The 144179-nt window shown below is 38.1% G+C and overlaps 3 protein-coding genes and 1 long non-coding RNA gene across 4 annotated transcripts; 2 read left to right on the top strand and 2 right to left on the bottom strand.

Annotated features, from left to right (window-relative positions):
* The first annotated feature begins 41701 nt into the window (after nucleotides 1-41701).
* On the top strand, nucleotides 41702-46877 carry LOC145776258 (uncharacterized). The gene is made up of 5 exons (XM_082587659.1): nucleotides 41702-41758; nucleotides 42207-42368; nucleotides 43211-43372; nucleotides 46073-46234; nucleotides 46866-46877. The coding sequence occupies exons 1-5, from the start codon at nucleotides 41702-41704 to the stop codon at nucleotides 46875-46877; spliced, it is 555 nt and encodes a 184-aa protein (XP_082443785.1).
* Nucleotides 46878-48625: 1748 nt separating this feature from the next.
* Nucleotides 48626-53763, top strand: LOC145775678 (uncharacterized). The gene is made up of 2 exons (XR_014290169.1): nucleotides 48626-48805; nucleotides 50534-53763. It is a non-coding gene; the product is annotated as an uncharacterized LOC145775678 (long non-coding RNA).
* A 12355-nt stretch (nucleotides 53764-66118) lies between these two features.
* On the bottom strand, nucleotides 66119-96882 carry LOC145775954 (NACHT, LRR and PYD domains-containing protein 4-like). Its single transcript, XM_082587364.1, has 7 exons — nucleotides 96303-96882; nucleotides 92272-92436; nucleotides 89105-89266; nucleotides 88847-89008; nucleotides 84158-84319; nucleotides 77907-78064; nucleotides 66119-66256 (listed from the first exon to the last, which is right to left on the bottom strand). Exons 1-7 carry the CDS (start codon nucleotides 96783-96785, stop codon nucleotides 66196-66198), a joined length of 1353 nt encoding a protein of 450 aa, XP_082443490.1. The 5' UTR covers nucleotides 96786-96882; the 3' UTR covers nucleotides 66119-66195.
* Nucleotides 96786-143071, bottom strand: LOC145775953 (uncharacterized). The gene is made up of 4 exons (XM_082587363.1): nucleotides 142963-143071; nucleotides 141482-141629; nucleotides 136185-136226; nucleotides 96786-98049 (listed from the first exon to the last, which is right to left on the bottom strand). The coding sequence occupies exons 1-4, from the start codon at nucleotides 143041-143043 to the stop codon at nucleotides 96917-96919; spliced, it is 1404 nt and encodes a 467-aa protein (XP_082443489.1). The 5' UTR covers nucleotides 143044-143071; the 3' UTR covers nucleotides 96786-96916.
* Between the last annotated feature and the right edge of the window lie 1108 nt (nucleotides 143072-144179).

Below are 144179 nucleotides of genomic sequence, written 5' to 3'. Positions count from 1 at the left end.
CTTCGTGGGAAAATTGTAACGTAAGATTCCCAAATCCGTTCGTCTGCATGCAATGACCCAAAAATAAACACACTTTCGAAACGTCTATTCAAACAGTGTATTCCAGTAAAATTAGCCCGAGGCTATCGAAATGACTGGTGCAACGCCGTACACCTAAAAACTGTCACTACAATACAAATTACTTGGATAAAAGACGGAACTTTTGTCCAGCTAGCAAGCACTAAGCCAACAGTTAAATGTGCGGCCAACTTTCAAACAATCATTTTACGAATGACCAGAATAGATATCAATATCTCAAATTCACGTAGAAAGTAACTGTGACGCAATAAATGAAAGACAATTATGAAGTCATTCCAACAGGTGTTTAAGCTGATGTAATATTTCCTGTTTAAACAGGCCCAAACAGGTCCAAACTGGTCTTAACAAGTTTGACACAAGTCTATGAACGATGGTGCAATTTTGGCACATTTTCTAGCAACTTCCATGACGTAATATTCAGTAGACTTGAACGGTTTTATATGACGTTTGATTTGTACAGAGATTGGCCGTAACAGTATTACATACACAAATATAACATAATTAAAATAAACTCAAACGTTTTCGACACGTACGTGTGTCCTCATCAGGAATTACATATCTGCAATATAAATAAAATGAAAATTGTAAGGTAAATTTGACTTTGCACTATAACTGTAATTGTATACTAACGACACTCCAGACTGAAAAGTACAAACTGAACAAGTGATACAGGAATGATTACAAAGTAAATTATACGGTGGAAACAGATCACATGAGATGTAGACTACAGGCATTTGACAAACAATGAGAACACAGGCGAATAACTGCCATTTGATTCTTAAGGCTTCCATGATCTTAGTCTGAAATTCAGATCTGCCTCGAGAGATGATTTTAAATTGGTCGATCGAGACATTGTCAGTGCACGTTTCACAAAAGGCGATGTGCTCTTTAATTGCACTTTTGGTTGTTAAGTTTGGGTTTAAGTGCTCTCCGGCCCTTGTCAACAAATGTCTGGTTGACATACCAATGTATGTCTTGTTTGCATCACGCAAACAACTAAATTTATACACAACATTCGAAGAAAGAGCAAAGGGGGTAGGCGACTTCAGTTGAAAATATTGGTGTACTTTAAACGTTTTATATACAGGATGAATGTCACATGAAAATTTATTTTTCATAAGTTTAGCTAGGTTTTTGGCAAATCTTGTTGAATCTTTTCCTAAAACGGGTATATATACTAATAAAATAACTAAAATCTACTTCTTCAGGCGTGTCTTTTGGTTCCACAACCATGAAGGTGTTTAAAACTTTATTGAAAAAGTGGGAAGGATATCTAATCCATTTAAATAAAACATGTTTTTCAATTTCTTGATTTCTTTCTGAAACAACTGATTATCAGAACACACCAAACGAGCACGAGACAACAGACACAAAATTAAACCAGATTTCCATTTGCAAGGGCATAGAGCGTTATAATTTAAAAGCAAGCCAGTGTTGGTAGGTTTTCGCCAAATCAGGTGTCAAAAGAATTGTGTTTAATTTCGATTTCAACATCAAGAAAAGCGATAGTATCCTTAGATTTTTCAAGTGTAAATTCGATGTTTTTATGCTGAGAGTTTAAGAGGTATAGAAATTACACCAGTACGGTATGTGAAGCAAAACTGAAATAAACTAACGAAGTGGCTATTTTTACCCACTTGTTGCTATGGTTGCAATCAAAAAGTATTGTTTTGTGACAGGTGTTGCCATAGTTAGAATTAAAGTTAGGAAGGGTTAAGGTAAGGGTTAGAGTTAGGGATAAGGTTAGAGTTTTGTTCTCTGCCCAGAACTTCAAACTTTTCCAAAATACAAGTTTCTTTCGTCAACATTTCCTTATCTGGCAACGTTATTGCTGGAAATATAGCCACTGCCATAAACTTGATTGATTATACAGTAGTTTATCACAGTTAGCGCTTTTGTTTTTAAAGCAGTCTACATGCTATCTACTCTACATGCCATGTTATTGTTTCTCAAACTCTTTGCAAACAGTCCTGCTGGTTCAATGTGATCAAAATGTAAATATTTCTGTTGACAAATAATTAATCAAACAGAAACTTTTATTCGATCTGTTTTACAACTTTGTATGACTTGATATGGTGTTACAAAGTTCAAGATAGAATTAAGAGGACATGATGGAAGACTGTCTTTCATCCAAATCTACATCCATTTTCATCCTTGACATTTTCCTTTTTCCATGCCATTTTGCAAATTCTTTCTGGTTGTATGGGACAATCCATACGTTATAAAAATTTTCATTGTAAAAATGTACAGTTACTAAAATTGTTTAATGTAGTTCCACATGTAAAACAAAAGATAATTAGCCTACTCAAGTTGTTGGCTCAAGTTGTCAACCTCCACATGGTGAGCCCTGGATTCGACTGATGACAACAAACCGACAAGTAGCAAAGAGAAAGCAAAGCTTATCTGAAGTAAACAACATGCAAATGGAGTTGCAGTCTCCGATTAATTCCGACCCCGATCAAGCGCCCTTATTAGGGCGGACATCAACGAATGTCGTAAGGGAAGGAATAACCTTGCTGCAGCTCAATGTGGAAGGCTTTTCAAGAGCCAAGTCTACAGTTATAGAACACCTGACTGAACCCTTGCAACCGATTGCCATCCTGCTTCAAGAAACCCACTGTGTGGATGTTTCGCGACTGAAGATAACGGGCTTTTAACGTCTACAAGTCACCTCAGACAAGATTTCTGAATAACTCGATCCCGAACTTCAGTTCCCCATGCATGTACGCTGGCGACGTCAACTGCCACAGCATCCAATGGGGTTATAACATCACTAACTCTGATGGGACAGCTTTGGAAGATTGGGCATCCCTCGTAGAGGCTCAGCTTCTGCACGACCCAAAACAACCTGATAGTTTCCGCTCTGCCAGATGGGGTACCACATCTAACCCTGATTTGGCCTTTGTGAAGCTTGGCGGAATCCTTCCGCATCGCGCTGTACTGGAGAAATTCCCTCGGTCCCAACATCGACCCTCACTGATTGTCCCTTCTAACCCAATTCGGCCAGTACCAACCAAAAACATCCCAAGATGGAACTTCCGGAAAGCGAACTGGGAAAAGCACAGCAACCTTGTAGAGCAGCAATGTAACCAGATCCCTGAAGCAAACACCGTAGGAGTGGACGCAGCATACAAAAAATTCTGCCAACACCTCATCAAGGCAGCCAAATTATCCATCCTAAGGAGCTGCAGGAGAAATTTTATCCCAACCTGGGATAACGAATGTCAGCAAAAATATGATATTTTTATGTCATCCGAACATGGCTTGACAGCTGCGGCAGCCGCTACTGACTTAACAGACCGCATCAACAGGAAAAAAAGAGATAAATGGGAGGAATCCGTCGCTGGAATAGACTTCACCCACTCAAGTCGTAAAGCCTGGTCAACACTCAACCGCCTCACAGGCAGGACCACGAAACCAAAGCCATGCCCTATAACGGCCAACTCCATAGCGAAACAACTTCTCGCAAATGGCCAATATCAAGGAGCTGATAAAGCGCATGCCAGAGCAGTGAAAAATGAAATCAACCAACTACGGAAGGTACCCAGTTCAAGCTGTTTCCTATCTACCTCTTTTAACATCTCTGAGTTGGACGCAACCATCAAACACCTAAAAACTGGCAAATCACAAGGCCCAGACAAAATCCCACCAGAGGTAATTAAACATATTGGACCACTCGCAAGAGAGTGGCTGCGACAGTTCATGTCATTCTGCCTAAAGAAGTTGCTCCTCCCAAAGATCTGGAGGAAAGCTAACATCATAGCCATTAGAAAGCCCAACAAGCCAGCTGATAACCCTAAAAGTTACAGGCCCATTTCCTTGCTCTGTGTACCATACAAGTTACTTGAGCATCTCTTACTGAGCAGACTCGAACCAATCGTTGATCCAAAACTGCCAAAAGAACAAGCTGGATTCCGACGCGGCCGATGTACAACTGACCAGGTTGTCAAGCTTACTGATGACATCGAAAGTGGTTTTGAAGCTCGTGAGAAGGTGGGTGTTGTCCTAGTGAATCTTACAGCAGCCTATGACACTGTGTGGCAATGTGGTCTTACTATGAAACTATTACAACTCATTCCTGACCGACACATGGTTATGTTTCTGGTAGAGACCATCTCGAACCGCACCTTCATACTGCATACCAACGAGGGAAAACCCAGCAGACCATGCCGCCTGAAAAATGGCGTCCCCCAAGGGTCAACACTATCGCCACTCCTGTTTAATATCTATATAAGTGGAGTCTGCTACTATTCGGTGAGTTCGATTCGGTTAGTCCGATTCGGTGAGTTCCTAACCTCTAACCCTTAACTCCTAACCCTAACACAGCAATGATAAGTAGGCTACGGCACCCAACAATTTAAAAAAAAATTCAAAAAATCACCGAATAGGGAATCGGACTCACCGAATTGGACTCACCGAATCGGACTCATCGAAACGGGCCATTCCGATATAAGTGACCTACCATGCACTACATCGCAACAGTATGGCTATGCGGATAATCTAGCTCTTCTATACGCCCACAGGAACTGGCATGAGGTGGAAAGAAAACTTGAAACTGACCTGAAACTGGTGGCTGACTATCTGGTAGGGCAGTGGTTTTCAAACTTTTTTTTGTTGCGACGCCTCTGGAAAAGTTTTCTGGACTTGCGACGCACCATCAAATAAAAGTGAATGAAGAAACTTAGGATTAAAGTTTTGTTTATTGATACAACAACAAAAAGCAATGCATATTATTTAATGTGACGTGTGGGCTTGTTTGTTTTCACAAAGTTCATTGAATCTTGAGAGAATTTTTGAAATTGCCACCAGCATTTCTCTTTCACTGTTTATTCGTGATCGATATTTGATTTTTTCACCGCCAAGGCAGAAAATTTTGCTTTACATAAATACGACGTAGCGAATTGGATAATAATTCGCAGTGCTTTCTTTCACCAAACCTGGATAGTGGATAATCGTCATTCATTGAATTCAAAAATTTACCGGATTTCCTACTATGAAAGGATCACGAATCCATTCGTAGTTTGAAAAATTTTCCGGGAAGTATATATTTGGCAAATTTCGACTCGAGCTTGGACAAATGTAAATAAATATGCTTTGCAAATTTAAAGAGAAAAAAACGCACTTGCAACCTCAACTCTTCACTATTTTCAAGCTGAAATAACACCAAGGAAAATGATTCAGAGTTTCCAATTTTTTTTTTGAAGGATAGACGTCCAATACTACGTTAGGGTATCAGCAGTGGCAAATTTTTTATTTAATTGCGGTGTAGGCTAATCGGCTAAGTGCATTGGACACATGTGTCCCAGCGGTCCTCAAAGGGTTAACCTCATTTTTATAATCATAAACTGAGTTCAGCCATGGCCACCTGGAGATGCGGCCTGATTTGTCACATTTTGCAGATTTTGATTACAGCTAGTGCTTGACTGACATTTTTTGAGATGCTTTTACTTTTTGCGGTTTCCTAATGACGTAAAACTTTTTTGTTGCCCTGGGGAAGCAGTAGCAAATGAGAAACAGTAAGTTGAAAAACGCTAAATCAGACTGTTATTGAAAAATTAACAGTCTGACTAAAATCTTTGAAATCAAATTTTCTTTGTTTTTCAACATGTGAGGATGTTAAAACCTATTGTGTCATCTGGGGAAAAGAACAAAGAAAGCGTAAAAATCTAATTTTTAGAAAATTTTATTTAAACGTTTGCCCAAAGTTAGAAAAACCTGGAAATTTCTGCAAAATGTGACAAATCAGGCCGTATCTTTAGGTGGCCATGGTTCAGCCAAGAAACGGAACTATTTTGCGACGCCCTTGGAAAAGTGAAACGACGCACCAGGGCGTCGCGACGCACAATTTGAGAAATACTGTGTATCTGGACAAGTGGAGGCTCAAACTGAATGCGTCGAAAACAACAATCTCGGCTTTCCATCTAAATAATCGGGAATCCCAGCGTCAAATGTCTGTCTCGCTAAAAGGAAATCCTTTACCATATACTGCAAACCCAACTTACCTTGGAGTAAAACTTGACCGGCAGTTGACCTACAGACCCCACATTGAGTCACTCCGTGCCAAGGTTACCTCGAGAAATAACCTCTTGAGAAGCCTTGCAGGAACAGGATGGGGAGCCTGAGCATCAACCTTGCGTACAAGTGCACTAGCCTTGGTCTACAGCTCAGCCGAATATGCCACAGCTGTGTGGAACCGTAGCAGACACACAAAAAAGATGGATGTATGCATTAACGACACCTTGCGCATCATCACTGGCTGTCTCCGCCCCACACCTACTGCTTATCTACCAACTTTGGCTGGCATTGCTCCTGCTCATGTCCGTAGGGAAGAAGCCTCTCACAAACTGGCTTTGCATGCAAGACTCGATCTTCAACACCTTCTCCACAGTCACTCCCAAAGATATGGACCAGTCAAACCTCAACGCCTGTCATCAAGGCGCCCATTCCATCGATATGCTACACAGCTTGTGGATAAGAACTTCAGCTGCATGGAGACATGGGCCCAGGAATGGAACGAGCTGCCACATATCCCTCCCCAGTTTTCAGTTATACCAGCACTCTCTATCCCTCCTGGAGCAGACCTCTCAAGAAAGGCATGGGTCACATTGAACAGGATAAGATGTGACGTTGGCTGCACTGGAGCTAATCTGTTTAGGTGGGGGTTGCACAATACGCCGATATGTGTCTGCGGAGCGGTAGAACAAACAATGCAACACATACTCCACGAATGTCACATCTTACGGCCCCCAAGTGGAATCATCGGTATTCGACAACTGGAACCAACTACCGTATCATGGCTGCACGATGAGGCATTGCCAATCTAAGCTACTACAAGTCAAACGAGAGAAGAAGCCTACTATACTACTGTTCCCGACAATTTTGCATACAGACGAACGGATTCGGGAATCTTATGTTACAATTTTCCCACGAAGAGATTATGGTTTACCGCTGTGACCAACTACACTGCAGGACTGAGTGGTGGAAAAGTCTTTGTGATGCTCAAACTTTTGACAACCTCAAACGGTTTGACACTCCACCAGAGCACACGGCTGTGTCTTAGCAAGACAATTAGTGGGATGACAAAGTAGTAGGAGCAGGTGGCTAGATGCATAATTGTTCCATGGTGTGTCCAGGTTTTGTTGTGTTGCACATGTAATTGCAGTGTAGGCCTACTGTTACGGTATCTTAATATGCGCAAAATAAACGGTCCTCGACTATTCGGAGAATCCAATCTGGAGAATCCTATTCAGAGAAGCCAATTTGGAGAAACACAATTCGAAGACTCCTTCTTTCAAAATCGAAAAGATTTCTGAAATGCCGCAGTAGCATTTGTTTATTCAAAGGAATTAGCTTATCAGGGGCGCAACTAGGGGGGTCGTCTAGTCGGCATGACAGCCCCCTTTAAGATTTGCAACTTCAAGAAGACGGACAACTAACTAGACTGAGACTTACCTACTACTTAACGTGTGTCAGTTCAAGCTACGTTCTATGCATACCAAACTTGTTTCACGCTCAAGTCGCATAAACCGCAATGCAAAATATTAACAGACCGTCATTTATTCACGCAGTATGATGTCATAAAAACAATTTCCAGGGTAGTAAAACTTGCAATGCGGGAAACCGGCTCAGCTTTACGCCATCATTTTAACAAGTTCTCAAGTTCAATCGTTTTCTTCTTCTGTCTTTGTTCTCTCAAAACAACACACACGCGCGCACACACGTAAGGGACCTCTGTTAATCACATGCAGAAACGGATTGGCATGCACGACGCACGTAACTTGCAGGCGTTTTGCGGACGGCGGAGCATTTTTTCAAAACATTTTTTTTTCTTTTTTATAATTTTTTTCCTTTCTCAGTATTATTTCCGAATTTAATTACCCGATAAAAAAGCGGTGTTTAGATTCGATTCTGGATGGATTCGGATCTTAAGGATTCGAAATTCTACTTTGGGCATCCCTACTTTGGATGCAACCTTATTAACCCACAAAACGAAACTGCAGCTGGCTTTAGGCTAGTCTGATTTGTAATCTTTGTATGGTCGCAACTTCACACATTCTTAAACCAATTTTATAATTTTGGTATCAAAAAGAGGGCAATTAAATTTTCTTTACAATCTTGTCAAACTTGACGTGTATCCAGGCCCTAAGCTTGTGTGAACTACTTTTTAAACTGTGGGCCTGGAGAGCAAACAATTTGCTGCCTACTTTTAAAAGCGCGGGAAATGGTAGCAAGCGCAGACAGTTAACAGTTCTGCTGCTGGAAACGAGTTAGCTCGTGCAATTGTGATGTAATTTAACGTCACATGACGTCACAATGCCGCAAAAATCATAATGTGTTGCCAGTCTGGGGGCCTGACAGGTTGCTTCAATTTTCAACCAAAAAAAACGATTTTTAACCCATTTCCCCGCCAAATTCTTAAAATTAAATAAAAGTCAAAACACCAATCAGTGTGAACAAAGCTTGGAATTCAGCAATAACTTCGAGGTCTAGAGATTCTTAGACTGGAATCATGTTGCTAGGCAACTAGTATATTGATCAATGCACATAGGCCATGTAAAAGAGCTTAGTTTTTATGCAGCAAGGTAATTGAAATATTCTATTATTTTTTAAGGTTTAGACTAATATACCTATTCATTTAGAGTCACTAGACTAGACTGCTTACTGGTACTAGCTAGAAGTCCTGTACGGTAGGCTACCTAACCCTAGTCGCTAAAAAAATCCAAGCAAGCATTTTCTTATGAATATAGGCCATGACTAATTGACTATGCTATGATGTCAACAAAACTTATGAATGTAATCTAAAGGCAAACCAAGCGTGGTAGCCTATAGGTTTCATCGAAAGGAAATATGTTTGCAATCGCCTAGTTGGTTAAGTTAAACTTCGGTACCGTACAGTAGCCTAGCTATCGGCCAGCAAAAATTGTCATTTGTACATCGTTTCAACGTCGCCAGACGTTGAAATCGTGTAAAAAAGGAACTTTTGCTGACCAGGTATAGGTTGCAACTGAGAAATATTTACAAAAGCCATTCGATTTGTTCAAAGAACCGAATTAGCCTAACAGTTCGTATTTACATTGATTCAATGTTTGAATACGTTGAATCACTCGGCCTATTATTTTTCTTTACATTGATTTCACGTCTGAACAGGTTGATTCAATGCAAAAAAACTGTTTTGCTGACTGGCGCGCTTGTAAATGCAATGGTCATTTCGACGATCAATTGCAACACCGATTTGCTCCAAAATTTCAAAGTGCGTTTCAACAGTTTGGCAACCCATTTTTTCATTACCATGGCAACAAGAGAAAAAGGAGAACTCCTCTCACTTTTTCAAAACGCTGGCAGCTAAAGTGTTAAAAAGGTCGCTTCGCACGTCACAGAATTGGATCATTGCGCTGTCAATTTACACTAGGCTAATATTCTAACAATCTAGCTGTGATATATCCACTTCTACAAATAATTGTTAGTTTTCTCTCTCGTTGCCAACCCCCTGTGATTTTTTCTAGTTGCGCCGCTGTAGCTTATAATAGAGGTTAATCCAATAAAGTCTCAAATAAAGTCTTAGCAAAAAAGCAGTTGTCAAACATTGTTTCATAGTTAACAGTAGAGGTTAGTCAACTAAAATCTCAGCAAAAAAAAAAAAAACAGTTGTAGTCAAACTAAGTTAAAATACATAATATTTTACTTAAAATGTAATAAATTAGCTTTATTAACCTGTAGGCCAACTACTTTTCTTGGTCAGATGAATCAAATTGCCCCTTCCCCCGACATTACTAGCATAATCCACCTTTGTGACATCAACAATTGTAGGTTAGGTTAGTTAATTACCTAACCTACAAAATAATCGTTGCTAGATATCACTATAGTCTCTATACCTGCAAGATATTAGCTAGTTTACATACATCACTGAAACAATAACTCTCTAGTTTTCATGGGTATGGAAAGTTAAACACAAAAACGCCTACCTAAATGATCCATACAAATTCTCTAAATTAACAGAAAGATTTTGCTGGATTTTCAAGAAATCACCAAGGTTTTCTCCGAAAAAGTTTGTCTCTGAATTGGGATCTCCAAATCACCATTTCCCAATTGGATTCTCTGAAACGGGCCATTCCGCAAAATAAAACATTATCATTGTTACTTAGCATGTTGATAATGTGACATATGAATTTGTTAGTGCCCAGTACCAGTAATGTCTAACTATTGATGCATAGGTTTGGTGGCTTTGCAAATTAACAAAATGACTTCTAAAGGTTATTTTGTCATTAGGTTACCTAATGCACATTTAGACTTGATTACCACTTTTTTCTTTTGTTAATGCTAAGATTGTGTGTTGAATTGAATTATGTTGATTACCAGCCATACTTTGACTACGCATTTGGTTCGTCGTCGTCGTCGTGTGAGCCTCTGGGGTCGGGGGTCTATCCTTTTATCACCCCAGATTCATGATGTTCCCGGACTACACTGGAAGGCTACTGGAGAGCAGCCAGTCTTTGGTTTCATCATCCATAACACGCAGACCTTCCACTCCGTTAGGTGGCTTGAAGATGGAACAGTCATTGATGATGTGGTCTGCGGTCTGTTCCTCGGCACCACATTCACAAGAGGAGGAAGAGACCATTCCCCATTGGTGATGGTTGAGCGGAAAAGCCCGACGCCCGTACGGAGACGGTTGAGGCGCACCCATGTTTGTCTTGGTAGTGTCAGGTCGATGGGGTGCTTGTCGGCGTCGGGGATGAACGAATAGAGTCTGGTGGTGCTTGACTTCCATTCAGAACTCCATTTATGGTCTGCCCAAGTAGCCGCAGAGATGTCTTGTACATCAGCTTTGGTGAAGCTACATCAGCTACAGCTACATCAGCTAAAGCTACATCAGCTTGTACAATGAGAAGTTGGGCGCATTTGGTTAGATTCACATCATTCATACCTTGTTTTAGGTATGCGTTTTTTGTTTTAGATGGGCTGAACTTGTATAGTAGTTTAGTTAGGATGTATAAAGTTTGAAACTTATATGAAGTGAGAACATGGAACAAACGAGTGAACTAAGTGAAAGAGAACCAGCATATGAAGCTGGATCATCATCTGTTGTTGCCAGGCATCCTCTTGTAAGTTTCATGTTTATGTGACGGTACATTAGCAAGGTACTTCGCCACTTGGTGACTGCTTGGCTGTTTCTTCGATTAATCATAAAATTTAATGAATTAAAATCCATTGTGAAAGTAATTTTTAATTGACATTCTTTTGAGCATCTGTGTTTCATTGAACCAAATTAAGTGAACTTCCTTGTTATGTGAATGAAACCTAAATAGTGGGGTTCCCTGCCAATGCATTTTTTCAGTTTCATTTGATTGATTGATTGATTGAATGTTTATCCTCGGACTGGGAAAGCTTCTTGCAGAGCTTAATCCTGGCAGTTTTGCATACTTGTAGAGGCTTTGATCTACTGACGCAGGCCCGGTCACCGAGATTGACAGAGTGAAGTTTCCGATTGTTGAAGTCTTGTTGCCGGGGAACTATTCCATCCATTAGATGCCGCTGAATGGAGAGCAGTCCTTAACGTGCGTTGCTCAAGCGCACACCCCGAGAGTCAAACCAGCGCCGCTTGATCTTGAAGTTTCTTCGTTCCAGAAGTGACGCGCTAACCAATTGAGCTATCGGGGCGGTCAGTAACTTGATGCAAAAGTTTTGTTCTTAGTACCAAATTGAAGGTAAGGGCCTATGGAACAATTCTGGTTCGAGTGTCAAGCTGTCAGATGAAGAAAAACAAAATGGCCGCCAAAATCCAAGATGGCTGCCAATTTCCAGATTTTTTCACATTATGCCTCGTAACTTTTATACTGTTGAACCTAGAATGGTGATTTTGGTCTCGAAACCTAGGTTTGCATGTATGAGTAATCCAATTAAAATAAAATAAACACGATTGGAGCAATATGTTTTCTTGTATTGAGTTAACTTCCAAATAAATGTGTAACAATCTTGTTAGTTCTGCGTTACAAGTACGAATGACTGCGAAATAGGGAAGCAATGCAGACCAGACAGTTAGTCGAAGGCACGCAAGAATGCAAAATTTGTACATAAATACAGATTCAGCTCGTATAGTTTAGATTAGAGCAGTTAAGGCACCAAAAAGATGTTTAGCACGCGAATCAGTCATTAACATTAGCACATAGCCACATAATTCGAAAACTGGCAGGCTGCGTTCAAAAGGTTGCCAATCCCTGGTTTAGGGTCATAAAGCAAACTAATCACAACACAAGGCTTGCAAAATTGCTCGAAAAACTCTTCGAAGCAATACATTCAATAAGAAAATGGCTAACAAATTAACGAAGGCTCATATATTGAAATAATTGTACATTTTATATACATGTCAATATTGAAAATTGTTGTGTAGTCCAGCTATTTCTTGCATGTGCACTTGCACTGGCGCGTGCATTTTAACTTAGTCTTTACGCATTTGCACCGAGGGCAGGTAACTGTGCAAGTGCACTTCACATCTAGATGGAACACATCCTTGGCGAGGGGCAGCATGGTCCAAATGGGAAGCAGCTTGCCGTCCTCTTCCTTCCACCCATGGTCAATTGGGTTGATGACAGGCATCATGGACATGTAGGCTGTTGCCCAGATGCTTGCTTGGAAGACACTTCTTTTAAAATGTTGATCCAAAGCATCACTAGTTGGGGGAATTCTCTCCACGTTCCTAGTTGTCTGTGAGAACAACTTCATTCGGACAAGGTCAACATCATTGTCCTCATTTGAGTACAGTCTACAGACAAAGCTTTTTGCCACTTCCTTCAACCTTGGGGATGTTTGGAATGGAGTGTCGGCAATAGTTGCAAATTGCTCCATAAGGGATGGAACTTCGTGCATCAACGTGCAGCAGGATCAGAATGGCCCGTTTCGGCGAGTCCGATTCGGCTAATCCGATTCGGCTAGTCCGATTCGGCGAGTTCCCTATTCGGCGAGAGCCTTTTTCGGCGAGTGCCCTATTCGGCGAGTTTTTGAAATTTTATTTTTGAAAGGGAATTATCGGGTACCGTCGCCTAACTGTTTTCACATCGTTTTAATGTCGCTGAACGTGCAGAAAGGAATTAAAATAAAATGTTTGAACTATTAAATTAAAGTTCGTCATGTCAGTTCAGTTGTTTTTATTTCTGACCATCATATCAAAAACAATACACGTCAACATAGCAAAGGTAGAAGCGACAAAACGCGAACGCTAAAACGTGCTTGAATTCGTCATGTCAGTTCAGTTGTTTTTAAGGTAGAAGCGACAAAATGCAAACGTTAAAACGTGCTTGTGACCGAAGTAAGTTATTGAGTTGAAAGAAATTTGGCACGGTCGCAACACCTTCAGAAAAATTTAAGATGTGAAGGAAAAATAAAAAAAATAAAATGTTACAAAAAAAATCATGTTTATATCTATAAGTTAGTACTTTTGAATAGTTAAAATGATTAGTTTGGATCAACAAATGTGTGGCCTACAGCTTGGATTGAAAGGAAATTATCGGGTACCGTAGCCTAGTTATCCCTACCAGCAAAAATTTGTTCCAAGAACCCAGTTAGCCTAACAGTTCATTTTTACATTGTAGTAACAGAATGAAAAGGCTAACCAAATGTGTGGCCTATCGTTTTAACGTCGCTAAACGTTGAAATCGTGTAGAAAAGAGAACTTTGATGACTAGGATACGTTGCAAGCCTTAAAGCAGCCGGTGGCCATGGTCGCTAAGTAGTGCTTGAATGACCGCTTGTGCTACCTCCAACGTCGGCCAAGTTTGGCCGCTTCTTCTTTTTGCTTCTTCTTCGCAAGTTTCTTCTAGCCAATTATTTAATTTCGCAATAGAATGATCGTGGATTGAATGTCGAAAATATGTAGTATCAAAGAGTGACGCAGAATTAGGTCAGCGCATCATAGTCACTACTGTTGTATTGAATATATCCAGCTGCGATCACCAGCGCTGTAAGTCTTGTTTGCAATTCCCGATGTTAATTTTGATGAAGTGTTAATCCGAAGTGCTAATTTACATCGGCTAGCAATATTGTCATTTTTATATCGATTCAATGCTGTCGGATATTGAATCGTTGTTAAAAAGGAGAACTAGGTTAGTTGACATCTGTGGGTAAAACACGTGTCTTCATAGTTGAGAACGCTGTGGGTTAGTGACTTCACACCCTCAATGGTGACATCATAATGGAATAAATGGTCAGGTTTTATGAAAGGCGGTATGCAGTTGAAACAATTTACTGAGCTGCGAGCAGTTAAAACAATTTAGGGTCGTTAGATGGTCCCGCAATACCGGATTACAATCTCGATAAAGCATTTATTGCATGGTACAACGATTCTATTGCAGGACGTCTCCCAGACTTCAACAACGCTAAGTGATCATTTTAACATTGTTGCAAATTTAATGCTATTTACTTGTGCTATCGTTATTGTATTTTGGCCTCCAAGCACGCAGATTTGGCCGCCGAGAAGGAGCTCTCGGTAGGCCACGATGGCTGCCGGAAAAAAACACGAGTTTTAGGGCCTGCGTTGAAACTGAGAAACATTCACAGAAGCCCTTCGATACGTTGCATTTTTAAGATAATGTATTCAGACGTTGAATCAATTTACAAATGAACTGTTAGGCTAAATGGGTTCTCGGAACAAATCGAAGAGCTTCTGTGAATGTTTCCCAGTTTCAACGTATCCTAGTCAGCAAAGTTCTCTTTTCTACACGATTTCAACCTTTAGCGACGTTAAATCGATGTAAAAACGGCAATTTCTGCTGGTTGGGATAACTAGGCTACGGTACCCGATAATGTCCTTTCAATCCAAGCTGTAGGCTACACATTTGTTGATCCAAACAACTAATCATTTTAACTATTCAAAAGTACTAACTTATAGACATTAAACATGATTTTTTTTTGTAACATTTCCTTTTTTTTATTTTCGGTTCATTTCTTAAATTTTTCTGAAGGTGTTGCAACCGTGCCAAATATCTTTCAACTCAATAACTTACTTCGGTCACAAGCACGTTTTAACGTTCGCGTTTTGTCGCTTTTACCGTAGCTATGTTGACGTGTATTGTTTTTCATATGATGGTCAGGAATAAAAACAACTCAACTGAACTGACATAGCGAATTTTAATTTAATAGTTCAAACATTTTATTTTAATTCCTTTCTGCACGATTTCAACGTTTAACGATGTAAAAACGGCAATTATAATTAGGCTACGGTACCCGATAATTCCCTTTCAAAAATAAAATTTCAAAAACTCGCCGAATAGGGCACTCGCCGAAAAAGGCTCTCGCCGAATAGGGAACTCGCCGAATAGTAGCAGACCCGAGCAGGATCGCTTACCCTTGAACTTGAAGGAAGAAGTGCTGTCTGATCCAGTGAATGCATGGAAAAGGGCCATGGCTTTGCATATTGTCGTGCATAGGTTTATGGCAATAGTATTAAGGGAGATCATTTTGGTTCTCTTTCGCGCTTTAAATGAGATCCAAATTTCTGCTGCCGGGTTCAGAGTAGGGTGGCTCATTTTCCTTGATGTTCTTTAAAATTTTTGTCAGTTTGGAATAATGTTCCATTTTGCTCACTGATATTTGTAAACCAAAATTTTTTGTTGGGTTTTGACCTTTGACCCTGGTTCACCCAAGGAGAAATTCTGAATTTTTCTGAAAAATTAGTAAATTTCGAAGTGTTTAGAAGTATCTCAAGAGAGGATTTCTCAAAATTTGACCACGTGATTTTGACGTCACTTCCTCTGTTAACTTCCACGTGGAACATCTTCACCCTACTCCAAGTCTGAGAGTCACTAATAGTGCATGCTTTTAGTGTCATTTTAGTTGATTTTACAGCCTTTTTGCAGTCAGTGAATCTATAACGTCGTAGACCAACAAAAAAATTTGGCATAAAAGATGAGAGTCATTTTAGAGTATTTCAAGGCCCCTGATTCCGAAAATGCACTTAGTTTTTTCGAATTGCCTCTAGTTTTCGAGATATTCGACAATGAAAATATTTTTGAAATCGTTTCTCAAAAGCATTCAATTAGCAAATTACTTATTTTCAGCCCTGTTTACCATTATGATGTCATAATTGCACTTGTCTAGTTCAATTGGTTCATATTGCACGAAAGTTCAAAATGCAAGCAAAGGTTGAAATGAACTGTGTTTAACGTAAGGGAGACATAAATACTCAATGAAAACAGTTGTGAATCAGTAGGCCTACATCACAAGAAAAATATCCCGAAAGTCATGTGTTTATGAATGCAGCTTTATATTGAAAAGGTAGGCCTACTGAAATGGATACTTGTACAAATGAAGTTTTATTCCAAGCCTTTGCTAAGGCCAAGTCTATGCTGCAAGAAGTTTTTTTCTGGTCTATAGGCTAAATAAATGGCATGTAGGCTAATAAAATATGCCTTTGACAAGTAGGATGCTGTACAAACAACCCAGATATATTTTGCTGCATGAAGCAACGCAGAGGACCAACACATTTTGCGATAGATACAGCGCTATATAAAAACAAGCATTATTATTATTACTTTGACATGAAGCTGGGTGATCAAGATAAGTCCTGGGTTCCTCCTAAAGTCTGCAAACATTGCACTCAAACCCGTTTCTGGGCTCAAGGCTGAGAAGTTCAGAGTGCCATGGCATAAAGAGAGCCGTGGAATCACCATGAAAATTGATACTTCTGCACGGTGAGGATGTTCGAAGGAAGTTGGAACATCATGTTTACATGGAGTGTGCAAGGCAGTCATTGCATGGACGTTGCTATTTCTGTTTTTTGTTTGCCCTCTCTATAGTTTCAAGTGGTGATTTGGTTGAAACAATAGGAAAACGGGCATGACTGAGAGTAACCTCAATACCTTCAGTAATGTTTTGGAGCAAGGTCAAGTTTTTTTCTCAAAACCATTTCTACCACCTACTGTAGTAGTTAAAGATTTAGTTATCAAAAGTGGTAGCTGCAATCTTGGCTCCTCATCTCGATCAACATGGCATTCTTGACTCCAAGGCCAAGATTACGTTCTTCCGCAGCAAGAATAAATGCAGCTACTTTACTGAAGAACATAACTTTGTATTCTGTAATTATATAAATGGCCTTCGTACCTTGATGGGTGTTGCTCAGTAGGCCAATCATAATAAAGAGTTGCGTTTGTTCATCGATAGCTTTGTTTTGTTTATTTGTCTAGTTTGTTAAGCAAAACAATGTATGCATTTTGTTTGTACTTAGTAGCTTACTTAGTAAGTCTGAGACTGTTGAAATCAACAAATATATTAAAGCAAAACGCAAGTTATATATTGTACATCTTGTATCCTCAGGCTTACTTCGCATCATATTTTGATTGTTACTAGGCCAGTAAACGTTAAATAGCTGTTTGTTTGGGTTGTAATCAACGTGATTGGTTCCAAATAGCGTTTATACAACTCAGAAATGTGCCTGGGATTACTTCCAGTTTTGTCTATGTAGTAAACGACACGACGTTAAATCTATAGGGGCTCAAAATTGCGAAAAAAATGTTTTTGCTGTAACTCAAAAACTAAAGCCAATTCGAGAAAACTTAATGCATTTTTAGAATCAGGGGCCTTGAAACACCTTAAAATGACTCTCACATGTCTTTATATAAAAAAAAGTTTTGTTGGCCTGTGAAAATCGATAAACATCGTCAAATGATTCAAGAAACTGAAAGCAGTAGATATTTACTACGTGAAGAGTGCACAAAGAAAATCATGTCTGAAATGTGGTAGAATTCGACATTTTGAGAGTAATACATGTGTCAGTGTTCATGGAAATGCTAAGTAATTAAACTACTTTGCTTGCTACAAGTTTGTGTTACTGCCTCTTATTGTGTCCATTAAGATGCTAGAGTGCATTAGAAGATAGCGAGTGAGCAGTTTCAGGGATAAGCGAAAATTCGATATTTTGAAAAAATTCAAACCAGGTGAACCAGGGTCAAACGTTAATATTTTTTTGTAAAATTTTGTGTAGGAGATACATTTACCAAAAGGAACAATATTCCAAACTGACGAAAAATTTAAAAGAAAACAAGTTTTTTTTGGAGATTTTGCGCCAGCCTAGTTCAGAGCCTTTATGTGATGAAAGTTGCTCAGAAGGGTTACGACAACATCTGTGCCTCCAGTTTACACCATCCCAATTGACGAAGATTGGGGGCGTGGAGGAGATGTACTAAGACACGCGTGTCAGCTTCCTCATGGTTGCATTGATTCATTGGTGGACCGTTCCCAACATGGTGGACTTGATCACCTGCAGTGATGTAGACATTCTTGTCATTTGGAAACTCTTCTTCTGTTATCTTTGACAGGAATGTGAACAGTTCCTTCTTGTTATCAACATTCGCTAGAAACTTCTGCCAATTTCCTGGGATTTTGGCAGTACCAGATACGCGCTGTCGGATGCCTGTTCCTCGTTTTTCCCTTGTGCCTCTTTTGATCGTCAGTGCACGATACTGGTCCCAGACCATCAGTTCAGGTCATGGTGAACTCTTGGGCAAAATACCTTGTCGAAGTATGAATCTAATGTCTTGCCTTGGACAGTTGTATCAGGAAGTGACTGTATTAGTACTCCACCGTCAATAATAATGAAGTCGTAAACATCTGGCGCAAGTAACTCCTCGTCGACAGAATTTGCGCTACTTGCACTGGCTTCCGTGATATATACCAGCAAATCTGACTTGGTACAAGAGTTGAGTGACCCTTCAGAAGACAACGCAGGTAGGTATAGGGAAGATTCGTGCTGAAAAAACTTCTCCAAGTTCTCCCCGCGGCTGTCTAATACAAGAAAAGCTTGCCCAAAAAGCTCTGCGTGACGTTTAAAGTGCTGCATTTTCAGCTTAATTGCTGACTTTTTTTGTGTGTTCTTCTCATGGTAGAACACTAAGTTGTTGTGCTTGATCGGCGCTGTAAAACGTGTGTCATTGGAGTCAAGCACATTCTGTCTGAAGTTATTGTACTGCTCTTGTCCTAAAGACTCGACTTTATGGACAGATACAGCAGCAACCGCCGACTCACACATCTTTTCATCTAATATAACCATGTCTCCACTGAACTCCTCAAAAGGATTCCCACTGCTCAGCAACACCTCCATCAGGTCTTTAACATGGCGTAGAAATCGGTGCTGAGATGCACATCCTTCTTCATGATAAGGGAGTTCTTCTTCATCATCGTCGTGAGCATTTACACCACTGAACTCCTCAATGACACGGCTGATTTCTGGGCCAGTCAATATCCAGCGTTCCAACGTGTCACGATTCTCAGTGAGACCAATAATGCCACCAACTCCTTTCACCCTTTTGTTGGCTTGCTCGTGTGCTTGATCGATAGGTAAGTGATGAGAAACGGTGATTGCTTTGAGTTATTGTCCAGTGTCCTATATTAAATTCTTCCTGAATGCTAAGTAGAAGACCTTCCAGGTCTCGGATAATGATTGGAATCCACCTTGCGTAATTGTGGTGGTCTAGAGCAAAGAACAGAGGCGCAAGTTTCTACAAGGTATTAACCTTGAGTTCTAACTTCCTCTCCCGATGTGCCCGGATGAACACGAATATGATCTGTCGGTACTTGTGTATGAGTAGCCAGAATTTGAACGTTGGACTCTGTTGGGAAGCTACAATGACCCAATCCTCAAGAGCCATCTCGGTTCCACTGTCTTCGTATGCTCGTTTTAGAAGGCTGTTAAGTACCACAACAGTAACTTGATGGCCATATCTTGTTCTCATTTCATTGGATGTTTTCAGAAAAGCTGTGGCTGCTGCTTCTGTCTTCACTACCCCAGATTTTCTCAGGGTTTCAGGCCATCCAGATCCACGCAGAAGATCTCCCATGGTGCTCCACAAAGCCATCTCAATGTGGAGCCCACCTAGCATAATCACAATCTTTTCTTCCCCAAAAATGTCAAAGAAGGTCCACTGCATTTTTTTGGCGATGTCATAGAGTGGTTGATCCACTACCAACACAGGGACTTGGTGTGGGTTGAGGTGCTCAGTTGTCTTTTTCACCAGTTCCATTCCATGTCGAATAATTTCTGGAGTGGTGGCTTTTTCGTGGAAAAGTGGCAAGAGGGCTTTAATGCATTTTTCCGGTTGTCCAACAGAATCTGATCGAGCAGCGTGGTAAGAAGACCACATCGCTGGAGTGTGCATTTCTGCATCGCAATCCATCAATAGGATGTTATTTACTGCAGCCATCCATGCCTGTTCGTGATGTTTCTCCTCATCGAATGAACTCGTTATCACTAGTTGCGAATCTTTTCTCGGAGGTTAGTTGACAAGATTTCGGCCCACCGGTGGTACAAACGTATACGAACAAGGCAGAATGGGTTCACTGTTACGGGTTCCTGTTTTCTGTGAATTGATTTGTAGATATTCTTGGTTCAACCCAGGCGTCTGTGACAAAGGAAATTGAAATATTGAAATATCAGTTCCATGAAATGATGAGCTTGCAGTGCGTGATGTGGGATTGTGATCCAAGTTATCCAGAGCTGCCACCGTGAAAATGCCCTGACGTAAGTTTGTAGGACAAACTATATCAGCGTTGTTCCTTGCATGATGTGCAATCGCCTAGGTGCAAATTTAGATTCAATGCTGAGGACTTTCTTATATGACACGCTCAGAGCCAAACTGTGTAGCAGTTGTACCAGCTTCTGCTTCTTGTTTGGGAATGCAATTTCAGGGCTAGAAACACTGCAAGTGGAGGCTCACAATTCAAGTTCGCAGAAGGAGAAGTCATATTTAACATGGCCAACTGACTCACAGAGAGAATCTTCCTGGAAGTCTCTTGTACTGGTAATGATTTGGGTTCTTCGAGGAGTTGTCGGAAAAAATACTTCATACGTTGTGGAACAGATGATTCTTCGCAACCATTGGGAAATGAGCCATCAAACCTGAATGCAGTGTCGTGATCCAAAGCAGCTTTACGGAGAATCGATGCTCAAAAGGTACAAGCTGTCTTTGCCAGCGCAAACTCTAACTACGTTGGTTCAACGTCAAGAAACACAGAGTCGAGAAAATGTAAGATTTTGCTGACGCACAAATAAACGACCAAACGAAGTGGCGCTCACAAATAACAACACAATATGGGCATTACGTAGCTCGTCGTTGAGGTCAGTTGCCTAAAAAACTCTGTTTATGGCACAAATTATCCACAGGGGTTATCAATCAGTGGGGACATTCTCTTTAAATGCTAGAAACAAAGGAAATAATTTGTTTTCCATGCTATGAGTCGGAGTTACTTAGACCTCGACTTCCGATTTCGAAACTAAAAAACAATGATATAATAAGGGTGCGAACAGTGAACGTAACATTGACATGGACTCCTAAATCACCACTCTGTCTTCCAATCATGTTTATTTTATTTTTAACAAATTACTCATACATACAAATCTACGTTTAGAGACCACAACCACCATTCTAGGTTCAATAGTACAAAAGTTACCAAGCATAATGTGAAAAAATCTGCAAATTAGCCGCCATCTTGAATTTTGGCGGCCATTTTGTTTTTTTTTATCTGACAGCTTGACACTCGAACCAAAATTGTTTTATAGGTCCTTACTTTCAAACTGGTACTGAAAACAAAACTTTTGCATCAAGTTGAAATGACTGAGTGCCTGGAAACCCCACTAAAAGTTATTATGAATCAGCTATGTCAAGGATGTCCAAACATTTTTTCCTAAACGAGCCAAATTTGATAATACTGAAATGCCATAGGGTCAACAATGTCTGATAATCTTATTGTATCGTGGTCCAAATTTGGCCTGCGAGCCGGACTTTGGACACTCCTGACCAATGGTATTCATATTGCATTGTAATGTCAAGCAACGTTTTATAAGTTTTCTCTGCCTATAAAACGTTCAATGGTACCAGGTAGTTTTATCAACTATTTCTGGAAACTTCCTTGGTTTCGTATTATCTGAATTTTCTCAACTAGCTACTCTCCAAGGCGTATATGATCAATCAGAGTTGACTCTGTCAAGGTAACAATCATGGATGGTCTTGTAACCGGTGGTGAAATCTTCTAAAATGACTGAGACTTTTGATAAATTCTTATTTCTTTTCGAATTAACGTGTACTTTAAAATATCGTCGCTAATTTGGATATGCTACTATATTACATTGTATTATAATCACTGAAATCATATTGAATTGATATTAATAACAATACCGTCTATTAATTTTTATTGCTTGACTAAGTACTGTAAATCAGTATACTTCGGTAGATGTTCATTGTGATGGCTGTTTTGCTTTGAACATTGAGTCTGTTTTAACAAAAAAATCCTAAGCGAGTAATGTCGGTCTGGAATTGCATGCGGAAGTGATTTTCTGATGTCTCTGGATTTATTAATATTCAATTGAACACTGAGAAGTGAGAATATGTCCATTGTCCTTATAATCTTTGTAATGTATTGTATTGAGTTTAAATTTATTATTATTGTAACTGTCTCCGCCGCCAGTGTAGCCAAATCGTTTGGCATCCGCTGGCTTCGATCAGTCTTTCAACAAGGTTGATAGGATCTCCATTCTGTTTTGTCCTTTGCGATGTTTTGCAATCGATGGAGATGTGGTGTGCTGAGCAGGGATCCCAGGCCAGCTTTACAAACGCAAAAAAATCCTTCAAATTTTAGACCAAGCTGGCTGTGATGAAGATGAACTGCGACTAACCCGCACCCTGCTAGCTGGCACGAAACTGTATGTGCGCATTAACAACGAAATGTCCGCAAACTTTGAGACTACCATCGGTTCCCCTCAAGGAGACAGCCTCTCCCCAATACTCTTCACCTGCTACCTATCTGCAGCATTGAGCTCAGTGCGAGAGCAGTCCTCCAGACCAAACCCCCCTATATCTGACACATGCATGCCTTTGGAAATGGAGTATGCAGACGATGTTGAGTTTCTGGATGAGGAAAGACAGCCACTTGATATGCTACAATCTATTGCTACAAAGAACCTGAAAAACTACAATCTTTTCATGAATGAGACTAAAACTGAATTCACCCACATATTTCTTGCAGACACAAATGAAACTGATACTGATAGCCTACCGATTCGAGGAAACGAAAAATGGCGTATACACAAACTTTTGGGATCATTATTGTGCAGCACTGCCGATGTCAAATCCCGCTGCAATTTAGGCAATGTCGCTTTCAGATCACACTGGAAACTATGGAGTAAGAGATCGAGAATCCCATTACAGTTGCGACTAAGACTGTACAACGCGTACTGCATCCCAATTATGATCTACAACTGTAATAGCTGGTCTGTTACCAAAGGAAGTCTTGAAAGATTGGATGCCTGCCATCGAAGACATTTACGTGTCATAACTGGTCATACTTGGCCAAACAGTCTTATCTCGAACAAAAATCTCCACAAAATATGCAACAGTGAACCATTGTCTTGCAAGATCTCCACCATGAGTTTAAATTTAACCGTTGTTATTGCGCTCATAAACGTAGTTGCACTGATGAGAATTTAATATTCGAAAACGTGTTCTGCAACATTGTTTTTTGCACTCTGCAATGCCTGATGCAGATTTTTCTGTAGATTTCCATCACGCATTGTAGCGGTGATCTGATCATGAAATTTTCAACGGTTTGAGAAAAAGTTTTCTCTGCCTATAAAACGTTGAATGGTAGTTTTATCAAATATTTCTGGAAACTTCCTTGGTTTCGTATTATCTAAAGAGGTTTTGTCTGAGGATAAAAGTCCTCCCCATTCAATTCACATGAAACGTAGTGAAAAAGAGCTAAAGAAACTTAAACTTAGTGGATCGCGCATACTCTTCTCTTACATAACATTGCTTTAGATAGAAGCTATGTTTGCATTCTTTGTAATAAATAACTATAGCTATTACTTCTCTGAAACATTTAATTTTTGGCTTAGTTAAACAGTACTGTGATTGATGTAGATCAGTCATGATGTAGGTCTAAAACTTTTAATTTGAAGTGGTCATGTAGCACAGCTTGTAGAGGTTACTGCGACATCTATGATTTTTTTGTTTTAGGAAGATGAACCTTGTGCAAACGTACCTAGATTTTCAATTGGAAATATGGAAAACAGCATCGGTTTTGTTGAAACCTTGAATCAAACTATAAATAATAATTATGGACCTCAAGTTAGTGATGAGTCACAACATGAAAGCCATTCTTTCGGTGAGTGTCATTTGGGTTGAAAAGTTGACCGTAATTGTTTAATCAAACATTGTTGTTATTTTAAAAATAAAAATGTCAAGTAAAGTAACATGCGTTCTTCTGGTGACTATAGGCTACTAGATTACCTCATGATGTTAAAGGTGATACCTAGCTTTTATTACCGACATTGACAAAAACATAAACATACTGACAAAATGAATAAAGTAGCAAGAATCAGATTTAAAAAGCGCTACAAGATTACCGCTCAGTTTAATTGATAGCGCGTTAATGCGAAATTACATATTCTGGTTAGTTGATTAATGGTAGGATTGTTGCTGTAATCAAACATGGTTTCAACAAATCCGTTGGTGTGTTTGTTGTTTAGATCAAGAAGGTTATAGTTAAGAACACCTAAAATATAACAATCGTTTTTAGTTGACTTTAGAACTTGTGATAAATGTTGAATAAAAGAGTAGTGAGATTTGCAGTCATTTTTAGGTGAATGGTATGTGGCAGTCCCAACAGTATACTTTTTACTACCAACAGGGACTTCAGTGAATAAATTTTCAAAAATTTTCTCCTCCATAATTGTAAGTTTATTGTTCACAGTAAACACAATGTCATTTTTTATATACTGTACAATGCAGCACCTCCACCTCTGTATTGCTTTCCACTATTTGTAAGAAATATGTAGCCATCAAGTGACTTAAAATCCTCAGTTTGATTTTCCTTCAGCCAGGTTTTATTTATTGAAATTATATGGGGCTTGTAGATTGTAGAACATAGATGCTATGAGATCTTGCAATTTAGAAAAGTTATTTGGATTCAATAGGGAGCGAATGTTGATATCCATAGTGAAGAGACGATTGTTGTATTCAACAGCACTTATCAATGAGGGTATATCTTAACAAATATGCCTGTTTTAAAATGGCTGGGTAATTTTCGAGACCTTAATCCTATAGAAAACACATGAAACTTCATAAAAGGTAAGTTCATCCAAGAAGCTCAAGAAGTTCATCCAAACAAATACCAATAAACTTGAATAAGTATAATATATATTATATATATATACTGAAAAAGTTGTGGGTTACCATGGATAATAAATATTTTAAAGAGTTGGTCTATTTGATGCCTCAAGGAATGAAAAATGTCATAATATTTGGGGGAAATGTAATAAACCTGAATAACATCATTAAAATTTTTAATGTCTTTTAATAGAAGACGTTTTTGGTTTCAGAAGTTTACATTGAAACAGCGAAACGAGACATAAGTAGATGTCATCGTGAATCAAATTTGGTTAAATTTGCATTAAATATGATTTTGTTGAATATTTTTATGGAGGGTTGCGAGGCTACGTTGATTGCTTTGAGGGGTCGCATTGCAAAGAAGGTTGAAAACCCCTGATCTATACCAATAAAACCTATTTATATTCAATTAATTGAAAATTAAAATTTTTTAACTCAGCAAAGTAAACAAAGAATTGTACTTTGGTTTCAATATTGACCTTGCGAGGAATAACCAATAAGCTTAAAGAGCAAATTTCTTTGGGTTAAGAGTTCTGGGGGGACATGCCCTGAAGGAGATTATAACAACCATATTTTGTTCTAAACAAGTAGCGTTTTTGGTCTTATTCTTAATGGATCACTGGAAATCGATCATCTCAAAATCTTTCGATTCCACAGTCCTGGTTGGCACAACCAATGTAAAATAGATGTACAGTGCCCGCAAATGAAACGTTTAAAAAGTGAAATTTTGACAAAATTGTGGTTTTATTTGAAAAGAAAAATATTTACGCAATGCAATTAAGACAAAAATTAGTTTCAAGCATTGCAAGTTTTGAAAGCTAATATTTGATCATATCGCCTTTAAAATTCATTAAAAATAAAGCTTTGGTAGAGAGTTTGCTTTGTTGAACCATAAAGAATGCTCGTTTGGTGTGTTCTGATAATCAGTTGTTTCAGAAAGACATCAAGAAATTGAAAAACATGTTTTATTTAAATGGATATCCTTCTCACTTTTTCAGTAAAGTCTTAAACACCTTCATGGCTGATGAACCAAAAGACACGCCTGAAGAAGTAGATTTTAGTTATTTTATTAGTATATTATACTGTATATATATATACCCTTTTTAGGAAAAGATTCAACAAGCTTTGCAAAAGACCTACGGTAGCTAAACTTATAAACAAGAAATTTTCATGTGACATTCATCCTGTATATATATAAAACATTTAAAGTGCACCAATATTTTCAACTGAAGTCGCCTACCCCCTTTGCTCTTTCTTCGAATGTTGTGTATAAATTTAGTTGTTTGCATGACGCAAACAAGACATACATTGGTATGTCAACCAGAAATTTGTTGATAAGGGCCAGGGAGCACTTAAACCCAAACTTAACAACCAAAAGTGCAATTAAAGAGCACATCGCCTTTTGTGAAACGTGCACTGACAATGTCTCGATCGACCAATTTAAAATCATCTCTCGAGGCAGATCTAAATTTCAGACTAAGATCATGGAAGCCTTAAGAATCAAACGTAATAATCCGTCTCTCAACCGGCAGTTATTCGCCTGTGGCTCATCGTTCCTTTTGTGTGTGATCTAATTGTTTGTCAAATGCCTGTAGTTTACACCTCACGTGATCTGCTTTCCACCGTATAACTTACTTCTAATCATTCCTGTGTCACTTGTTCAGTTTGTGCTTTTCAGTCTGGAGTGTCGTTAGTATACAGTTACAGTTATAATGCAAAGTCAAATTTACCTTACAATTTTCATTTTATGTATATTGCAGCTTTATGTAATACATCATGTTAAACCCGCTGAAGTTACTTTGTTTTATTTCTCATTAAAAATAATAATAGTAAGTTGAATCTAAAGTATTTCAACTAGAATATCTATGGGGTCATGTCGCTTTGCTTCAAACTAAAATCAAATTGTTTTCAGGTCAACATAATGATCCTGAAGCCACAACATCCTTAATTGAAGGTAAAGTTTATTTTATTTGGTTGTAAAATGTAACGTCTTTCAATCAGCGTAGTATGACGTTACAACTTAAAGTGAAGACTATATCCCACGATACTGTTGTTTAAACCAAAGAAATACATCCATGTAAAATGTCCAATTATTGTACATTTCTTGTACTTACTACTGCTCAGTGTGACATCCGATATGTATGGTGGTTATGAAACACCTCAATGATCAAAAGCGTAATAGCATAAAGATAAGTAACATCGAAGTTCAAACATCTTAAACTACTAACAAATTTTCATAGTCTAACAATTTATGTAATTTTGATCAGGGATATTGTAGATACTTTGCATACCGGTAACAAATACCCTTCATACCTTTCACACTTTTTTCTGCCAAACAACTTGACTTTAAGAACTAAAGGGATCTGGGAATTTGTAAAGTCATTAAGAGCTCGATCGAACGAAAATGGAATACGCCATACTCGAGTTTCATGCTTGTTTGAGATCATCGATGGTGCATATCCATGTGTCTTGAGCGGGAATCAAACTTCTCACTTTGATGGGAACTGTGGACGTCTCGGACTTGAGAGGGAATCGAACTTCCGTCGAGATTGTACTAGCCTACTGTGTCCAGTATGCCGTTCTTAACCACTCGGCCACGTCTCAGGACAATGAAGCTGTTGTTAACTGCAGTTTTACTCAGTTTAATGTGAGAGATGGTGCCTGGTTTATCCGAGTACGCAGAGACGCATGAATCCACAATTTTATCTTGCAAATCATAAGCATCGTATTTAATATTACGATACTAAGAAATATTAGTAAGTGCGATGCTTATGACTTGCAAGGTAAAATATTGGTAGTGAGGGGGATGTGTCTAGGAATGGGATGGAAAGAGAGGTGCAGGTATTTGTGATTGATGGAGATAAGTGATGTGGAGTGAAATGACCAGTTTATGTGCTAGAGGAGAAACCAGCATAAAGAGGTAAAGGTGGTCTCATACTTGATTCAAGTGTCGGGTATGAGAAGATAAGGTTCTCATTGTACTAAGCCTTCGGCACTAAGGAGAGTAGGGTGGCCAGTTCTTTTCTCTCGGCCGCCTTTCCTTTAGCAACTATGTCCACCCTATTTATTGCACCCTAGGTAGAGGTGAGCGGTGTTTTCAACAATCAGCTTGTGGGGAGTCAGCAGTCACTGAGCTCAGGGAAATATGAAGATAATATTCTCATCACACTAGGCCTTCGGAGTTTTCAGTTTCAACAAGAGTTTTCTTTAGAAACTACGCCCACCCAATTTATTATACCCCAGGTAAATGTAAGAGATGAGGTGAGCAGTGTTTTCAACAACTAGCTTAAGCCGGGAGTCGAACGCATAAAGATAGAAGACATTTTTCATAATGTAAAAGTATTGACAACCCTAACAATGCTTTTCTCAAACTTGCTTGTAAAACTCGTTTTACGCTTGGCCGATTCGCAGCTGTAAAACTGACATAGGCCTATTTCGCCTTCGTTTATACCGCAAAATCGTCTAACAAATAAAGATCAACTTTTAATCTAAATCTTGTGCCCTTATAATTATTTTGTCATAAGCGGCGTTGTTGACCAGTGTAATTTGTTCAGTAGGCCTATTGTAGTCTATATGTTATAGCCTATCATAAAATAAATTATTTCTTTTACTTTTGTATATATATCAACCAAACTTAGAACTGTCTTATTAGCTGTGAATGTGAAAAACGTAGATGGAAATTTCGAAAACCTTATACCAGAGGTCATGAATTTACTGTTGTATCCTAATCCCAGTGGTTAAAATTGGATTTAAAAAAGAAGATAAATACCCCTCCCCTTCAGGCTTCATATATCTGATGTTCTGTCAAGGGTTCCCATCACTGAATTTCTTTTTTTGCTATGTAAATATACCAGAAAATGTTTTTAACTATGTTTTGCTAACAAATTCAGTCTTTCTATTGTAAGATAAAAAGATGATTTTTCATCAAATATGTTTATTGTCAGGCTTCAGAATTGGTTTAAAATGGTTTGGTACTTTATTGCTCATGTTGTTTATGCTATTAAATCTTCTCTATGCTTCATTTAAGTATATTTAACATCGTGAGATTTAATAGCATAAACATATATGATACATATTAAGTCATATACATATTAAATCTTTAAATCTTTATTAAATAACACTTTAACAAGGGGAAACTTCTCTGTTAATTTCGGTGACCTACCCTGTGTCAGTGATTCTAAGCTTCTGCAACTAGGCATGTAAACCTTCAATAAAGCTTTCTCAATTTAAGAATAACGATTTCCGGAAACAAAAAATTGCGCACAGTTTGAGATCTTAATTTTGCAACGAAACACTAAGAACGTCATTGATGTCTTACAACTCATAATACTTGTCATGTAGTACAAATGTGTTGCATGAAACAAAGTTATGTATGAGCAATGAGCATGCTACCATTCAATGTGACGTGTCGTACATAAGTGATACCTAATAAAAAAAAAAAAACACACACAAAGAATATTATTTCAAAATTAAAAGCGAAACTATCCGATTTGAAATTTTTAAATTAAAGAAGAAGAGTATTGTCCCAGGCCGTTGAAAAAGTGAAAGTTTAAAAGACGATTGTTAAGGGCATCAATTTTTGTAAAATTGGCCATCTCGATAATCAAGTTGATTGAATCTTTATCCTCGCATACTTGTGGAGGCTTTGAACCACTGACGCAGGCCCGGTCACCGAGTTTCCGATGGTTGAAGTGTTGTTGACAGGGAATAATTCCATCAGAACACCATCCATTGCTTTACAGCAGGAAAAGTTCTGGATGCTATGGCTTTGTGCTAAATAATGCAATGAGTACTAACACTAAATTCTTTTTCACTTAAAACAATGACAGATTATAATTATAGACCAAGCACAGACGAAACTCCATCTGAAGCTCTGTCAGCAATTCCTTTCCTAAAAAAATCATTTTCTTCCAAAAAATTTTGTTGCATCATTAAGTATGAAAACAAATGAGCTTATTAGGCTTAAATATCGCTTTAGAGTTCGTGCCCCCCACCTTGAGAAACACTTGACGCCCTTCAGGATAAGAACCACTGGTCTACAGCCTACTGTTGTCGCAATACTGATTTGAGATTGGCTGGACAATCAGAAAATTTATCTCTCGGGCTTCAAAATGAACTTTTGTTTAAGGGCTAAAAGTATCAGATGATTGCCATGGATATTGGATACACAGTTACACAAACTACTCTTACCATCCAGCCTAACAATTCATAAATACGGCTGTGAAGTCATATTGTTTCTCAAGTACAAAAGCAATCAGAAATAATCCAATACTAAATATAATAAAAATTATGTTGATTGTTGTTTTGACAGAATTGAAGCAAATTGTGAAAACACGAGCAGAAGAAATTTCTGGAGAAATCACGCTTCCCATGCAACTGGAGCTTTCCATCAAGCCTGAACCAATGGAGCTCAAAGCAGGAGTTGAGAGGTCTCTTCCTGACCTTGATGATGAAGGTCATTATAACAAAAGGAAAGATTTTGAGGAATTGTTTATGAGACCTTGCCAAGGAGACGTTTCACTTGAAAATATATTTCACCGAAGTTTACAGTTTGCTACCGAAGAAACTGAATACAAAACAAGCAATCAAAAAGCCCGTGCCAATTACGTACGTCGCCATGGTAACATAGTGGCCTTGATTGGACAAGCAGGAATTGGTAAAACGACGCTTGCTAAGAGCTTGATTTATCTCATTTTAAAGCAAAAAGTTCTTCCGAACACTGAATACATCTTTGTCATTCCATTCCGTCAAGTTGATTTCTCAAAAAAGTCTACACTGTTTCGCTTTCTTGTCACTGTATGTGAATTGGAGGTCGGTTCTAAGTTTGATAAAATATCGAGTTCATGGGTCAATGCACTTCAAATCAATCCAAATGTGGTATTTATATTTGACGGTTTGGACGAAGCAAACACTAATGGATTGTCAGAAAGAAACGACCGAGACACTCTTGAAGCATCTTGTAAACCCGATGTGTTTGTCAGGAAAATCTTTTCTGGTGAGACTTTTCCTTTGGCCAAGAAACTTGTGACTTCACGACCAAGACAGTTCTTTGAATTACATCAAAGTTGTCGACCACACTTTGCGATTGATATTCTTGGCTTGAACAAAACCTGTCAAGAGAAACTTGGAAAACAAATTTGTCGAGACAACTTTAAAAGGGTAGAAGAGTTTTTGCTTGATCATCCAGACGTTTCATCTTCTTTGTATGTTCCTGCGAAATGCATTATTATATTTGGCGTTCTTTCCCTGGCAGAAAGTGAAAACAGCCAAACAACTGTGCGATCATTGACTGACATATTTGTGCAGGCGCTTGATCATTTTCTTAGAACTGATCATGTTCGTGAAAAAGCAAACGAAGTCTGGAAACTTGCTGACCTCGCATGGGATGGTTTTTTACACCGGAAGATAATTTTTGATGAATTTGATATTTTCAACGTTAGAATTAGTAAGAGTGTATTCCAAGCATTTCTTAACACTGCTGTAGAAAGAAATATTAACTTTTCTATTTTGGATGGAGACAAACGAAGCAGTTTCAGCCATTTAATTTGGCAGGAATTGTTTGCTGCTATAAATGCTATGTTTGTATTGCCAGTGGATAACTTTGATGCCTATCTTGTTGAGCTCACCAAGCCATTGTGGGAGGTTGTGAGTAAGTTTATGTTTGGACTTTGCCATCCTACCACAAGGAAGAAAGTGACAACAATTTTATCTTGTGGAGCAGTGAATGATTTAAATGTTAAAAAGAAGAAACTCAATGGCTTGGTTGTGAAGTTAATGAAGGTGGTACCTCACAAAAATGTATTATGTCAGAAACGTTCTTACAGAACGTTTCCTCAACTAATACAACTTTGCTCGTGGATTCAGGAAGCAGGTGATTCACAGTTGGATGCAGCTGTAGCTGAACATTTTCCTTCTTTCATAGAACTCCAGGGATCAATACTTCCAACCGATGTGTCCAGTTTGATTTATTTGATGAAAAATGTAAAGAAGTCCCTATCAGTGGTAGCTGATAGGCCCAGTTTTGTTCAAGACAGCTTCCAGAGGTTGCTGAAAGGATTGGCCAATCTGCCAAATATGGTAAGGAATTTTCACAAGTCACAAGTGAAGATACAAATGACCTGTTTTTGCCTGATACTGCGTGTTTGCTGTGGTACTAGCGGTTTGCACTAGCTTTCGGAACACATTTCCTTAGTAATGTGCAATGACGACTTTGTATTTACACTTGGGAAATAAACTACGATGGTGCTGCTAAAAGCGAAACTCAATCTATTGTATGGTAAGGAACGTTTGACCACCATATCCATTGTCCAATAGTAATTGAAAACGCGTAGTTAAAATGGGAGCAAGTCTTTTAGGCGCTGACAGTTTAAGGCGCTGGTTTAATAGGCGCGCACACTGTGGCGTCTGGATATTTAGGTGCGGAGCACTGTGGCGCCCGGTCATTTAGGTGCTATTCCTAGTAAAGTCTGTAGATTGTATCAGCCTGGCAGCTTTCCAGAAAATTATATCATGGCTTCAGTGAGTGAAGCTGCTTAAACCGGCAATGCTTTTCACACAAAATGTTACATTGAACAGAAAAATATATTGTTGTTTTTTGATTTATTATTGTTTTATTTGTTGTTAGTCCAGGTTTGCTTTGGTGAAAGCTTTATCAATAAATTATTGAAGCTTCCGAACATTATTGAGTTCACTTTTTAGTTAACTCTTTCGCGACCACGGACGTATACACACGTCTTGGGATTTTTGCCATGATGACCAAGGAAGTATCCCTACGTCCAAGGTTAAAAGGTAGCCTATTTTAAGCAAAAAAAAATAATGTAAATGATGGCAGATCCATAGTCTTTGCCTGTCCTTTTTTGGCTAATTAAAAAAAAATATTTTGGCGGTGCAGTTATCAGATGAAGACTTATTGGGGACACATGGATTTTTTTTTTCACTCATTGGAATTGGCAGTCAAAACTGGCTAGGCAACCCCTTACTTTGGAATTTCTCGATCAAAAAGACTGTAGGCTAAATTACGTAAACTTTTTGCTTAAAATTTTCCAAATTTCTCCATAATCATTCTGCTGTACCTCCTAAAGCATTGCGCGCAGAAACGAAGTAAATTTTTTCTCATGTGCAGAATTATTTTGGCATTCGATTAAACTACATATACTTTCATATTATTGTATCATGCTTGGGTAGTAAAACTTATAATGAAGTACACTTTTCTGCCAATTTTTAATTTTTTTAGAAATTAGAAAAAATACCTTTTGGAAAGTTGCTAGTTGTACATAGAATGTTTTAAATTTTATTGCAAAGCTTTGCATCTTCGGATAGCTGAAGATGTATGCTTTCATTTGATGTCAAGATTGTGCGTCTACGTCGATCACATGACATGTTTTTACCGCGTAAATACAACAGATTTGTGTGAAAAATGTCTGGTAATTTAGATTAAATATAAATTACTTCTGTTCGGGATGGATTGGCCATGTGACGAGAACGCGTAAGACGCTCTACTCCTGTTCACATGAATACATTTCTACAGGGCATATAGGCTACACCTTGGCTACAAGTTGCAAGCATAATGGTGAGACTTCGCTCGTTATTAAACCTAGTCCGGGTTTTGACGGAAAACTAAGTTACTCTTCACTCAAGCCTACCGCCCGCTTGAGTACAGCCTACGGTACATTTTTTACTGATGTTTAGTTATTATTTGACCTAACTAAAAGTGAACTCAATCTCATACATTTTCGGAAACTTGAATAATTTATTGATAAAGCTTTCGCCGGCGCAAACCTGGACTAACAACAAATAAATGCTGAACACTCGCATTAAAAAAATAAACATATTTTTCTGTTCAATATAACATTTTATGTGAAAATCATTGCCGGTTTAAGCAGCTTCACTCACGGAAGCCATAACATATTTTTCTGTTCAATTTAACATTTTGTGTGAAAAGCATTTCCAGTTCAAGCAGCTTTACCCATATATTTTTCTGTGTAATATAACATTTTGTGTGAAAAAGCATTGCCAGTTTAAGCAACTTCACTCACTGAAGCCATGATCAACAACACACACGCATTAACAAAACAATATATTTTCCTGTTCAATATAATATTTTGTGTGAAAAGCATTGCCCTACGCCCCTACCTGCCAACCTGATACAATCTACAGACTTTACTAGGAATAGCACGTAAATGAACGGGCGCCACAGTGCTATGCACCTAAATATCCAGACGCCACAGTGTGCGCGCCTATTAGACCAGCGCCTAAAAGACGTGGACCCGTTAAAATACAGTTGAGCTCGTATTAATTAATAAGTTGAAAGGCTGCTTAAAAAAATGAATTTCTAGATGTTTTTATGGTGCAAACTAAGCTGTATTAACTAAATGCCTGGTCAACAGCCTCATTCAATCTTTAAAGGCATACCAAATGAAATTTTCAAACGAGAATTAAGCATAAAAATGCGTAAACTAAACATTCAAAAATACATTTCAAAAAAAATTATCGAAAAAAATTTGTTTTCAATGGCACTGGCAAGGCCCAAAGTCCAATGTTTCATTTATTTTTAATTTTTTTAAACTGACCAAAAAGTGCAAACACTGCTCGAGAATCCGTCACTATCGACAGCAATCACAAATGCCACATTACCACATCTGATGTTTTAACATCAGACCTGATGCTTTGAGCAAACTGTCTGATGTTTTGATGTTGAAATCTGATGTTTTGATGTACATACATACATAGCCTACAGTTAAATCGCCCGCAGTAACAACTATTGCTCGATCAGCTGATTGCTAGTCTATAGTGACGTAGACTGTACAGTGTACAGTCGCACGCTTCGCTCCTCACGCCCATTCCAGTTTTGAAAGCTCTGACAAAAGCACGCGCGGAATACTGATCTTACCGCAATGGGGCAAAATTTTATCGAAAATCGTTTTATGGTAGCATGTTAAACACAAAGAACGTGTACACTCGCTAAGTCAGGTTTTTCCTTTAGTATTCCTTTAAAATTCAACTAGGTTACGTCTTTAATGCTAATATTTATTGCTACTGCTACAACTACACAAAAGTCTTGTTTCAATCAGGAAAAGATTGAAGGGGAATTTTCCCTGTTGGCTTACCATTTGTTGCTGTTTCGGTGTTGTTGGGCCATAACATAATTTTCATATTAAACTCCATGCCTTCTTGCTGTTTTTAACATATTTGTTGAATCTATGGCGTTTCGCAATTTCCGCTGCTGTACCGTACATTAGAAGAACATGCTCATTTCTGATTTAATTGCATTGTTAAAATGTTATTTTGTTAATTTGTCTTCCAACCTTTGACGACATCAGCGAGATCTGAGAGGTGTTTTGTGTTGTCCCGTTGGGTACTTAGTCGATTGCCTCTGGCTGAGATTTGCCAGGCAACGCATTGTATTAATATTATTGCAAAGTAATTTATTTTACTAGTTGTTTTTACCAACAGCTTAGTATTTGAATTAAATGCAAAATCATATTGATTGATTAATTAAGTAATTTTTTGCTTCTCATTTTTACGTCAAGTTTATTTCCAGATTGAGAAGCTTGATCTCAGTCAAAATAAAATTAATGAGGAGATGGCCGCATCACTGACTGATGCTATCACCAATATAAAGAAGTTGCATCTATTAGGATCTCAGCTCAGTAGCTGCGCATTGACTACGATTTCAAAAAAGATTTTATGCCTTCAGAAACCTGTGAGTTTGTAACTTCATACCATAACGCATCAACAATGTATTGTTTTGAAATGTACTGTAGTAACTGACATGACGAATATAGTAAGCGGAGTAACAAACAAACTCATTCAAGCAAAATGAAGTCTTTTGATGCTGCAAATAACATTGTGATACACTTAAATATTAGTTGGCTTAACGTGTATTCAGATCAATACTTGTAAACTCTGGTCTGAAACTTTTCAACTACTGTACTGTTAGTCCAGGAGTTATACGAGTTTAATTACATTTTCATTAGGAAAATTAAGGAAGAACTTTTTAGATGTATTTTTGGGCGTAGAATCCAAAAATCGAGTGCTTACATGCCGAAAACTGGACATTTTTGAGATATTAGCAATTTTTAATGTTTGTGGGCTACTTCCGTTTTTTATTTACTAATTTTTTCCTTTAGCAACTTGTCACTAAATTAAGACAGCTTCTTAGTTGAAAAAGTGAAATTGGTCAAATTCTGCCAAGACCAAAGGTTATCTGTCAAGGCTTTTGAGTAACTGTAACAGTTTTTGTGTTTTTCAAATATGAAACTGTAAAAAAAATACAATCTGAAATACAAGATTTAGTTAGATAATGTTAAAATTATCATTCTGACTTTCACTGTCATCTGAATCGTCAGATAAATTCGAATCCTCATAGTCACTGTCATTGTTATATTGGTCAACTTTAAGAGAATCTGGCAGCTGAGGGCCTTCAAACCAATTTGGCACTATCTTGCCGCTATTATCCTCTTTCCACCCATGGTCTAAGGGTGACTCTGTCACAGGCTTGAATTCATTTGCAAGTTTCCACATCCTTGCAATAAAATTTGCTCGCTTAATGTGCTGGATAAACGCTGCCCTGCAAGAAGGTATTGCTGTAGGTTTCAAACCTTATACTTTTTGCAGAGGCCGCTCACTATGTATTGGCGTAAACTTCGTTTCAAATATAACTCTGCGGGCTTCATTGACGTCACGAAGTTGCCTTTTCCCGTATGTTGCACATACAAGCTCTTCGAGAGCAGCTTCCGTGGCAGAGCTAACACTGATGAAACTGCCTAACTCTGCCAGTGCTTGAAGGAGTTGAGGGTACTTTAATGCAATTAAGAGTGGTCTAGTTTTCCCTTTGCCAAAGAAACAGGAATCGTAATCACACCTTGTGATGGCATGGTATCCTGGCAAAGCTGTACAGAATAAGCCATTAATTTCACTGAGCTCCCCCATCATGCTTCTGATGTTAACAATACGCCGAGTATTGTTGTAAGAATGACCCATTTCTAATAAAACTTATGTTTGCAGATCCACATCGCTGCAATAATGCAAGAGAATGATCATTACATCTCTGTCATTACAACGCACATTCACTCGCAGAGGATTGTTACTACTTTTGTAAAGCTGAAAGATGTGATGCACCATCCTTGTGTCCGTTTCAATGTGTTCGCAGTCATATAAACAGCAGTTCTGTCTTATTATAAGATTGTTACTTTGCACACTAAATTCATAGCACTTTTTTCCCTTTGCCAAAACTACCTTCTTGTTCCCGATTACTTCAGCATAGGCATTTGACTGCCACTCATAAAACAAGAAAGCAAGGAAAGAATCTTTGAACTGTGATGAGGATAGGCACTTTGAAAAGTCTTTAGGTCTTTTTTGGCTAGGACCAGTCATGCTGACGACAGTGTCGGTGTCCCCCCGAATTTCATGAGCCGAATCTTTGATTGTGTTCTGAGTAGTCTATAATCGTCACAGATAAAGTGCACTTCTTCGCTAGTAGGCTTTACAAACCATAGTTAAGAGAGCTTTGGAAATTCCACCATAAGTAGAAGGAAGGTTCGTAATCATTCTGATCAAGAACATGCCATAAAAAATACTCACATCGCTTCCCGTATTCAATGGTTCATTAGCTGCCGTCGCAAGTGATTCAAGATGATTAGCCAACTTGGACTTGTTGGTTGTGGTCATACTTCCATCTACATTGCATAGACTGAGGGGAACTACTGACTGGATGAGACAGGACTTTTCTTAAGTCAAGCTTTTTTTGGCAGGACAAGTAAAGAAGTCTGCCAAACATGTCTCTGGAACATTTCAGCTCTACCACTTGCATATCTTTTGTGGTGACGAAAACCTTTTCTGCATTGCTAGCAAAATTTCTAACTTTCCTTCTCTTGATGGGCTTTTCAATTCGAGCTGGATCTTCTTTTATTTCATCAAGGAACTCCTGTTGCCATTCAGAACCTTTGCTAATTGTGTTCAAGAGATCATTTCTGATCTCATCTTGAGCTGGTCTTCCAGACGATAGCTTGATCAAGTGATTGCTTTGTTCAACATGTTGAATGGATTCATGGTCGAATCGATAGTTTCACCAATCTTCATGAAATCAGCATGGTTTCTTTTTATTCCGTAAGGTTTTGATTCCTGGTAAACAGTTTCATAATCTTTCATACCAGCCTTCCCCATCGCATAATTTATCACTTGACTTCTTACATACCTCGTGACACTCCATCTTCGTTGGGAAGGAAAACTCTGGGTGAATGCACTTATGCCAGTCATCCTGGATGCAGCATCCACATTCACAGCCATCGCCACTGCTTGATCAACAGGTAATCTAGAGAAAAATGTCCAGACAACCTCACAGAGAAGGCTCCTTTCTCCAGCTGATCACGTATGCCAGGGTGTGTGTACTGTGTAGTCCATGTTCAACAGTTTCAGGAAGTACAATAGCATGTGTCTGGAATAGTTAGGTTTGTTGCATGCAAAAAACACAGGGATTATTGTTTTCAGAGCATAAGTGAAGAGCTCAATATCATTCTTCTTTACAGCTCTGTTCATAAGTAAAAATTGCTGTACAAGATTGATGTAAAGAATCCAGAACTGGGCTGTACCGCCATGGTTGCCGTTCGGTGTGTCGTCACAGAACTTCTCATAATCATTCATAAGACCTTTCATCATCATTGTCAGCCATTGTTGTTCCACTGCAGGATGAAGGCCTTCCCCATATCTTGTCCGGTGTTTGTCGAATTGGTAGAGTTCGTCTCGCCATCTTGTTTTCTGTTTCCCTCCTTTGCGTTTATTGTCAAGCGGTATCCAGTTAGTAGCTCTTCTTGTCCACCTGTTGTCAGTTGTTTGCATGATATGTCCTGCCCAATTCCACTTTAAACTTTTTATTGTTTGAATGATATCTTTGATTTGTGACATTGTGACTTTGATTTGTGACAAGACCTTTAAAGGCATCTGATTTCTCTACATCTTCAATATGTATACTGTTTCGAAGCATTGCTGTGATGATAGCATGTCTATTCCCATTGTCCTTCATCTGCTCTAACGACTCTACATGTTTTTTTTTTCCTGAACGCAGTGGCAAGTAAAACATGCAATCGTTTACACCCGTTATAATGCTTTCCTGATAAGAAGCCGCTAATTGACCTATAAGGAGCTAGTACTTCCGATTAAGTAAGGATGTATGGACCTCCAGATGGCTCCATCAGGTAACCCAAGCAACCAAAGTATCTGAATATGATGTGGAACGGTTCATAGTGGATGAATAACCTATCAAGTCTGGGAGCCAGAATATTCTGAATTTGGGCAGCAGGCTTTGCAATACCCAGGCCATACGTAACATTCATGTAATGTTCCTTGCATTCATCCGCTACTTTCAAGCTTGTTTTCATAGTATCAAGAACTACATCCTTGTAGGTGGTGTCCCTATATTTGGCATGTATGCAACTTTCTGGCGTGGCAGGGGATATTTTTTAAGCTGAGCATTTAATCCTGACCACATAGGCGTGTCTTTACAGCCAGCAAAGGTGATTGACCAAATCACATCCCTTTTTGTCACATTTTGTAGATTTTCAGGAGAAGTTTTGAAAGGCATATCGAAAGTTTTGAAATTGGTAGAAACTTTCTTTGGCTTTTTTCTTACAGGCTCCAGCTCAATATGAGGGATTGCAAGACTGCTTTTTCTAATCCAAGACAAACCAGAATTGCTACTATCACTCTGTGATGGGCCTTGTTCTTTTGATCCATCTAACTCTGTTGTCATATTGTGGAAGCATATTCCTTGTGTATCATGGAGGGTGCCACTGCCTGAAAGCGTATCTTTATTCTGATCACAATTGTCCCAAGCAATTGCAATTGCTAAACCTTTTTTCTCCAATTATTCCTTCTGGAGAAGCTTTTTCCTTCTCCAAAGCCTGTAGAGCAATTTCTGTTTCATACTCCTCACACAAAGTGTAGCCTAAGCAGTGTCCAAAATGGTTAAGAAGTTCAATGACTTTTTTGGAGCCCGTCAACGACTTCAGAGTCATCCCTAACAGCAGATGCTTTGCAGGTTTGATTCTCCCATATGTAGCTTTGTAAACATCGTCTTCAGCGGATGACCTTGCATATCTTTCACAGCGCTCAGTCATGGTATCTTGGCCACCATACATATATTTGTAGAACTGCACAAGGTCTTCAGGTGGTTGTATTTTACCATCATTCAACAGATCCGCTGTTATAGGTGGCTTTAACTGCTTTACCTAAGACATTTTAATCTTATTTCTGAGAATCATGGCAGCAGCTTTGATGATGTCCTGCTTTGAGTAGTATTTGTGGGCAGTAATAATTATTCCTTTTTTTCTGCTTTGTTTATCTGTTTTAATATTGGACCCAAAATACCTTTTCAGTACCCAAAACACCCAAAATTGGACCCAAAATACCTTTCAAAATACACACAGAAATTGTGCTTTGAAACTTAGATTTGCGATTCATTCTTCAGAGAGAAATTCAAGATACTTTTTTGATATGTTCGTGAGCGTCTCACTCTTGTCCTTCTTTAGAACTTCTATCTTAATGTAAATTTCCAGCCCAAATTTCTAGGAAAACTAGCCTAAAAGTAGCCCAATTGTTAAACGTAATGAAACAAGCACAAACGTAACCCAACTTTAGAAAAATTGTGCAAAGTGAAGTCATCAAAACTGAAAATTGTGAAGTAACAATAATATTTATTCTATGAAAGTTGGTTCGAATTGAAAAGAAACAACCAGATCACAAACCATCACAACTAAAATTTTGCCGCGACCAGGAAACAAAACTACCCGAACTCCGTGGGAAAACAGAGGAACTAGCTACTTTGGTTTTGAGCCATGTATTCAAATGCAGCCGCTATCCAACGATCGCGAATCTCTCCTGAGCTACCAAGCAATGACGTCATTCTCTTGCTAGCCCAAAAATGCAAATATCTCAAAAACGTCCAGTTTTCGGCTTGTAAGCACTCGATTTTTAGATTCTACGTCCAAAAATACATCTAAAAAAGTCATCGTTAAAATTCCTAATGAAAATGTAATTAAAGCCATGTAACTCCTGCTCTATGTAGCCTACGTGCCGTAAATCGCCCATTTTGTAGTAGTCTAAGCACTAAGCAGGGTTGAGAAAAAACCCGGTTTTATTGGGTTTTATTCAAAAAAGATGCAAAAAGGTAGATTCGTGCTTATTTCACCTCAAATACTACTTTTTACCAATGAAGCGCCTCTCACTCACAGTACATGCTGGCGTAAAATAATGCACTAGGGCTGTTTAACTATGAGGCCTTCTTGCATAATTGAGCTTTAGTGTAGTACAAAGTGGCATTCCCTACTTGATTATTTGTGTACAGAAATATCCACTGTGTTTTCAGTTTAACCTTGGAAATTTCCTTCACAATTACAGCCTAAAGTCTTAATTTGAAGTTTGTTTTAAGTGTCTTGTATTGCTATTGTTCATTTTTTTGATTTTCTAATGAAAACTGGACAAATATGATGCTCGACAACCCTGAGTCTAAGTTTGATTATGGACTATCAACCCAACGGACCGTGAGGTGTGGAGAACTTCGCCCTGTCTGTCGAAGACTTCGCCCTTGACAGACAGACAGGCCACACCCTCAACAGGAGGATCAATCTATGGCATGTCTAATCAAAATTGGTTTTTGATGATGATGAAATTACATTTAAAGGTGTTAAAAAAATAGTTTTCGGGCAACAGTTATAACGTTAGCCTTGCCAGTAAACTTAACTGTAAAAGCGTTGAAAAAATAACACTACTCGCAGCACTACCCAACTGACGTTGTTGTGTGGGACACCGCTGTGATTCTTGATATCAAAGAAATTCCGGTAATCTTAATAATATTGTATATTAGGCTAGTCATTTTGTTTAAAGCTTTAATACTTAATAGTTGAATTACATGCCTAGTCTTGAATTATGTTGATTAATCAATCAATAGACTCTTTGTATTTTATTATTTTATTTCATGTTTATTTACAGATACAGGAGCTTGATCTTGGTTGCAACGCAATAAATGATGAAGTGGCGGAACCTCTAGCAAATGCCATCGCCAACATCGAGGTGTTGCATCTTTATAGATGTCAACTTAGTAGCCACGCCTTAACCACGATTTTAAAGGAAATCTCGAGCCTGCACAAACCTGTGAGTGATGAACTTTATGACACATCAGCAATGCGTTGTTTTGAAATGTAACTGATTTCTATGAAGAAATGCGAACATTAAGTACAACAAAGTGTTTAAATAAATCAGATTTACAAATTAGTATATATTATACTAATTTGTGTAACTAATTACCATAATTATTTAAAATTAAAGTCAAGAAACAGTATAATGTCATTGACCCGCATTGTTGGTAGCTCGTGGTAGATGATACGGAACCCATCTCCTTCGAAATTTTGAATCATACCCACAGGCAGGCATAAAAAGCAGCTCGTGTAGTTTCAAAGGTGTTTTTTATTCACGGTGCTCGGTAACTACTTAGACACCAAGTATGTCAAAGTAGTTAGGCTTCTCGTCGTCAAATCAAAGATATGCTTGACCCTCATGGTCTTGACGAAAACAATGACAGAGAAATAAAAAGTTTGTGAAATGGTTAAGAGGAGGAAGAGGCAATAAGTATGTGACCACTAAAACCTGGTTGGAAAATCGTGTTAAAAATGGACTTGGCGAAGATGTTCTAACAAACCAAAATCTTTTTATAAAAGTGTGAAAATGCAAAATTTAAAGAAGAAAATAATTCAGTTAAAGATGTGGGGGCTTGCCCCCAGAATAGTTTGACAAATTTAATTTCGGTTTGGTTACTTCTGCGTATTCTGTGGCTCAATAATCATTTTTGTTTACGACGCGTACACTTTGCGTTTGACCATAATCATCCAAGCTAAATTTCTGCTTTAAAAGTTGGTATTAAAAGTTTTGATTTGGTGTTTGAAATTGTTTGAATCATTTATTGCTTTTGTGCTTTTTTATGCAATATTTCTTTGCAGATAAAGAAGCTTAATCTTGGTCACATTGCAATCAATAATGAAGTAGCGGAATCTATAGCAAGTGCCATCGGCAACATCGAAGAGTTGCATTTGGATGGATGCCAACTCGGTAGCGACACGTTGATCACTATTTCAAAGAAAATCTCGAGCCTTCAGAAACCTGTGAGTGATGAACTTTATATCGCATCAGCAATGCGTTGTTTTGAAATATAATTGATTTACGGCCTACTAGAACACGGCCAAATATGTTGCTATTTGAGAAAATTTCTAAGAGTCTTAATTGTTACAATCATAGCCATGACAAACCTGTCATTTTCACACTTACAGAAGTATGTAAAATAAGCAATATTTCCATCTAGACACATTTTTGGCTTGTTTTGCCGGAGATTAGATATGTATGTTAAGCACAACTTATGCAATAAAAATGTAAAATATGTAAGACTTTCCAACTGCATCCTGGAGGTAGTCTCATCATACAGTCGTTAGGATTTTTATATAACAGGATCTTTCGCCAAAAGACATATTTTACTTGCAAAATTAAACTTGGCGAAAAACAAAACAAACTAAAATTTAAGTTGGCACATCAATGAACAGCTTAACAACATATAATCCACAAAAAATTCTTGATATTTAAATGGAACATGCAATTGCACCAAACGATACTACCTCCAGGGTGCAGTTGAAAAGTCTTACATATTACATTATTATTGTGTAAACTGTGCTCAACGTACATACCTAATCTCCGGTTAAACAAGCCAAACATATGTCTAGGTGCAAATATTGCTTATTTTACTTACTTCTGGAAATGGGAAGATGACAGGTTTGTCATAGCTATGATTGTAACAATTGTGACTCTTAGAAATTTCCTCAAATAGCAACATATTTGGCCGTGTTCTAGTAGGTCATGATTGATTTCTATGAGGAAATGCGAACATTAAGTACAACAAAGTGTTTAAATAACTCTAATACTTTGATTCTTTAAAATTAAAGTCATGCAACATGGGGCCCACATTTTCAACAGACATTTCAAAATTATCTTTCAGAGTTCATTGTTAACAACATTAGATGGTTAGTTAGTTTATTTGGAATGAACGAATAAGGTAATTTTTCTACCGAAGAAGACCAGCTTTTTGGTGTATGAAGCGACCCGTTGTCTCAAGCATTGCTTTCCCTAAACAGCCTAGACGAGCTTTGGCAATCTGCTTACTAATCATATTCAATGATCGGTACCAATTATCTTGCTGTTTGCATCTTCATGGCCCAGTGAGCACGGATATGTTACCCTGATAGAAATTAAAAGCAAGAAAAATAGAAAGACTTTCAAGTTTACAAAGAAACGTGGGTGTGCTTGAAACCTTGTTTCAAAAACAGATACATCCATCGCTATTAAAGTTACAAAATAACACCATTTAAGCAACTTTGTTTTGTGATAAGGCGTTGGCTTTCGAATAATGCGAACCTGGTTTGACTCCCGGCTTAAGCTGGTTATTGAAAACACCGCTCACCTCGACCTAGGATGCAATAAATTGAGGTGGGCATTATTGCTGAAGGAAAGGCGGCCTAGAGAAAGGAATTGGCCGCCCTACTCTCCTAAGTGCCGAAGTCTTAGTACAATGAGAACCTACCTGGTACCCAACACTTGAAGCGAGTATGGGACCACGTTAGTGCTCCGCAAACTAAAAAAAATGAGAACGACTAATGTACACACAAGTAGAGATCCCTAAAGTGAACTTGACACTCTTATCATTACCGGAGTTAGGCTTTATTAAAATAATAATCACACTTTATCTGTAACAAAAGTAGAATACACCATTAGCTTCCTTGCACTACGCTATAGCAGCAGAACAGAACCAGCACAGAACGAGGGCGCATAGCGCAACAAGATAATAATTAAATCAGTAGAAATGCTCGAGGAACAGAGCGCCGTGCTCAACACACGACAATCCCATCTAGGTTGAATTATCCCAAGGTACCTTAACCCGTTAAGTACCTTCTTAATATTTCGCAATTCGCGTTGCCGTGCGTATTTAATTTTGTGATTCCTAGTCTTTTTCGTCGCATTGTTACTTCATAGAGTGTTGGAGTTTCCAGCCTTTAGCGCAATAAGCCTTTGCTTTTGTCTTTTTGACTATTCCGGAGAAGTCAATATTGGACTATTGCTGTCTGGTGTAATCGCATTGTTTCTGTCAGACTGTAATTGTCATTGGAAACAATGATTGTCGGTTTCTTCACACGCTGTAATAGCGCCGTCCAGACAAAGGAGCGATCTTTCTGGGGTCAGCACTACCTGACCACTCACTAGAAGATCGCTCCTTCTCAGTTGTGCATATCCTTGTCAACAGTTACTTTAGTTGTTTTCTTTCCACAAAGATAAGGATTCAATTGACTGACAAAAGCAGCTGTTGAGAACTATGTGGCATGAATTAGTGGTGCGATACTGAATTAGAGGCCAACCTCATGGGCAAAACACTATCGCTGTCAATTCTTGCTACACTCGACTGCCGAGAAACAATTGTCCGGTTGCGCACTCAACGGGTTAAGTGATGATTTCCAACGTTTCGTCAATCAGACATGGCTGACTTTTTCCAAGGGATGAATGGATTTCCAACAAAAATCTAAAAGTTTAACACATTCATCTACATTCTACACCGTACCAGCTTTTTATTTCTTTAATTCATACAAAAAGAATTTCTAAAAAATTGGCGCATCCTATTTCAAACCTGTCTTGACCATAACAACTTCTTGTTTCTTGGAAAGAAGTCGAAATTTCAAGTTTAGTACTGTACAAATTTTTTTTTGTGATGATCGTAATTTCATTTTTATTGGTCAAACAAAATAACTTTGCGCCATATTTATTTACAGATTAAGATGCTTAATCTCAATGGCAATACAATCGATGATGAAGCGGCTGCATCTCTAGCCGATGGCATCGCTAACATCGAGAAGTTGCATCTTGGTGGATGTCAACTTAGTAGCCATGCGTTGACCATGATTTCAAGGGAAATCTCGAGCCTTCAGAGACCTGTGAGTGATCAACTTTATGACGCATCAATAATGCATTGTTTTAAAATGTAAACGATTTCGATGAAGAAATGCAAACACAAATGTTAGATAAATCAAGTTCACATATGTAGAAAGCTAATTTACTTAAATAACTATGATAATTATTCGAGATTAGGTTCAGGAAACAATATAAGGGCTTGGACTCACATTGTTGGCGGCCAATGGAGATTGATGTACGAACTAATCACACCAGTTAAACTAATATGTCGGCTAGTTAATAAAATTGAATTAAACTATTCCAAGACCAGGTGTAATAGAGGTAGAAGGTGAAATGTGACTTGCATACTATTTGGAAAGGTGGTACACGAATACATACAATCTTCGAAAGTGACTGAAAAGTCGTGCAACACCATCCAAACCTTTTGCCTTCTGCGGTCATGAAACATTTGAATTTGAATTTCAACCTTAAACAATTATTACACTAACTTCTTACAGGAGTTTTGTTGTTTTTTACGGTGTCCGACGTTTTTTCGTAAACAGTTGTTCGTAAAACAATTGTTTGTAAGATTAATTCTTCGTAACACAATTCTTCGTAAAGCATTTCTTCGTGCATGCAATTGACCGACCGTAATACTAATTGTTCGTAAAACAGGGTGTGGAGTAGACGTACAGACAGAGTGTAGAGTCCCTGATTCAGAATGGCATTACAGTTTGTGCGCAGCGAAAAAGTAAAGCCAAAACGTTTGTATGGTGGCCAGCTTTATTACAAAGATTATAGTGCACTTAACGCACAAGGGTAAGAAACTACTTATTGGGTTAGGGTTAGGATTAGGTTCGCATTGAAGGGTTAGGGTTAGTTTCAACACAAACCTTGCTGTTGCGAAAAACTGTTTACGAACAATTGACCTATCACCTGTTTACGAACACTTCACCTATACGAAGAATTGATGTATACGAAGAATTAATTTTACGAACAACTGTTTACGAACGGTTTACCTATAACCGCATTTTACAGATAAACAAAAAAAATTACTAGTGAGGTAGTGACAAACGGCCTGTCGTAATCTAAAATATAGCAAAACTTGCCGTATTACAGTATATCAATTACATATACATCTAGTAATTATCCATTTAGATACATTATGCTGTTAATAATACTTAATACATTGTAATTGTGCATATAGAATTAGCAAACAGTGGAACGCATTGAACTCTTTTACTTAGTCAATAATAATGTTATGTTTTTTTATTTGTTGTCTCTCTACAATTGGTCTTCTAGCGGCATGGCTCACTTTTAATTTTATAATGTCAGGTTTACGATGCAGCACTTTAGCCTATTACCCGACTTATCTTCGTTGCGTTGTGCAAGAAAGAACACAATCGGTACTGTTTTTAAAGTCTTCGGTTTGACTCTACCTGGAATCGATCTCAGATCTACCTGCACCAGAACCGAATGCGGTAACCAATCGGCCACGGAGTTGGTTTTACTCGACTTAAACTACCGAAGCAACCCAGTATGTTGTGTATACAAAGGAACGCCGAGAATATATTCAAGGAACGTGATACAAAACGCTGATTGATAGAAACGCTCAAGCACGAATTTATCCAATTCCAACGTCTGTATCACAAACGCAGTAGATCTCGTTGTTATTGCAGTGACCTGGCAACGTACTACATAGAATTAACGTGAAAGTAATATCAACTGCAACAAATTTAACTTTAATCAAAAAAAAATTGTCCAATTATGTATACAAAGTATGCGTCGCAAAATAGAAAATATTACTAAGCTACAATATACGCAAATGGAGATCAAACTAAGTAACAGTTGTCAAATTTTTCTATAACCAAGCCGTCCAACACTCCTTATCAGACTGTGAGAAGAAAGGGGCGTTCTTCCCGGCTATCAGCACAAGGCTGAGCACTCGCTAGTACAGCGAGCAGCTGCGATTCGCTAACCATTACGGTGTAGCTTCCACGCTAGCCATTCAGACTATCCAATCAAACAATGTGTTTCTTGGCAGCCGATTTTTAGCAAGAATTGACAGCGATAGACACATTGACTGCCAAGCTCATTTTCCAAAAATAGCGCCACAGGCCAGAAAAAAATAATGCATTGCGTTTTGCATATAGCGTCACCCATATATGGGTGACGCGGCAGTCAATGTGTTAAATTTTACATTGTTTACTTTAGTTCTTTTTTTTTCTTTAAACAAATACTCAATGCACCTAACATGGAGTAGCCTACTGGTGTTAGTTAACTTTGTTTGAATTATTTGGTTTAGTATTTCACTTTGAAACACAACAGAGTTTCCTGTCGAAACACACAACGAACAATGAAATTGTAAATTAACAAATCTTCTGTTTAAATAAAATGATTCGGTGAACAATGCCTGGTGAACAGCCTCATTTAATTTTTATACCTTTTGTTTTATAGATGAAGGAGCTCAATCTTTCTTTGAATGAGATTGATGACGTCACTGCTGCGTCACTTACAGATGCTGTCGCGAAAATAAAGAAATTGGACATAGAAAGATGTAAGCTCAGCAGTCACGCCAGGAACATGATTTTAGAGAAATGTTCATTATATAACTGGTGAGTATTCATTTGTTCGTTCACTGAAATTGCAAAGTTATCTGCTGGACCACAACTTTCCATTATACATTTTTTCATGTTCCAAAACGACTCTGAACATTTTTCCTTTACTTATTCTAATGATTTGTTCTACCAAAGCTTTGAATTGTTTTACGTATCTTGCACGCTCATTACACTGGTGTACAAAAAATCTGCGGTTTGGATTTTAAGAACTGACAACTGAGTTAAGGTAATTTTGGAGTGTTGAATCCGAATATGAACTCAGATTTCCTCTACCACATCACATTTTGTAGATATAACAAAAATACTTTATTTTTGTCAAAACTGGAAGATTTCGCATTGCGTACACCACCAATATATCCAGTGCGATAGCGAAGGTTAGTGTTAGACAAGCCAAAATAGCTGAAATAAGGTTACTGGACATGGATTGCAATAGGCTCGCTTCAATCATTGTGATTTGATGCAAAACATTGACAGAGAGTGTTGAATCCGAATACTTTGAAGAAATACTCAATGCACTATAGTTGAATCCGAATATTTGTATCCGAATATTTGTAATAAGAGTTAAGTATATTTGTAGCTTTCCTTTTAGCTTGTCATTACTTGTTTGTTAATAATTTTGCGTGAAAAATAAATTGGTATTGAAGTTGTAGTTTGTGGGTGTACTTCAGCTAATTATGCACCCCATTGCTCGGATTACTGAATATAGCACAGATGTATGATAAACGCAACGTCAAAGCTTCCACTTTTGACAAAAGTAACAATTTGTCATCATAATATCTCACAACCAGACGTGATAGAATAAATCTAAAGTGATAAAGTCAGATTCGGATTCAGCATGCTAAAATTAATCCATATCAGTTTTTAAAGTTTGTAGAGCAAAAATCGTGTTGACCAATGTAATTTGTAACGTTTTTATAACTAAGAAAGGCAATTATTGATACTCATGTTGGAAGCCTCTTTAAGCAATCAATGAACAACGTAACTGTCACAGCGTCCATTGTTATTGAACGTTCTTACATTGACGATGATGTTAGCTGCAATGACCGGCGTTAGTGATTGAAATATTAAATAATTTCACAACAAAGTATAAATCCATATAGGCTACAATAAGCATTTTTGAAAACTTCTCCTAAATTATAACGTAATGTGATGTTGACCTCACAGGAGGTAGAGGGATATGGATTGCACTTGTCCATGTAAAATGTGGGATCAAACAAAAACTAATCACAGATTTATCGACAAAACACTTTAGTTTTACTGAAACTGTTTTGCTAAGTGTGCAAAACGGTTACTGGGTTTTTAATTTTATAATAATCTCGACTTGTAGTTCTGGGTATTAATGGGTTTTTTTGTACGCAATGTTTCTTGTTCATTACATGCGTGACGAAAGTTCTCATATTAGGCCATAACCTTCCATGACAAATAAAACTTCTCTGTTTTTGTGAACCAACCCAGCAAACTGTCCACTTGAAGCGTTTGACTGTCTCGTATCATCAGTAAAGGCCTTGTTACTCAATGCAACAAACAGTTTACCAGCCTCATTTTTAATCATAACTCGATTTCGCCATCACAGCATACTCAGTATGATCATGTCCTCAGAATGATTATTCTAAGGATGCTGTGATAGCCAAATCGATTTGTGATTAAAAAAAGAGGCTTGTAAACTGTTTATTGCGTTGAGTAACAGAGCCTATACTTCCATGACAAAGTGTTATTCATGTTTAGTGAACTGATAACCGGCTGGAACGAATGACGTCACAGACGTTCCTGAGGAGACACAAACTTTAAGTGGAAGACTATCCTTTGATCGTTGCTTCACGTCGTTTCAACGTCAGATTATTGTTATTTTGTCGGTATTGTCCGACTCCGAGAAACACAAATTTTTTATTATTTCCAACACCGATTTAAAGACAGACATGGAAGTGTCAGGTACACGGAGGAGACGATCTGCTGATTTATGTGCTTAAGAGTCCGCTGCGGAGTCGAGAGAAATAAAATCAACATTTTTCTGTTGAAGATGACTCCCGATCCAATGTGTGATTGTGGTTTAGACAACGAAGACGATGAAGCACATCCTCACCAACTTAGCCCTTCCTGCGACGACAATGATCTGAAAAACATTACAAACCATGCTCTTATCTGGTTCCGACACTGACGTGACAAGTTATGAATGAATGAATGCATTCAAGTGACTTCAGTGCTTTGATTGCGAAGGTCCTTGACATCGATGGATGATCTATCTATCTCTATCTTTAGACGATAATTATTCAAGATAGTGGGTGGCAGGTCCTACATCCTACAGGTAGGCTGGCAGTCCTACATCAGTGTTAATAGGATAACTTGAATCCAACGTGGATGACGATTCATCAACATAACTTGCCCACCAAGTTCTGGTCTCAGTGTCCCAGGTGTCATCTTGATTGATGTCAGTGCAACAGAACGTTTCGAGTGGAACCTTCAATGAGCTTCAGTCCATCACTCGAGAAGCTACTCACCAAGTGAGACGAGAAGATCGAGTTGATCTCCTTCCAAACGACAACCTTCCTCATTATTCAACTCAAAGTGTAAATTTAGGAGAATCCCTTCTTAGAAAGTGGATGCTGTTGCTGTGGTTTCACAATAATCGGTTAGTGGCTGTGCCTTCCTAACTTCCCACTATACTGATAGGAATGCTGGGCAAAGGCAGTCTTACTTCACAATGTAGATTTTAACGACCTGCTTTAGCCTGATGCTTCACAATGTAGATTTCACTGTGGTAATAGCGACTTGCACTAGCTTTCGGAACACAGTTCCTTAGTCATAAAGTTTATTTTCATCATTTTGCCGATGAGTGAAGCTAATAATAATTTTTATATATTTATTTGTTTTTGTATTGTAAGTTATTTAGACTACCTTGTTAATTTATTTGTACCTTTATTTGTATCACGTATTTATTATAATTATATTTGATTTTAATATTTTAGATTGAAATAGTTTGTTTTCAAATTGACAAATTTCTGAGTTACTTCGTATGCAATGTTGCTACTTTTGTTGTAACAAACATAGATTTGATATGGATGATGATTATGTGCCTGATCTGATACAGACGTTGGCAATCGTGGTCTTTCAAACTTCTCTGGCATTTGCCATTCGTATGAAATCGTTCGTTTTGACTGAACTGTGTTTGTGGCCCATTGATTCAATTTGTTTAAATAAGTTAATCTTTGCCGACCTCTCTTCTTTTTCCCTGTATTATCCCCAATAGTGCTAAATTTTCCAAATTTCCATGTCTATGAATATGACCTACAAATTGCATCTGGCGCCTTCTAACTGTTGTTATTAATCTTCTTTCTGCATTTGCCAGTTTCATAACTTCGTCATTACTCTTCTTTTCAGTCCAAGATATCCTCAACATCCTTCTGAGAAACCACATCTCAGCAGCCTCTAGTCTTTTCTTCATATCTTTACTTATTGTCCAGCATTCACATCCGTAGGGTAGAATTGATTCTACATATGCTTTTAAAACTTTAATTTTGGTCTTTATTGTCATGTTGCGATTCCTGAAGACTGTGCTCGTTTTACTGAAAGTATCCTTTGCTATGGCGATTCTCTTTTTAATTTCAGTGTCACTTTTGCCATCGGAAGTTACTGTATAATGCACCCAAGATATTTAAATTTATCAACTTGTTTCACTGTAACACCATTGAGTGTTAGGCTGCAATTAGGATAAGTTTTCTTTCTTTTTTTGATACAGTGCATTCTGTTTTTCTTGAGTTTAACTCTAAACCTATTAATGTTTTTTATTTAATAATTTCCATTTGATGGCTCTTCTGTATTTCTTGTGCTTACTTTTCACATTGCGTCATGTCGTCATTTAGATATATATCGTAACGTCATTATTAACGTAACGTTAATTAGCGAAATTAACGTTAATAATGACGTTACAATATATGCCAAAATGACGTTAATTAATTAACATGACGTTACGTAATTAACGTTAATATTAACGTAACGTCATGTTATATCGTAACGTCAACAATCCGTGAACACGCATTCGTAATCTATGAAATAACTTTTCCAGACGCATCTTTGTTGCTTGATGATATAATTTCCTGTTTATGTCACCACCGTCTTGCAACGTTATGTCACCGTCATAAGCGCATTGTCATCATTTCATGACAGGTTGCGAACAAAATTAGTTGAATATTGGTAGCCTATTCGTAACATTGCTTTATTTTTTCATTCATTTTAAAGCACCCCAAACTTCCTTTTCCAAACGCCAACCTCTAGTTGTCTATTTTTGTTTCATTTATAAAACGTTATTTTTATGCAATTCTCTAATGTTGAAAATAATTGAATATGACTGTGTCCAACATCTTCTGAAGCTTCCAAATGTTGCTTGTGGAGACCAAATCACTTCTTAACTTATAATAAGAAACATTTCAACTTTTGTTATTGCGTCGTGACATCTATTTAAGATGTTCATTGAGTAGCTTGAAAACGAAGACAAATACTACCCAGACAACAAAATCCGTCATTTTTACATTGATTCAACGTCTGCAGACGTTGAATCAATGTAAAAATGATGGATTTTGCTGTCTGGGTATTGTTTGATAAAACTACCATTCAACGTTTTATAGGCAGAGAAAACTTTTTCTCGAACCGTAGAAAATTTCATGATCAGATCACCGCTTCAATGCTGTAGATTTCCATCACGCATTGAAGCGGTGATCTGATTTTATCAAATATTTCTGGAAACTTCCTTGGTTTCGTATTATCTGAAATATTATTATTGTTCTTATTACTTGGGCGTTTATTAATTTACACCACTGCACTTTCGTTTTATTAGACCTACTACTGAGTATCTTGAAAATGCAGATAAATTATTGTTTCTATTATTTGGGCGTTTGAACGCCACTGCACTTTAGTTTAATTATTATTTCTAAGTTGATTCAAATAAACGTACGACACCGTAACTTTTTGCAGAAAGAACCCAAAGACGATTTATCAGTTACCATTAGAAAATAATCTAAATGCGATTAGTTTTCGGAGATAGGTTTTGGTCAATTTACGGGGCTTAAATATAACCAGTCCACCCCGATAGCTCAGTTGGTAAGCGCGTGACTTCTAGAACGAAAAAGTTTCAAGATCAAGCGGCGCTGGTTCGACTCTCGGGATGTGCGCTTGAGCAACATTCTAATGTCCAACGATAGTCAGGCAGTTCAGTTTTACTTGTATTTTCGACTATCACAACAGCACCAATAGGCTACAACATGCACAACCTAAGCCCATTAAAAGTAAAGGGAAGGGTTAGAAAGACCAAACGTTTCTAGGTCTAAGAGGGCGAAAATTGGCTGCTGACTTTGAAAACCGCGCGAAAAAAATGAATTGGTAAAAAACAGTTACCGCGCGCGGCAACCAGCAACCACACTTACAGAAATATGCAAATGAGACAGAAAGTTTATGGGAAAAAATATCGCGACCGTGCCGCATCTTCCCAAAAGGTACCATAAAAAATTCCCCTATGTTACGATTCCTCGCGATTCAGCTGATTATAGTCATGTGACTCAGCACGTGATATTGTGAGCGCTTTTAAAAGTTACTTAATACCAAATAAACTAAGTAAACGAATCTTCGTCACGAGCGTAGCCTGGTGGTTTAGAGTTTGGGCAAAAGACATAGTCATTTCGATTGCTTGGGTTCGATTCCCACCTCCTGTATTTAGTCTTTTTTCCTCTGTAACTGAACTGAGTGCAAAAAGTTAGTAATTACCGATTTATTTGGAGTTGGAAAGAGCTGAAATTAGATATCACGCTCTACTGATCAGAGCGAGTGTGATTGGTCAAACTTCAAAGTAGGGGACAGGGCCGTTGACAGGATTTCTCGGGCCCGTTATCAATTTATTTTCGGGCCCCCTTTATCGACAATGTTATGAATATAAAGGTTGTGTGCAAACTTTTATTGATGTGCTGTTAAGATGAGGATGACACATGCTGTTCATTCGTTCAAAGTAGAAAATTAAGAGGAATATTATTATATTCTCAAAGATTTGTTGTATCCACGAATTTCCGTACCAGCACAATTACGCATTAGAGATTTCTCCGTAAACGGCGAAATCCTTGCTCTCAATCACGATCTTCGTCGGTATGTTTAAAGTTGTTGGAGTTTTCGGCTGAAATTAATTCTTTGTAAAGTAGACGCAAGTAGCTAGAAGCAATTACCACCAAAAAGTATATATAGGCTATATTCAGAATTAAAGAGTGGGTGAAGAAAAATATTTTGTGTTTTTGAAAAAAAATCGTGGTTAGGAAAATCACTATACGCGGAAGGGGGCCGGTAGTTCACCATCTGACGGCTGAAGTTGTTTTAACCTCTGGTGGCAATTCCTGTAGATCTGATTATATTAAGATATTGATAATGTTGGAAGTCGTGGGGAATCTTTTAAATCCGGCCCCTTAAATATTCCGGGCCCGGGTCCAAAAGTACCACCTAGACCCCCCTGTCAACGCCCCTGGTAGGGGAATATTTATGGTACCATTTGGAAAGTTGCGACCGGGCCTGCGTCAGTCGCGGTTCTATATAATTGCAAAAAGTTTTGTAGTGCAACTGATACAATCAGCTACAAAAGATAGTTAGCAAGTGTTATACACCGCAGATTTAAAGAATACTTGTTCGGAAAGACAGTTCAAGGGGCCAGTAAGGCGTTTTATCTTGGTGAAACCTTTCACCTTGTTCATCACTCACTGCACCAAAGTTCTCAGGGAAAAAGTCCAGGTGGGAATGAAGAAAATGAATCTTGAGAGACATACGTCAGCCCATGTCATTGTAATTTGAGAGCAACCTTTCAACACCTTTTCTGAAGGAAGCAGCCTTGAAATTTCCCAAAAAGTTAAAGCATAACCATTTAAAGGATTGCCATGCTCGACATTCTGATGAAGTGAGTGATTTTTCAAAGTCAGTATCTTTTAAAACTTCTCGAATCTGTGGACCAACAAATATTCCTTCTTTAAGCTTTGCATGACTTAGCTTTGGAAATTTCTTACAGCTGCGAGGTACAGAAAACCGTTTGAATTTGATTTGCCCATTGCTTTCACAAAATTCTTCATCAAGCCGAGTTTGATATGTAACGGCGGCAAAAGAATTTTGTCAGGATTAACTAGCGGGACATTTTGGACACTTTTTCTTCCATGATTGTAGGAGCTTCTTGTTGACCAATCCTTTTTCTGGTAGTGCTCAGTAGTAGCGCGACTATCCCACAGACACAAGAAACAACAGTACTTTGTAAATCCCCTTTGCATCCCCATTAAGATTCCAATCATTTTCAGATCTCCACAAATACTCCACTCATAATCCCTGTAATTAATAGCATTGAGAAGAATTTCGATGTTTTCATAAGATTCCTTTAGGTGCACCGAGTGTGCTATGGGAATGGATGGCTTTTCATTTCCGTTATGTAAAAGAACAGCTTTCAGGCTTCTTTTTGAGGAATCGATGAAAACTCGCCACTCATGAGGATTGTGAACTTCTCCCAATTTGTGAAAAAGTTCTTCAATATCATGACAAAAGCACAGGGGGCCATCAACTTTAAACAAAGCAGCGAGGTCTTTGTTTCGTTTTCTGTAATGGCTCACTGCAACACCTTCCTCAACCAGATTTCGCTCTTTTAATCTTGACGCAAGGATTTCTGACTTTTGCTTTGAAAGGCCAAGGTCTCTAATCAAATCATTGAGGTGCTCCTGGGAAAATAACTGTGGCCTGCCTTCTTCTTCTTCTTGATACTCAGCACTTTGTTTTTTGTTTTTTTTTTGTTTTATTATCTTTATCCTGCATTGCGGGAAAGCGGACTTGAGCGCTATGCATCGGTGTACGCCTTCCGACGTACACCTGACCCACGCTGCAGCTGACTGCAATGTCTGTTTCCGGTTGTCTACTCTACTTATCACTTAAATTTGGGACTACCCATTACTCGAAATCGATCACTGGGTAGAGGCAATTATCGTAAAGTTTCTTGCCCAGAGAAACAACAGCAAGTGCGGGTGGCTGGAGTCGAACATGCAGGCTCTCGACTGCGAGCCCAACGCGCTAACCACTCGGCCACTGCAGCCGACTTGTTGATGAGAGTTCGCTTAATGAAGCGACGTCATCACCATCATTTTCAATGGAATCTAGGCCTCCCTGTGGAGGTAAAGGTGGCGACATGGCTTCATCATGAGGAACCGGCCGGCGAGCAGATTCCAAGTTTGGATAAGTTATTTTGTCCCTTTGCTTGATTATGACGTATCATTGTTTTATTGTTTATATCATTGTTTTATTATGACGTCACACTTAATTTGCGCATAAAAAATCTGCTTTACTTGCCTGTAAATGTGGCATGTCTTCAAAATTTTAAAATTGGAATATTTATTACGTGAATACAGCTTGGAAATCATACCGTATGGAAATTTCACAGTAGATGGTAGAGTAACTTACGCTGCTGGAATAGTCACGTAACTATTCACTGCAATATTAAGTAAACCAGCCAAATTAGACGAGCTATTTTCAACGAGGTCGCCCCGCTGTGAGATCAATTATGATTCAACAGAACACATTGTTTTGTTCGCAATTGTGAGAATTAAATCGAAAACCGATAAAAGAAAAGGCGTTTAATGGCCTTGGTCGCAGATATTGCCTGCATTAACGACATCTCTTACCGCTATTATCACCTAGCCAACCTGACATCATTGTTTTATGCGGCCGCTAACGTTTGACATCGACTTCAACGATCATGGAATGTTACGTAATAAGAACGATTATATCATACACGCAAAAATTAAAAAAAAATTATCTCTTAAAACAGCTTTCTTTGCTGTTTTGTCTCGTGAGCTTTGCATATTGCTCAACAAGTGCATAAAGTTTAGAATTGACAAGAAATCATTAAATTTGAAAATTAAGTTTGAATCACTGCAAATGACCGTATTAAAAACTTTTACTTCGGCCGACGCCATTTCATCTTCCGTAATCTACGTCGGCAATGATTTTGCCGCAGCAAAAATGCGTTAACTTTGAAAACTGCCGAGCTGGGGACAACAGCTTGTCCCGTGTATAAGTTGAACCTGTCTTTTTGAGGTGAAAATCACTTGCGAACATCTCGAGTATATACGGCATGCGATAAAAGACTATAAAGACTTTCGATAAAAAACATAAGAGAAAACACTTCGCCGTTGTTAACGCTTTGAAGGTAAGTTATTAGCAAAACGAGCGGAACGAGGTTAATAAAACTGATAGCGGATTTCCACTCTGCTTGAGATCATGATTTTTTGCGTTTTATTTCGATAACTTCACTGCCTTGAATTGATCGTTGTTATTCACTCGCACGAAAAGGTAATGAATAGGCTTGTTTTCCAACTGTTCCAATTATGAGCTAATAATATCAAAATTTTTACGACTAGGCGTACTGCATGCGTAAAACTAATCGTTTCAAGCAGCGGTTCTAATAAATTCGGTTTGCGACCTAGGTGTCAATATAAACAAGACAGCAAGCTTAATCAAAGACTATTTTAATTGAGTAAAATAGCGTTATGGTTATGACGTCATCACCTTTCTCGCCCCCCAAGGTTTTTTGAAAAGTCGGTGCCTATGAATCTATCAAAGCACTTTTCTTAACCTAGAAACAAAACTGTCCTCGCCTATTAATTGTAAAATAACCCAGCCTGGCAGTTCTTTCGTCGTGGAGAAAAGTTAGAAAAACCACGAAATACAATGAGCTTAATTAATCAACTTTCAACACTTTTGAATGACTTGGTTGCGTACAAGGAACTAAACCTGAGCCACACAGGAAAAGTTTCGGTAACAAACGGAAATCGTTTTATAAAAAGCTGAAGTAGCTTTCCTGTTTTTATTTCGCTGACTCAACCAATCGACCGATAACGTATGCGGGATCTCGAGACCACAATATGTTGTTTCAAAGAGTTACAGTGAATACATTTCTGTGTTGTTGACTTTTCAAAACTGTTTTTTAATGAAAAATTCCGGGTTCGAATCCCGATGAATATAAAACTTAAGGTAGACACAAATTGCGATTATTTCTTGCATTGATCAATTTTGTCTTTCGCCATTATTAACGTTTAGCCTACATCCGCACTAAACAATACCTTTTCCTCCTACAACTTTTTCTGATTAACATTGCGAAATGGTCTTTTGTATTATTAACATTGTATTTACTTTTCATTATTTGTATTTATTAAACAAAGTTATTGCTTTTAGAAAAACAATATTTTATTTCTATCTGTTTCAGCCGAGTGGATTTTCGGAACGGGTTAGCTGAGACCGTACACTCCAGTTTGCAGCTTAGAGAGCATGTGTTATGATAGAGATGCCTTTTCAACCTTGTTTGTTCCTTACTAACCTTTCAAAGATAAATTAATCCCAGACAGATGCATTTTATCTCGGTTGTTAAATAAAAAGTAGCGCCAGAAAACATGTTTATCCCAAACGCAGAACCCTGCTCAAAAACCGCTTGCAAACTTCTATTGGAATAACAAACGTTTGTACAAGTTATAAACATTAAGGTTTGCTATTTTTTTCTATTCACTAATTATTATTACATATTATATGTAGGCTAATATTATTTAAGTTCGTTATCATTATTTAAGTTATCATTATTATCATATTTAAGTTATCATCGTTATCATTATTTAAGTTAACTGAATGCATCGCCACAACCAACGTTGCCTAATGGTTAGGGTAGAGGAGTAGTAATTTCGATTGCATGGGTTCGATTCCCACTCTCTGCTAATACTATTTTTTCTTCAACTGAACTGAGTGCAAGAAGAATCGTAGTGACTGCAAACAATGGAGTTAATGAGAAAAGTTGTGACTAAAACACCAGTAATGTCATATACGATACGCATGGTTGCGGTTACCTCTTCGGGCAGTGTAATACGTAAAAGTGCCTACCATACAAAACACTTAAACTATTCAAAAGTAATAACAAATTTGTGCCATTCAAAATTCGTTTATGTGTCTCTGTAGCGCAATGGATTAGCGCGCTGGACTTCTAATCCAGAGGTTCCGGGTCCCGGCAGGGATGATTGAGGGCATTTAAACATTTTAAATTCATTGAATATAAAAATTGTCTTAGTTGACAAGCCATTGAAATATGTGTAACAACAAAAAGAAATCTTGTAATACCTTTCTGGCTTTATTTAATTTTTTTCATTACTGTATTGGAAACAAACTTACTGTAAGTAGCCTATCAGATAGATAAACTGAACCTATGAAATGTCAGTGTTTGCTCACAATACTTCAGCAGTGTACTAAGGCAAAATTACTCTCCACTCTAATGCACTTCCATACGAGCACTCACTTTGACTGAAAACGAGACGCTCCTTCGTGCTGACCGCTGAAATTTCAATCACGTGAAAGTGACAAACAAAACTTCACCGAAGCTAGTTGGGCGGACCATGAACGCAAAGTAGAAAGGAAACTATGTTTCGTTTCTTCATCTTTGACCCCACCCCAGTCTGACGAAAAATGTGTGAATGTGATCTATCATCTTCACACGGGTGTCGCGATTTACTACTTGGCCGTGCATTTATGAAAAACTCACATCTATTTTATGGTAAAGTTTCAGTGACGTTTGCGTACGCACAGCTACGGAACAAAAAGCAAACTGCACAGGAAAAGGAAAACTTATTGTTACGAAAGAAAATAATTTTATAAAAAGCTGAAGTGGTTTTCCTGTTTTTGTTGCATTGACTCAAGAGATATCGTGAGCACAATGTTGAAACCACATTATTCTTGTCAAAAACTGGTCATGAATAGCGCCGGAGATGTAGACTAGGCCTACTATTAGGCCTACCATATTTTCATCGCCTAAAAAGAGGACACGTTTCGCTAGCGAGTAAAATACAAGTAGAATATTGCGTATGAACAATTTTTTACATCCTTTTGGATAATTATAGACCTATGCAGCAAAAGTTACAGCAATAAAACAGACAAGTTTGTTTGTTTCTCGAAAGCCGATTTGTTGGATTTGTGTGACAAAATGTGATAATGTCATAAAAATGTGACAAATCAGGCAGTACTGTATCTGCAGGTAGCCATGCCTTAACTTTTTTCAGAAAAAAGGATCTGCTTTAACGAAATTATAAAATTACTTGCACGAAGTATAATTGAAGTTGTAGGCCTATACAGCTGTTAATGAGATGCTAAGAACAGACACAACTAAAAGGCTGTTTCTTAGACACAACTACAGCTGTTAATGAGATGCTAAGGACAGACACAACTAAAAGGCTGTTTCTTTCCTTGTATAGGCTACCATTGTGGATGCATCATAGATTAAAGTCATTCTATTTGCACTCACACAAATTGTAATAGTATCATAGATATCTATGATAGTATCCATGCCACGATTTATTTGGAAGTAGGCTGTATGTCATGCATGGTGCACTTTGAATTATTTTTTCGATTTGCTTCACTTGATAAATTAGCCAAACTATTAAGTTGGTAATCAGCAACGTTTACAAGCGCTGAATCAATACAAAATAGATCTGGGTAAAATAATAATTTATTATAAAGTGGGAGAACCTTAAAATGTAAATATGTCAAACTCTTTTGCAAGTTTTTGCGTTTTTGATGTTTCATTTCTTTGTGATTTACTCCATTTTTTAATTTTCTTGTTTTTTTTAATTTGTCCAATTTTTCATTTTTATAAATTGGTTGATCAGATCTCCTCAAATGAGGAAATTTCCTCACAAGTGGATTTGCAGTTCCACTCGCACTCATCGCTGACCATTATTTGGCTTTTAAGACAATCGCAAAGCACTGTAGTATGTTTCAATGAACGTCTAAGATTGTTTAGAACAGCAAATCAAATAGTACGTCAATGTTTTTTTTGAAAATCTATAAATCAGAATGTTGTAGGCTATTGGTACAGAAATGGTTGAAAATTGCGAAAAAATCACACAACAATGAAATTCTGCTGAAAATATGAGCAAGAAAACTGAAAATGTAAAAAAAGAGGACATTTGAGCATTTTTGGGTGTCCTCGGAGGACAATTTATTTTTCTTCAAAAAAGAGGACAAATCCTCTTAAAAGAGGACATATGGTAGCCCTACCTACTATGATATCACACTTGTCTACGTCCCATGTCGCTCAAATTTATGATCAGGGTTGCCAGACTATGAAAAGGTCTTAAAGCCAAAATAATAAGACCAACAGACTCTATAAAAATTCCTCGAATTTGGCCTTAAAAAGGCCAATCTGGCAATCTTATGAATGATGGTTTAAGAGTTTCCGTAAGTAAATATCACAGCTAACAAAAATCAGTTCCTTTTGCACTGTCAATGAAGGAAAGACATATTTTGATAAGGAAGATGTGTCGGCAGGTGTGCGAACCGTGGGTATTCGGCTTAAAGAATAGATTAGGAAAACCGTTTGTTGCTACTGTCACAGTAAAACAAAAAGCAGCGTGCAACACCAGCGGATTTTTTAAGCGGCGGATTAAGCTAATCGCCTGGTTAGATAATCAAGAATTAGTTTCCGCAAAGTTTATCTGAAACTTGTATCTTATCAACATCGCCCAAAGAGGTATTGAAAATATTTAGTCACCCATCTATAGAGCAGCGGAAGAACATGACGTGTGGAAGCAGTAAACAGCCAACCTTTGTCCCGGAGACGTTACATGATCATGAACTCAACCACTCCTAATCTTTTATGACGCACTTCTCAGCTGATTCTGGAACTTTCATCCCTCCTTTATTGCCTAAAAGGCAGAATTAATGAAGTGTCGTTTTTTGGACTGCATCGTAAGTAATTTCAAACGGAGTTTTTAACGTTTTTTTTTTTTCTTTCAAATTTTGTTTAAGTGGAGTAAAAAAAACTTGATCTTACAACTGTTACTAGGATGAAAGCTAATACATATGTTTACTTTAAAAAAAGATTTTGTTGCCCGCCACGATTGGAATAAATAACTGTTTATTGAAAGTATTTTAACAAATACCGGTGCCTTAAAATGTTGTTTAGATTTAGTAGGCTAATTTTAATCAACCAACACTGTTTTAGGACAACTTCTTTTTATCTGACTTAAACACATTCAGAAAAACTTAGTCACTATTTCTTGATAAGTAGCCTACATACACCAAACTCTACTAATTTTAAGAACCAAACCGTTTTTATTTGTACTTAAAAGTACAATTGAAACTGTCTGGAACTTCAAACATATGCAAGAAAACATATTCGGTCGTCAACAGCAAGCATGGATGAAGACCCGAAGTGAAAGTTAATTTAAAATCTTGAAACAGAAGAAACAATCAAAATGAAAGTAGAAACACTTTAGTTGATAAGTTATTTTGCGGGTGGAATGAGATAAGGATTCCAAACAAACGTTTTATAAATAAAACAAAAGTTGACATGCTGAAGCCGACGTTTTAAAGTTTGAAATGACGTAGCTAGAGAGCGGTGACGTAACAGGGAATTCATATTATGAAGCAACAAAGATGAGTCTAGAAAAGTTATTTTTGGAAACAAACACAATAGGCTACATTGTACAGATTATTATCCAAGTCAGGGTAAAACGTTACGTAATAAAGACGACTAGAAGCATTATTACGGAGTATAAAGAGTTTAACAGAACCATCACATGGAAAACATTGCATCATAATCAATGATTGTTACAACAAAAATGGCAACACTGCACAAAAAATCGGAATGTTTCAGGAATTTGTCAATTTCACAACAAACCATTCCGATGATAAATAGTAAAAGCAATTGATTATATTAAAAATATGGCACAATTAAAATAGCAGGGTCATTTAAATAAAAAAACAACACAAAATTATGATAGTTATTATCAACTCGCCTGGTTGGTTGGTTTGGTTTTGAATCTTTATCCTCGGATCGCCTGATTGGTAATATAGCGAAAATATAACTTATAAAATTGCACTTCAATCTCATAATTTTTAATATGTCAATTGATCGTATAATTACATATTACGTGAGTACAGACATTTTGCTCAGTAATTACATTCTTCCAGGCACCTGAAGATGGTTTACAGGAGTTTTGTAAATGCGAGAAAATTTTCTTTCATGAGAAAAAAAGTATTCAAACCAATTAATTAGAATAATAAAATGGCACAACTGAAATAGCAAGGTCATTTGAATAGTGAAAAAAAAATATATATAAAAATCATGATATACAAACGAATTTATGTTCACACGAGTCAGTTCGATCATAAACAGCTAAAAATTTATTCTATTTTAATAATTTGATAATCTAATAAATTGATTCTATTTGAATAAGCTTACCTGAAAATGATCTAGCTGCTAGCTGATTGAAATCGAGTTTTAGCTGTTTACGATTGAACTGACTCATGTGAACATAAATTCGTTTGTATTACAAGACATGTAACCGAGTCATTCATATTAAGCATTGTTGTGGGTTTGACATCTGTCAGAAGATATTTCATTTTCTTGAAAAATCATCATAGGTATCATATATCAGCTTAATTGACTGGCAATAGCCTATGATGAAAATATACAAAATCTATTTTAATGTAACAAAATCTAACCTAAATAAAACGTTAATCGATGTTGTTCTTACATCACTTCAAACACCTAAAGATGTTCTTAAAAAGTTCATTAGATGCGCGAAGGACGTTGAGGAATTCGTCACGGAATGTCGCTGATAAGTAAAGATGCTAACCCACGCGGAGGACAAGAAATCTTCAACACACAGGGTTAGCCGATTCTTCATCACAGAGTCTGTAGATGTCGATTTCTGTCTTGTCTGTGAGGCAAAATCAACAACATATTGCTGGATGGTGATCACTGCGCAAGTCTGTTAACTCTCTTATGAAGAAGTTCGCTTCTTCTGAGTTGTGTTTGGGGAGGAGGACCCCGAGTCCTGGATGGGTTGCTTCGGGAAGTTTGTCGCATCCACGAACAATGAACTACCATCACCTTGCATCTTCATAGATCTGTCATGATATTGCATCTTCATAGATCTATCATGACATTGCATTTTCATGGGTCTCTCATGACGTTGCATCTTCATGGATCTCTCATGATGTTGCATTTTCATGGATCTATTATGACGTTGCATCTTCATGGATCTATTATGACGTTGCATTTTCATGGATCTATCATCACATTGCATCTTCATAGATCTATCATGACGTTGCGTTTTCATGGATCCATCATGGCGTTGCATCTTCATGAATCTATCATAACGTTGCATCTTTATGGATACATTATGACATTCATCTTTATAAATCAGTCATGACGTTGCATCTTCATGGATCTCTCATGGCGTTGCATCTTCATGGGTCCATCATGACGTTGCATCTTCTTGGATCCATCATGATGTTGCATCTTCATGGATCTATCATGACGTTGCACCTTCATAGATCTATCATGACGTTGCGTTTTCATGGATCTCTCTTGGCGTTGCATCTTCATGGATTCATCATGACGTTGCATCTTCATGGATGCATCATGACGTTGCATCTTCATGGATCCATCATGAAGTTGCATCTTCATGGATCCATCATGGTCATGGCGTTGCATCTTCATGGATCTATCATGACGTTGCCTCTTCATGGATCCATCATGACGTTGCATCTTCATAGATCTGTCATGACGTTGCATCTTCATGGATCTCTCATGGCGTTGCATCTTCATAGATCTATCATGACGTTGCATCTTCATGGATCTATCATGACGTTGCATTTTCATGGATGTATCATGACGTTGCATCTTCATGGATCTTTGACTGATTGACATTTATTTTGTTGCGAGTATAAATACACATATTCAGCAAAATCAGATAAAACAAACGATAACGTAGAATGTATGGATACTGCAATGGGTGGCTGCGAAGTGACCTGGAAGGTCTTCTAGTCGTAGTTCATGACGTTGCATCTTCATGGATCTATGATGACGTTGCATCTTCATAGATCTATCATAATGTTGCATTTTCATGGATTTATCAAGACATTGCATCTTCATGGATCTATCATGGCGCTGCATCTTCATGGATCTTTCATAACGTTGCATCTTCATGGATCTATCATGGCGTTGCATTTTCATGGATCTTTCATGACGTTGCCATTGCATCTTCATGGGTCTATCATGACGTTGCATATTCATGGATCTATCATGACATTGCATCTTCGTGGATCTATCATGGCGTTGCATCTTCATGGATCTATCATGACGTTGCATTTTCATGGATCTATTACGACGTTGCATCTTCATGGATCTATCATGGCGTTGAATCTTCATGGATCTATCATGGCGTTACATCTTCATGGATCTATCATGACGTTGAATCTTCATGGATATATCATGACGTTGAATCTTCATGGATCTATCATGGCCTCGCATCTTCATGGATCTATCATGGCGTTGTGTCGTCTCAACAACGCATTTACAGCACCAATTTTCGAAAGGCTGATCTGAATACGTCTTTACTTGCTTGAATGAGCTCACTAAACATAACAAAAGCTTTGTTAAGGAAAGTATGGTGCATTGGATCTTAACTATTTTGTCAACTTGAATACTTTCTATAGTATAGACTTAGAGTATAGACAATATGATAAAAGTGTTCTATTTTACGAAAAATTAATTTTGTCAACATTTTATGAGTTTCAAATGAAATCTACCGGGTCCACACCACATCGACACCGAAGAACAGAAAATATCAAGAAATTTAAAAAAGTTTCATTGAACTATCAGTAGATATTACAAAGTGCTAACATTTTTACACAACTGATATAATTTACAAAAGTGATCAAACCGTAGGATAATATTATTTTATCACTAATAAAGGCTACTTGGAATTTATTTTCAAAATGAATTCAGCAAGCGTGACAACATAAACTCATAAAGTCGCACTGCCCTTACTCAAATAGAACGAATATGATTTTATTTGAAAAAGCTCAACTGAAGATGATCTAGCAGATTGAAATGGATTTTTCACCTGTACAAGACTGAACTGCATGAAAATAAATCTCTGTGTTACAAGGTATACAACCAAGTCATGCGTATCAACCATTGGTTACAAGAGTAGGTGCTCACTGCCTACCTACAATCCCTCTTCGTTCTGCCTGAACCATACTTGCAATTGTTTCTTGTTGTTTTTTGATTTTATTGAGCTAGCGAGTTGGGATAAAAACCTGATTTTGTATCAACTTACATTGGCTTTAACACGACAACTTAAATCCGTGGTACACATTCATTTCTCTAGCTTGCTTTTTTCGATAATGAAATGAAACTCAACACAAAGGCAGGCAAATACTCTCCAGAAACCACGGCTCCCGGCACGCGGCAAATGCGACAATCAGAAATTAAACGTCTTGGTCAGAAGGCGGGCCACGTAACGTATAACAGTGAAAGAACGCAAATTCAACGTTGCTTAATTCAACCAACCAAGTTACAAAATTCATCACAATTTCAATTCTAATCAAGAGGGCAATCGACCCGCCGGAACATTGCGGCCCCTAATTATGGCACATAATTAAATAAAGGTTGAAGTAGAAGGGTCGATTCCCGACATGCAATACACAGAAAGTATGTACATTAAAACTACACAAAAACGGTGATTATCTTTTGATAGCAGTGCAAGGCACTTGGACACCCTGGCCACAATGGCCTGGCGAATACTTACACGATTAACGATTAATATCTACGTTAGCTTCATGAGACACACATAGTAGCAAACAACTCAGACGCACTACACAGTACCTAACTAGCTACTTATAATGACGCAAATTACTGAGATCGCTTGCGAATACTTACACGGTTAGCATTTACATCATTTGCATGAAACACACAATAGCAAACAAATCAAATGCATTACACAGTAGGCCTAACTAACTAGCTACTTATAACGAGGCCGATGACTGAGATTGCTGTAGAGCATACGTTACTAAGACATGTTGTTGAGTTACGCATATTGGAGCCCTGCGGATGACACATAGAAATACGCAGGTTAATAACAGATTTGCGCGGTACATATCTACAATACACTACAAATTTAAATGAAAGGCAAGGGTGGTACAGATGCCTCGACGACACCAGCTAACAACAGACCAGGGCGTGGCCGGGTCCTGAACGCAGTCAAGCATTCCCCACAGGAGCAACGCACGATATATCCCTTAGGACCAGGTCCACTTTGACCTCACCCGATGCCTCATCCACCACTGAGACTGCCACCCTGACGCGCCTGACAATCGGTTTTCCTTTTCTAATTTGGGGGATGATCTCATGGACTCTCCCCAGACGGTACCTTCCTCTCTTAGTTATATCTTCTGGAGAACCAACCACCACTAATTGGCCAGGCTGTAGGTTTTCCACCAAACTGGCCCACTTTTTTCTACCCTGCAGGGAAGGTAAATAGAAAGAGATCCATTTCTCCCAGAAACTGTGAGATAGAGCCAGGTTGTACCTATAGTCTCTCCGTAACTCATCTCGGTCATGAGGATTTCCTACTGATGAAAATGGGCTCAAGAATGGGTTAAGGAGGGCGGCTGGGGTGATAACAGTAGAATCCTTAGGGTCATCACAGACAGGGACTAAAGGTCTTTCGTTGACTATTCTTGTGGCACTACCAGTAAATGTAAGAAGTTCAACAAAGTTGGGTTTCCGTGATGAGTTCCCAATAACGTGGGAAAAGGCAATTTTGAATTGCTTGACCATTGCTTCCCAGGCCCCTCCCTGGGCCGGGGCATACGGAGGAATGAACTCCCAGTTAATTCCCTTTTTTCGCAAAGAAGTTTGAATTTCAGAAGACTCCAAAATTTCTGGTAGTCTTTTAGCTGCCGCTTGAAATGTGGTCCCGTTATCTGAGTACATGTTACGTATAGATCCACGCAAGTCTACAAATCTGGTAAATGCTAAAACAAATTCACTGTAAGATAGTGACGTCACAAGTTCCACATGGATTGCTCTACTCGCAAGACAGGTAAATAACAATCCCCATGCTTTCTTTTGGCTTCTTCCTTCCACAAACGTCATTGGACCAAAATAATCTACGCCACTGTTGAAGAAGGGTTTGTTATAGGCCGTGGTTCGTGGTAATGGTAGATCCGACATAAGCTGCCTGATAGGCTTTGCTTTCTCTAAGGCACATGGAGCGCAGTCATGCAAATAGTGTTTCACCGAGGAATTACCGTTTGCAATCCAAAAACGTTGACGAGTAGATAACAGTGTCTGTTGCACACCACAGTGATAGCTATCACAATGAGCGTCAAGGACAACTAGCCGTGTCAATGCGTGCCTCGAAGGCAAAATAAGAGGATGCTTCGCATCGACAGTTATTTCGGGAGACTTACTCAATCGACCTTCAATACGAAGTCTCCCCCGTGTGTCCACACAAGGACGATACTTTTTTAGAGAGCGCAACTCCTTCAGGCACTGTTTATCAGCACCAGCTTCGCTTGAAGCAAGACGTTTTGTTACCACATCGATCGACTCCGGCAGGCCGTCACAACTTAACAAATCTCTATACACTACTTTTTGTACGTAAGAAACAACCCTATTTAAAGCGTCCTCAAGATAGGATGCATTTAACTTTGGTTTTACATACCCATGTTTCTTGCATTTGGATACAATGAACTCCGTGAAAGCTACAAGATAGGCGGCTCTTTTTTTCAACACGTACAAAGTAGGTGCGGTTTCGATCATCTTGCTAATGGAGCCAGCAGTTGCATTTTCACTTACCGTTATCGCCGGCGACAGTTCCATTTTACGAATAGCAGCATCTGCTCCATTCACCGTTGGGACCTCGCCCTCCTGCATGAGAAAAGATGGACCGCTCAACCACATCTCTCTGGAACCTGTTTTGGTGATGGCATTCGGTCTGGTTCCAACGTCTGCCGAGTTGAGATGTGTCGGACAAAAATGCCATTCTCTCACCTCTGACAAGAGTAAAATACGATTTAACCTACGAGTAACAAACTTGCATAATCGTAAATCAGGATTTCTGATCCACTGAAGGACAGTATTCGAGTCACACCAGAAATGTTTTCTAAGATCAGGCAGGTGTAGTGCATTAGCTGCCTGGTTTAACAGTTCCGTAGTATTAAGCGCGGCTACAAGCTCCTTTCTGGCAATCGGCCATGCACTTTGATGCTTGAGGACAACCCTACTTTTGCCAAAAACGAAGGATACGCAAGGGACTCCGTTACACAGCCTACGTATATACACAACGGAGGCAAAGGAGTGATTGGAGGCATCACTGAATCCATGTAACTGATATACGATATCATCGTCTGCACAACACGGCTCTGTGTTTACAAAATACCATCTAGGTATGGAAAATTCTTTTAGTAAATCTAATGAATGAATCCACGACTTCCACTCTTTCATGTAGCTTTGTGGCACTTCGGTGTCCCAATCGAGGCCTTCAATAGCCAAACGCTGCAGAATTAACTTAGCTTTAAGGAAGAATGGAGCGCCGAACCCTAGTGGATCGAAATTTTGGCCAAGTTGGCTTAACATTGAGCGACGTGTGTACTTCTCTAAAGGTTGGAGAGAGCACTTAATGAAGAATGAATCTGACTCGGTTTGCCACACACAACCTAGAGTTTTTGCTACTGGTAAGTCTGTGTCGTCTTTTTCGAGGTCGACATCGCGAAAGGAGGAAGCCAGCATCTCTTTTTTAAAGTCCGACAAAACATCCAACGCCCCTTTGTTGGCACTCCATTTCACCAAACTAAAGCCTCGGCTATCGAACAAGTCAATGGCTTGTTTAGCAATCTCACTGACCTCATCAAGGCTATTTCCAGAGAATATCAGATCGTCCATATACATATTTTTTCGAATGGCACGCAGGGTCAGGTCACTGGCTCCAGTGGGGTTTTGTTCAATCATCTTTTGAATGGCTAAGCAGGCGACGTATGGACTGCTTTTAATTCCCCAAGGGTGTACACAAAATCTAAACGGAATTACTTTGCCCTTTTCGATATCATTATTCTCAAACCACAGCAAACGGAACAAGTCGCGTTGTTCCATTGGTAATTGAATCTGGAAGAAGCACTTGGTTAGGTCTGCCATTAGGCCAAACTTTCCCAATCTAAAGCGAGCCAGAACTTGTGTTAAAGGGTTTAATATGTCTGGGCCCGACAAAATCACATCATTAACACACCTACCCTTAAACTCAGATTTGCCGTCATATACCACTCGCTTTTTTGCTTGGGATGTCACAAAGTATGGTAAGTACCACACACATGCTGATGAGTCATCGTCTTTTACCGGCTCAATGTACTCACTGGACTGCATTTCAGTCATCGTTTCTACTAAGAATATTCGAACATCAGATTGCTTTAAAGCCTTTCGTCGTAAGCTCAGAACACGGTCAAAAGCCAAAGAGTGGTTATCCGGTAATTCAAAGTCGGTTTTTAAAGGTACGGGCATTTCAAATCTCCCATCTTCAACTTTCATTTGCGTCTCAACAAATTTTTGTGCTATGACATCATTGCGGGACAGTTCTATCGTTTCATCTGTTAGGGTTAAATCCTTTATTACATGTTTTAAACGACTGATTTCAATCTCCTGCGCATCAAAACTGTCAAGACTAAGTGACTCCTCAGCGACGTTACCATTAATGGCAACACGACGTACTTTAGAATCACCAAAGATCATAGAACCTCGACCTCCACTAGCCAGCCAGCCCAGTGGGGTTAAAATAGCATGGGGCTCTTCCCGAGTCATGCCAACACGTTCTTCTAATACTCGCATCAAGTAAGCATGGTCATTCCCGATTAGAATATCGACCGACATTTTGTTAGGTAACGAAATCAATTCAACATTATCGAAATGTGAAAACCTATTTAAGTCTTGATGCTGCGGCAATGTTTCGATATGGTCACTCCAAGGTGCATTTACCACTGCTTCCACATCACCATACAGTTCGTCAGTAACTAAGGATTGGATATTAAATTTAACCAGATCAGAGTGTATTTCTTGTTTGCCTGCTAGAGTGTCCATGCGGAAGGATACATTATCCGTGGCTTTTAGATACAATTCTTTAGCCAATCGGCTTGAAACAAATGTGAGCTGAGAGCCTGGGTCGTGTTGACAGTAAACCAGAGTGGTCTCTCCATTAGATGGGTTTATGACCCGCGCAGCCGTGACACGATTAAACACTGCCCTCTTATGAGCGATGCTTACGCTACGATTAGTGACGGCAGGTGCCGTTCTAAGATCATTGCCATTGCCCGATGTTCCTTGAGGATTCACATAGGCGTCGTGCAGTAGATAATAGTGCTTAAATCGGAAATGTTCGCCGCAGCGCCTACAATTACATGATTGGGTGCAGTTTTTTGCTTCGTGTCCTAGACGTAGGCAGTTTAGACAACGACCAGTCGTGGCGATGACATCTCGGCGTCGCGACGGCGTCAAGTTTAGGAACTCAGGACAATTGGGTAGTCTGTGACGCTCTTGCTTATTCCTACTCTCACAATAGATACAAAGTATGTCCTTCCTCGTACCCTCAAAAGAGCGGCTACCAAACGTTTCTTCTCGGCTCCCAGAACTAAAGCCAGACCCGCGACTGCTACCTTGGGTGACATTTCTGACAGGCTGTGCTGAGGTTTGACGAATACGCATAATGTGATTATCACTTGCCGACCGTTTTGTATCTTTTCTAGCAACGACTTCCTCCATTAAGCGTATGGCGAAGTCCGTAGAGCGACACGTCTCTTCGCAATTTACGAAATCCATTAGGCTTTGGAAGCTTGGTTCCTCGGTGCTACCATATTGCTCTTTCAGATAGTACAAAAAGTCTTTCTTCGCATATCCAGGTAATCGACCTGCTAAGTCTAGTACAAAACGTCCTTCTAGCTGATGACGCTGGTTATACGCTCTAGCGAAGAGGGTACACTGAGCCAGCTCGTCTTTGAATTCCTTTATTGAGGATGATGACATCCCAGATAATTTATTGCCATGCCGTATCCGCCGAATCTCCGGCTCCGCGAGAAATCCGCCTCTAACACCAAAGCGCTGGGATAAGCGATCCAGCGACATATCGATCCTTTCCTTTTCGCTCCAACCAGAAGTATCCGATGCTAAGTTTGAGATGGTTTGCGCGGCGCTACGTACGCAGGCTGCCTGTAGCAAAGTCAGCCGATTTCCCTCAAATGGGCAACTCTCCATTAGTGATTCGATACGGTTTTTAAAAAATATAAATGGCATGTTGTTGCCGTCATAGTTGATCAATGCGGCCCTGTCATAGAAAGTGCGACAATTATGATATTTATAGAACCAGTTTTGTTGATCCTCAGCACCTCTGTTTGCATTAAGCCCTGGCGGGGATGTCATAACATGTCTAGTTTCACGGCCATCATCTTTAACTAGTGGTGAATTACATCTCTCACCTTTAAGATCTTTCCTTACAGTTAAGGGGCATGTTTGTGACGGTTTCACAACCTTCTCTCTATAAAAATCACGTTGATAATCATAATGAGGTTCTCTTTCAGCGGCCCCATGGGTCCCCCCGGGCGGTTTTGCCAAAAAATTATCTTTAGTCCACGTTCTATACTTGTTTGTGAGGGCGTTTCCTGGAAAGAGCTTTCTTAGGGGAGTTTCTCTATGTGGCGGTTCCATTAAATTCTCCTGCTTAGCCTGGCTCTGTTTAGGTTGGGCATCTATGCTAGCGGCCCCATGAATGTCATGGGATCTCCCAGGCGGATTGATAATGTCAGCGTCCCACCTCTGGACCTTTTCTATCGCTGTAGGGATGTAGTCGGTGACTCCGAGACTACTGGCCGTAGGCCGTCGTTGCCCGCGCTCCGACGCTTGATCCGATCCACATTGTGAAAACAAGTCAAGCTTACTTTGCCTTGCTCTCAGTTCGGCTGCCTTGATCTGCATTTCAATTTCGGCTCTGGCTTCGGCTTCCTCTGCTTCGGCTTTGGCTTTGGCTTCCTCTGCTTTGGCTTTGGCTCTGGCTTCCTCTGCTTTGGCTTTGTTCACCCGCATCTGTTTTTCCCACCGCAACTTCTCCATTTCGAGCCGGATTTCAATCTCTTCTTCTTTTGAACGGCGCGAGCGACTACTCGAGGCACTGGTGGTTGATTTTCCTTTTATTGTACCTAATTTTGTATCTACCTTGGAGGTTTGCTTCTGTTTTATAGTACGTCTCAATTCCTCAATCTCTAACCTGACCTGTTCTGTAGCTTCAGATATCATAGTGCTATCCTTTAGTTTATTCGCAAGTTCTAACAGTTCTCCAAAGTTGCCCTCTAACTCCGCCATATCAACCAAGGCCCGCTCTAGCAACGCTTCATCATGTACCATGGGGAGACCTCTCCTTAATTCTCCAACCCCCTGCAGCACCTCTCTTTTTTTGTGTCTGACGTCCCTGAGCACAGCTTCTGCACTGGAATCAGCATGGGTAAGGCTGCCATGAACCCCCTGAGGATACACCTGCCCAACGCCCGGGTGTTCCGCCGCACCGCCCCCAGACGCAGCGCCCCCTGTCCCACTGCCAACGGGAAGCGTACGAGACACCGGATGGCCACCGTCACCTTCCATTTATCAATTTAAGAAATTACACTACTGTATACTACAGCCTACACACAGTAATATCGACACACGTAACGTAATGGACAGCGTAACCAACATTAATTAGTAACTTACCGCTCTCTGAGTTACGGTGGAGCAAGCCTTTTGACAAACAATACAGTATTTTACACAAGTTATTATACACAATTAGGCTCCGGTACAATAGAGTTCCAGTTTACAACACAATTAAAGTACGGTTATATTAAAGTCCTTTCGTTGCAGGGATGTGCTGACCACCCCTTCAGAAGTCTTCCTTGGTTGAAATTTAAATTTGTTAGTCTTTAAGTTAGTCCTTTAGTTCTTGTTCTTTCAATTCTGTCAATTTTGTTAGTTCTTTTAATTCTTTTATTTCGTTATATAGATACTTTATAGTTCTTTACTTCAGTTGTCCAATTATCAGGTTTTTATTTTTGGTTACAAGAGTAGGTGCTCACTGCCTACCTACAATCCCTCTTCGTTCTGCCTGAACCATACTTGCAATTGTTTCTTGTTGTTTTTTGATTTTATTGAGCTAGCGAGTTGGGATAAAAACCTGATTTTGTATCAACTTACATTGGCTTTAACACGACAACTTAAATCCGTGGTACACATTCATTTCTCTAGCTTGCTTTTTTCGATAATGAAATGAAACTCAACACAAAGGCAGGCAAATACTCTCCAGAAACCACGGCTCCCGGCACGCGGCAAATGCGACAATCAGAAATTAAACGTCTTGGTCAGAAGGCGGGCCACGTAACGTATAACAGTGAAAGAACGCAAATTCAACGTTGCTTAATTCAACCAACCAAGTTACAAAATTCATCACAATTTCAATTCTAATCAAGAGGGCAATCGACCCGCCGGAACAACCATTATTGTGATTTGGACACTGAACTGAACTTGAACACATGCTTTATTTCTAAAATTATATTCAATATAACAAATAACCAAACACTGAAAATTGAATGAGGCCTTCAATCTCAAAACATTAAAAATTGAATGAGGCTGTTCATCAGGCCTTCAATTAAATAATATAAGATGTTCTACTGGTGCAAATTAAGCTAAACTATTACAAGATGTATAAAGTGACAATATGCTTTTATTCCGACGTTTCGTCAATCAGACACGACTGACTTCTTCAGGGAGATAGACCAGGTAGTGATTACCTGTCTAGCATGGCAAAACACAGGACCATGTTGCTGAAATCAACTAAACATGCAAAATGAAAATTCGACTTCTAGACAAATAAAAAATTTGTCTCTACTTATATTTACTTCTACGTGCAAAACAAAAAACGGTAAAAATGGTCTGATTCTATATCATCACTGGAACTGCACAATTGCACATACGAAAACTTTCCCTTTCCCATATGGAGAGTGTTTCTAAAAGAGGGACCATCAACAAAATATATTCAGTTTCCCATGTAATAGCCATGTTTACCAGTGTTGCCAGATTGCTGTCTTGAAAACACATAGGTTACGTTTATTACGAATTAGAAGTCATTGCTTGTTCGTCACTTTTGATTGTCCACAATTTGGTTTTATTGGGCGCAACACTGGTCAGTCAAGCATATAATTTTTCTAATATACAAAAACTTTTTATTGTGAACATAGAAGATGCGATTTGCTTTCTACCCCTTGCACTGCTTTGGAAGATGGTGGAATTGTTCAGAGGATAAAAAAGTTACAAAAGTCACCAGATTTTGTCTAATTTTAAGTTACTTTTGTTGGCACTACATTGTTTCAAATTTCACTACATTTTCAAAACCTGGTGGCCATTAACAGTTTGTCATTGGTGTGTCATTTTGGCTGCCATTAATTTAGGTATTTTGGTGTTTGCTATTAAAAGTGCCATTGGTTTTTTACACCATCTAGCTTTTACACCTTTGAATTATGCACAACTCTACCACGATTCATATATTTCATGGGTCAGGCGGCCCCAATACACTTTATCTAAATTTATAATATTTCACGCAGTAAGTTTTTACTAAAGGTGTAACAATTCTAACATATACTGCAATGACAATTATTTTTGGTTGGGGGATTTGATGCAGCCCAAATTGAAAGGTAAGGTCATGGTTCTGTACCGACTACGACTTGGCATTCTCACATAAGTGTATTTTTGTATCAAACTCTACATCTCAGTCCTATCATGCACCGGTACTCAATCATGTAATTCCAAATCGATTTTAACTGTTCTTTGCTCTATTGCTCTATTACTTCTTTGCTCTATTACTCTATGACATGACGTCACAGTCTTGTTTTGTATAAAAGCGTTTACAGGCCTCGAGTCGCTCTGTTTTGAAATTGGCATCTCAGCAAAACGTCGCTATCGCTTGGATATCTGAGTCGACCGCCATGTGCGTTGAGTATTCAATAAATAAATTCTTCTGAAATTCATTGTAATCAGTCAACTAGGATGATTCCCGACCTTTATCATTCCCAGTCGTTGGACAGCAAAAGACAGTATCAAGTTCGATTACTTTCTGCTGCCAATCGTTAACAATAGCCAGCAACTTCGAATACCACGATGCCATCTTATCACCATGGTACACTGCTGCCTCCATCGTTACAACGAATCCTGCTATACATGAGAACTATTGTCTTGCAAGCGATGAACAAAATACATATCGTGCAAGAAGAAAGATAGCTTTGGCTTTACATAGTACGTACATACTTTAAATACGTTTTTGCATACGTGACGAAAAAAAATGAATAAAATTATAATATTTTAGTAATAAAACTTCTTTGACAGTTTTGAGACGCTTTATTTCATTGAGATTTCCAGCAGCTGCCATGCAGCCTATATCAGATATTAAAATAAATATCTCTCAATAGTGGGCTATGTATTAAACGACAAGACATTTTCTGATGGATTTCTTGAACAGTTTTAGGTGAGAGTCCGCAGACTTGAAACTTTATTAAAAGGGGTCCGTGAGTAAAATGATTTGGGAACCACTGGTTTAAAGCGTTCGTGAAGTATTTCAATCATTCAGCAGCTGACTGAACATAAAATACCATTTTGTTATTTAATATTTTGCCCAGAAACTAAAACTAGGTTTACTTTGGTCTATCATTTCACATGGACAAGTGAAGTCCACCTCCCTCCACCTCATTCAGTGAGGTCAGCGTTACGACACGTCATAATTTAGGAATGCTTTTCAAACCTGTTTATAGATTTACACTTTGTTGTGAAATCAAAGCTTTTTTTTGATAAAAAGCCTGGCCAATCCGAGCACCTACCCAGCAAAACCCTGGTTGTGATACCACTTAAGATTTCAATCACAAACCCGGTCACGGCAATAACATTGCCATCAATGTAAGAACGTTTAGTAACTATGGACGCTAAGACAGTTACATTGTTCATTGATTACTAAACGATGCATTGAAGACAAGTTTTATATCCAATTGTCTTTCTTATCTATAAAAACTTTAGCAATGATGAGTGCGCATGACGGAAGTAAAACAATTAATTAAGATACTGATAAGTCGAGAAACACTTTCATAGTAGTTTCGAAAAAATAAAAAAGTGCAGAAAAAAAGTGTTTGGCCCATTAAGTAATTTTACATTTTCAGTAAACAAACGAACACTCACTGCGTATGAAATGAACATTTCTTTGAAATCAAATCCCTAGCGTAACTGCTGAGGTTACATCTGGTTACTTCCAATATCTTTATTTTCACGATTGCATCTGCGAGTGCCGTAGCAGCGACGTCATCGATTACATTCTCGGAAAGATCGAGCTTCTTCAGCTATGAACAGAAGATTTGTTAATTTATAATTTCAGTTTATAGTAGGTTTAAAAAGGACACTCTGTTTCAACATTATTTTGTGTTCAAAGTAAAATATTACATCAAATAATTCAGACAAAGTTAACCAACACCAATGCTAACTGTTGGTGCATTAAATGAGAATACTTGTTTAACACGAGAACGGCTAGACTAATGGTAAGCGTTCAACGGCTAACAGCGGTCATTTTGACCACTTTACCGGATAGGAAAATTTACTGGTAATTAAATGGTGTATGTGTAGTTTTGAGCTGTTACAGGAATACTCAAGGTACATAACTCGGTCAGTCTGTCCACAAACAACAGTTTTATTTGATGAAAAGAGCAAAACTTGGACGTTTATTCGAAAATAAGTTCATGGTTGGCTTATGTTGTTGTGCATCTACACCTACGTTGTGTCACATTGGAGGTATGTTCCCAAAAAAAATTATGGAAAGAGCACAAGTGTGGACACTAATGGGGACTTTTTTTCCCATTGATGTTGTCTGACATTCAACATTTGGGATTTATGTCGTCTACCTCCACGTGGTGGATCCTGGTAACTGGAAACTTCCCAGGATAATGACGACAACCAGAAGCAGAAACTGCAAGAACTGCAGGTCACAGACAAAGAAGTCTGATATGCGTGACACCTCCCTGAGCATGTGCCCTCGTTAGGGCAGGTATATTCTAACACCGTAAGGGAAGGCATTACGCTGCTGCAGCTAAATGTAGAAGGCCTAACAACAGCCAAAATTTTGGTCATTGAACATTTGATCAACATAACTGCCAAAGCCACTGTCATCCTACTACAAGAAACACACGCAGATATTACGTCTTGAACCTATCATTGAATCTCAACTACCGAAGGAACAAGCTGGTTTCCGTCATGGACGATCTACTGTACTGTACGTAACTGACGGCCAGCTTCCTTGTTGTTTGAGGTGGAAAGGTGTGATAGTGGTTTTAGCTGTGCTGAGTTTTAGTCTCCAGTTGTATTAGGTATTGTGAGATCAGCTTCATATCCTCGGTGAGGACATCCTCTACCTTAGTCCAATTTTTGTTTGTATATAGTAGGGCCAAGTCGTCTGCATAGCTGTACAGTGTTGACTTTCTGAAGTTGTACTCTCTTCTCTTCAGCTTCCATTTGTGCTCTTTTTTCTTCAACTTCTGCTTCACGTTGAGCTCTCTTCTCTTCAGCTTTAAGTTGTGCCCGTTTCTCTTCGGCTTCAAGTTCTGCTTTCCTTATTTCACGAACAGCTCTTTTTTCTTCTCTTTGGTCAGCTTGTCGTTGAGCTTTTCGGTCCATTATCATACGATAATCTTCTATCACAAAGTGGGACTTCTCATCGCCACTCAGGCCCATTAGTTCAGCCATGCCATGTAAGTTTTCAATCATCTCGGTTTTGACAATATCTGTTATTTTGACTACTTGTTACGATTTGTCATTAGATTATCCTTTGATTTGTCGGATATCCTTTGATTTTTTCCGAACGAGCCCCAGAATGTCACAATCTGTTTCTACCTCTTACACCAAAGAGACTTTGAAAAGATTGATGACATAGTTTATAGGGATATCAGACGTTAAACAGTCAGATAAATGATCGAATAGTTGTACTTGTGAGATGAAATCCTTGAAATATAACGAACGGTTCACCACTTCCAGCACGTAAAGAAATCAAATTCTGAATATTAAATGTCTTGCAACAGCTACTTTACAATTGGCAATAACTTCCACCTTTACAATCTGTTCAATACCATTTACCAGGGCTTCCCAAACTGGGGGTCGCGTAACGAACTTCAGGGGTCGCAGAGAGTGTACCAATTTTACTCAAAGTACTGAATATTAACATTTCTGTGCAAGTCATTAAGTGTATTGAGAGTCGCGCACTCAGTAGCCTACGCGTATATGTTCGCAAATTGATTTGGTAAAACGGAATCGGAATTTAAAACCCTTTTATTGCAATGTGAAGTAAGATGGCTTTTAAAATTGGAAGCTAAAAAGAATATATTAGTGTTGAAAATTGAATTCGTAATTTTTCTAACGAAAAAAAATGCAGACTTTGCCCACCATTTTGGCAATGACATCTGGTTCTTGAAATTATGCTATTTATCAGAAATGCATAAAAAACTGAACGAACTTAAGTTGTCCCTCCATAGAGAAAACATCTATGTTTTTACTTTGAAATCTAAAATTAAAGCGTTCATCAACACATTAAACATCTTGAAACAAAAAGTTGAAAATGATTCATTTAAAATGTTCTCATTTACTGAAAAGTTTTTGGTTAACAATGATGTGAAATCAAACGTTATTAAGCCTTTGGTTATTAAACGTTTGTCAAATCTGTTGAAACAGTTTCAGAAGTATTTTCTTCCAAAATTGGACAATACCAAATTATATTAAATTCAAAGCCTATTTGCAACTCAAAAACAAAGCAGCTACAGCCTACCGAGCAATTCTCTCAAAAAGATCTTACTGATCTATCTTTTGACTTAAAGTTTAAATTTTGTGGAAATTTATAAATTTTATGCAAAACACCTTCACACTTTTTGGCTTAACGTTAAAGCGGAATATCTACCATGACCTGATTCAGCAGTAGGCCTAACCGCACTCCTGTCGTTTGTTTTGACGTATTTGTCTTGAAAATAAATTTCCAGCAGAGGAAACTGAGGCAAATGTTGGGCTCTCGTTGAGAGGATCGCCTCACCAATGACGCAATTACAAAGATCAGTTAAAGTCTCCCTCAACCCAGCAAACATTGATCTAGAATCGTGGGAACAACTTGCCAGTGATAGGTCAATCTGAAGGAAGAGAACGAGGGAAGGCACGGAATTTTTTCGAAAATAAAACAGGATGCAAAAGGTTCAGAAAAAATAAAATATTAGAAAAAAAGCTAAGACAACCACGTTCCCAACTCTCCATACAATTCCACTGTAGACTAGGCCTCCAAAGCCACGTATGACTTGAAAACAAAACCAATGCTTAGACACGAGCTGGAGCCTACGATGACAATTTGTGCGAGTCAGCGTTTTTAACATTGATGAACAGACACCATCAAAAATAAGCAACGTTGAAACCGGCTTGGGACCAGCATTAGCCAATTGAGCCACGGCTGGACTTGCTTTGTAGTAAAAAGCGTCACATTCATATCCATCTGAGTAAATGTGTTTGGTTCTTTGTTTTGTTTCTAGTAGGCTGCGTGTAAACTGTAAAGTAACAGTCATTGAGCACCGTTAGCTTGTTTCAAGTTTTCATTTGAAAACCTTTCCATCAATATCACAAATGTAGGCTATATTTCGCACTATTTATCATTTTAACTGTGAAGGGTCGCGAAAAATTTTAGGAGATTAAAAGGGGTCGCAAGCAAAAAGTTTGGGAAGCCCTGTCGTATACAACTCTACAATACAATCATCTACAACACAACTCTAATAATATCAACTGTCAATTTCTAATCCCTAGAATACACAACTCTAATCACAACTATAATAATTAAAATCATACAAAAATCACACAGGTATTTATAACAGGTTTGCTTGGACCAGAAGCTTCCACAGACTAGGGTAATATTACATCACAAGAAGTCATTCTTCTGGTCAACAAGTAAAGTGACGTTTCGAGAATCGTACGTAAACAACAACTTCTAGAAGCTACAGTTTCGCAATAACAGATTGCGTAATTAAGGGTTACTATAGGTCAGTAATCGATGAAACACCACAACCAAACTACACAATTAAAATAGTCTAAAACAGTAATGTGGCCTGCCGTCCAAACTACGCTTAATGATTGTGGCAGACATATTGTACAAAACGACAACTCATAAAAAAGAAAACGTAGTGGATTAATATCCTCAACACCATTAAACTATTCGGATTAAATAGGAAGGATTGATTTAATTTATAGTTAGTATATTTTTGGTTCACTGAGTTTGTTTCACTTTTTGACGAAGTAACAGTGTTATTTATATTTATGTGATTCCTCAGCTAAGAAGTGACGGAGAGTGTTGTCTGTGTCACATAGATGAAGAAAATCTGGTTATTGTGTGGCCTTCGCCTCGCCGTGTTTCTTCAACAAATCTTTTTAACTTACAAATATATTTCTGCATTTCCTCAACTTTTGTTAAATTATCACTTTTGCATATTGATTTCAGCTTTTGCTATGTCAACTATTTTGTAATTTTGATGTTGTTTTCTAATGTAGTGAAGCCGCTACAGTCGAATGAGCTCGTTATCAAAGCAAACGTTTGATATAATTGAAAGTTTTAAGTCAGCATTAAGTTTAAACCAGTAACGTGTTTAAATTTAATTTACTTTCGATTTTGTTGTAGTTTACTTAACTTGTTAGTTGTTAGTTTACTTAACGTTAAACTATTAATCCTATGTAAACCGTTGAGGTTAAACGTTATCCAGCTTCACTGTGACAAGACCACCTGCGTTTCTGGTACAGACGTTGGAATTGATTGCATTCGTAATCACGCGTTGCAATCAATCAGCGGTGTTTCTTTGTTGGAATATATTGAGCTGCTCTCATAGTTTAAGATGAGTAAGTATGATAGGTTAGTACGTTCTACTTTGTTTGCTAATATTACTGTGTTTTACAGTACGACAGTACGTCTGTCACTCTCGCTCAAACTTATTCCATTTCTTTTATATGTTTTAAAATACCACAGACATAATTGGCGTCGTCGGCAGGATTCGAACATGCGTGGTAAAGCAAATTCACGCTGTTCATCTTTATTCTGACTTGACTGATCATAAGTTTCATTGCAAAATAAATCCACACAGTGGTTTGCAGTTGTGTTCTTTGTTAGCAGTGTCTTTATAAGACGAAGGTACAAGTCGTTATGCTGTGCTTAGTATATAAAGTATCCACTGCCGAGTACCGAAAAAAAAGTTGTTCTGAAACGATGTTGGCTGCTTTTCACCTCCAGTCGTGACACGCTTCCCATAGTTTCTGTGACCCTGATCAGAGACAAAGAGTTGCTCATATATACACAGAGTAAGACCCAGGGTGTGAGTTACATTGCACCATCCTCCATTGGCTACCAACAACGTGGGTCTAATGTCGTCATACTGCACTATCCCATGCCACTAGTTTCAAATGTTTATGGTAATTATTTAGATAAATTAAAGTAAAATGGATTCTATTCGAATAAGGACCTTCTGATGATCCGTTTAGGTCAGTGGTCTTCAACCTTTTTTACAAAATCGCCCCTTTGTTGAAAGTGCGGGTCCAAATCGCCCCCTCAAACGAGGCCTCGAAATTAACGGCGGCCGTGGCCGCCGAAGGGTTTAGAAATAGGGTGGAATAGGGTGATTTACTGATTAGTTGGACTGTATTGTGCACCGTCTTCATGGCGTTCAATTTAAAAATGGTTTTCGATTTCGTCATTTACTCGACAAACCTCCTAAGAACCTTGAGTTGCTAAGCGATTTGTTTCCGACGGCCCTCCCTAATATATAATAAGCCATCCGCTAACGCTATAAGCAGCAAACTTGACATATTCTTCGTTTCAGGTCATGGCTTCAATCTGCTCTGCACAAATCAGTTAGTTTTTGAAGTGCAGTACCCTACGACAAATAAACGTCCGACTTGCAAGCTACCGATTGTCGAACGAAATTACCACGTGCTTGATCAGAGCACACTCAAAATCGCGCAGGCACACACGCATTTGCATTGCAACAAACGACTCAAACCTGAGTCGAACAAACCAAAAAGTAGTTTAAGGATCCAGAACGATCTTGATCGATAATTGCGCTCGGCCTTACCAATCGCCCCCATACACAGTAATATCGCCCCCCAATTTCAAAAATTGTACAAATCGCCCCCGCAATGGCCAAAATCGCCCCCTGGGGGGCGATATCGCCCCCGTTGAAGAACACTGGTTTAGGTGAAACAGGCTGTTAAGGATTCAGATAGTAATAACTATAATTGATTTAATGTTAACTAATATATGAAATTATGAATCTGATTTATTGAAAAACTTCGACGCACTTAGTGTTTGCATTTCTTCAGAGACATCATTTACCGTACATTTCAAAACAACGCATTACTGATGCGTCATAAAGTTCATCACTCACAGGTTTCTTAAGGCTCGAGATTTTCTTCGACATCGTAGATAACGTATAGCTACTGAGATGACAACGACACAGATACAACTCCTTGATGTTGGCGGCGGCATCGGCTAAATATTCCGCCACTTCATCATCGATTGCATTGTCACTGAGATCAAGCTTCTCAACCTGCGATTGCATATGACGTACAGATTATAAAACGCAAAATATCAATCATTTAATTAATCAACATTGTTTAACACCTGGCATATAATTCCAATACTAAACAATAAATACTATTAATACTACAAAACGTGCTCTATGCCAAGCAAAAAAGCCAAGCAGAGAAAATTACATCAAATAGAGGTTTTAGAAAGTAATAACTATATTTGATGTAATTTAAACATTAGATGTCGACAAAACCTGTTAATCTAACCGCATGATTTAATTTTCAACTGGATAAATAAGAAGATGTGTGACTAAAACTTATGCCATCCCTCCATCACTACCGAAATAAGGAAAATGGTGTACGGAGAAAATAACGCACGAAAACAACAAAGTGATAGTAATTCTTTCTTTTTTTCAAAAGATAATGTCTATGTCACAATCAATGTGCAAGGCCTCGCATCGGGCTGCTTTGCGTCTTGACAGAATGTGCTGTTTTCATTATGGAATTTTGAGCGATGTGTTATTATCGGATATTGACCTGAAGTAACCTTTGAATGAGAAATCTGTATTATGTAACGTATTTCCAGAATCGTCTGTAAGCATGCAAATCTGGAATGTTCTGTTGTTTTTCATAATTTCTGAGCGTCGTTTGTCATGACGTCATAAGGATGTTTACCAGTAGATGTACGATTGCAAAATATTTATTATGTAAGAATCTTCTACCCTACATGACATTCTTCAAACTTCTTTGAGCTTCTGCTTGTTTACATTTAATGCAACTTGACAGAACAATGAGTGATGTAACATTGCGTAACCTTCTCGAAGTTACTATACCGAGAAACCTTCTATAAATAGTGGTGTAATCTGCGTAATGATGATTATGATGATTATTATGATGAGTTGATTATTATGAGTTGGTGATGAGAGGTCATGGTTGTAGTAGTAACAGTTGTTAATAGACGCAAAGATTATTGTTGATCGAGAGTTGAAGTATTGAATACGAGTAAAGCAAAGTTGATGCTAATATAATTTCTGATTGAAATTAGAATCGTATGAGAAGCTGTGAGTGGATCACGTTAAACTCGATCAAAAGCCGCAAGCGTTGGAATCTATTGCTGTTTACTGTTACTTTGATTAATTGCTGGAAGTGGTGAACCATTCGTTGGAGTCCTTCAAGCGTTTTCATATATATCATTTCATTAGAACTATTCGACATTTAATTGACTGCTTTTCGGTTTAACCCATTAAACTACGTCATTGAACCTTTCCAAGTCTCTTTTCTGGTAAGAGATAGAAAGAAATCGTGACAGTCTAAAAAGACATTTTAACTACGACAGTGGCCAATGTTTTGATCTTAAGGTACGGATCACAGCCTGGTGATAGCCATCACTTTATTTCATCAAAGAAATCGCCTGAAAGTTTTCTAGCGACATCCGTGGTCCAACAAACTTATCCTAAGTCAGAAATGTTTATGCTGCATTTTTACAGACAAATAAAAGAAAATTTCCATATGAAATGATGTACAAATAATGACAAAAAAAAATCGTCCAACAAATTGTCATCCAGCAGATAACAGTATACGGATGACCATAAAATGCGGTAAACTTGCAAAGTATCCAGTAAACGTACCACATGTATAAAACTACAATTTATGATCATTCAGGTCATTCCTGCACAACACTATTCAGATTCCCTTCTCGTTGCAGAGTACGCACAATTCCAAGATTCTATGCGTGTCGGTTTTTCTTTACTGATGGTCGCATTATGACGATTGGGTGCCACCTGTCACACATGTCAATTCCTTACGAGCAAAGTGTTTATATGGTAAACTTTATTCATGATGTTCAATTCATCTGAATTCTAATTTGACTGACAATAATTTTTGTGCAAAATAAATACATGTACTATAATTTGCTATAAATTGTGCTCTGCATAAGTAGTGTCGTCAAATAAGGAAAGTCCTAACCATTCTGACATATTTCCAACTGAATATCCTGTTTCGGTATCAATCATATTATAACGTTCGCGCTTTTGTCGCTTCAACCTTTTTCTAGACCTCTGCTATCTTCTTCTTGTTTAGAATGAAAAGTTGTTGTTTTTTGACTACGTTACATGGGGTTGAGATGTCTGGGCATTCCTCAAGCAGCCACTTGATGATGCAGTTGTCCAGCGTTGACAGAACAAGTGCCCTTAATGGTGTAAAATTCGAGCAATGATAAAGTGTGTGGTCTGCAGTTTGCTTTTCTGAACCACAGTAGCATACAACAGATGCTGATAGGCCCCATTTGTACATCATGGATCCGAAGCGCCCAATGCCTGTGCGGAGACGATTCAGCCGTACCCCAGGGATATCTAGAGAAGGGGATATGAAGGCTCGCAGCGATTGCCTTATTTTCATGACACTACCAGGGCGGTTGTTTGTAGTGCTTTAAACATGTGGTTCTTTTTTAAATTAGAGAAATTTTTGTAGTGCAGCTGGTACAATGAGCTACAAAAGACAGTTAGCAAATGTTACGTAGAGCATATTTAAAGAATACTTGTTTACAAAGACAGTTGAAAAGTTACCAGTAAGCTGTTTTTTTTAACAAAGCCTTTGCAGTAGGCTAGATGTAAAGCAAGTATATGGGTAGTTGAATTAACAAGCAACCATGAGCATTCTGTGAATATCCAGGCCTGATTCTAATAACGCAATGCAAGTTATCATAACAAGATTTATTAAACTACTATCGGTGCCAATTGTCATTTTACGATAAACACAGATTATTTATGATAAACAAAAGCCCTTCTATTGTCAGACGTAATAAAAGCCTTCGTATCTCCTTCTTTAGATATCCCTGGCCGTACCCAAGCAGATTGGCTAAGCCGCTTCCCTGATGGCTATATTTGGGATATACCGTATTTTACGGACCAAAAGGCGCACTTTAAATTCTTTTTTTTCCTCATAAATTGATCGTGCGCCTTATGGTTCGATGCGCCTTATGTATGGATCAAGTGCGGTAGTGCTTTATTGCCTACACTCAAAACCAGTACCGATATACTATTATATACGGTGCGGTGCGCCTTATGGTCCGGTGCGCCTTATAGTTCGGTGCGCCTTATGTATGAACAAAAAACTAATCAAAGCAATTTATTGACAGTGCGCCTTATAGTCCGGTGCGCCTTATGGTCCGTAAAATACGGTAATGTTTTTCGTTGTGATGGTCAGAAAAAAAAGAACTTAAATGATATTCGGTGTTCACTGCCTAGCACCGTGAGAGAAAAAAGTCTAAAACTTCATCAGCTGCCTCTGCCTTTCATGCATGCTTAGGGTACGACCACGCACTGCGGAGGAGATGAGTGCTATACATCTACACATATTCAGAATATTATCTTATCAAAATTAGCGGAATTCCACATCCATATCTAAATCAATTGTTGAAATAGCTCAAATCCAAATCCGGTCGTTGACACCAAATCTGGGTGAATTTAAATCCAAATCCATGTACATTGTACATCCTTGATGCATGCTTAGAGTGTGGCCCCAGACCAAGACAGCGGAGATGAGTGCCTTACAGCATCTTCTATGGGCTACCAACAATGTGGCTCCAATACCGTTGTGCTGTTTCATGACCATAATTTTCTACTCCTCAGCAGAATACTGTGCATCTGTTTGGTGCTGCAGTTCTCACTGCCACAACATCGACACTGCCATCAACAGCGCCCTGCGCACAGTGACCGAATGCCTGCGTCCCACACCATCGGACAACCTTCCCATTTTTGCTGGCATCCAACACGATGAGCTTCGTCACGAAGAAGCCAGTCTGTCTCTCGGTCGACGGGCATTGACCCCAACCATCTTCTCCATCCCAAGATCTCTGCTCCCGCAAGAAAGCACCCCGTTGACTGAAATCAAGACACCCATTCGTGCCAGCCGCTCAACTTCTGATCAACGAAACTGATGGACAAGACATCTCTTCGGCTACTTGGGCGGACCATAAATGGAACTCAATGGAAGTCAAGCACCACCAGACTCCATTCGTTCATCCCTGACAGCGACACCCGTCCCATCGGCCTAACAGTACGGAAACAGGCGTGGGTACGCCTCAACGTCTCCGTACGGGCGTCGGGCTTTTCCGGTCAACCATGCACCAGTGGGGAATGGCTTCTTTCTCTACTTCAGTATGTGGTGCTGAAGAACAGACCGCAGACTACATCATCAACGATTGCACCATCTTCAAGCCTCCCAATGGAGTGGAAGGTTTGCGTATCTGGATGATGAAACAAAAGACTGGCTGCTCTCGAGTAGCCTTCCAGCTTAGTCTGGGAACATCATGAATCTGGGGTGGTAAAAGGATAGACCCACGGCCTCAAAGGCTCACACCACGACGACGACCATAACTTTCGAATAATTATGGGAATTATTTAAATAAATTCACATTCACTAATTTGCAAATATCTGTTCTATTCAAATGCTTTGATGTAGCCTATTTGATGATTGCATGTCTTCATATAAATCAGTTACATGTCAAAACAATACTTTGCTGACAGCTCATAAAGTTCATTACTTACAGTTTTCTGAAGGCAAGAAATTCTCTTTAAAATCATAGATAACGTGTAGCTGTTCATTTCACATTCACGCAGATTCAACTCTTCGATGTTGGAGATTGCATCGGCTAAAGATCCTGCCACTTCCTCATCGATTGCATTGTCACTGAGATCAAGCATCCCAACCTGCAAAGAATTAAGACGTTAGTCAAACAAATTGCATTTCTTCATAGAAATCAATAACATTTCATAACAACGCATTACTGATAGCTCATCACTCACAGGTTTCTGAAAGCTCGAGATTTTCTTTAAAATCATGGTCAATGCGCGGCCACTGAGGTTACAATGACACAGATACAACTCCTTGATGTTGGCGATGGCATCGGCTAAATTTTCCGCCACTTCATCATCGATTGTATTGCAATCGAGATCAAGCAGCTCAATCTGCGATTGCATATGACGTAAAGATTATAAAAAGCAAAATATCAATCATTTGATTAATCAACATGATTTAACACTTGGCATATAATTCAAATATTAAACAATAAATATTAAGTGATAGTACGGTATTTTTTTTTTCAAAGATAATTTCTAAAAAGACATTTTCAACTACCGACAGTGGCCAATGTTTCGATCTTAAAGTGCCTCTGACAGGAAAATAAATTTGCTAAATTTACCTAAGATACCAAAAAGATGACACTAACAAACTTTTCTGACCAGCAAATCGTAAAAAATATCAACAGGCTACTAAGTTACACGCTTGCAAACTTTCGTTGACATCGGCGAATCTGGCACTCATTCAATTGCGAAAATAAAAACGGCAACAGCACTGTGACGTCACAGTAAGCGGGAAGGATACATTCTTTCTCTGTAATGACTTGGTAAAGTATGGTACGGCTACTGCAAAACGTGAATGTGTGGGGCTCTGTTGATCTAAAGCATGCGCAAATTAAGAATTACCGAAATGAAAAAGTGAACTTATTATTACTATCAGGTTTCGATCAAATAGGTTGAGTTTACTTTTATCAAACAGCATCTCAATTCAATTGAAGTTGCAGTTTCATAGGGCTACAATTTTCATACTTTTTTATTTGTCCTAATCTGGCTATAGCCATTTGCAGTGTAACAACAGTAGGCACAAACAGCACCTTTGATTTATGGTTGAAGCAATGCCTACAAATTGCTGTTTATGTGACATTGTCAGTGACAAAGACCGTGTGCTTTCTTTCCCACTTTCCCACAAAACAAGGTAGGCCTACTGAGAAGAAAATGATCAAAGTTTTCTTCAAGTGTTCGAAAGTGGGATGGGCCGTACAAAACTAGTCGTATATGTTCACTTCACTGAAGATGATTTTGTTAATACCACTAAAGTAAAAATGCCTACAGGCATGTGTTGGAGTGTATACTACAAGGTGATGCTCTCGGAAGCAACAATCGGATTGTGATGCCGTCATGCATTGTTTGGCGAATCCGAAACAATTTTCCAGATCCAGATGGCCGTTACACAGGATTTCAATGGCCAACTGAAGGCACATTATGAGAGAGAGAGAGAACTTTTATTTATTTTTGAATAGTGATGATGAATTGAATATGAATGATGATTCGTACAATTTCTTCATTTTTCACTTAAAGTATATTTTAGGTTTTGTAGGAACGTATCCAGTACAGTTTTATTAAACTGCAAAAAACAATAAATCTTCGAAAAAAGCAACCGCTTGTACCAACTCCGACCAAACTGTGATCCACCAATTACATCTAGGAAGCGTTTGTTTTATCCGTTGCTAACGACGTCCACTTAGGATGACGTAATACTGCCAAAGTCGTCCCAGAGCAGTGAAATATGGAGTTTCGCCTGTGGTGGCGCTGCGGAGCAGTCGTTTGATTAAATTACGCCCTAATCAGTCGAGCTACGAGGTTAAGATTAAAAAGTTTGCTAAGTGTAATTCTGCGCTAGGAAATGCTTTAAAAAGTTACTATACTTGGATCCCACCTGTCAGGGGCACTTTAAAGATCTCTTAAGCGTAGTGAAATGAAAATAGAGAGTTGTCTTAAAGTTGCGGATGAGATGATTGACTGATTGTTTCCAAGAGTGATGATTAATAAGCCAATGAGGGTTGATTTAATTTTTAATGTCGGATTCAGCGAAACGTCATCCTTTCAAGTAGAAGTGAAGGAACAAAACTTCAGCGTAACCTATACCTAAAAGTTTACTACAGGCTATTGTGTTGTTTCTTTGAGACATTTAATTGTAAAATAGGAGTTTGCTGTAATGCTCGTATACCTAACCAATGTATTATTGTTTATAGCCGTCTCAGCAATATGAACTTGTCTCTACAAGGTCGTAATGTGAAAGTTAGTGAGGTTCAATACATGGGTGCTGTACTGTTTGTCAGTTTATGCGCTGCAGTGCAAAAATATACAAAACCATGCATGTCACTGAATAGCTCTTTTCGTTTAACCCTTCAAAGATTAGTGGCACACATATGTACCACAGGTTAGACTTGTTTCAAGTTAAATACTTTCAAATTTTTTAGCCTCTCGCATTGATTCCAATGGATTTGACTATGAGAAATCCGAAAATGACAACTCTTTTGCTCTCCAATTATTATCTAACGCGCTTCTGATAGCTCACCAATGGTGCAAAATCAGTTTCTGGATGTTTTTCTGTTAGAGTAAACCCATTGAGAATTTCAAATAAGGTGTATAAATTGCCTGAAATAAGCAGGATGCCTTTTCATCACTAGTGGCGATAAGTGTTGTCCCTTAATTCCATCCACACTTCCCAAAATCATGAAAAACTTTCAAAGATTGGTTTTACACTGGTGAGCTATCAGAAGGGCATTTGACGAAATTGTTTTGTGTTGAATATAGAGTTTCACCACCATAACCATGGCAACAGGTCAAAAATTGGAGATTTAGGCAAAAAAAATAGACAATGGTCGTCAATTTGTTGAAATGTTTAGGGCTCTTGAGGCAAGGTATTCCTGCATCTCAAAGCAAAATTATTGTCACTTTTGGATTGCTCATAATTAAGACCATGGGAATCAGTGCGAGAGGCTAAAAAATTTGAAAGTATTTAATTTTGAACAAGTCTAACCTGTGGTACATATGTGTGCCACTGTTCCTTATTGGGTTAAACATTGCGTTTTTTTCATATTTTATGTTTTGAATAGCAGTACTCAGTACATTCTAGCAATTGTCTTTAGCTTAAAAGTACAAAACATGAAAAGACTGCAAAAAGTTTGAGTAACATCATGTAACAAAAATTTACTTGTGTCGCTTTTTAGTATTTTTAAAAAAATTTGCTGTTGAGTAAAACGTGTTTCTAACATTTTTTTAGTCACAAGTGCCGTTTAAAAATATTTTTTCTATTTTTTTTAACTTACACCATCTTGTTGTTTTCAACCATCAAGTTAATTTCAACTTCCTGTCTAAAGTTTCAAACTCACAGGTTTCTGAAGACATAAAATCTTCCTTGAAATCTTAGTCAATGCGTAGCTACTGAGTTGACATCTACTCAGATCCAACTTCTTGATGTTGGCGATGGCATCGGACAGTAATGTAGCTACTTCTACGTCATCTATTGCAATGCCACTAAGATCAAGCTTTTCTATCTGCAAATAAATATGAATAATTAATACAGTATATGAAAAACATTAAACACAACGAAAAGCAAAATATCAAATATATAATTGATTAATCAACACTTGGCACCTAATTCAAATATTAAAAACGTCAGAAAAAACAACTCGTATGGTCAACTAAATTAAACAAAATAGTTTTAGCTTGCTGTAGCAGTAAATCTTCAAAGAATATGAGTATGACGCACAGCCACACTTTGAATCTTGTTGCACTTTCTGAGTTTTTAAATTCTTATGTGCTGTATTCGCGCTTTCATAACAATTGTTTATATTTCAAAGAAAAACATTTTTTTCACCAAAAATATGTATACAAACGAATAACTAGAACTAAAGCCTTCTTCTGTTTCAAAAAATCTCGAAGTACATTTATTTTTAGAGCTCTTCAAGCGGTAAACTAATATTCGCCCATCTGTATTTTAATTTGTACGATAAATGGTATTAAATACCGGACAGCCAACTCGGCTGGATATCTGACAAGCGGAGTGTAAAACTGTTGCCAGATATTTTTTAAATTTTTAGACAAAATATTATTTTGGCATTTTTAAAGTAGTAGTCGCCCAAAACGTGCCCGTAAATAACTATTTTAAAACTAATCTAAAGCAATTTTATTATTCACTTATCAAACTATCATATTTTTTGCAAATTTAACCTCTCTTGTGCATAAAACTTATTACTTGAAAAATAATTACCGGCTTCAACACTTAAAACATGAAGCTTTTTATTCCTGAGGTGTATTTTAGTTTTCTCAGTTTTTTTTTGCTCTTATATGGTTAGAAATATACTTTTTTAAACCTGCAAGTTTTATTTAAGTTTTGTACATAAATTCACATTCTTATTGCAAAGTAACACAATATATTATTACCACAAAAGAGTGCTCAATCCTCACGGATGAATCTCAAGCGCAACTCTAAGCAGAGCAACAAACGAACAATGAGATGGAGCTCCAAGTGTACACCACAGTGACTGCAGGCGTAAAAGTAAAATAAGCAGACAAAGCTGAACATCACCACAACATTTAACATCATCCGTTAAGTCGGTTCCGACTCTCGGTCACTCAGTAAACCTTCTCCATCCACAGCTCTCGATTCCTCACAACCTCCTTCAGCTCTTCCATGCCCATCCCATGTCATTTGTCACAGTATCGAGCCATCTTGTTTTGGGAGGACCCTTCCCTCTTCCTCCACTGAACAAACTTACCATGAAGTCTTTTTCCAGTTATGTGCTTTTCATTATGTAGCCAAAATATGAAAGTTTCTGTTTGACTATTCGAGCTTCTAGGGATATGTCCGGTTTAATTTGGTTGTTGTTTTTGCTGTCTGTCACGATTTCTTTCTATCTCTTACCAGGAAAAAGACTTGGAAAGGTTCAATGACGTAGTTTAATGGGTCAAACCGAAAAGCAGTCAATTAAATGTCGAACAATTCTACTAGTGAAATGATAATCTGACTTCTTGAAGAACTTTAACGAACGGCTTCTCAAATAACTCTAATTTCTGCATCAACTACCAATCCACAACTCATAGCACAACTCTCATAATCAACTCATAATAATCACCATAATAATAATTACACAAACTACACCATTATTTATAGTTGGTTGTTCAGTCCAGTAACTTCGAGAAGGTTACGTAAGGTTACATCATAAAGAACCATTGTTCTATCAAGCAGCATTTAAATGTAAACAACAGAAGTCTCTAGAAAGTCACGTAGGGAAAATGATTCCAGAAAACACGTTTTACATAATACAGATTTCGTAATCAGAGGTTACTTCAGGTCATAACCGATAATAACACATCGCACCAGAATTCTACAACCAAAACAACACGCTCGTTGAAGATACAAAGCAAGCCATCGCGAGGCATTGCACCTTGATTGTGACACTGTCCAAAGAACTCGCAGAATCCTTCTCCAACACCATAATTCAAAAGCATCAATCCTTTTTCTGTCTGCTTTGTTCATTGATAAAATTATAACATAATGAATAAAAATAAAATCAAAAAAACTTTTTCGACTATGCATATATCTGTAGTCTTTTTCAAGCCTTTAAATAAAAAATTACATATAAATAGTAGAGAAACATACAGGAAACAACGAAATATGATCAAATTTGAGCATTGAGAAACTGCTTATCCTGCTCACATACGAAATGATTCACAACGGGTCAAGCATTTGATAGAGGAAAAATTAAGTTCAGAGAAGTGTCGAAGCAGATTGCGCAAGATGGACGGAAGCACAACACGTGACAATTTAATCAAAGACGGTTAAGAAACAGGAGGCTCCGCCGGCAAGCAATTGTCTGTTAATCCCTGGGTTGGAAGATTTAATAATTAGTATAGTTATGGGAGAGAGTTTTCTTTCTTGTACCAAAGACAGGCAAGACACAACAATACAACAGGGTTGAGCATTATAACAATATATTTTACATATTTACAAATAGTTTTAACAGTCGAGCGTTTTCGGCTTCAGCCCTCATTAGAAATCTGAAAATATTTATAAAAATGCAATAAATTTCAACTTCTTGAAGGTAACCTAACTAGCTAACCTTGGTGTCGAACTCAGACAAACAATTACGCATTTTGAAAGACCCCAATGAAAGTTTATTATTTGAACACGAATGCAGGTTCGAATATGATTTTTAACAGCATTATTTTTACTACCCACTCTTGTGGCTAAATGTTGCGTGGTCATACCAATGTGTGTTAAGCTCGCATCATCCGAGCAAGTGAACTGATACACGACATTAGAACACAGGCAAAAAAAGTTTTAGATTTCAGCTGAAAATGGTAACCAGCTTCATTGTAAATGTTGAAATCTTTCCAGATTGTTCGTAATCGTTTGTCCGAGTTCGACACCAAGATTCACGAGGCACTAATTATTAAATCTTCTGACCCAGGGCTCAAAAGGCAATTTTGTTTGCCGGCGGAACCTCTTATCTTTTAACCGTCTTTGATTACGAGTCTCCTACAAGTCAGCAGTTGTGAACTGAGCAAGCGACAACTAGGCAAGTGACAACTAAGCTAGCAACATTTGAGCAAGTGGCTGAAGTAGGTAAATGATGAAACTGAGAAAGTAACAATTGAGCAAGCCATAACTTGGCTTGTCACAAGTCAGCAAAATCAGTTTGACAACCGATGACCAAGCAAGTCTGAAGTAAGCTTGTATCTCATTTCTGACTTGGCAGTAGCTGTAATGTAATTGTTGAGCTGTCGCATGTCGAGTGGTCCGACGACCTTTGATTACATTGTCTCGTGTTGTGTTTCCGTCTACCTTGCTCAATCTGTTTCCACAATTTTCTTCTCAACTTAATTTTTCCTCTATCACTTGACCCATTGCGCTGCGTAATCATTTACAGTAGTAAGTGAGCAAGATAAGCAGTTCTCAATGCTTGGATTAGACGGGTCTGCTACTATTCGGTGAGTCCGATTCGGTGAGTCTGATTCGGTGAGTTACTAACTTCTAACCCCTAACCCAAACCCCTAACCCTAAAACGGCAATGATAGTTAGGCTATGGTACCCGATAATTAAAAAAAAAAATTGAAAAAATCCCCCGTTAAGGGATCGGACTCACCGAATCGGACTCACCGAAACGGGCCATTCCGGGATTAGACCATATTTTTTGTTATACTGTATTTCTCTCTAGTATTTCTCATACATGTAAAATTATTTTCTTTTAAAGGTTTGAAAAGGACTATGTGCATAATCAAAAACGTTGTTATTTAATTTTTTGTTTTTTTTTGTTACAATGTTAAATGTTGTGGTGTTGCTCAACTTTGTCTGTTCACCTGTATTTCAGTTACGAGTTTTCAATTATAACTGAACATTGCGTTAGACGTTACTTACCATGTTTGGCAGATTGGCCAGTCCTTTCAACAACCTCTGGAAGCTGTCTTGAAGAAAATTAAGACTCCTGTACCTATTAGCTGACAGTAATAAGGACTTATTCACTCTTTTCATCACATAAATTAAGCTGGATACATCCGTTGGAAGTATTGATCCTCTGAGTTGTATAAATGAAGGAAAAAATTCAGCTACAGCTGCATCCAACTGTGGATCACCTGCTTCCTGGATCCATGAGCAAAGTTGCATTAGTAGAGATATATCAGAAGCTGGAGCTACTTTCTTTATTAAGTTCGCAACCAAGTCGTAAAGTTTCTTCTTTTTAACATCCAAATCCTTCACTTTTCGAGAAGATAAAATTGATGACATTTTCTTCCTTGTAGCAGGATGACAAAGTCCAAACATAAACTTACTCACAACCTCCCACAATGGCTTGGTGAGATCATCAATATCAAGATCAAAGTTATCCACTGGCAATAGAAACATAGCATTCACAGCAGCAAACAATTCCTGCCAAATTAAATGGCTGAAACTGCTTCGTTTGTCTCCATCCAAAATAGAAAAGCTAATATTTTCCTCTGCAACAGTGTGAAGAAATGATTGGAATACATTCTTACTTATGTCAGCATTATCAATATCAACCTCTTCAAAAATGATCTTCCGGTGTAAAAAACCACTCCATGCAAGGTCAGCAAGTTTCCAGACTTCGATGCTTTGTCACGAACATGGTCGGTTCTAAGAAAATGATGAAGCGCCTGGACAAATATGTCAGTCAATGATCGCACAGTTGTTTGGCTGTGTTTGTTTTCTGCCATGGTAAGAACGCCAAAGATAATAATGCATTTTACAGGAACATATAACGAAGACGAAACATCAGGATGATCAAGTAAAAACTTTTCTATCTTTTTGAAGTTGTCTTGGCAAATTTGTTTTCCTAGTTCATCTTGAGAGGTTTTGTTCAAGCCAAGAATATCAATCGCAAAGTGAGGTCGACAACTTTGATGGAGTTCAAAAAATTGTCTTGGTCGTGAAGTTACAAGTTTCTTGGCCAAAGGAAAAATCTCACCAGAAAAGATTTTCCTGACAAACACATCAGGTTTACAGGATGTTTGAAGAGTGTCTCGATCGTTTCTTTCTGGCAATCGATCAGTGTTTGCTTCATCTAAACCATCGAATAGAAACACCACGTTTGGATTGGTTTGAAGTTCATCGATCCATGAACTCGATATTTTATCAAATTTAGAACCAACTTTCAAGTCACACCCAGTGACAAGTAAGCGAAACAGTGTTGATTCACTTAAAAAGTTAACTTGGCGGAATGGAATGACAAAGATGTATTCAGTGTTTGGTAGAACGTTTTGCTTCAAAATGAGCTCAATCAATCTCTTAGCAAGCGTGGTTTTACCAATTCCTGCTTGACCAATCAAGGCCACTACGTTACCATAGCGACGAACGTGATCGGCACGAGCTTCTTCATTGTTTGTTGTGCAATTGGCTTCATCAGTAGCAAATTGTAAGGCTCGGTCAAACATATCTTCAAGTGAAATGTCTCCTTGACAAGGTCTCATAAACATTTTCTCAAAATCCTCTCTTCTGTTATAATGACCTTCATCATCAAGATCAGGAAAAGACCATTCAACTCCTTCTTTGAGTTCCAATCGTTCAAACCTGATGGCAAGCTCCAGTTTTATTGGACGTGTGATTTCTCCAGAAATTTGTTTTGCTCGTGTTGTCAGGATTTGCTTTAAGTCTGTAAAAACAATAATTAATATTATGACGTTAGATTACTTCTGCAAGTAAACTTGTTTCAACAATGTTTGATGTAGGAGACGTGGCGTGTAACAACCCGCTCATACACAGCTGTAATCAAGACAGCGACATCCTGAGCACTGTAGTGGTGGGGATGACCTGAAAACGAGGCCTATATTCTAGCGTAGTAGTTCACCGCAGTAGAAAACAATCAATTGTCACCATCAGAACGTAATAAAGAGGCTGACCGCTATGACACCAAAATTAAGCCATGGCCGCCAATGAACAAAACGCAAAGCTGCAGAACAACAATCAAACTGCCCACTAGGAAGCAAACTTACAGACTAACAGTAATATGAAAAGTTATACCCACACCAAGACATATGGTAAACTAATATACTGCTATACTGACATCTGATTCATTGATGGTCGCTTCAGCTTAAGAGAAACCCGTCTTGATTAAAGACATGCTGCTCAGAGCATGCAGCACGGCACATTGATTGCAGAATGGCATGTAACAAAATGTGAAAAGAAAAACAGACGCAAAACCATGTACTCTGTGTATCGATGCCCCAATTGCGAAAATGCAATCAAGCACTCTATGGCATTCCAATCTTGAGAATAATAGAAAATAGAGGAAACGCAGAAATGACCGATGGAGAGCCTGCAGGGACTACACAGGCTCCAGAACAACAATGGAAAGCGACATCAAGGAACGTAAAAACGACATAAGGAAAGCTCACAGGAGCTACATTTAAACTTCGATGTTTTCTTTTCATGCTTTTTTAATGAGGTGTAACTGACGCAATGCGTGTCACGTTGATATGGGTCCACGTCGTTTAGGTGCAGACATTTAGCCTTCAGCTAAATAGGTGCTGTGCACTGTGGCGTCAGGATATTTAGGTGAGGCGCATTGTGGCGCCCGGTCATTTAGGTGCTATTCGGTGTGTCAAATTTATCAGACATGCTTGATTATGCGACAGTTCTCCCGGCTTTGTTACAAAGCGAATATCACTTTGAAACATATCAGTGTGCAGTGCCCGATTATGCAAGTAGCCTACAGCCTAGAACCCATTTAGCAAGTTCTTTTGTTTGAACAGGTGCACGAGGTGTAAGGATGAAGATTCTTATTAAACAATAAATGAATAGAGCTTCGGTAGACAATTTGTCTTGTTGAACCATAGGCATACGAAGCCGAGCAACGTGATCAGGTTTAACATCTTCAAGTTTATTACATTTACATAAACACAAAACCACACAACAAATTAAGTACCGGTATCAAACGTTTTCGACATCACAAGATGTCCTCTTCAGAAATAATATACATACAACTTTACTACATCTGAATAAAATACAATGGTTAACAAAATCTATAAACAGGAAAAGACAAAAACTGCACAGTACTTCTGACTAGCTCAAACTCAACGATATATGCTCCACGAGAATCAAAGGTAACTGCATCAAAAAGTGTTTAACAGATCACATGATATGGTAGAAAGGCAAAGTGCGAAAAAACTAATTTTAAAATACAAAGAGCAAGAAAGACGAGCCGCAAGCAAACAATTGTCTGTTCAAAAGTGGATTGTGTCGTTTTATGTACAAGGCTTCCAAGATCTTAGTTTGATACTCAGACCTGCCTCTGGACATGATCTCAAATTGCTTGATAGAAACGTTATTTTGGGATTCTGTACATGAGAAATGTGATCTTTAATTGCACTTTTCTGTATAGAATTCAAATTCAGGTGTTCCCTAGCTCTAGTCGACAAATGTCTTGTTGACATACCGAAATACCGATGTATGTCAGGCTTGCATCACGCAAACGGGTCTGCTACTATTCGGCGAGTCCGATTCGACGAGTCCGATTCGACTAGTCCGATTCGGCGAGTTCCCTATTCGGCGAGAGCCTTTTTCGGCGAGTGCCCTATTCGGCGAGTTTTTGAAATTTTTGAAAGGAAATTATCGGGTACCGTAGCCTAATTATAATTGCCGTTTTTACATAGTTTTAACGTCGCTAAACGTTGAAATTGTGCAGAAAGGAATAAAAATAAAATGTTTGAACTATTAAATTAATTCGTCATGTCAGTTCAGTTGTTTTTATTTCTGACCATCATATGAAAAACAATACACGTCAACATAGCAAATGTGTAAAAAAGGTAGAAGCGACAAAACGCGAATGTTAAAACGTGCTTGTGACCGAAGTAAGTTATTGAGTTGAAAGAAACATACGCGCCGACTTCAGGGGGGGCCGGCGCCCCCCGTAAATTTATGGTTGAAAGGCAACAAAAATGGTGATGACAAGTGGTGTTTCAAATATAAAACACTTCGCGAAGGAGATTTAGATAATTTAAACGGACTTAAAGAATGCCAAAAGCAAGAAAAGCCTACGTTGCTCTTGCCAGCAAAACAGCAGCTCGCATGGCTATCTCATACGTATGGAAATTTCAAAGTAGATGGTAGAGTACTGCTGGAATAGTCACGTAACTATTCACTGCAATATTAAGTAAACCAGCTAAATTAGACGGCTTGACGCGCTATTTTCAACGAGATCGCCCCGCTGTGAGATCAATTATGATTCAACAGAACGCATTGTTTTTGCAATGTGTGAGAATTAAATCGAAAACCGATAAAAGAAAAGGTGTTTAATGGTCTTGGTCGCAGATATTGCCTGCATTAACGACGTCTCTTACCGCTATTATCACCTAGCTAACCTGTCATCATTGTTTTATGCGGCCGCTAAGGTTTGACATCGACTTTAACGATCATGGAATGTTACGTAATAATAAGAACGATTATATCCTACACGCAAAAATAAAAAGATGATCTCCTCTTTCTGTTTTGTCTCGTGAGCTTTGCATATTGCTCAACAAGTGCATAAAGTTTAGAATTGACAAGAAATCATTGAATTTGAAAATTAAGTTTGAATCACTGCAAATAAACGTATTCAAAACTTTCACTTAAGCCGACGCGATTTCACAATCCGTAATCTACGTCGACAATGATTTTTAGTGCGTTCATTTTGAAAATTGCTGAGCTGAAGACAACAGCTTGTCCCGTGTTAGTTGAACTTGTCTTTTTGAGGTGAAAATCACTTGCGAACATCTCGACCTTTACTCGAGTATAGCCTACTGTATTCAATAAAAGACTATAAAGACTTTCGATAAAAAACAGAAGAGAAAACACTTCGCCGTTGTCAACGCTTTGAAAGTAAGTAATTAGCGAAACGAGGTTAATAAAACTGATACCGGGTTTTCACTCTGCTTGAGATCATGATTTTTTGCGTTTTATTTCGATAACTTCACTGTCTTTATCGTTGTTGTTCACTCGCACGAAAAGGAAATGAATCGGCTTGTTTTCCAACAGTTCCAATTATGAGCTAACAATATCAAAATTTTTATGACTAGGCGTACTGCGTGCGTAAAACTAATCCTTTCAAGCAGCGCTTCTAATAAATTCGGTTTGCGACCTATTTGTTAATATAAACACGACACTAAGCTTAATCAAAGACTATTTTAATTGAGTAAATAGCGCTATGGTTATGACGTTATCACCTTTCTCGCCCCCAAGGTTTTTTGAAAAGTCGGCGCCTTTGGAAAGAAATTTGGCACGGTCGCAACACCTTCAGAAAAATTTAAGATATGAAGGGAAAATAAAACAAAGAAAATGCTACAAAAAAAAATAAAATAAATCATGTTTATGTCTGTAAGTTAGCACTTTTGAATAGTTAAAATGATTAGTTTGGATCAACAAATGTGTGGCCTACAGCTTGGATTAAAAGAAATTATCGGGTACCGTAGCCCAGTTATCCCAACCAGCAAAAATTTCCGTTTTTACATCGTTTTAACGTCGCTAAATGTTGAAATCGTGTAGAAAAGAGAACTTTGCTAACTAGGATACGTTGAAGCTGAGAAACATTCACAGAAGCCTTTCGAATTGTTCCAAGAACCCATTTAGCATAACATTTCATTTGTACATTGATTCAACGTCTGAATACATTATCTTAAAAATGCAACGTATATATCGTAGGGCTTCTGTGAATGTTTTTCAGTTTCAACGTATCCTAGTCAGCAAAGTTCTCTTTTCTACAGGATTTCAACGTTTAGCGACGTTAAAACGATAGGCTACACATTTGGTTAGCCTTTTCATTCTGTTACTACAATGGGTTCTCATTTGTTGATCCAAACTAATCATTTTAACTATTCAAAAGTACTAACTTATACACATCAGCATGATTTTTTTTGTAACATTTTCTTTGTTTTATTTTCCCTTCATATCTTAAATTTTTCTGAAGGTGTTGCGACCGTGCCAAATTTCTTTCAACTCAATAACTTACTTCGGTCACAAGCACGTTTTAACGTTCGCGTTTTGTCGCTTCTACCTTTTTCTACACCTTTGCTATGTCGACGTGTATTGTTTTTGATATGATGGTCAAAAATAAAAATAACTGAACTGACATGACGAATTTTAATTTAATAGTTCAAACATTTTATTTTTATTCCTTTCTGCACGATTTCAACGTTTAGCGACGTTAAAACTATGTAAAAACGGCAATTGTAATTAGGCTACGGTACCCGATAATTTTCTTTTAAAAATTTCAAAAACTCGCCGAATAGGGCACTCGCCGAAAAAGGCTCTCGCCGAATAGGGAACTCGCCGAATCGGACTAGTCGAATCGGACTCGTCGAATCGGACTCGCCGAAACGGGCCATTCCGACGCAAACAACTAAATTTATAAACGACATTAGAACATAGAGCAAAGGGCGTAGGCGACTTCAGCTGGAAATATCTGCCTACTTTGAACGTTCTATATACCGGGTAAATGTCACAATCAAATTTCTTTTTAACAATTTTAGCTAGAATTTTGAACAATTTGATACTTAATTCGAAAAACGTTCGATACTTAATTTGTTGCGTAGTTTTGTGTTTATGTAAATGTAATAAACTTGAAGATGTGGAACTTGGTTAGGTAGCCACTTTAAAGGGCGGGGAAACCCAAATTAACTTTTTGCGAGTTTTTTGTTTCAGCGTGATGTCATTATGTACAACATGCGTTTTACCAAAAAAAAATCCAAATTTTGTTGCCCTTGTCTCGCTAAGGCGAGGTCTCACGCGCATCCAGCCGTGACGGATGCGCGTGAGTTGGGGGTTACAACCCCACTTTGGCACGCGTGTGACGTCACGATATTGAGAATGATGCTTTCAGTTTCTTTATGCTTGGGAATGATGGTTTCAGTCTAAAAAAAACTTGCCTAATTTTAAACAAAACTGCATTAAAAGAGCGAGTTTTGCCAATACCAAACATTCAATCATCTCAGTCAGGAATTAACAACAAGAAAACATAGAGACTTAGCCTTATTTCCGAAAAATGCCGAAGAAAACATGATCTTATCCTTTTGCTATGCCACCTGACAGCACCATTTTACAGGAATATTCATACCCACATTTTTGTTGAAAATGCTCTCAGAATGCACCAAATTCAAAGTAATTTTTCAAAATTTTCTGGGGGAGGACCCCCAGACCCCCCCGCCGCTGGGTGTCATCTTAAGCGAAAACGCCGTCGGGCTTCGCCCGTCGGTCGTCAAAACCTCCCCTTTCAAAATTCCTGGCTACGCTACTCTCCATGGCCCCCCCTTGAGAAAATCCTGCGTACGCCACTGGCCACAGCCTACTCAATTTTGTGCTGAGTACCCATAAAAGTTGTTACATTAAACAGAAAGACGTTTAGATGTTATTTTTTGTCGATTTTCGTTTGAGCGGTAGTAGCCTAACCCTCTTAAGGCCCATGCCGTTTTTGAGTCGGAAGTCCCCTTCTCTGTAGTCCCGGCAGAGGACTTTTACAATACTAAAGACTGAGGCATATGATAGACTTAATCATGTGTGCTATGGTGGAGTCTTCATAACAATACTGAGAACATTGTGTGGTACATGTACCAAAAAATTTCATACTATTGGAGATAGAAAACTTGTCATAATTTGTACTGTAATAAGTGCATTGGTGAAAAAAATGTATGTAAATCATGTAATGTTTCATAGTGAATTCATCACGAATGAAAGGACATTTCAATCTTTCAACTATTATTTTCTTGTCAAACAAGACTGGTGTAAATTTCTTTCAACAGTTTGAATATAAATACTGTCCCAAGCAAAACACTGGAAAGGTGGAAACAGGGGCGCCGGAACGATTTTTGACTGGGGGGCAAGATTACGAAAAAAGGGCACTTTTGTTAACTAAAAGGCCATTTTTTTTCAAGTTTTAAGATAAGATAAAGCGACAATGCTAATCTATCAGCTCACTATGTATTGAGTAATGATAGCCTACAAGTGTCCGGTATACAAAAAAGGGCATCATGTTATGTTATAATGATGTAACCTACTGTCAAGCCTTAAAGCAGCATGCGGCCATGGCCGCTAAGTAGTGCTTGAATGAACCGCCGGTGCTACCTCCTTAATCGGCCAAGTTTGGCCGCCGGTCTCTTCTAGCCAATTATTTAATTTCGCAATAGAATGATCGTGGATTAACTGTCGAAAATATGTAGTATCAAAGAGTGACGCAAAATTAGGTCAGCGCGTCATAATCGCCTCTGTTGCATTGTGCGGGAATATTTGTTATTGATGGAATATATCCATCTGCGATCACCAGCGCTGTAAGTCTTGTTTGTAATTCCCGACGTTTATTTTAACGACCGGAAAGTCTTAATCCGAAGTGCTAATTTACATCGGCTGGCAATATTGTCGTTTTTATGTCGATTCGATGTTGTCGGACATTGAATCGTTGTTAAAAAGGAGAACTAGGTTAGTTGACATCTGAGGGGAAAACATTTTTTGGTCATATTTTGCAAAAATTATGCTTCTTTTAGTAATGTCCTTCACATCATTGAAATACTTATTTTATTACCTTGCCGTCATCGTCAACACATCTCGAACGTTGTTTTTCGTTGCTAAACAGAATTCTAGAGGAGTGGCAAACTTCTTTAAAATCAGCCACATTGGAGACACTCGTGCGAGTGTCGTTAGATGGTCCCGCAGTAGGCTACTGGATTACAATCCCGATAAAGCAGTTATTACGTGGTGCAACGAGTCTATTGTAGGAAGTCGCCCAGGCCCAGACTTCAACAACGCTAAGTGATCATTTTAGCATTGTTGCAAGTTTAATTCTAGTTTTAATTCTAGTTTTTAATTCTAGTTTGCAAGTTTAATTCTAAGTTTAATTCTATCGTTATTTTGTACTTTGGCCTTCAAGCATGCAGATTTGGCCGGCGAGAAGGAGCTCCCGGTAGGCCACGATGGCTGCCGAAAAACAAAAACGAGTTTTCAGGCCTGTACTGTGTTGCAAAATTTTGTGCCGTATATATTATTTTGAGGCAAAAATGAAAGATTATAATTAGGCTAAAACAGGCCCGTAATTGCTGGGGGGCTTGGGGGGGGCATTGCTTTTAGTGTGAGATCTATTTTAAATTCTCCTGTTAGTGAATTGTTTGCATATTATACTGGTTTAATTCACGTGCAATTTAAAACCCTGTTTGATTTTTTGACGCAAAATGCCACAAGTGCCATTAAATACAAAGAATGCAAAGAAAAATGTTTGGAATTGTCTTTGGAAAATCAGCCACTTTTGACTCTTTGCAGGCTAAGAAATGGGTTTCATTTAAAAGATTAGGCCTATAGATTAATTTTTCACTCCAGTGAATTGTAACAAATCAAACAAACAACGTAGCAGTTGCAGCACAGCACACCATCCAGGCTATATAACTTCTTCTATGAAAATATGATCAACTATTCAAACCATTGATAACACTGCATGGCTCTAACAACCCAGTTAAACTGTGTCTTAGAAAGCACTATTTGCAGCAGATTTCCGATTTTAAGACATCTCGAATAGGTATTTGCTGTCAAACCTGCAAGTACCGCAGAAGAAAATTCTACTTCTAAAAAATCACAGAATAAATGTGTGTTTTGTCTTTATCAATTTTTTGGGTTTAAGGGGCCCGACAAAATGTTTAAATTTGCGTGCTCAGGTCGATTTTGCATAAAATATTTTTATGTTAATTTTGTATGTCGCTTGGGCCCCCTCATGGGTATGCCCTTTTTTAAAACTACAGAATTTTCAATTTGTTGAGTTTAAGGAGCCGACAAAATGTTTAAATTTGCATGCTCAGGTCGATTTTGTATAAAATATTGTTTTTTATATTAACGTAGTTTCATATTTCAATTGGGCCCCCTCATGGGTATGCCCTTTTTCAAAACTACAGAATTTTCAATTTTTTTAGTTCAAAGGGCCCGACAAAATGTTTAAATTTGCGTGCCAAGGTCGATTTTGCATGAAATATTATTTTTTATGTTAGTTTAGTATTTCGATTGGGCCCATCATGAGAATTCTTTTTTGAAAAACTACAGAAAACACATATTGCAGTGTGAATGAATATTTCAGTTCATTTCAATGTTTTAATCTCAGTGTTAGTGTTTTAATTTCAGTGGTGTTTTAATGTGAATATTTGGGTGTGTACGATATGTTTTAATAAGCAATTGATTGATCAGGTTAGGTTACAGTCATTAGCAAAAATCATTGATTCTATTTGAATAAGGGGAATTAGGAGTGAAATTTAATTAAAATTTGTTGTAATGATAATTGAAGTAAAAAGTGAATTTGAAAACGTCTAAATAACATGAAGGAAGTAGTAATCAACTCCTTGCTGTGGTTTGTGTACAATCGTATGAGCATGGTTGATAGTGAATGGATGCTCTTTTATAGATGCATTGACCAGCTCCATATCTGATTTGAAAGCAATGGTTAATGAAATCAAACCCTTACATGAAAAAGCAGTGGCAGTAAGTGTGTCTCCAACTACTGAACAACCAGCTACACTGTTACTACCTGACCCTGCTAAACAGTCTTATTCCAATGTAGTGAAAAGACACAACTCCATGATTACAGTGGATAATCATCCTAAGTACCCCCACAAGATTACCTCTGATAAGGACCAAACTAAATCTAATGTCAGAAAGGATAATTGGGTTAAAGTCAAGAAAAGACAGCACAAGCCACGTCTAGGCCAGCTTGATTCCTCATCAAGTTTAAAAGCCATACACATGCCTGTACACATCTTTGTGTCAAGGCTTCAGCCAGACACAACTACAGAAACCATCACATCTTTTGCATCGAAGCAATTTCCTGAAGCCACTGATATAAGCTGCATGAAGTTGCAAACAAAATTTGATCACTACTGTTCTTTTAAAGTTTCTGTCTCAGGAATTCCAATGAAAACATGTCTGGATACTGCCAACTGGCCTACTGGTATCTTAGTAAAACGTTTCTTCAATGCTTCTAAGAATTTTAGGATAGAGCCTACAACCAAACAAACTCCTGATGGAAGGTAACAATAAAGAACAATTAAAGGTTGTCTCATACAACTGCAGAGGTGTGGCATCATCTCTGCATGATGTTCAGTTACTATGCAAGGATTATGATATCATACCGCTGCAGGAAACCTGGCTGGCTAAGCACAGCCTGGACTTTCTACAATTAGCAAAAATCATTATGCATATGGTTATTCTGCAATGGACTTTTCTGATAAGATGAATACAGGTAGACCTTATGGTGGCACTGCCATTCTATGGAGTAAAAGTATTCCTGCTTCTGTTTTTCAAAGTGATGATTCATCTATTATTGGCCTTAAAGTTGTAATAGGGGAAGCAGACATGGTCCTTATAAATGTCTATCTACCTTACTGCTGTGATAACAATGAGGACAAATACTTAGAATACTTGGGTAAATTAGAAAGTATGCTTTTTGACTGCTCAAGCAACAACACTTGTATCCTAGGTGACTTTAATGCAAGTGACAAAAATATGTTTGGAAGCATGTTCAAAAGCTTCTGTGCAGACCAGGACCTGATTATTTCAGACTAATCAGACATGGTCCTGTTACCTGCCGAATCATTTACCTACATCAGTGATCAGGCCCGGATTTAGGGGGGGGCAGAGGGGCAGGTGCCCCGGGCCCCTCGACTTTTAAAGGGCCCCCTACGTGGAAAAAATGTTGTGTTATGTGTTATTTTTTCTTCCTTTCAGCCTTTGAAGTTTCTGCAAAATGCTGTGCAGTGCTGGATTGATGCTACTGTAGACGCAGAGGCAGTTTTTCGCGCCTTCGGCGCGAAACATTTTTTTGCAGGGGGCCCCCCGATCTAAAAGTGCCCCGGGCCCCCCATCAGCTAAATCCGGCCCTGTCAGTGATGCTCATGGGACATGGAGCTGGATTGACCATTGTGTCACTTCCACTGCTCTACACCAATCCATCTGCAAGGTAGAAGTCCTCAATGACTATATTATATCTGACCATCGACCCTTATCGGTTAATTTCAACTGTAAGTCGCTTTCAAAATTGGATTTCATTGATCCCAAATATACCAACTCAAGTACTTTCTCTTGGAAAGCAGCATCTCAGCAGCAATTAGAACGCTATGCTCAAGAAACCAAACACAGGTTAGCTCATATCTCTTTGCAAGCTGATTCCGTCATATGTAAAAACTCTCTCTGCTGTGATAAATCTCATTTAAAGGAGATTGACAAGTTTTATGACAGTATCGTAGATGTCCTCCTAGATGCCTCAAGAAAAGTTCTTTTAGTTAAAAACAAGAATATATCTACTTATTCAACTCCTGGTTGGAACAATACATTCAAGTCCCTCCACAAGCAAGCCAGAGCTAAGTACCTGGACTGGGTTGAAGGTGGCAAACCTAAAACTGGCAGCATACACAAGGGCATGTCTGCTACTCGTAAAATATTCAAATCTTCTCTACGAAAGTGCAAAAGTAACAGAGATCAGCATGAAGCAGATGCCATTGCCAAAGCATTTCATGCTGACTCCTCGTTTAAAACATTTTGGGATAAAATTAGACAGTCTGGATCACAAAGATGCTCATTACCTACCTCTGTCGGAAGTGCTGTTGGAAGTAAAAACATTTCCAACATGTGGATGTGTTACTTTAATCAATTGCTAAACTCGACTGGTAAAAAAGTTGTCAATGAAGAATTTGTTTCATCTCACTTAAATGATATACATGGCTATCTCAATACTAGCCAATTTCTGACCTCTGCTGACACAGTTTCTTCTTTGCTTCATAAATTACCATTAAATTGCTCTGTTGGTTGTGATAAAATATCTTCTGAGCACATTGCTTATGCAGATTCCAGTATCAGTGTATATCTTTCATCATTTTTTAATATGTGCCTTGTTTATGGGTATGTGCCAAATGTTTGTCTTAAAACTGAATTAGTTCCCATTGTTAAAAACAAATCTGGTGACGTAAGAGACATTGCAAACTACAGACCTATTGCTCTTGCTACGGTCATTTCTAAACTATTTGAGCATGTTGTACTTTTTTTCATTAATGACTATCTCACAACAAATGATAATCAATTTGGCTTTAAACCTAAGCATAGCACAGATATGTGCATTTTTGTACTTAAGCAAGCTGTGTCTTACTACAGAAAACGTGGAAGTCCTGTTTTCTCTGTATTTTTAGACGCTTCAAAAGCATTTGATAGGGTAAACCACAACCTCCTATTCAAGAAATTAATTCAACGAGGAGTGCCGATATGCCTTGTTCGTCTAATTGTTTATTGGTATACCCATCAGCGGATGTACATACGCTGGGGTTGTCATTACCCACAGTCTTTTTCTGTCAGCAATGGTGTCAAACAGGGTGGTGTCCTCAGTCCTTCCTTATTTGCTGTGTATATGGATGATCTATCGACTGTGTTAAGCAAAACCAAGGCAGGCTGTTACATAGGTAATACACTTGTCAATCATCTCATGTTTGCTGATGATATTTGTTGTATTTCTCCAAGTGTACATGGTCTGCAGAGTATCTTGAATGTGTGTGAAGATTATGCGCTTGCTAACGATGTCATTTTTAACTGCAAAAAGTCATTTGCTATGTACTTCCAAACCAATCACTTAAAGTTAAATTTGAATCCAATTGTACGGCTCAATGGAAGTGAGATCAAATTCGTAGACAGTGTCAAATATTTGGGTGTTTTTCTTGACACAGCAATGTGTGACGACAAAGATATAAATCGACAAGTGCGATCAATCTACTGTTCTGCCAACAAATTAAAATTTTACAAGTGCTCCAGTGATATTAAAAATGTTCTATTCCGTTCATATTGTACTCTAATGTATGCATGTCATCTGTGGGAAAATTATCATCAACGTGACATTAATCGCCTGCGTGTTGCCTTCAATAATGCATTTAGAATTATACACAATTTGCCTAAACACTATAGCGTACGTGAACATCAAGTCTTGTGTAACATTATAACATTTGATGCATTACTTCGGAAATATGTTTTTTCTTTTGTTGGAAGATGTGAAGTTTCGTCTAACTCTATTGTTGCCTCCTTGATGAGGTCCGACTGCCATCGTAAATCAAATTACCGTCTTCAGTATAATAATTCTATGTATGCTATTATTTAGTTTTGATGGCTGCCATGTCATCTGATTGTTTTTATCATTCTGAATACTTTCAGTTCTTCTAACTTGTAACACTACCGTACCATTGTCTGTAAACTTGTAACAGTTGATAGCATATTTAGTGAGAGTTTGTGCATTTGCAGTTTGTGTATTATTTGTTGTTTTTCGTTGTTGTTGTTCGTTGTTTGCAGTTTGTGTATTATTTCGTTGTTTTGGATATGGACAGCTTTGTCTGATGCCAATAAATATTATATTATATTATTACACAGAAGGTATTCCATGCATTTTTCTGACATCTTGTCAATTTATGACACAAACGAGCAGTGACAGTTATGTGTAATCATGTTGAACTGGTACAATTTTAGTTGTAGATAATCTTGTTTAGTGTGATATTTTAAGAGTTCAGAAAATAGTAAAAAGTACCGGTATTGAAATATTGTTAGAATTGCTTAGCAAGAAGTCTTTACTGTCACTTTTTCAGTACAATAATGCTTAAGTGTTTTTTTGGATACTAATTATACTGAAATCATGGAACTTCTCCAATATAGCCTGAAACAGTACAGTATTTTTGAGTTTTTAGGACTTGAATGATTTTGCTATATTGGGATGCAAGCAAGTTTCATGGAGGCAGTGCTGGAAAATAATTTTGTCCTTGTAACAGGGCCAAATGTCATAACAGTCTAACAAAAATCGAAAAAAAGTTAAAAGATTAGTGAAAGTGTGATTTTTGAGTAAAAATCATAGATCTTTACTTCTGTTGAAGTACAGTTTCTTTTAACTCTAGACAGAATCAGAAGTGTCCTAATTGCAATGCAACTTACTTTTTCCAGCACTGCAGAAAGGTGTTGATTTTCAAAAATATGCTTAGTATATAAACAAATATTTTTTTATATATCTTAAGTTTTCCTTTCATTTGTTTTCACTAAGTATTTCTTAGCAGTCTTCTCCGGCCAGGCCAATCCAATCTTACTCTTGAATTTCAGCAACAGTGTCAATATTTACTCAAAACAGCCATTCTGTAGTTATGCAGGGTATTTGTAAAGGTATCGATAATTAATAGTTTTCATTGTTTTAGTATAGTGATAGATGTAGGTACATTTACATTGATAGGTCTTGAAAATAGAAATATATTCAACTTTGTTTTCTACTGATCGCTTGCTGTAGAAATGAAGAGAAAGTGACCCTCAATCCTGCTTGAATGCAGTTTCACTCAAACAAGCAAAGAAAACTAAAGGAGTAAAAATAAGAAGCAGCCTATTGATCCTGAAATGATGTTGGTATATATATATATATTGCATTCAGCAATGCATTCATCCAAGTTTGGTCTCCTAGTCTCTGCTGATTTTAAGGTCAGAAATGATATTGTACGGTATGTTAATGTAAAGCTGTATGCACACATATGCAATGCTACATATGTATGTCAGCCATGCCGGATAGTGTTGCTATTTTTATCTTCAAAGTGGATATTTTTACCCACTTTTTGCCATGGTTACAATCAGGTGTTGCCAGAGTTAGGATTAAAGTTAGGAAGGGTTAAGGTAAGGGTTAGAGTTAGGAATAAGGTTAGGGTTTTGATCTTTGCCCAGAACTAAAAACAATTTCCAAAATATGATACCGTACAAGTTTTTGTTTTCAACAGCTATAAACTTTTCCTCAAATTTGGGCAGAATTCCTTATCTGGCAACACTATTGAGGCTATAGTTACACTACATAGTGTAACTATAGCCACAGCCTTTCATCTTTGCGTATAACTAATGCGTATCTGTGAATTTAAAGTCATAAACACCAGTACAATACTGTATTCTTTGTGAAATGGTGGAGTGTTAATACTTTAACCTAATGTATTCTTTGTATTATTTTTTAAACAGGTCTGGTTTTAAAATAAAAACACTGTGTAGAACACCATGTATGCATTGGCCTTGTGGATTAACGCACACCGCAAATTTTGCTTGTGAGATATCATGCAACATGTCGCGCAGGGGGGCCCGGCAGCAACATCTGCACCGGGGCCCGGCAGGGCTCTTGGAGGCCCTGCTGACAAGTGAAAGAACATCTATGTCTTTTGATGTTGCCTATTTGCGTTACACTTTTGTGTTTTTTTCATAGTGATACTTGCTCTTCGCTATTTCTGTTACGTTTAGATGATGTCACGTCATTATGCCGATTTGAGATATAATAATTTAATTCATGACGTTGTGTGGATGAAAAACGTTTACAAGTTATATACTCTACTGAGTGTAAAAAAGAAACACAAATGATAAATATTGGAAAAATTGAGTCTCCTTGCACAACTTAAGAATCGAACAACGCAAAACTGCTGAAACAAAACGTTTTGTTTAAGTGAAAGAATCACTGTAAGCAACCAATGTTAAAACGTGCACGCAAGAAGTCATGGAAGTGTGACGTATCAAAAATTTGAACGGGTTGTTATTTTTCTACATCAATGTGACGTTAGTTATTACTTTAAAAAATTTATATCTTTGCTTCTGTAGAAAATCCGCAGCAAACGCCTTTTTTTACATGTTTAGTATCGGCCACAGTATCGGCCAAATTTTGCCGATACTGATACTCAAAAAAATGGCCGATATCACCGATACCGATATATCGGTACATCTTTAGCCTTGTTAATAATGTTGCTTAGAAACAAATTCGTATCAAAATTGTATGTAGTTGATGGGTGTATTTCAGCTACCGGTACTTATGCACCACATGGCCTGGATTTCTGGATATAGCACAATGTGTATGTGCAATAAACGCAACGTCAAATCTTCCACTTTGGACAAAAGTAACAATTTGCTGTTATCATATCTCACAAACCTGACGTGGTATGCGAAATCTGAGGTCAGATTCGGATTCAGCACCCCAAAATTACTCTAAATCAGTTTTCAAAGTTCATGCCACAAAAATCGTGTAGACCAGTGTAGTCAGAAGACAAGCTGTCATGTTTCGGTCAGGAGAAAGAACAGTTGTCTCATAGTACAAGGGGCATTTAGACACATAGGCCTATGTTCAATCTGCGTTCAATACTATACATAGGCTACATCCAATGCAATCTCAAAGAAAAGCCAAAAGCAACAACTGATGTTCACCTAATTTTTACTAATGCATTGATTATGGGTATCAAAAAATCTCCGAAAAGGGCTTTCTTCGAAAACGGCTATCTCCGAATCGGGATTTCTCCGAATCGGATTCTCCGAAACGGGCCATTCCAGAAGTTACAGTGTATCTCAACCTGTGTGCTGTTGGATTTTAGGAAATTATACACTGTATTAGTGGTTGTATTTACATGGTTTGAAAATCTAGTGGAAAAACTGATTGTTGATTGCATGCAACAGGCATCAAATCTACACACACACAATCTGTCAAAGCAATAATTAATATTATGATTATTATTAGATTACTTCTGCAAGTAAACTTGCTTCAACTAAGTTTAAACTTCAATTATTTCTTTTCATGTTTTATTTTTAATAAGAAAGATGCAGTTTATGTAGCGTGCATGTTACGTTGAGGGGTAACAATAAAGTGGAATGGGGATCACTGGAAAGGTTTTTTCTTAAACTTTTGATAAAAACAACTTAGTGGGCTACTTAACTTAAAATGTCACTTTTTGGGTTGGCCATTTCCCAACAATAAATAAGGATTTCCGAATCGATTTTTAATGTAATGTATAAAAAGTATATAAAGTGTATATAAAAAAAGTATAAAAAAGTATAAAAAGTATATAAAATGTTAAAGTGTATAAAATGTAATGTATATACACACAAAAAAAATTTTCAACCAACTTTATGCCTGGGGTCAGTTAAAAATTGTCATATATTACTTGCCACAATCAATAAGTTTCGATGGCAAGCTGCATTCTTGTCCTAGAATTTCATTGTGTAATTCTTACTGAGTTGTTATTGTCGAATTTTGTCCTGAGGTAACATTCAAATACGCTTCCTAGTCCCTGACGACTTAGTTGGCCCAAGACCCAGTCGAGCTTAACCGCTCGTCCGAAAAAATGCTAAACTAGTGTGATACTGTTCCACTTTGATACTATGTATTGTTTACGCAGTTTTCTCAACGTGTAGCTTTATCTGTTGTTCGCTTTAACTGTTTCGCTACTGTCAAATTTCCTGCCAGGTAGACAATGATGATTCTGTTTCGTCATTGTTGCTTACGTGTTGTTTTCGCACTATATATATTGGTTCATCGTAGTCTTTATTTGTTTGCTATTCAAGCCGTTCTGAAGAGAGTTTAATACTCGAAATCTAGATATACAGCAATATTCATGTTGTGTATAGAATGGAATTAAAAGCGGATTTGGTGTTAGAAGTCTTGTCTCAGATTTCATAGAATTTAGACATACGAAGGCGATTCAATCACGCAATCTTTTGTTACCAAACTTGCTTATAGATTTAGAAGATTTTGTGTTTTTGAGATTTTGGAGACGCCTTTGACTTGTTGACAATAGGAATGAATTGTGATGTAATATGATCATTGATCATACTGTCTGGAATCTTCTGGTCAAAGCATACCTGTTATAAATAGCCGCGTGATTTGAGTATAATGCTTGCTTTTATATAGCACTGTATCCATAGCAGAAAGCGTTCCGCTTAGCACTTTACAAAGCAGACAGTGTCAATGCAGTCGTATAGAGGCGCAACTGAGTACATTATTAGGAGAATACTTTCATTCCGCTGCTCAGTGCCAAGAAGGAATTAGATTCATTACCATTGATAGTCTTTGGTATGACCCGACAGGGTATCGAACCTATGCCTACCGATTTAGAGGCAAACGCACTAACCCACTGTAATGAAATTGCGCTCTTCTGATTCGCGTGTGTGACGTCATTATTATTTTGTTTCGGACGCAGGCATTCTTTCTTTATTGGTACACGCGGTGTTTTGTGTTTTCAACTCGTTGCAGTCTTTAGTTTGTTAGCTGGTGTTAGGTTCCTATGTTTACAGAGTAATGGTGTTCTTTTCTGTTTACGTATGTATTTATGTTCTGTATTTAGATACAGTACATACTTTTAAGTTAATTAAAACTTCAGTAAGTGAAATGTCTGGTTATTGTAACAGAACAATTTAATTAACTTATTTGAAAATGGAAAGCAAGTTTTATAAACCTAATGTCTTCAAGGCTGATCCAAGTTCTGCGCAATCCAAGAAAACCTGGCTACATTGGTATAAACAATTCACGGGATTCTTAGAAGGTACACCGGATGCGACTGATGTGGACAAGCTAAGATGCCTGATTGCGCATGTAGATGCCGACGTTTATGACTATATTAGTGAGTGCGACACGTTCGACAATGCAGTCGCTACACTACGTGCTCTTTATGAGAAACCTATCAACAGTAGTTTCTCACGTTACCAATTGAAAACTTGCAAACAAGAAATAAGTCAATCGCTAGATGACTATCTACAAAAGCTAAAAATGTTAGCCAAAGATTGTGATTATAGGCAGGTGACGGCAATAGAATATCGAAACGAAGCTATATATGCGAAACGTTCATTTCTGGTATTGTCTCTCACGAGATTCGACAGCGTCTTTTGGAAAACAACACGCCAGAGACCACAACGCTAGAAGCTATTTTCAAGCAAGCTCGTTCCCTAGAAATTGCTCATCGAAACTCCGAACAATATGACAGGCCGTTTGTGTCAAAGCCGATTTCTGAGTATCATGATGAACCTAGTACTGCTGCTATTCCAAACCAACTTGCGGGTAGTTCCAATCAATCCAGCTTCAAATCAAAATGTGGATATTGTGGAAGTTTTCCAAAACATGCTCGGTCGCTGTGCCCTGCCAGAAAAGTCAAGTGCTACAAATGCAACGCTTACGGACACTACGCGGTGGTTTGTCGCACGAGTTGGAAGAAGTCTTCTGCAATGGAATCGCTCGCGTGGTATCATCGTCGGAACCAACAGGAGACCCCCCGACAAAGGTAAATGTTAGAATTAGCATCAATGGCATTTGGGCTAATGTATTAATTGACACCGGATCCAGTTTAAGCCATGTGGATAAAGAATTTGTTCGAAGGCATAACCTTGTAGTTCACCCTCAATCATGTAAAATTGGAATGGCGATAAAAGGAAAAGCGTCAAGTAGTCAAGGTTATTGTCAAGTAAACATTGAACTCAAGCAACGCAAATATGTTGATGTCAATCTGGTGATTTTGAAACACTTACTGACTGACGTAATTTTGGGCCAAGACTTCTTAAAACAACATGAGTCAGTAAAAATTGATTTTGGTGGACAGGCCTGGAAAAAATGGGGAATCCGGGAATGACATTCCCGGGAAATTTGCCGGTTCGCGGGAAATTTTTACCGTAAGAATCACGTTACTAACGTCTTCATATGAGCGTCGCAAATGCGTATTTACAAGAAACGTTATTTACGAAATAAAGTTTGGTATTGTGATGTCATAATTGTAAATTCCAGTATACCAATGGTAGGCCTACTGCTATTATGCATTCATCAAATGCTGATTGCTGGCGTTTGCACAACGGGAAAAAATTCAGCAGTCAATGGATGCTTTTAGCGGATTAGCCTTCGCAGTGAAAGTGTTAATTTCATTTCTCAGCGGGAAGTTTTTCCTTTGTTGGCGTTTCGACTGTAATATGAATTCAACGTGTCCAGGCCTTGAATCAACGTGGAAAGACTCATTGAATAGCCAGTTTGAACTGAATTTCTCAAACCTGCTTGTAAACACACCAGCGTTTTCCTTACGAAGCAAAACCATAACGATGATTTATTAAACCCAAACTATTTCTAATAGATAACAGAAGCTTAAGGGAATTCACCGAAGCTATACAAGCTGTAGCCTAGTGTATACGACCGTAAACGTTGTTCCAAAATTAAACAACAACAACACAACAACAATTTTTCTGTATAGACGCTTGCCCGGTGACGCAAGCAAAACGCGCCCGCATCTATTAACGCTTGCCGATGCTAAGCGGCTATTCGACTGTCCGTGTTGGCGTTATTATTACTATTTGCATAACTCAAGTTAGCCCTATATTCACTTCAGTTCAGTGTGTATTTTCAGTAATTCTTCGTGATAAACTAATGGCAGCTACGCCAACGTTTAAATCAAAGCTTCCGATTAGATGTGGCTATTGCAGGGTATATATTAATATCTATATAAGTGACCTCCCATGCACTACATCGCAACAGTATGGCTATGCGGATGATCTAGCTCTTCTATATGCTCACAGGAACTGGCATGAGGTGAAAAGAAAACTTGAAGCTGACCTGAAACTGGTGGCTGACTATCTGGACAAGTGGAGGCTCAAACTGAATGCGTCGAAAACAACCATCTCTGCTTTCCATCTAAATAATCGGGAATCTCAACGTCAACTGTCTGTCTCGCTAAAAGGAAATCCTTTACCATACACTGCAAACCCAACTTACCTTGGAGTAAAACTTGACCGGCAGCTGACCTACAGACCCCACATCGAGTCACTCCGTGCCAAGGTTACCTAGCGAAATAACCTCTTGAGAAGCCTAGCAGGAACAGGATGGGGAGCCCGAGCATCAACCTTGCGTACAAGTGCACTAGCCTTGGTCTACAGCTCAGCCGAATATGCCTCAGCTGTGTGGAACCGCAGCAGACACACAAAAAAGATGGATGTATGCATTAATGACACCTTGCGCATCATCACTGGCTGTCTCCGCCCCACACCTACTGCTTATCTGCCAACTTTGGCTGGCATTGCTCCTGCTCATGTCCGTAGGGAAGAAGCCTCTCACAAACTGGCTCTACATGCGAGACTCGATCCTCAACACCTTCTCCACAGTCACTCCCAAACAAATGGACCAGTCAGACCTCAACGCCTATCATCAAGGCGCCCATTCCATCGATATGCTACACAACTTGTGGATAAGAACTTCAGCTGCATGGAAACATGGGCCCAAGAATGGAACGAGCTGCCACATATCCTTCCCCAGTTTTCAGTTATGCCAGCACTCTCCATCCCTCCTGGAGCAGACCTCTCAAGAAAGGCATGGGTCACATTGAACAGGATCAGATGTGACGTTGGCTGTACTGGAGCTAATCTGTTTAGGTGGGGGTTGCATAATTCGCCGATATGTGTCTGCGGAGCGGTAGAACAAACAATGCAACACATACTCCACGAATGTTCCATCTTACGACCCCCAAGTGGAATCACTGGTATTCAACAACTGGACCCAACTACCGTATCTTGGCTGCACGAGGAGGCATTGCCAATCTAAGCTACTACAAGTCAAACGAGAGAAGAAGAAGATTGCAGGGTGTCTATGCGAAGGGACAGACTTAGCGAACATACCCGTCAGCAACATCGAGGTTTTCCTATTAAAGAATATGGTCAAATAAGTCTAATGGAAATGTTTTCCTCATCCACTCGGAAAAGACCACATCCCCACTTGAGACGAGGAGAACAATCAAGGACAACAACAACAAAAAACAAACGAAACAGGTGTTATTGCTAGCAGTAAAGAAGTCGAAGACAGTGACGTCGAGTTATTGGAAGCGCAACCCACGGAAATCGTAACAACGGATAACCAGCCTGAAATACGTTATCTTACAATTGGAGCTGAATCGCAAAATAATTCTGAAATGAACGAAAAGCTAGACAAGATACTCGATAAACTCACAGAAATGAAATTGTTAGCAGACAAGTCAACGCAATCTCGCCCAATTGCTGCAATAAAACCTGGAATATACGACAAAGTTTCTGCTGTAAAAATATTACTTCAAAGTAGTAAATCTATTCAAAGAGTAAGCGAAATTGCGAAACTTACTGTGGATTTAGACAACAAGTCAACAACATTTTAATATGTGATTCTTGTTCTACCGACATTAGTATTAGAGTTCGCTGTGGTGCTGGAGTATTTTATTACGACTTTTCACTTGGAATTGACTTTGTCGACAATAACCAGCCAGTTGGTTTCACTAAAAAAAATCCATAGCAAGATACATAGCTGCAGATGCGCACCAAGAAAATTTGATTTGCATTACGGTTGTCAAGTACGTAACAAGCGGCTCGTGATGGCATATTGTTTCATGACATTCACATGGTGGTCAGTGAGTCAGTGGATCTAATTTGTAAGCATGCGGCGTCAAATTATATATGCCTATTGTTGTTCCAATTTATTCCGATCAACATGGGCATATCAGGCACAAACAGTGCGTCATGCCTGCTTACGAATAAAATAAGATACCAAAATTGTTTATTGGAACTATGAAGCTACAGATGGCCGTCTATAATATATTTTTGTGTGAGGTTTTTCGTCAGAAAACGTGTAAATGTGTAATTATGACGTCATTATCGTGATTGTAAACCACGGGAAATTTTTTCATAAAAAAACAGATTCCTGATTACTTCAGCTTGGCGCTCTAGGAAAAATTAAGACACATCTCATGCCAAAACTTTTTGAACATTTGACTGCAGATTTCAAACCTATTGCCACAAAATCAAGAAAACAATCTATTACTAATGAAAAATTTATTGGAAATGCCATTCGAACGCAACTAGCTAATAGAATAATTCGTCCAAGCACCTCCCCATGGAGAGCCCAAGTTCTTGTTGTGTCTGGGGAAAATGAAGTAATTCACCGGAAAAGAATGTGTGTGGATTATAGCCGCACAATTAACAAATTTACTGATTTAGACGCTTACCCATTACCCAATATGCAAGATCAAGTAAATAAAATTGCACAATACACGTTCTTCAGCACACTCGATCTCAAAAGTGCTTATCATCAACTTGAAATCCCCGAAGCTGATCGCTTGTACACCGCTTTTGAAGCAAATGGTCAACTGTACGAGTACAATGTCATTCCATTCGGCTTAACTAACGCGGTGCCATGGTTTCAAAGAATTATAGATGACATTATTGATCGACATTCTTGTAAAAGTACTTTTGCTTACTTAGACAATGTAACAGTGTGTGGCAAAACAAAACAGGAGCACGATGAAAATCTGCGTCATTTCCTGGATGTTGCTAAAGACTGCAACCTTACTTTTAATGAAAAGAAGTGCAAGTACTCATGCGAAACAATTGATCTTCTAGGGTATAGAGTTCAAAATGGAACTATAATCCCAGATCCAGAAAGAGTAAGGCCCCTCCTTCAAATGCCTGTGCCCCGGAGTACAAAGGCTCTACGATGAATTGTCGGGTTATTTGCATACTATGCACGTTGGATACCGAAGTATTCGGATAAAATAAAGCCTCTAACGGAAACAGCATTATTTCCATTGAATCAAGATGCTGAAAACGCGTTTAAAAACTTAAAACAAGTGTTGGCGGACGCGACGTTGCAAGCTATTGATGAAAATTTGCCTTTTTGTGTTGAAACCGATGCGTCGGACGTAGCACTGTCAGCAATACTTTAACAAAACGGTAAACCAGTTGCATTTTTCTCTCGCACCTTGAATCGCAATGAGAAGCATCATGCAAGTGTTGAGAAAGAGGCCACGGCAATAGTGGAAGCTGTTTGAAAATGGTTGCATTTTCTCCACGGCCGTCGTTTTAGCCTCGTCACCGATCAAAATTCGGTAAAGTTTATGTTTGACAACAAAAATCATGGCAAAATTAAGAACGACAAAATTCTCTGATGGAGAGCTGAACTTTCACAATTTTCTTACGACATTATCTATAGGCCTGGGACTTTGAACGTAGCACCAGATGCTATTTCAAGAGCATATTGTACCAGCACAGCAGACACTACGCTGTACGAAATTCACGACAAATTATGTCACCCAGGGGTGACAAGAATGTTTCATTTTATTCGTATGAAAAATTTACCGTATTCAGTTGAAGACGTTCGACGTTTGACTGCTAATTGTGAAGTATGCTGTGAAGTAAAGCCACGATTTTATAAGCCACCGAATGCTACTTTAATCAAATCTACCCAACCGTTTGAGAGACTGAACATAGATTTTAAAGGCCCGATACCATCAGTTTCTAAAATTCGTTATTTTCTTACTATCGTGGATGAGTGTTCTCGCTTTCCGTTTGTATTTCCTTGTGCTGATACCAGTGGCGATACTGTGATTTCATGTTTGCATAATTTGTTTGCGGTATACGGTACGCCTAGCATTATCCATTCTGATAACGTCAAAGCGTTTAAATTTTCTAAGAGGTTAAAAGAGTACTTGAGAAATTTGTCTGAATTGTGACTAGTTTCACTTCTGTATATAACCCCCAAGGAAATGCTCAATGTGAACGTTACAATGGTATTGTGTGGACTGCCATAAAACTGTGTTTAAGATCGAAAAATTTACGTACTGCCCACTGGGAAGCTGTGTTACCCAAGGCTTTGCATTCGATCAGATCATTGCTTAATACAGCCACAAACGAAACCCCTCACGATCGCTTGTTTAAGTTTTCACGACGATCATCGTTTGGCACTTCTGTCCCGACTTGGCTCGAAGATGGCCCTGTGTATGTTAGACGGCATGTGAGAAACAGTAAATATGAACCTCTTGTTGACAGTGCCGAGATTCTCGAAAGTAATCCGAATTATGCCCGTGTACGTTTCGAAAATGGTCATGAAGCCACTGTATCTGCCAGAGATCTTGCCCCCACAGGAGATTCGTCTTCACCTCCGTCACAAGAGGGCGTGCTTGAACCTGATAGCATGGGAGTTAGCCCAGTAGATAATAGGCCTACCGACTTACCGCTCGCTGAAGTTGACAACTCGCCCAAAAAGGTTGTGAAAGCACAAACTGAAGTGGGTTGGCAATCATCAAGAGAACGTAAACCTCCTGATAGACTGTCTTACTAAATGTGTTCTCTTTAAGCTACCATGTTATTATATTTGCTATGTATTCGCTATTAATATTCTCACTATTTTGGTGGAGGAGATTGTAATGAAATTGCGCTCTTCTGATTCGCGTGTGTGACGTCATTATTATTTTGTTTCGGACGCAGGCATTCTTTCTTTATTGGTACACGCGGTGTTTTGTGTTTTCAACTCGTTGCAGTCTTTAGTTTGTTAGCTGGTGTTAGGTTCCTATGTTTACAGAGTAATGGTGTTCTTTTCTGTTTACGTATGTATTTATGTTCTGTATTTAGATACCATACTTTTAAGTTAATTAAAACTTCAGTAAGTGAAATGTCTGGTTCTTGTATCAGAACACCCACCGAGTATGATTACTATTAGAGTTGTGTATTATGAGGATTAGAAGTTATAATAAAAAGTATAGGCCTATTGAAAACAATTGTAGAGTTCCAACCGCTTTTGAATAGATTGTAAAAGTGGAAGTTATTGCCAATTGTAAAGTAGCTGATTGCAAGTACTGTATTTGTGAATATCTAGTTTGAAATTGACAAAGACGTTTGCTGTTCAGAACTTGATTTCTTGCTGGAATTGGTGAACCATTTATTAGTTCAAGGATTTAATCTAACATCTCACAATTAAAACTATTTGACTGTTTAACGTCTGATATCCCAATAAACTACATCATCAATCTTTCCAAACACTCTTTACAAAGAGATAGAAAGAATTGTGACATTGTGTAAAAATTCTTTCTAGTTCTAGTCTTGATCACCCCCGAGCTAACAAGTGGGTCACCATCCCATTCATCCCAATCCTTTTCAGACTTCCTACTACCTTGTGAATAATACCTTTTTAGGTAGAGGCTAGACATATTGTTTGTAACTGTAGTTAGCGTCAGAAAGGGCATCCTGCCAGAAAACTTACTTTTGAAACGTTTTTAATATTACCACAAAAAACAAAAAATGCCCTCTAGTCCTCAGCTTGGATGGGAAAAAGTGAAGAAAATCTGAGTTCCAACAAATTGTTCATAAACCACAAAAAAAATTGTGGAATGCGGATTGAATGTTGGAATATAGGAAATTTGTTAGTAAGAACAGTTTTACGTGAGGAACCATGGCCACCTGGAGATGCGGCCTGATTTGTCACATTTTGTAGATTTTGATTACAGCTACTGCTAGTGCTTGACTGACATTTTTTGAGATGTTTTTACTTTTTGCGGTTTCCTAATGACATAAAACTTTTTTGTTGCCTTGGGGAAGCAGTAGCAAATGAGAAAAAGTAAGTTGAAAAACGCAAAATCAGACTGTTATTGAAAATTAACAGTCTGACTAAAATCTTCGAAATCAAATTTTCTTTGTTTTTCAACATGTGAGAATGTTAAAACCTCTTGTGTCATCTGGGGAAAAGAATAAAGAAAGCGTAAAAATCTAATTTTTAGAAAAATTTATTTAAACGTTCGCCCTAAGTTAGAAAAACCCGGAAATTTCTGCAAAATGTGACAAATCAGGCCGTATCTTTAGGTGGCCATGGAGGAACTAAGAAAAAGGAGGGAAGATGTATGTTGCCTCGAAGAAGTAAAATGGAGACCTGGAGGGGACAATCATCGCGATTTTTAGGTGTCCAAGGACGAGATACAAGTTATGGTGGTCAGGAAATAGTGCAGGGACTGGTGATGTTGATTTCATGGTGAAAGAGAAGCTACGTGAGAAAGATGTTGAAGTTCGCAGGAGAAGTGACAGAGTGATAAGAACAGCACTTTTGAAGAGGATGTATACATTTCATACATATATTTCAAAGTGGAAGAAACTATTTAGAAAGTGAGAAGTTCTATGACGATTTCGCAGAGGAACATCATCTATAATGTTCAAACGAGATGGTGCTGGAGTGAAAAGATTTCAATGGACATGTTGAAAGATGAGGAGATGGGTTCGAAGGTATTCATGGGGGATGAATTTGGGAAAGAAACCTGAAAAGAAGAATATTAATTTAATTTTTGTGATGTAAAGAAACTTTGCATTGCAAACACGTGGTTAAAAAAGAAGCGGACTACTGGCGGAAAACTTGGATATAAAAAAGTGCAAAAACGGTGAAGGAAAGAAAAACAAAGCGTTTAAACTATAAAGCAAATGAAAATGAAGTGCTGGTGAGCTGCTTCAGCAGTCTTCTTCTTGTGGTTGAGGCTGCCGCAGGTCACGATAATTGTTATATCCAGGCACAGCAGCCAATGGATTGTGTGATTCATCGAGCGTTGTGAGGTCCACATATCTATCCTGGGGTCGGTAAACAGGACATAGGTAGACAATGTGGTAAGCAGGTTGAAAATCTGAGCCACATACACAAGATGGTGAGGTGGTGTCGAACCAACGCCCTGTGGTTCTCAGTTGTAATATTTTCCCTCAAGACAAAAGCAAGTTATAAAATGTGATTACAAATACATTAAGCATTCTCTTCTACTCTAATGCAAAAATGTCAGGGAACAATCAAGTCTGGCTAGCTTGCATACTAAAAATCTTTATGAAAGTTGCATATGGTCTGAACCTTTCGCAAAACTCTACAAATTTTTTTTTTATTTTTTATGAATATTTAAAAAAAAATTATGACCAATACAATAATCTTTGATTGAACAAAATAAATTTCAAACAAACAAAAAACTCTTCATCTAAACACAATAATTTTTACAAATAAAACAAATATTCATACAAGAATGTCAGTGGTGTAGGACAGACAACTGAATTTGTGGGACTCATCGAATTTGTCCTCAACAATGAAAGGAGTAAATTTGTTGACAAAACGTATTTAAAAAAATTTCCTAGTAAATCTACGGAAACAGGACATTTCATTACAACTGACCTGTCGCAGGACAACCGAGCGCAGCCGACCTGCGGCACGGACATCTCACTGCTAAAAGACTTGATGCAAATTCTACTTTATTTCTTTACGTTGAAATTCTACGTTGTCATGTTTGTACAAGAATTCTTCAAGAAAATAACATTCTATAAAGTCTTAAAATATCTGAGATGCCTATTCTTATGGGAATAACTCACATAGGTCAAACCAGGGATTAGGGTGTACCAAAAAAACCTTACTTTCACTGATCTTGCTTTTGGCTGGCAAAAAGTTGTGTTTGGGGTCAAAACTAATGCTAATATAAAAAATTTTAAATTTCATTGTTGTTTCACGCCTATTTTCTTTACGTTTCCATGGAAACAACCCAAATTTAAAAAAAATGGCGTAACTTGAAAACCACTATATATAGTTAGAAAGCTCTAATAAACACCATAAGTTCCAGAACACCAATATTCCTATGAATGTTTAATACATTTTATGGGTCTAGGTAATGTAGTTTTTTAGATATTTTCTAAAATAGCGTTTTTGTAAAAAATCTAGTTAATTTACTCTAAAAATTATTTTATACAAATATTTGCTATAGCAGGCTAAAGTGGCAATGTAACAATCACACAATAGTCTATCGAATCGCAAAACTGGTCAATTTTTATTTGTAATCAAGAAATTGCGATTCAATCATGAACAAAGACGGTTATTTTTCTTAAATGTTTTAACGAAAGAAAAATGATCGAATCGCAATTTCTGCAACAAAATACACAACGTAAGATTGTTAAACTCAACACTAGAACTAGAACAAAAGAAGCTGTTGTTCGCTAGCCTGCCAGAATGAAATGATACGAATAAAACAGAGTACTGCCTCGTGGAGTACACGTGACAAAAGGAGTGCAAAAGTAATCAAGGAAGCATGCTAACTGCAAGCATTTGTGCATTTATCTTAAATAATCTCTGTTTATGGTAAAATGGCCATTGGCACATACAGTAATTTAATAAACTTTGTTATGACAACCTGCATTGCACTATTACAACCAGGTAAGGATATTCAATGAATGCTCATAATCACTTGTTAATTCAACTACCCGTATACTTGCTTTACACCTAGCCAACTGTAAAGGTTTTGTCAAAAAAAAACAGCTAACTGGTAACCTTTCAACTGTCTTTTCAAACAAGTATTCTTTAAATATGTTCTACATAACAATTGCTAACTGTCTAGTGTAGCTGAGTGTACCAGCTGCACTACAAAACTTTCTGCAATTTTAAAAAGAACCGCATGTTTAATGCGGTACCAACTACCGCCCTTCTAGTGTCATGAGAATCAGCAATCGCTCTGAGCCTTCGTATCCCCTTCTTTAGATATCCCTGAGTATATCATATATAGTGAAACAGGCCAATTCGCAGCGGTAATTCACAAACTTTCTAATTATCGGAAATCTGTGCGCAATATCAGCGCATGGTTTGCTTCTACAAATGCCAACATTCTATAGGTAAAACAACATGCAAACGTTGTTTACGCTCAGATTATGTTTCAGGTGTAGCCTAATTAAACGTGGCAACTGCGAATTCCACTAATATCATACCAATTCGCAGTGCGAATTGTAAATTTCGCAGTTACCACTGCTAAATCGCAAACTAATTCGCATATCAAACCCATCACTTCCATATCCGTGGCAAACTGTCAATTGAAGCGAGCAAATTATTCCAATTTCCAAGAGTTGTTAGATCACATGACATGAAATTGCTCACCAGGAACACGTGATTTGTTGGGGAGTTTTAAAAAGTTGTTTTTTGGGGTGAGGGTTAGAATTAGGGGTTGGGGGTTAAGGGGTAGTGGTTAGGGGTTGGGGGTGAGGGTTAAGGGTAGGGAGTTAAGGGGTTGGAGGTTAAGGGGTTGGAGGTTAACCCTTTATCCTGTGACGTATTTTGGCCAGTTGACTTGCGGACGGGGGGGTCGGTTCGACACTATCACTTTGAGCTCGTGTAACTCAAAAACTACGCAAGATAGATCAATCAAATTTTCACATGGTGCAGATAATTTATCTGACAACATAACATCGAAACTCTTTTGCAATTTGTTCAACAGCGCAACTTGAAAAATCAAATAATTTGATGGTTGGTCATATTTTTTTTATTTGACTTGAGAAATTGCTTCGTAATTAATTTATAATTGAGTGTGACGGGTTAATTCCATTGTGTAGATTTTAATCTCTTACGCGGAGACGTCGTCCACGCTTCAATGAAATCGTAATTGGCGTCCGACTCGCATTTGCTTGTTGTTTTGCCGGAGGCATTGTAAAAAAAAATTTGCTTTGTTTCAACATTTGCAGAGAATGAGACAAAATCACCACAAAAAAACTATTTCAAGTTCTTTTTGAGTCACATGTTTATAGTCTACACTTTTTCAAACGTACTGTCATTACTTGATATTGGAACTAAATCAAGCAAATTTTTTTTCACATTCACACTGTCGAATTTGGTTATGCATGATCAATTGATCAAGAAACACTTTGTATTTCACAGCACATCTCAGGAAGCTATTTATTCGTTTTTAACATTATTTCAACGTCTAAAGACGTTGAATCGATGTAAAAAGTGTCTGATTTGCTGTCTGGGTAGCGGTTGAATACAGAAAAGTAAGGTAGCCTGTGGTGTCACGTGGTATTTGAACAACAACCTATCCAAAGGTAGTGACTTGCTTCGATAGGAGCTTGTTCCATTTTAGGCCATCATGCACTCCAAAAACAAAGAGCGTCTAAAACTCCTTACTGATAAACTATGTCACGATGCATTCCAAAGTGAAATGTTTCAATACTTACAATGATCACTTTGAATGAAACAATTTTGCAAACAGTTGTGGCAAAATGTAGTGATAATAATCGTTTAGTCAAATCGTGTTGGTAGGCTATAGAACAGGTCGTTTGCCAAATGGAACTCCCGTTCTGCGTGACAAACTCAAAGTCGTGGCATAACGATACGAAAAATAGAAACAAATTATTTTTCAGGCCGAGTGCTATTGTCGTAAAAAAACAAAAAATCACTAAAGTGTTGACTTTTTCCTTGGGCAAAATTGAAGGTTATTGATATTTTAAAAATGCACGTTTGTGTCAATATGATTGAAGTGTTTTTTTTCATGTTGTTAACTAGATTTGCAAAATAACGTTTTCTACATTTTTTTTCTGATTTGTTGGACATGCATTTTGTGTCAAGTTATTTATTACGCATTAGAAGATTTCTTTCTGTTCAAATTTTGAAATAGCATTTTAGATGCAGCTTGCGGTTGATGGCGTTACTGCAAAAACCATCTTTTGTAATTGACACACATCCAAAAACAAAAGACGCATAAACTACTGCTGGCTGATAGACCACGTCACAATACATCATAATGATGTTTTTCGGAACCGAAGACCCAGAAAACCAATTTTGTCGTATATTAGATTAGACGTCTGCAGACGTTGAACCAATGACAAAAAGTGATTTGCTGATTTGAAACAAAGTGATTGCTGTTTCCAATGTGCAAACATTTTGATAAAAAGTAATCAAGTTTTGGCCACAGCATTTTGGTCCATTTAGGCTACTATGGTCAATCAACTCACGTTGCAAATAACTTGTTTTGTGTAAAGTCTTGCTTGTGAAAAAATCGAAGTAAAAACGCAAAAATGAAGTAAGCTATTATATTCTTGAATGAACCATAGTTTTAAAAAAATAGTTTGAACAGGTTTCATCTGATAGAAACTATAATTGATATCATCGCGAAGGATCAAATAGCTGCAAAAATCACTTCAAGCAATTCTTTGGGGTGATTTTCATTATGCAAACCAAGGTGAACCTCAATATACATATTTTTATGCCAAACGATAAAAATCGTTCTTTCTTGTTTTCAAGAACAAGGAAACGATCCGTATAAAATATAATTCAATTCAACATATTTCCCTTCTTTTGTCAGATATGCATTTTGTGTAACAATGCTTTAGAAAAATTGCTGAGTATGGCATAGCGTTTGAGATGCAGTCAGAGAATACAACTCTATGGTTGATGGCGTTATTACAAAAGCCAATCTTTTGTCACGGAAATGTATTCGAAAACAAAAAGGCACAAAAGCGCTGACTGATAGATTACGTTACGATACGTTACACAAACGAGGCATTGATTTCAGATTCTTTCAACCCAACAAACAACTTTGCTCCAAATGACACAAACGTCTAAATTTATGGAGAAAAAGATGTAGGCCTACACCGTTTTGTGAAAATAAGCTTTTGAAGACCAACATTTGAATGAAAAGTTTGAAATTATTGAGTTGGTCCTAATAGTGTTTCTGCTGAGATATATCAAAACTTTTCAATCCTCGTATAAAAAAATAATTTTGTAATCTCTCAAGCAACTGCAAAATTACCATTTAGGTAAAGATTCAGTGATGATACAATATGCACAATGCTTGTCAAAGCACAATAATTTAGCTGCGCGTGTTTTTCCACAAAAGCCAAGCAGTTTAGATAGTCTGTGTCAAGTTCTTTTCAATATCCATCAATCTCTCGTTTTCATAAAACATTTTCACAACATTCATGTGAATATAAGTGTACAGGTACATGGAAAAGTTTATTGGCGGGTCAAGAACGCACTCCTTGCTTTCCGACAAGAAATCAAGAAACTTACCACATCAGTCTGTTTGTTTTATGAGATAAACAGAGTTTTGGCAAGAATTTTCCTACTGCTTCTTGTTATAAGTTAGAAACAAAATGTATTCGCCATAGAAAACAACGTAAAATTACATTTTTTCAGTATAGCTTATCGGATTATATATAGCTTTTCAAAGCAACTCAGATGTAATTAAAAGATTAATCAAAGCAACTCAAAACTCGAGTTTGCAAACAAAAGGCGGACTCATTACGGTTGAATGCTTTACAACAAAGCCAACTCATGAGATATCTGCGTCGCAGTTCCACGCACGGCGGCGCTCAGTAATCCTATTAATCCGTATAATTTGAAAACAAAAGGGCTAGCTAGTAGCTAGCTAAAATATCAGAGTATGTTATGAAAATCATGCCATATCTCTAAAACTATAGACAATAGCAACGTCATTTAAAGCGGAATAAATACTTGAATAATTTTTAGGAAAAGTCAAGAAATTTTAAAGCTGTGGATCGGGTAGTTCTTTAATGATATTGCTTTGAAAAGGAGCAAGTCCCCACCGACCCCCCCCCACAGGAAATAGGGTTAAGGGGTTGGGGGTTAAGGGGTTGGAGGTTAAGGGGTTGGAGGTTAAGGGGTTGGAGGTTAAGGGGTTGGGGGTTAAGGGGTTGGGGGTTAAGGGGTTGGAGGTTAAGGGGTTGGAGGATAAGGGGTTGGAGGTTAAGGGGTTGGAGGTTAAGGGGTTGGAGGTTAAGGGGTTGGAGGTTAAGGGGTTGGGGGTTAAGGGGTTGGGGGTTAAGGGGTTGGAGGTTAAGGGGTTGGAGGTTAAGGGGTTGGGGTTAAGGGGTAGGGTTAGAGGGAGGGGGTTGGGTTTTAGGTTAGAGGTTAGGTTTTCGATTAACTGTTGTTCCAGGCCGTAGCCAGCCGGGGGCCAGGGGGGCCTCGCCCCCCCTGAAAAAAATGTTGCCCCCCTGACAAAATCCCAACATTCAATAGCAACAGCTACAATTATTATCATTTTGCCCATTTAAATTTTTTCGCCCCCCCCTAAAAAAAGTTAGCCCCCCCCTTGCTCTGCGGTCTGGCTACGGCCTTGTGTCGTTCGATAAACTGTCGTTCGAATGATGTCGTTTAGATGCCTTCAAAGATACGAAATATATCATAACGAAAACCTGAGAACCTGCCCAAAGCTACTTCCATGACTACTTTCCACGAGGATGCAAAAGAATAAATAAATTCTCCACATTCAGAGTATTTATACACCCGTCCCTTTCTTTCCCAGCGTATTGGATTAAAGAGGTCGAGAATTAAGTTCCTAATTATCTTGGGGAAAGACTAGAAATTTTGTATTGTGCAATTGGAACTAACCAGGACAAGAACGGCCTAATAAGTGACAGAAATAATCGCCCAGGAATATCTCACGACTAGACGACAAAAGAAATAATTAAGTGCATGCACAGGCCATTTATAATTGAGGTGACACATTTTTTAAATCTTCTAGAATTCATGCTAGCCCTGTTTTACGTAACACAATTAAACAATGAACTGTTTGCACAGGTCGATTTTTGATCGAGGTGACCCGTTTTTTTTTAATCTTTTAACTCCATGCCAGCGTCTTTATTTGTAACAGATGTCAAGCTGTGACTAAGTCTCCCTTCAAAGAAACAAAAACTCCGAGAAGGATGTCAATCTGGGAACTGTAACGGTGACACAGACTTCCAGCAGCGATAATGACGTCAAAACTTCTAAAATGCGAATTGCCCTGGATTTGTAGACAGGAGGGGCAATTCGCATTTGCTGTCATGAAAACCATTTAAAACAAGACAAAACGTTTTGCATGCACTTGCAGAAAGCCTACACCAGCATACCTCAAATTGATCTAAAATTTTGATTTACTGCGACAATCTTCTGGATGCAAGTTTAAAGCTCCTTCTCACTACTCGAAAGTATATATCTTTCTAATTTAGACCCCTTTCAAATTCTTCAATGAATCGCGATCGAATACGTGTGACAATATCTAAGTGATGCCTAATCTATCTCAGAAGGGACTGATCTTGGTAGCAGCGCAAAAATTATCGTGAAATTGTTTTGTTTATTTCTTTTAACAGGGGTGACTGCGAATTAGACAGAAAATCAAAGAAATGCGAATTGCCCTGAATGACTATATATGCACTATGCAGTATAATAAGCAATACTATTTTATTTCCTTTGACAATGCTCAAGACAAAAGTTGTACCAGTGGTCCGGTACCTGTGTAGCCGTAATGCGATATGCAATGTTTTACGCATCATATCAATGGAAATCAATGTTGCTTGATTTGTAGTTTTTACAAGTACAGTTTCATTTCTTTGTAGTAACTCTTTCTGATTATGTAGCAACTGTGGCTTGTTTTTCTCTCAATCCTTTGATAATCTTTGATATGTTTTGTTTTGCTGTAGAATTGCAGGTGAGTTTGTCATAAAATTCAGTAAGAAGACCCAATGCTCGTTCAGATGCATCATTGACAACTGGGATTGCTTTGATTATATTTCTTACCTTTAATTTAATAATTACAGTAGATTTTTATGCCAAAACTTGGGATTAGCTGTTAAAAAACTTGGCAGTTTTTCTAATATTATATCATAATAAGAGCCCTGGTTTACTGCATCCAATTCTCTTGATTCTCCAATCAATGGTTTAACACTACATTGTCAGTTGAGGAATGACATGAAAGAGATGCAAAAATATTTTGCAACTATACCTCCACTTTTTATTGAAATAACTTTCAGCATATTTGACAAAGTTTAATAAACATTTGTGGTACCTTTCTGAGCGCCTAGTTATTTTTGCACTATTCAGCGATCATGCTTCCTTCACTCAAAAACAGAAAATGGCTAGAGAACTTTTAAAGTATGATGGAGCATTTAAATCAAGTAAACTTCCAAAAACCAGAATCCAGCAAATGCCAGTTCTTCAACAACAAAATCAACTCCACAACCGTATAGGAAAAGACTCATGGACTTCGTTCAATTTGCTCAAATTAGATACAAGTTTTTTAACAGCTAATCCCAAGTTTTGGCATAAAAATCTACTGTATTTTATTAAATTAAAGGTAAGAAATATATATAATCAAAGCAATCTCAGTTGTCAATGATGCATCTGAACGAGCATTGGGTCTTCTTACTGAATTTTATGACAAACTCACCTGAAATTCTACAGCGAAACAAAACATTTTAAAGATTATCAAAGGATTGAGAGAAAAACAAGCCACAGTTGCTACATCATCAGAAAGAGTTACTAAAAAAGGAATGAAACTGTACTTGTAAAACTACAAATCAAGCAACATTGATTTCCATTGATATGATGCATAAAACATTGCATATCGCATTACGGCTACTCAGGCACCGGACCACTGGTACAACTTTTGTCTTGAGCATTGTCAAAGGAAGTAAAATAGTATTGCTTACTGCATGTTAACTGATATATATATACTGTATCTATACCGGTGTCCGGTAATTTAAGGTTTTAGTCAAGTACTTTAATTTTTTGTTTACATTGCCAGACTATTTTGTGATTGTTACATTGCCACTTTAACCAGCTATAGCAAACATTTGTATAAAATAATTTTTAGAGTAAATTAACTAGATTTTTTACAAAAACGCTATTTTAGGAAATATCTAAAAAACTACATTACCTAGACCCATAAAATGTATTAAACATTCATAGGAATATTGGTGTTCTGGAACTTTTTGTGTTTATTAGAGCTTTCTAACTATAATGGTTTTCAAGTTACGCCATTTTTTTAAAATTTGGGTTGTTTCCATGGAAACATAAAGAAAATAGGCGTCAAACAATAATGAAATTTAAATTTTTTTATATTAGCATTAGTTTTGACCCCAAACACAACTTTTTGCCAGCCAACAGCAAGATCAGTGAAAGTAAGGTTTTTTTGGTACACCCTACCAGGGATATCTAGAGAAAGGGATATGAAGGCTCGCAGCGATTGCCTTATTCTCATGACACTACCAGGGCGGTAGTTTGTAGCGTGTGAAACATGAAGTTCTTTTCAAAATTGCAGAAAGTTTTGTAGTGCAACTGGTACAGTCAGCTACCAAAGACAGTTAGTAAACGTTGCATAGAGCATATTTAAAGAATACTTGTATACAAAGACAGTTAAAAAGTTACCAGTCAGCTGTTTTTTTAAACAAAGCCTTAGCAGTAGGCTAGATGTAAAGCAAGTATATGGGTAGCTGAATTAACAAGCAACCATGAGCATGCTGTGAATGTCCAGGCCTGATGCTAATAGCGCAATGCAAGTTATCATAACAAGATTTATTAAACTACTATCGGTGCCAATTGTCATTTTACAATAAACACAGATTATTTACGATAAACAAAAGCCCTTCTATTGTCAGACGTAACAAAAGCTTTCGTATCCCCTTCTTTAGATATCCCTGGATCAAACCTAATGAATGACGTTTGTATTTTCTACATCGAATTAATGTTACACTTTCTAGCCTGGAAGTAAAAAGAACACAATGAAATTATTTGATAGATTAGTTTCTATAGTCAAAGCTCGATAGCAATGATGAATCTACTTTTTTAAAGTTTTTCTACAAAACTCGGAAATTGTTTGGACGTCAAATATTTGGAGGTGATTTATATTTTTTATCAATATTAAATATTTTTTGTCGATAATACAACATTAAAAAAATCAGCAATCAGCTGGTATTGGAGTTAGAGTTTTAAGATTACTTTGTTGCTGTTTTCTAAAATAGATTAACATATATCCAAGGTTCAAGTCAAGCCATGGGCATGCTGTGATAAAGCAGCGCTAATTGAATTAGTAAGGTCAACAAAATGCTAGACATTGCATGAAATATTTCAACAAGACAAGAATAAAGTAGAATTCACGTCAAGTAGTCTAGTGGGGAAATTTCCTTGCAACAAGTCGGCCGAGACAGGATGTTGTGTACCCTATATTTACACAGCAAACATATATAGAAAAGTCAAATTCAGTGGAAACCCTTGACAGACGAATAGACGCATAAAACAACACATGGTAAAACATGAATCTCTAGATAAAAAATCATTCTATCATGAATCATTTAAACCAGGGGTCACCAACCTCTTTTGCATGCGGGCCGCTTTGGCACTTAGGAGAGCTGTGGCGGGCCGCACTAATAAAAGTTTAGGTAGGTCGACTCTTATGCTAGAAAAGAACGCATTTCGTACCCAGTATCCAGCGTTACATGTTGTTAATATTTATCTTAGAATACCGCAGCAACAAAATTAGTCGAACAACGCTACTGCCAGGCCAAGCTCCTTTAACAACACTTTAGACTTCTTTAAACATTGCCTACGAGGCTACTTGTTTTACGCACTTATAGCGAGGCGAGCGGTTTCAGCAGAATATTCATTGCCAAGCAAGAGTGGTGTTGTCACTTCGCTTCACAAAAGCTATCTTGCCACTAACAGTTTCAGTAAACAAGGAAATGTTTAACACATCGCAATACAGGCAACAATAGTGACCTGCAAACATATCAGCTAAACGTAGGCTCCAATAATTAAATAGGGAAAAAGAAACCAGGCGCTATGAAAAAACGCTTGTGGAAATCACCGAAAAAACGTTTCTATTGTAACTCATGAACAGTGTTCCCTCTAAAAAGCAATGAGTTTGTTTTTCATCCTTTTTGTGAGAGTCTATAAAATCGTCTTTCCTTGATTACTAGACAACTGTCACTTGCGGTGCTTATCAGCATGGCAAGAATTGTTCATTAACAACATTTTGCACTACTCAGCTAAATATTTTCATAATACCAGAAAAAGTCTTTAAATTTATATATAATAATTTATTATAAATTGAGTTTGCACACCAACCTATTTTGCCAACAAAAACTTGAATAAAGGAACACTGCTCGTGAAACCCAATAACGGTGAAACGCACACTAGTGTTTACAGGACATTTACAAACTTAAAATAAGCAACCCTATGCTCACAGACATTTTCGAAATTCGAAAACAGACGTTTTAATCAACCACTGGGGCAGTGTGGCTGGACATCGCATTGGAATAACTTTAAACGACCCCCACCTAGAACTACAATCGGATTGGTCGGTCGGTGGAATCGTATGCAAAGCGAAAATATGCTTCCCGGAAAGTATTTTTTGCCTTCATGCTGTTTAACTCATCGAGAAAAGTATTTTTGGTAATACTTGTGCGCTGATACCTTCCGCGGGTCACACATAACAGCGTGGCGACTGGCGGGCCGCATGCGGCCCGCGGGCAGCCAGTTGGTGACCCCTGATTTAAACAAAGCTTTCCATCAAAACAACTAAACCAGGAAACGAACCTGTTCACAAGTTTATTTTTTTATATCATACTTCAGACGATTCAGAAACGTTGAATCAATGAAAACATTACAAAATATATATTACACTACAATTTTAGGTAAAATTAAACAGACGTTACCTTCAAACAAGGATGTTCTGGCTTCAGAATTAGTGAGTTCACCTAAAATACATATTGATTTTAATATCCAGTTTTTCCAAAATAATCAAAGTTTCAGATAATAATTTTTAGCTGCTGTTTGTTTTGTATGAATTTATTTGCTGTTGCAAAGAGGCGTATCACAATAATACAAAGGATAACATAAACTTGGAATTCAACGACTTTCTTGTTGCGTTGCTTTGCAGTTCACATCCCATGGAAATGATTCAAAAATAAACTCTAATACAATAATTTGTTTTCAAAAAATGCCTTAACTGTTCTGTGAACTATGCTAAATTTTCTTGCTTTATAGGTGAATGCAAATGAGACAGATTTCGTTATTACAGCAACTAAAATTTTATTTTATTTAATAAATCGATTTAATTTATGAAAGGTAAAGGTGAGTCCCATACTTGTTCCCATTATATATACTAAGCCTTCGGCACAAAGGAGTAGAGTGGCCAGTTCTAACGAGAGCAGAGTAGCCAGTTCCTTTCTCTCTGCCGTCTTTCCTTCAGCAACTACATCCACCCAAGTTATTACACCCTAGGCCTAGGTAGAAGTGAGCGGTGTTTTTTTTTAATAACCAGATTCAGTCGGGAGTTAAACCAGGATTGCATTATTCGAAAGCAAGCGCCTTATCTGCTGCACTATTCCACCGCTTGATTTAATCTATAGCCTACCAATAAAATCTACTTTTATTCAATTATATAATTCATCATCATCATCATCAACCAATTTTGATTATACAGGCCATGAATTAATCCTCATGTCGAGGGTGTGGGCTGGCCTGTCTGTCTGTCGAGAACGAAGTCTTCCCCTCCAAACCTCGCGATTTATTGGGTTGGCAGAGTCCATGTTCAGGGCTACAAGGTCACGTTTTACAAGTTCTTTCCAAGAGAGTTTTGGTCTACCTTGACCCTGCTGTGCTGCGATGTTGACACATCTGACCTGTGAGATCCAGTTTGAGCTGTGCTCAATGTGACCAAGCCATCTCAGTCTGCCTAATTGGAGGAATTCAATGATGTCTTTTACTTCACTGATGATAATTAAAAAGTAAAATTTGTTAATGCAAAAGCAAGCAAAGAATTTCATTTTGGTTTCAAAATTGACAACCAATAAGCTTAAAGGGCAGATCTCTTTGAGCTAAGGGGTCTCGGGAGTTATGCCCTGAAGGCTTTGTTCTAAACAAGTAGACAAGTAGTACTTTTTGTCTCAATCTCAATGAATCACTTGACTAGGGCTGTTCAAAATGTATCTTTATATGGAAACGGAATAAAATGAAATTAAAAAGAAAACACATCATTTTCAATATGCTAATAACTTTGACAATATGGACCACATGCAACCTGCACTGCAATTTTGCAAACACTAAACGAGATCATAAGCAAAATTGCTGCTATTCTTCGTTTTATAGGAAGCCAGGGTACGAGTCATGCTTTTTTATCGACTTGGACACATCAAAATCCTTTTGGGTACACTACCCTGGTTGGGTCTGCTACTATTCGGCGAGTCCGATTTGGCGAGTCCGATTCGACTAGTCCGATTCGGCGAGTTCCCTATTCGGCGAGAGCCCTTTTCGGCGAGTGCCCTATTCGGCGAGTTTTTGAAATTTTTGAAAGAAAATTATCGGGTACCGTAGCTTAATTATAATTGCCGTTTTTACATCGTTTTAACGTCGCTAAACGTTGAAATCGTGCAGAAAGGAATAAAAAGAAAATGTTTGAACTATTAAATTAAAATTCGTCATGTCAGTTCAGTTGTTTTTATTTTTGACCATCATATCAAAAACAATACATGTCAACATAGCAAAGGTAGAAGCGACAAAACGCGAACGTTAAAACGTGCTTGAATTCGTCATGTCAGTTCAGTTGTTTTTCTTTCTGATCATGATATCAAAAACAATACACGTCAACATAGCAAAGGTGTAGAAAAAGGTAGAAGCGACAAAACGCGAACGTTAAAACGTGCTTGTGACCGAAGTAAGTTATTGAGTTGAAAGAAATTTGGCACGGTTGCAACACTTTCAGAAAAATTTAAGATATGAAGGGAAAATAAAACAAAGAAAATGTTTCAAAAAAAAAAAAAAAAGATCATGTTTACAGTATGTTTATAAGTTAGTACTTTTGAATAGTTAAAATGATTAGTTTGGACCAACAAATGTGTGGCCTACAGCTTGGATTGAAAGGAAATTATCGGGTACCGTAGCCTAGTTATCCCGACCAGCAAAATTTGTTCCAAGAACACAGTTCATTTTTACATTGTAGTAACAGAATGAAAAGGCTAAACAAATGTGTGGCCTATCGTGTTAACGTCGCTAAACGTTGAAATCGTGTAGAAAAGGGAGCTTTTGCAGACTAGGATACTTTGAAACTGAGAAACATTCACAGAAGCCCTACGATTTGTTCCAAGAACCCATTTAGCATAACATTTCATTTGTACATTGATTCAACGTCTGAATACATTATCTTAAAAATGCAACGTATCGTAGTGCTTCTGTGAATGTTTCTCAGTTTCAACGTATCCTAGTCAACAAAAGCACCCTTTTCTACACGATTTCAACGTTTAGCGACGTTAAAACGATAGGCCACACATTTGGTTAGCCTTTTCATTCTGTTACTACAATGTAAAAATGAACTGTTAGGCTAACTGGGTTCTTGGAACAAATTTTTGCTGGTCGGGATAACTAGGCTACGGTAGCCTACCCGATAATTTCCTTTCAATCTAAGCTGTAGGAGTGTAGGTCACACATTTGTTGATCCAAACTAATCATTTTAACCATAGGCGCCTAAGCCGTGGGGGCCAGGCCCCCACGCATATTTCCGCGTGGGAACAACTTTTTATGCGGCATTGATACATAAAACAATAGGTGAACTAGCGATCGGCAGCAGAAAAACATTTTTAAATGCAAACCGCAACAGCTTCGCAGTAAATAATTACTAGAACGAGTAGCGATGCTACAATCTCACCCCAGACAAAAAAAGCTGTCATTTTTACGTTGATTTAACGTCTGCGGACGTTGAATCAGTGTAAAAATGACTGATTTTGCTGCTTGTGACATAGCAAACATCTACCATTTTGCGTCGATTCAATGTCATCAGGTGTTGAATGCACTCAAAAACAACATAATTTGCTACGTTGACGCAGCGTGAGTTTAACTTAATGCGCTTGCAAACAGCCTCGCTGTCGCTTTCGAAAGTCGAAACCTCTGCAGAGAATTGTCGCGGCAGTGAATCGGTTGCTGTGAAAATGAACTTGAAGTCTCGGCCCGAGGTTACCACTAACCAACGGAACAAGGGCTGGACGGCTGGTACAAACCGCACTGCCCACAGTCGCACAAGTGGCATAATCAACACAACAACGGACTCGCGCAAACTGCATGGCGCACACAAGACCGTTGCCATAAAACCCGATCAAAGGCGGGGAATATGCGCATCTTTTGTTTCATCTGCAACACGAAAACGGGCGTATTACAGCGAATTGAAACTTGAAAGCTGGTCAGCCATAAGTTGCGATATTGTAGCGAAAAGGGAGCAATGTCAAGTCGAAAACTTAATCAAACGTCTCTCTGTCACTATTTTTCAAGGGCTGTTTACGGATGTCAGCAACTTTTAAATTTATTAAAGGTGACGTGCTGTTGAATTGATGTAAACATGAATGATTTTGCTTTTAACAGGTATATTTTCAAGCATATGATCAAGTTAGTATTTTCATTCCATTTACAGTATACCTTTTAGTAAACCTTTTCGTCTCTTGTTTCATGCTAATAAATCTAGTTCGTTGCTAAACTTTATGTTGTGCTTAGCTTAAAGAGTCGCAGTCCATCAACCGCTAGCCAACGCAGACGCATAGCATGTGTTTTGGTCGAGCTTTGTTTATAATAATTAACGGTAGGTCGAACGTAGCGATAACTCCGAGTGTGGCAATAAAAGCAATCCTAGTGTGACGACATAATTACGTCATCCATCTGCGTGACATTTCGCCGAAATTACCTTGCTGCTGATAAAACACGCTTTCGCCCCCACGGCCAAAAAAATAGTTAGGCGCCTATAATTTTAACTATTCAAAAGTACTAACTTATAGACATAAACATTATTTTTTTTGTAACATTTTCTTCGTTTTATTTTTCCTTTATATCTTAAATTTTTCTGAAGGTGATGCAACCTTGCCAAATTTCTTTCAACTCAGTAACTTACTTCGGTCACAAGCACGTTTTAACGTTCGCGTTTTGTCGCTTCTACCTTTTTCTACACCTTTGCTATGTTGACGTGAATTGTTTTTGATATCATGATCAGAAATAAAAACAACTGAACTGACATGACGAATTCAAGCACGTTTTAACGTTCGCGTTTTGCCGCTTCTACCTCTGCTATGTTGACGTGTATTGTTTTTGATATGATGGTCAAAAATAAAAATAACTGAACTGACATGACGAATTCAAGCACGTTTTAACGCTCGTGTTTTGTCGCTTTTACCTTTGCTATGTTGACGTGTATTGTTTTTGATATGATGGTCAAAAATAAAAACAACTGAACTGACATGACGAATTTTAATTTAATAGTTCAAACATTTTCTTTGTTTTTGATATGATGGTCAAAAATAAAAACAACTGAACTGACATGACGAATTTTAATTTAATAGTTCAAACATTTTATTTTTATTCCTTTCTGCACGATTTCAACGTTTAGCGACGTTAAAACGATGTAAAAACGGCAATTGTAATTAGGCTACGGGACCCGATAATTTCCTTTTAAAAATTTCAAAAACTCGCCGAATAGGGCACTCGCCGAAAAAGGCTCTCGCCGAATAGGGAACTCGCCGAATCGGACTAGTCGAATCGGACTCGCCGAATCGGACTCGCCGAAACGGGCCATTCCGACCCTGGTTGGGTCTGCTACTATTCGGTGAGTCCGATTCGGTGAGTCCGATTAGGTGAGTTCCTAACCTCTAACCCTAATCCTTAACCCCTAACCCTAAAAGGGCAATGATAATTAGGCTACGGTACCCGATAATTTAAAAAAAAAATTGAAAAAATCCCCCGTTAAGGGGTCGGACTCACCGAATTGGACTCACCGAATTGGACTCACCAAAACGGGCCATTCCGACCCTGGTTGGCATAACCAAATAAATATAAATAGATGTTGTCACATTTTTGTGGGTCCTGTACGAGTCGTTATACTTTTGACATGTTTGCACAATTCATAAGTTTGCCTAATTCGTCACTTAGAGTGATGAGTTAGGCACATCCTACTGCATCATTCAACCCAAATGACACTCACCAAAAGAAAGGCTTTCATGTTGTGACTCATCACTAACTTTAGGTCCATAATTATTATTTATAGTTTGATTCAAGGTTTTAACAAAACCGATGCTGTTTTCCATATTTCCAATTGAAAATCCCGGTAGCTTTGCACAAAGTTCATCTTCCTAAAACAAAAACAATCACAGATGTCACAGTAACCTCTACATATTACATGACCACTTCAAATTAAAAGTTTTAGACCTAAATCATGACTGATCTACATCAATCACAGTACTGTTTAACTAAGCCAAAAATTAAATGTTTCAGAGAAGTAATGGCTATAGCCTATAGTTATTTATTACAAAGAATGCAAACATAGCTTCTATCTAAAGCAATGGTACGTAAGAGAAGCGTATGCGCGACCCACTAAGTTCAAGTTTCTTTAGCTTTTTTTTTCACTATGTTTCATGCGAATTGAATGGGGGGGACTTATCCCCAGACAAAATCTCTTTAAAGGTTAATCCTGAGTGTGGCATATTTATAAGGCTTTGAATCACTGATGCAGGACAGGTCATCAAGATGACAGAGTGGTGCTGTCAGCTTGTTGAAGTGTTATTGTCTGCAAACTACATATTGAATCCACTAGGTGACTCTTCGTAGAAAGATGCATACAAATTTACTTTTGCAAAGAAATTGCACTTTCATCATTTGTTTTTTGTGCTGTTTGCTTCCAGCTCAGCTTAACTGTAGATGATCTAGCTTCTAGCTGATCGAAATCGATTTTTAGCTATATATGATTGAACTGACTCGTGTGAGAATAAATTTCTTTGCATTACAAGACATGTAACCGAGTCGTTCATATCAAGCATTGTTGTGGGTTTGACACCTGTCAGAAGATACTTCATTTTCTTGATTCGTAGAAAGATACCGTACCGTATATCTTTAAAATGCGTTGCTTTAGACTAGAGCACATCTCGCATGTACGACAAGCATTTCATAATCTTGCAATTTTTGGTTTGCAAAGTTGGTCACTTAAACAACTGCACTACAGGATAGAGGCGGACTATCAGCTGTTGAAGTAATAATCTGACTAACTGACCAGATGATCAGTCACTAATAGTACTTTCCAAGCTTGACATTACAATGCAATATGAATACCATAGGTTAGGAATGTCCACAGTTCGGCTTGCAGGCCAAATTTGGCCCACGATACAATAAGATTATCAGAGATTGTTGGCCCTCTGGCATTTCAGTATTATCAAATTTGGCTCGTTTAGGAAAAAGTTTGGACATCCCTGACATAGTTGATTCATCACTTTAAGTTTCATTCACATATAATAACAAGTTAGTTCACTTAATTTGGTTCAATGAAACACAGCTTCCCAAAAGAACGTCAATTAGAAAATACCTTTACAACGAATTCTAATTCTTTAAATTTTAAGATTAATCGAACAGCCTAGCAGTCACCAAGTGACGAAGTACCTTGCTAATGTACCATCGCACAAACATGAAACTTACAAGAGGATGGCTGGAAACAACAGATGACGATCCAGCCTCATATGCTGGTTCTCTTTCACTTAGTTCAGTCGTTTGTTCCATGTTCTCATTTCACTTAAGTTTCAAACTTAATACATCCAAACTAAAGTACGGTACAAGTTCAGTTATACAAGTTCAGCAAGTTCAGTTCTACAAGTTCAGTTGAACAAGTTCAGTTCAAGTTCAGTAAGTTCAACAAGTTCAGTACAAGTTCAGTTCTACAAGTTCAGTTATACAAGTTCAGCCCACTTAAAATACCTAAAACAATGAATAGGGTGAATGTAACCAAATGCGTCACAGTCAAAGTATCGCTGGTAATTAACATAATTTAATTTATTTTTCATTGCTAGCACAAACTGGCAGAACATTGAATAGTAAACACACAAGTTAAGAATCAACAAAAGAAAAAAGTAGCAACCAAGTCCAAATGTGCATTGTAGTCTATTGTTAAAATAAGCTTCAAAAGTCATTTTGTTAATTTGCACAGCCACCAAACCTACTCGCCAATAGTTAGACATTATTGGGCATGATCAATCATTCTCACAACGATATATTAAATATGATAGCTTTTATTTTTGTTTGTACTTAACACTGAGTAATGTTGGCAATTGTACATTTCTTAACTTGGAGATTTTCACCATAGAGATTGTCACCTACATTCGGTACGGTAATTCACCAACAAGGAGTTTCTAAGTTTTCTTATCAATTACAATAAGATTATCAGAGATTGTTGGCCCTCTGGCATTTCAGTATTATCAAATTTGGCTCGTTTAGGAAAAAGTTTGGACATCCCTGACATAGTTGATTCGCTTGCCAGATGTTTCGTCCCTGAGATCTTTCGTCCCGACGTTTCGGCCCTAGGCTTGCGAGATGTTTCGTCCCTGGGATCTTTCGTCCCGACGTTTCGGCCCTACAAGACATCGGCTACTTTGGTGGAAAGTGCAAGATTGAGAGTGGCAAAACACCGCGACCGAAAACAAGTTATATTCGAAGTCGGCAAGGACCGAAACATCTTGGACAGTGACTCGTAATGGTTTTGTTTCTGGCTTCCTGTCAAGCTGTTGCGGGCAATTTCAAGTGTAGGCCTCATCTACCTTGGAATTGACTTTATTAAGCGGGTGTGCCCAGTGGCGTACGCAGGATTTTCTCAAGGGGGGGGCCATTGAAAATGTTTTTAAATCGAAACAAAAAAAACTAAA

This window comes from Aplidium turbinatum, chromosome 8 (genome assembly GCF_918807975.1).
Source record: "Aplidium turbinatum chromosome 8, kaAplTurb1.1, whole genome shotgun sequence".
In the NCBI taxonomy this organism is placed as follows: Eukaryota; Metazoa; Chordata; class Ascidiacea; order Aplousobranchia; family Polyclinidae; genus Aplidium; species Aplidium turbinatum.
This window is presented reverse-complemented; position numbering and strand designations above follow the sequence as displayed.

What these genes read in the sequence shown, in the direction of transcription:
- LOC145775953 (XM_082587363.1), bottom strand. Translation starts at nt 143,043, where the DNA reads ATGGAACAAACGACTGAACTAAGTGAAAGAGAACCAGCATATGAGGCT. An exon ending in ACATGAAAGCCTTTCTTTTG is followed by an intron (nt 136,227 to 141,481) that starts GTGAGTGTCATT and finishes TATGTATTTTAG; the next exon opens with GTGAACTCACTAATTCTGAA. An exon ending in CAGAACATCCTTGTTTGAAG is followed by an intron (nt 98,050 to 136,184) that starts GTAACGTCTGTT and finishes TTGTTTTTACAG; the next exon opens with ACTTAAAGCAAATCCTGACA.
- LOC145776258 (XM_082587659.1), top strand. Translation starts at nt 41,702, where the DNA reads ATGATGCTCGACAACCCTGAGTCTAAGTTTGATTATGGACTATCAACC. An exon ending in GACTATCAACCCAACGGACC is followed by an intron (nt 41,759 to 42,206) that starts GTGAGGTGTGGA and finishes GTTTATTTACAG; the next exon opens with ATACAGGAGCTTGATCTTGG. An exon ending in TCTCGAGCCTGCACAAACCT is followed by an intron (nt 42,369 to 43,210) that starts GTGAGTGATGAA and finishes ATTTCTTTGCAG; the next exon opens with ATAAAGAAGCTTAATCTTGG.
- LOC145775954 (XM_082587364.1), bottom strand. Translation starts at nt 96,785, where the DNA reads ATGTTTCTATTGCCAGTGGATAACTTTGATCTTGATATTGATGATCTC. An exon ending in TCTCGAGCTTTCAGAAACCT is followed by an intron (nt 89,009 to 89,104) that starts GTGAGTGATGAG and finishes AATTCTTTGCAG; the next exon opens with GTTGGGATGCTTGATCTCAG. An exon ending in AAATGTTCATTTCATACGCA is followed by an intron (nt 66,257 to 77,906) that starts GTGAGTGTTCGT and finishes TGTTATGTTTAG; the next exon opens with TGAGCTCATTCAAGCAAGTA.